We start from the raw sequence: 136,162 nt of genomic DNA on the forward strand, positions 1-136,162 counted from the left end.
TCCAGGAACCCTCATAACAGTTTACAGTGATACCAGGGCTTTTCTAGGAAATTACAAGGAAACTACAGGACTCAGAAGTGTAAATACTATAAATAGTGCGTCAAAGGTATCATTAAGATTCAGTGAGGACGGATATTCTCTGCAGGTGCTTCAGTCTCACACCTTACAGAATTATAGATGTAACATACTTAGAATCTTACATATATAGTTGAAGTTGCATAATAGGCTAATGCATAATGAGTAATAATTTGCAACAAATTGAATAACAATTGAAATTTTGTCAGTTGGTTTTGAAGGCACTTCCATGGTTACTGATGTCAAGAGTTCAACTCTTTATCTGAGTTGTATCCTGTGCATTACACAACATCTGACTCATTGCTACTCCAATGTGTGATTGGTCTTCCGTACTCCTAGAGTCCTACAGTTAAGAAGATAACACCATGTCTTACCATACCTGTGTGTGTGTGTGTGTGTGTGTGTGTGTGTGTGTGTGTGTGTGTGTGGCGATGGCCTGCACCACCTACACCTGCATGTCGGGCAGCGTGCAACACGTGGCTTGGTGTGGCGAGTGTGAAAGCAGCACGAGGGCTTCAGCCATAAAACCTTAAGCGACCTCTGTTTTTACAGTGAGTACTTGTGCTTCTGTGTGCTCACAGGAGACAATGACCTGCATGTACTGTATCATATCATATATGTAAACCCTCTGAGCAAACATGCTCAAGCTGACAGAGATACACTCTGAGCCCCTGGCCCCTTACTGTTTGATCACCCTTGGTTTGTGATAGAGACACAGGAGCTAGTGCCTGTGCAGTCACAGTACAATAGCTGCTCCGAACAAGACTGTAACTGTGGAATTTTCCACATGAATGTTGCATCATAGAAAACAAGCCTCCTAGGTTTGGTTAAATGATATGACTTCTAATGGGTTGTTGTCAGTAATGACAGCAATACGTTAAATAGCGTTAAAGAGAATGAAAGGCATGGTCTGGATTTCTTGGAAATATTCCTAATTCTTCTTCTTCTTCTTCTTCTTCTTCTTCTTTCCTTATAATATTTATAATATGTTTTGCAAAAAGTTAGATGAGATGATCAATTCTCAGCTTTGTAGGTTAAATATGAAGTTATCGCTTGAAGCAAAACTTAGCAAAGACTGGAAACAGAGTTAAACAGTAAGTAAGTAACAAAATCCAACTAACAGCTCCACTTAAGCTCACTAATTCAGACATTTGATCTAATTTGTTAAATCCTAACAAAAAGCAGGGTGGATTTAGTTACCCCTGGATAGAACCAGGCTAGCTCTATCCCAATTTCAATTTACATGCTAAGCTAAACTAAATGGTTGTTGGCAGTGGATTCATATTTAGCTTATGGACATAGAATTCCATTTATTTCATAATTAAAATGCAGGTAAACCCACTAAAATTGGTATTTTTTTTAATGCCTCTAACTTCAGTTTCTCTCTCACACTGAACAGTGTTCGAGCACTGCTTGAATAGAGATGGATGGAAAAGTATTCACAAGCTTGTGTTCTTAACTTCAACTCACGTCATTACATCGTTACATTATTTAAAGTCTCTACATTAATGAATCAGAAAGCATTATGTGCTTATAAGTGCAGTGATAAAGCATTATGAATACATTAGAATTCATAATGAGCTATAGATGTGTTCCTTCTGTTACAAATATTACCCAATCATGAGTTGAATAGTGTGTTTAAAAACATTCCATTCATTTCAGTCACTGCAACCACAGCTAATAATTTTGCAATATTTCTATATTTCCTTCTTTTTGCACAAAAGATGATAATTAACCAGTGCTGTGCACAACAGATTGATATTATCTGGTCCTCAAAGGCCTCCTGGTTGGAGGAAAACATCAGAGTGCATAGCAGCTTAGCAACGTCACTGAGTGCAGAGGAGGACAGAGATTAATACTGGACTGCACCAGATTCTCCAATAACTGTATGTACTGTACTGTACATCCTCAGCACCAATAACACATGAAAGCTGCTTAAACTATACATAGTCAATCATTTGTCACTCAGGATTTATGAACTTCCTCCCTCAAAAAAATAGATCGCTGGCACAAACAGCAAACAAATCGTGTGCTGATGGTTGTATTTAATGGAGTGGGCCAATCTGCCAGCCAGGCTACTGCCTTCAGGAACGCTCATAAAGTGATAGATTGGGAGATTACATTAGTAGAGCGTTGGCCTTGTAAGCCACTGGCACCTTTGGGTCTTGTAATCCAAATAGGCAGGAGGTTCCTTTGTACTCAAAAGACAATCGTGGAAGCAGAGAGAGGCAAAACCTGGATATTATAAAACTGAAACTGAGGATTGTATTCACTTAAGAAGAGACTGGTTCTGCCTGTTAAATATTTTATATAACTAAAATTACACTCCACCTACAATAGGAACATAAATCAGTGTTTTATTATCGAGAATTTTATCATTCATCTTCAATGAGAAGGTGGAAGAAATTTTTTTTTACTACTGACTCTGGCAGCCATTTTTCATCTCAAATGATCAATTACCTCTAAACTACAGCTGCTACTGAGTCTTGGGAGGCAAAAGGGAGAACAGCATTCTAAATGAGGAAAATTAAAGAAGAGGCGGTTTAATGCAAGAGGAAGTGAGTTACACCATGCATCAGCCCAGCTTTTGAAATGTGTGTATGTCACACATCTACTTGAGAAAGTGGTGTTCTCCTGGCCTTCTTTGGAAATGAAAAAGAGAGGCTGTTAAAGAGGATCTTAGGACAACACGCATCACAAATTCACTTCTAAGTCTGATGATTTGTTTGATAGGAGGTTCACAAAAGATAAAATAAACAAAGATAAAGTAGATTGTGCAGTTACTGTGTTCTTTTATCTGTAAAGTGACTGTAAACTAACATCTATTGTTTTTCATACATTTCCTGTGCATTGCCTAATACAAGTATGAGCAAAGTCTCTTTTGCAGTCACCTGACTTTGTAGGAAAACACCATCGAGTGAGGAGGTACCGCATGAGTTCACCAAGTTCAAGCTGAATTCTCGACATTCTAGCAGACCCTGTTATGGAACGGCTCACCTTGTAGCTTTGACCTGCAGGGAAAAGAGGACACACAGCCTTGTAAACAGAGTATGTTGTCTCAACTTACAAAACAACATCTCATGTCTCAGGGGAGCTGGGACTTTATTTTCACCGTGACTGCATGCAACTTCAAAACCAGTATGCACAACACAAAGGACGGCACTTGTATACAGCAAAAGAGTTCAAACGTAATGATGTGAAATGACATAAAAAGAGTCACGAGTCACAAAGAAGCTTAAGGTTTGTTTTGCTAGCTTTGTCTTAATCCCAGAAATGTCCAGAAGAAGAGTGAACTGAGTAAGGGTTGAACCTTGCCGGACTTGAATGGACCAGTTTTCATGCCCTTTTCATTTAAACACTTTCTGAATCCATAAAATAAGCAAAGCTTGAGATTAAACATCTCTCTGTTACCTGAAATAGTATTTGCCAAACACATTGACTTGTCGTCAAGCTTAAAGCCTTTTCTCTTTAACTGAATCACACGGTTTGGAAATACTAACTACTATGGAGGCTAATTGGCCAAAAAAAGCTTGTTAGAAAAAGTAAAGCTGGTTGATCTTATTAGTTACCACTATCATAGCTGTAATACCAGACAAATTACTGTTGTGGTATTTCCATGGGAGCCCCAGGAAGAGCACCAGTCTTTGAAGCCAGTTGTCTTAGTGGCCAAACCATGTATTACATCTCATTTCATCATTTGATACATTGGGGCCTCAAAAAGACTTTAAAAAAAAAGCATCTATAAAACAGTAGATACATCTTTTTGACCATCATAAGCCCCTTGAAAATGACTCATTTGACTATCATGATTTGATCCATTCGGTCCAATACAATAAGGAAAGTCTAGAAGAGCCACAAGATTAAATAATTTTATACTCAGCAAAGTATATCTATAGTACTATAGAAGATTTGGGTAATTTTCATAACTGGGAAGTTGATGCTTCATGCACTACTGAGCAGCTTTCATAGACATGGACAGGGCTTTATCCAGGTTTCTTTATACGTCCATGTTTCCGTGTCTTTTACATGAATCATCACTATGTGAGGATGACTTTTCTTGGGACATAAGGCTTTAGCCTCAATCTTTTAGCGTGATATCATGTCATATCATATCATTTAAAACCAGCTTTGTGGTCGAAAATTTGTCTTCTGGGGACATTAAAAACGTGAGATAGAGACAACAATTTCTACCAAAATCATGAAGCTGACATATGTTTGATTAACTAGCTAGAAGCTGGGAAGAAATTAAGAACTCGTTTGATAAATTACAAAGGATTTTAAACGGTAGGCTCAAGCTCCCACAGTCATTAGCTAGCTACATGTATGTGTGCCATGTGAGAACATTTCCAACTCAAACCGTGACAAAAATTTAGTTAACAGTAGGCCTATGCTAGGGTAACCCAGCGATTCTTTCAGTCAGTGCACCACAGTTGAGCTGAACATGGACGCACGTCAAAATTCCTGCCTGTTCTTCAGAGAAACAACCAGTTTCAGTGGGGAAGAAGGAAGAAAGAAGGAAGTGAGGAGAAGTAGCATGATGAGTGAAAAAATCTGCTTAGCAAGGAGATATGGGATAGACGTTCGCCTAAGCAAACTCAAGACTTTGACCCTGCAGAGCGCTGTCTGTGTCCCACGTGAAACCAACAGTCAACGGTGAGTTATTTTATTTGACTGATGTTGTAAAGTAACGTCACGTACATAATATACGTGAAGTTACGCACATAAGGTTGGTACATTCTGAATCAAAGTTATATAAGTAAAGTAGTTATATAAACCCAGACCACAATGTTTTCCTGAACCTAACCAAGTAGTTCTCTTGCCTAAATGGCGAAAGTCCGGTTCCCCTCCTCCTGGTTAGCAGCAACTGCCATGATGATGACAGGCAAGAGTACGATTCAACAAGTATGTAAGCCAATTAAGCTGCTGTAGCCTATGATTATAGAGTTAGTAAACTGATTGAATTGAACTGATTTGTATTTGACAGAAAATTAAATGCTTTCCCTTTATTTATTTATTTATTTATTTATTTATTTATTTTTTGGGTTATATTGACGGAAGGGTTAATCGATTAATGAATAAAATAATCAAAAGTTAAAAAATAATGAGTCATAGCCCTTTTCTAGTCATTCCATTCAAGATTTATTCAGTTCTTTCAAGGCTGAACTGCTTATCACAACAACTAAACAACACAACTCAATTACACAACAAACTCAACTTGAATAACATTCTCTGACAGTACTTTCCCCATAATTAGTACCAAATCATGTAGCTCTTTTCCGGAAAACTTAATTATTAGGAAATTACATCAACTGTCGGCCTACATTGCCCCAGCATTACACAATATAGTTCTCTGCTTTGGATTATTTGTGGTAGTAGCAGTGCTGTAAATGTGTTTTAATAGTGCTTGTTAAACAGTGCTAGAAGTTTCCCCTGAGGAGAGCTCTGCCAGCTGCTTATAACTTGAACGTTTATGAAATACTTTCAGAATGATATTACAGAGCCTCAGACAGTATCGCTTCTGCTTCCTGGCTCTCTTCATTATTCATCTGCTCTGGGCTGGATTCTGTCTGCGGCGGTGGTGGGCAGCGGGGTGGATATAAATATCTGTGCCCTGTTCTTGCCAAGTGGGTGGCACAGACAAGACTCACAGCAAGACTGTTTACATCAGCTGACCGGCTTTAGAAAAACAGCCACTGGGAGTCAGACAGATGAGCTGGGAGGTGTTAGTCAAAGTTGACGGGCAAAGGCATGTTACGTAAAAGTGCCCCGCAGGAGGTGGAGGGGGACAGGCTTAAAATACACTCTGAAGCAGACCACAAGGGAAGTCCGGAGACGAGGACAGGGAAGGGAGGAGGCTCTGCTGACACAGTTTGCTGTCGCAGGAAGAAGGACACATATATAAACACCTTCAGCTGAGTGACACCTGTCAACTCAACACTTTCTCTGATCCTTTCCACACATATTTTTTTGATTTCTGTCTGCTTTTCTCATGCTCTCCGTGCTCCCTTCGCCGTGTCCTCACAACCCTCCTGCCTCCGAGCTTTAATTGCAGTCTGATGTTGTTGAAGAAAATCCTTTGTTCATGTCTCCTTTATTTTGGCTCAGGGAGAAAATCCCTCTGCAGTGACACAGTGTGCTGCGGAAGTGTGCTGCACCAACACAGCATCATCAAAGTACATGCCAGCTTGACCTCGTTTCACCTGCTGTATACAGCGTTATGTAATGTGATGACACTGAGTGCGATCAACCGGCATTATACAAGATAAGAGAGGCTGTCGTTTAGTTTGTTCATGTCAGATATTAACAAATACAAATAGGGTCTTTTAATAAACACAACTCTCTCCTGACCCCCGCACATGTTTATCACATTAAATCATATTAGCTGTTTACCCTGCCTCTTGGTTCTGCTCCATCCCTTCTACGATTACACAAACACATTGCGTTATATACACACTGTTCTTGTGGCTTATGTTGTGTCACTTTTTAACTTGACTAAAAGGGAGGCTGTGTTTAAAACAAACATGGAATAAAATGTTAAAGGTACCGCACAGTGTTTTTAATTGGTTATGAAAACGTCTCAATGTAATATTGATGCCTCTATATGACCTACATATGCAAGAGACCATCAGTGAGAAGATTGGCTCTTTCTTATGGTTTTTATAGTTATTCTCAAGGCCTGTCTCTAAGTCAGATTACAACTTCTGGGTTGGATAAGTCATTAAATTAAAAAATAATAATAATTTGTCGGAGTGCTAAAGATAAATTTAAGGGACTCTGTAGTCTGGTGGTACGGCACTACAACAAAGTTTACTTTGTTTCACCATCGTCATATTACAATAATTAATCTTACATGTTAAGAAATATATACATTAACTTAACGCTATGCATCCAGCAAACAGCTGTGTTTAGAAAAGAAAAATAGTGTTAAAAATGTGTTTCGACTTTAATTCATTCACTTACAAAATAGACGCACTTGCTTGCCGTATCAAGATCTTTACCTCAGAGGCAGTGCTGCTCATACCGCGTTTGTCCACAGGGGCCGCCAGAATCAAAAAAGAAACAAGAGCTCTTTGTAGATGCTTTAATCGGTGAGCCCTATAGGTGCCTATAGGCAGATATTATTACTTTCAGACAAGGCTAGGCTAGCTCTTTCCCTCTATTTCCAGTCTTGTTTAGCTAAGCTAAGCTAAGCTAAGCGACTGCTCGCTATCACTTTATGTTCATCTTGCATCTATGAGAGTGTTAGCATATTTCCGAAATTAAATGTAAAGTCGGCACTTTTCTCCCACAAAAATCTGCACCTTACTTCCAAATCTATATCTGGGAACATTCGTAAAAGCAGTCCACATTTAGCTGTCTTAATAATTATTTTTCTTGGCCGGCGACTAAGAAAATTGCAGTTTAAAAAGAGAGCCCTGCTCGTGTTATGAATCACTGCTCCCCTGAGACATGTATGCGGAAACGCATTTATGTAACAGCTTGTCTATACCACAGACACACAGCCGAGCCTCTATCCAAGGCTCATGCACATGAGGGATGTATTGCGGTAGCTATAAATAGACTATGACTCAGATTGTTTGACTTGGGGGGCTGTTTCATAACAAGCAGAGCGTGTGCGTGTGTCTCTGCGCATGCGGGTATATGTTTATTGATAGCATGTTGTCACTACGGTCATTTATATATGGTCCCTCTATATGTTTCAGTCATTCTAAGCTTACTGCATCAGTCATGATCCCCAGTGTGCTCCAAACACCACCAGCGAGGTGATGTTCCCTTTATCTTGGAAACCACAAGCAGGTAACCTCTCCCACAGTTACGACACACACCCTGCTGTCTGCTCTGTAATCACACAAAAATTTCAGCATCGTTTGAGCATTAGCCCCTGACACACATTAGAGGAAAACATTTGGAAAGGCACTCAGACCAATTGTGAGGCAGAAGCCAAGAGCCTCAGACCCGCTTTCCTCTTCATGTTTCTATTCTCGGGCTCTGAAATACGTCACGCTGTTTCCAAAGCAACCACTTTTGATCATTTGGGGAGGGGGGGGGGCTCATAAAACAAATTACATATATTAGAGGGGACGTGTCTTGGGAGAATGTGGAAGTATTGATAAAAATACCAGGAAAATCTTTCCAACACACTCACAACTGTGGACAGAATACAAGCAAAAGTCTTCTCAAATCTGTCATAATCACTCACACCATGCAGGACAGGGTCGAGCTATATCCTGAAGTGGTCTAGAGGAGCAAAGAGCTGTGTGACATAATGATGACAAGTTTGTTTTGTTTTCTTCTGTTGACCCAGAATTCAGAGCAGCTGCAGCGCACTCCAGTCTGCTGCACTCCCTGTTGTTTTCCCTGTATGCTTATTACAGTCACTATTGATATGCAAATGCGTAAGAACAAAATAATGGATTGTATTTGCAAGTCATTTATGTAAAACCAGAGTTTAGCGTTTGTTTTCAAATACAACAATGTAAAACATTAAAATCAAACAGACCGAGAATTGTAGTTAGAGAAAAGAGACTGTATGATTCTATTCAAACATTTCAGTTACATGATGCTTGAGTCGCATGGCTGAGAGTGTTTGAGCCGTTTCTACCAAACAGCTTCTGAAGAGCTCACGGTCAAATATCAAAACAAAAGCCATCTTTGTGATGAAACCATTTGACCTTTAATTTACTGTTATTTTTTGTTAATAAATGTTGAAATGGCCAAAGCCCTCTCCTTTCTCTGACATGCTTTTCCCCGCTATTAATTTCCAAACAGTCCTTAAGATGTCCAATTTAGTGCAACCAAAGCAATAAAAGCAAGTTTAGGAACATTTATTTTGACCAAAGATTTAAAAGGAGATTTTAGCAAGTCACATAGTGTTTTCTACCTCACTAAGACAGAGTGTTTATTTATTCCCTGCATTCCCTGCAACTGCACAATGTTATCAGCACTATCAGTCATTTAAGATAACTCTGTGGACACTAAATAAACACATTCATCCCAGAAGCTGCTTTTTTATACGTGTATACACACAAATTTATCTCATCCAGCCACTGGATTACACCGGTGTCATAATGAACGTCGGTTCATAACAAAAACAGATATAAATCACAGCGCAAGGAGGAGTTAGGTGTTGGAGCTACATAACATATTTGATTAGATGCCAGGCGGGCAGTGAGCTCAGAAGGGGGAGGGGGGTTGATTATTCAGTTTGGGAACAACGGGTGTATGGCAGAGGAGTGCATAGCTGGTTATGTAAAGCATGCTTTGCAGTTGCGTAATCTGTTCATAATCAGAGGGTAGCACAGATATAGATGGCCCAGTTTCTGCAATGTTCATTCCAGCATGACAGTGGCACAGTGTCCTGAGTGCTCAGGTTCACCCGAGGCAGCCTTGGCATAGAGCTTGACATTGTTGAACTTCAGCCATCGTAACAGAGCTCGATAGTCATTTCCCATGAAGAGACAATTAATGCTGTTTGTTTTTCTCACTGCGTGAATATGGACAGATGTTGATGTTGCTTGTGGCGTGAGTCATTGTGTGTTTGTTCAATAATCTCACCAGTCCCTGAAGCCCTTTGCCATGACATATACTGTAGTATGCACAACATAGTACAACCCCTCTAAGCCATGTCACACAGATTATATCCAAAGTAGACATGCAACATTATAAACAATGCTGTTACGTCTCGTTATACTTCCCAGGCTCTGAGTGTATAATCCCTCAGTGTGCCACTTACAAAAATCACACAGGATACTCGTGTCAAGCAGTTCCAATCTTATGTGGAGCACTATTTTATAATACAACTTGCAGCTACAAGACTGACCTGTCACCTCACTGACACATTTACACATCAAAACACATACAACTAACTGGCCCTTAAAGGATAAATCAGCACTTTGGATCTTGGGCCATAATCACCAGATTCAGACTTTGTCCTCAGTACGATCAATATTAATTCAAGTGATGGACTAAACAGTGTGAACAGTCACTGCACGTAGATGCACCATGATGGAAACACAAAGGCTGGAAGCAAAAACAACAAATTGTTTTAAGGTTGATACTGAGACATTCAGTGAAGTTCCTCCTCAGTAACCCAATCTGTTCTTGTCCGATTCAGACATGATGTTCCACAGGTCTTATTTTTACCTCCAGTAGTGAAGATTGACACTTCACATGACTTGACTGTGGATGGGAAAGTGTCACATTGAAGTTATCAAGTGCATACAATATGATGAAAAATTAGAACTTTTTAGATATTTGTCAACAACACAGCAAAAATTGAAGCAGCAGCCTCATACCTAAACAACTGAATAGGTCGATTGCCAGTCACTCCCAAAATCACATACTTTATCACCGTTTGCCAAAGCAACATGACTGTTGCAGCGTATCAACAACGGGCATAATGGACCTTCGTGGTACACTCAGTTCAGGCAAGAAAAATACTGGTTTAGGCACTAAACGTACTTGGTTAAGTTTAGGGAAACTTTGTGGTTCGGGTTACAATAAGACTTATGTAACTTCAGTTATGAATGTACCTACTGCCTTACATAACGTCACTACATTAGTAAGTTGAAAAAACTCACTGTTTACTTTTGGTTTAACACTGGACACAAACTGTGGTCTCCTGGGTGAAAGTTCGTGCGCATTTGACCCGACTATCGGCCCCTGACCTCCTCCCTGTTTGGAGTATTTCGCTCTATATACTACTTCGCCTGACTTCCTCCTTTACTGTCGTCTATATAGGCTTTAATAAGCTGCTTTCAAAGTCCCCCGGTATGGTCATTTTCCTGATGAAGACAGCTGATTAAAGTGTAGCGCTAGTTAGTTCTATAAGTATGTTAAGGAATAGCACTTGATCCGATTGTTCCGTTACTGTTTCCGTTTCTGTAAAGAGCAGGACAGAGCTGCTAACGTTAGCCTAAACCTTGATACCGTTCAAGACTGGCCTACACTCAGTAAGGAACTATTTTCTCATGAACAGGCTTTTTTTTATAGTATAGTGGTAAGTTACGAAACAAACCTTGTGGTTTGTTACAAAAACAAACCTTGTGGTTTGTTATAAAAGTGTGTCTTGATTAAGAGTACTCACTTGTACATTTCCATGAAACTCTTGCATAATGAAATTCTCACTTGGTGAAAACAATGTCTGACATCAGTCTGTCACTTTTGTTCCTGCTCAGAGGAACATCCTCTGTACTTTGAGGACAGTTTGAAAAGCTTTGACATTGATGTTACAGGATGAATTTAAGACTGCGTGGTAGTTCCTTTGTCTTTTCTCCTTCATCTGATACATCAAACTGCCACAGTCTTCATAAAAAAAAGAAGCAGAGTTTATTATGTGAGCTGTGTTTCATAACATGACGTGGATCTTGTTGCATGAGTCTCATGCTCCTGTGACCAACTAAGGTTAGGTTTCCTGAAATTCCTTTGGCTCAACGCTCACAGTATCTCCTTTTCAAATCCACATTAAAATCATGATTGTGAACACAGCAGAACTGAGATGATAGATTTATGATGTGACATGAGGACTCATGTCTGAATAATTTCTGTCAAAGCTATAATCATGAAACTGACTTAACAAAGATGTCTCATTTATGGCCATGATATGAAGGCTGGGCCGGTCCTACGGGTAAAACTTTCCACAATAAGGAACACAGTGTACTGCAGAGTGCACTTTTCCTGACCTTGCATTTTTTTTATTCTTTAATAAGTCTTAGCCTAATCCTGACACAGGAACCAAGCTGGATGTATTTTCTAATATTTATGTAACGTTCTATATGCTCTGATGCAAAAAGACTTAATCCTACTTACCAAGTAATCTTTTCATTTGTTTTCGATTCTCACAGCATAAACATAACTGATCGGTTGTGTGTTTGTTTCATTCTCTTTTACAAAGGCAAAACAAAACCCTCATGGGCGGTTGTGTTGTCTGCAGTTTGTGTCTGACAAGCATTCTGTTGACGCCTTTTGAAATTTCAAGCATTTTTGTAACAGACCTAATTTCCTCCTCAACGCTGAAAGCTCTGAGAGTGGTTATACTGTAGTCGTTCTCATGGGAGGCTTCCTTTTTTGGTTTAAGGATCTTCACTTTTATGTAACGCAGACCGCATCTTAATCCCGGTGGTGTTCCATACAGTGGATTGAAAGGATTTTTCAGAGTCATGCAAGAATACTGTCATTCCTTTAAATCCTAAAATAGAATGGGAGGCAGTTCAGCTGCAGCGAGCAGAGAGGCAAACCATGCAAAAAGGGCTTTGAACAATTGGCTGAAGGGGCTTAACCCAAAGTGAACCGCTCCGGATGCCCAAAGCCAACGGCCCAGGCCAGCAGCCAAGGGAAGGAGGAACAATTTAAAAGATCAGAATCTTGTTCAGGGAAAGGATTTGCCCCAGAGTGATCTCTGAAGTCTCTGCGCCCATGAGACCACCCTGCTCCCTCATGATCCAACCATTCACCCTGAAAACAGCTACAGCAGCTTCGTATTTTCCTGCATTTTTATTCACAAATGACAATTATAAATTACAATTCAGGCAGATTTTGGACTTCAACAGATATAGTTAAGAATATGAGTTGGCAGGAAGTGCTTTATCAGGAAAAAAAGAAAGAAAAAAGAACCTCCCGCACACTGTCCACAAGATAACCTGATCAAGGTCTAAGTACCGAAACGTTGTTGTCATTAAACTCAATTTCAAGTGAAGTGGACAGTGTGCAGGAGATTTTGTCGGCCCTCGGTCTTCTCCTATGCACCTGCCGATCTTAAGGTGTGTAAAAGCTGTACTCTATGTAATAATTATCCTCATCACTAACTCAGTACTTTCTGAAATCATCAATTACACTGTCATTGAAGCAGATTGTGGTTTAAGAGCTGGCTACTTCTGGAAAGGCCAGAATTACAGAGTAGCTCGTGGCTACGCTGTCGTGGCCAAGTCATGAGGTTTCCCTCTGTAGGTTTAGTTTCTTTGGGTTTTTGATGTTTTTTTCATCATTTATTGGTTTTTGATGTCCACATCCTTTCCCCTGTAAGTTGAACCAAATGTTTCACATGTGGAAATTTGAATGCACAAGTGAAAAAGCCGATGAATGTAAAAGAAAAAGTAAAGCCATAGAAAGCCAATCTCTTATGGAAAATGTCCTGTTCACATGGGACATCATTTCATTTTCGCATGCTTAGATTATAGCTCACACTTGAAAATAGCCAGTTGCATTTGAAAATGTGGAATTCACGTTCAAAGAAGCAGATTTGAATATTTTTATGTGGCATGTTTCACATGTGAGAAGAAGTCATTCACATACTGTGATGAAGGCTCTCAGCCATCCAGGCCACGATAATTCTAAGTGCTATATCGTAGGCAACTGGACTTGTTTCATTTACATATAAATATACAATATGTAATTTGCATGTGAAAATGTAAATTTCAGGTGTGTGAATCTTCATTCACATGGGGAAAAAAAGCCAACCACTTGTGAAAATGTCCAATTCATGGGTGACATTGTTTTCTTGTCACGTGTTAAATACTGAGTTCGCACGTAAAATAGCCAACGGCAGATGAAAATGGAAATTTCACATGTGACATTTTTGTAAGGGACATTACAGTTTCCACTGATAAGTTTAAATTACTGTTCTGTACTGAACAACTGCACTGCACAGAATCAATCAAGAATAAATGGATTTTGTAAGTGTTTTTTAAAACCAAACCGAAATAAATAAGAAGAATGTAATTAGAAATAATACATCTGAAATAGCCCTGGTTATTCTGTAAAAGATATTTGAGACTTTGAGGGGCAAATACGTGGAAGTACCAGTACGGTGCGGTCAAGCCAAGTGACGATATGATGTTGATGAGCTCTTGCACAGCTCCTGTGACACAGACATTTTTTTGACCAGCTATATAAGGAAAATGCAGAACAATAGCTAAATGAAATTCCTGAAAAATGCAGCAGCGTAACCTAGACAGGTCTTAAAAATAGAAAACCAAGCAGGCAAGCAGACAAAGAGTAATTGAAGCCGTGTACCAAACACATTCATCATCTCATCATGCACGACTTCTTTATATTACTGTTGGCTGTTGTAATGTGTGATCATGGAATTAGACAACCGAGTTTTTCATTGTGCATAAGAAAAAGTGCCGGGAGGCGAGAAGAGGAGGAGGGGAGTGTGAAAGCGAATGGAAGGGTTTGTTGAGGACATTGCCTCAACTAAGCAGGGCCATCTGAGGTCTGTTGAGTCTGGTCTTACCTCATGCTCCCACAACCCAATGTTTATTCATTCATTTCACTTCAGTAATTCAAGACGAAGCAGGGGCAAGATAAACACTCAGAGCATGTCTCTCTGGACTGGACTGAGAAAATATGAGGAAATATGCACAGTTTCTGATAAAACACACGTAGGACAGTGTATTTCTTGAAATACTGCATTTGAGGGATTCCCAACCTTTTGTCTGACGGTCGTGTCAGATGGACTGAAGTCGCCCTTCATCAACACCACGATGTGTTCCAGATGTGTTCGTCTCAATTGATTTGAAACTGGATCATGTTAAACACTGCAGATTGTATCAAAGTGTGTATTGTTACAATATTTCTTCATACAATTTAACTGTCAACGTTCAGGTCATTTGTTAATACATTCTTAGCGAACTAGGCCTGTTTCAACCATAATTAGCCGAGGCCTACTTTTATCTATTTGAAAATGTATCCTCCACTTTTAGCTAATTCAATTATTTATCATTCAGCTATTTCACAACCATTTATTCTGTACTTTTAGCCAAGCTATTTATCCATTAGCCCACTAATAGCTATTTTCTACAATTCATCTATTACTTTTAGCTAACAGTATCAACATTTAGGCCGACCTCTTTCAACCATTTATCCATCAAATCTTTTAAAATCATTTATTCTCCATTTTTAACCATTTATCCATTAGCCTACTTTAACTCTGTCAACAAATGTAACCGTTACTTTGAGCTAACCATTTCTTCTGTGCTTTTTGCTAACTTTCAGCCATTTATCCATTACTTTCGCAAACTCTTAAAACATTTAACAATACTTTAAGCTAACTCTTTCAACATTTACTTTAAGCTAACCATTCATTCTATACTTTTATCTAACTTTCAGCCATTTATCAATTACTTTTAGCACACTATTTCAACCATTTATCCATTCCCTTTAACTATCAGGCTACAACTGTTCAATCTATTTTGCTATCTGTTGCATCTTCCCGGCTCATTTGCTTACTACACACTCTGATTTGCAGCATGTGCTGTTCAGGGGATTGAATACGTGGATTGAAAACAAACTAATCACGCTTTCTCCACCATTTCGGGGTCTGCTACATCTTTCCCATTTCCTGTAGCATCTGAGCTACATGTTTAGCCTTCCCCTGAGTAAGACCTTAGTAATGTATGAAGTATGTGGAAGGGTTTAATTTGGAGCTGAGTGAGAGTTCCTTGATGATGGTTCCTGACGGTAGGAAGTCGTGTGGGTGGAAAGAATGAGTCATCCATCATCTGTCCATTGCGTTAGGTTGCTGCTGCTGCTGGTGCAGAGCCGAATCTAGCCCCATTGCACGGCACTGAAGGAGCGGTGATGTCAGAGCTGTCGCTGTTCTATTCCCTCATCAGCTCCCACTCACAATGCTCCTGGTATTTGTGAACTCAGGGCAGGGTGGAAAACAATAATAGCACTGAGTGGAGAGTACCGTCTTCATTTAGCCCCCTGTCAGTGTATTGTTGGGCCTATTTTCTCATTTCTTGGTCAGCTGTCGACCTTTTTTAGTTTTTTTTCTGACTGGAAGCTTGCATAGTAAGGCTGCCAAAAGTTGGGGCTGAATGAAGCAATTAAAATGAGTATTTTTCTCAGAAATGTGGAAACATTATGTGTCCCTGAGAATCCACCCTCAACAGATTTGTTTCTTCCCCACGGACTGAGTTTTTTCCACTCCTGTTCTGCCTCAGTGTGTTTGTCAGAAAGAGTGTCCAGTGCTGGTGATTCAAGAGCGGTTTGAAAAAGATAACATGCTTGTGAGATTCATCTCATTGACGTGTTGTTTGTGTTGTTACCAGAGCAGAGATTGTTTCTTTTATGAAGAACACCCAGCCTTAATGGAGCTCTGTACATGACAGCCCTCATGAATGACTCAGAGTGTGAGCCAAACATCTGAAGAAATGACCACCCACGTGCTATTGCTGAAAATGACGCAGATGTTCTCTTAAGCAACTTTTATCTTCATCTCAATGCACAAAGAATTGATAATAAATGTAGCTGGTGGCTGTGGTTCTGTGAAGTAAGTGACTCATCACTGGAGAAATTACAAAGGTTACGTAACTGCTGTACAATTTTATCAGCATATGTTTCCTTCCTGCTTATGAGGTGACTTCTAGGTATTGTTGCTAATCCTTAACAGCAATTTGAACGAATCTTAATATATGTGTCTGGATGAAGTGATGTTACGTTACAGGTTTGTGTCAAAAGATCTAGGCTTTACTGTCCTGTTGAAAATATGTTTATATTTATTTTTTCTTCATTTTATTCATGAAAACTTCAAGTCTATTTATTCAGCCGTTTACATGACGCTTCAAATACTTACATACTTTGGTTGAAAAGGGACTCTAATGGTCAGGATTCAGGATCATGTCATAAGACAAGTTGTCCCTCCAACACTCTCTTGATTATTAAGGCTATACCGCCCTCTTCTGGTACATGATGCAAAATCTCCACGTCCACACTGGAGAGATCATTTGTTTGAGTTATAATGTTTACATACGAGGAAGTATTTAACAAAGCATTGAATTTCCTCTGTATGGAAAACAATCTGAAGAATCAAATGTAGCTTTTTTCATGATCACCAGCAAGCCTTTTTAATGAGATCATTAGTATTACCTAGATTTGTAACATATTCATTATTGTCTCCTCTTTGAGCCAGTTGTTTAAATAAAACCTGCAGAAACATGCAAAGTTAAAGGGGGAAAGTCTCTTTGGTTCACTCACAACTCACTGAAATCCGAGACATGGGGTTATCCAGTTGTCCAGTCCATTAGAGATTCAGCCATATCAATTCGAGGATGGATTCAAATAAAGCAAGACACCAACAGGACATGTGAGCTCGTGAAAAATTCCATCAGAGCAATTTAAAACTTAAGGCAACTCTGACATTTTGGATCTGTATTAGAGATGTTTAAGGAAGCCATCTTAGAATGTCCTAACATCTGAAACCTTGGCCTGGCCTGCTGCTTGTGGGTTGGTGAGAAGTGCAGCCAATTAACACGGGGATATGTGAGCCAGGAAGGGCAGAGCGAAAGTCCATCCTCTGTTGGCAGAGTCGCCGGGGCCAACAGATGGTACTTACACTGAGGCTAAGCAGATTGCTTCTGTCAGTGGAGAATTAGAAACCAAACTCTCTCTAGTAGCCATGATCTCCGGTCAAGCAGGGGAGTTTTACTGATGGCTTCATATACCATCGACTTCTTTAATTTAAGCATGACACAATCTAGTCTTTGTAGTAATCAAAACAGGCTTTTCAGCTGCCACTTTGATTGACAATAAGTTAGTGATTGACCTCTAGATTATATTTTTCATCTAGCCTGTGGAAAGTATACTGTAGCGCTCTTTCTACCATCACCAATAACCATTAGGCAGTTAACTTGTCTTTACTTGTCTTGAGATTATTTTTTAGGTTGACCAGCATCCTACATTCCCAATATTTCAATCTGAAAGTTCCTTTCACTACTCAATCCCTGCCCACTAGTCACCCATGCCTTTCAAACTCAACACTTGGTTTGTAACACAGACCTGACCTTTATGTGTAAAATCAGTGGAGTGCCCCTTTAATATCTCAACTGTGATTTCTGAAAGTACATGTGTGTGGTACAAAAACGATAGAAAATTGTGATATTCACTGTGGAAATCATTTGCAGGCCATAATTCTCTAAAGTGATTAATAACCCCAAGCGAAAGATTAAAATAAATAGCAGTGGGAACTCAGATTGTTGAACAGCAGTAGGTTTGGTTTACATTACCTGGCTGATAGAGACTGAAAGAGAAAAAAGAGACTGATCAAAGCCATACTTTTGCTTTATTTACGTGCTGATACAGCTAATGTTTAAAGATATCAAAAAAAGGTATATTTGACACGGATACAAAGCAGAGTTAGAAGAGCCAGAAAGCATGTACGATTGAACTACCTCCAGGATTTTGATTATAGTGATTAATCTTGCACTTGTGTAGCTTTAGCATGGCAGATTATTCTATTTAAAGTGTTGAAGACATCGGGATGGAAAATATCAGTTCTTTTCCTTTGAAGGCTGCCCGTTGACCAGGCCGGCCTCCCAGCGCTGCCACAGAGGAGCCTTCTGTCTTCCAGCTCTGTGAACTTTGGACTCCTGCTGTGAGATAAGACAGAGCAAATAGCGGGATTTAGAGTGGGAGATTAGCTGCCTATTCTTGAGTTTGAGATCAATTTCAGAACCACTTGTACTAATCCAAGCTTTTGTCAAACAAATACTATTGCTAATTATTCAAATCTAATGTCCTTTTTCAGCATTTTAGGATCCAGTCATGCAGGGAGATACCCCATGATACAGAAAGCCACATGTACAGGACCATATTTGAAACTCATTTCTACATGACTTTTCTTCCTAATATTGCTAACCTCACCTTTAGTAGGCCTTCATAACAGTGCTTTCAAAACAATTCAAAGCAATGATAATCCTGTAGTGTTTCCTTCACACTATGTTCTTGCCAGCTATTTAAGCTATTTAGTAATTACACCTGACACATCACCTGTGCCTGTTCAGGTTTCGCCTGGTCTTTTTTGGAGGGTGGCGGCCAAACCCGTTCCAGTTTCCCCCTGGACAGTCGTCTGTCATCTTGAAGCACAGGAAGAAGAAAGGAGCAGGTTAATATGAAGGGATTTGATTTCAAGCAGCAGTTAAACCATTAAAGGCACTGACCCAAAGTGTTGTGTTATGACAACCTGGGAATGAGACTCGACAATCGCCTACTGCACCTTTAAACCACTGAGGATTTCCCAAATTTAACAAGACTGAACCTTGTTTGTTTGTCTGCCCTAATGTATGCAGCAAACCATAGCAGATCGGGCTAACTAGTTTACAACCCACAGTAGTAATAGCGGGAGCACTGCTTCCAAGGCCAGCCGAATTTCATGTGACATTACTTTGTGGGTTTTCAGATCATCTGTCTTTATTTCTTCATTGTGTGGAAGCTGTGTAGGCTGATGCTAGCGGCAGAGGTTAGTCCTCATCATAAATCCTTGCTCGTGTACGTACAAGATAAGATAAATGAGCGTGGAAAAAATGCTCACGTCAGCCTCCGACTTGTAGGCTTGTTATGAGTTGGAGAATCGATGATCATCTCCCACTTAATGATAAGAACTGCAGAAAGGTCAGCAAACTGTCTGCAGAATGGACACAAATGCTCCACTGCTAAGAGTTACTTCAAAATAAAAACCAATATGAACACTAATAGGCCTACAGTAAATTCTGGTAAAGCTTTACTCTGCTTTTATCTGGTTTCAACTGCCACAAACACAACACAAGTAGCTAATTTAGACAGGCTATTTGTTGTTTGTTGTTTATTAGATTAGCACTCAGGCTAACCACCACCTGGGACATGTAGCTCTTACTTTATGATATCATGTATGTAGCCAATTTCTCAGTCAGTTTGTAACATCAAAAAGTAAGCCGGAGAAAGAGTTTTCAAATGAGAAACCTGTTTTGTCAACTGAAATCAAGGAACTATAGTTTTGAAAATTAAACTTGAAGATATCACAAGGTTATACAGTCTCAGACAGTACAGGATTGTGTCAAGGCTGGTTAGGATAACACACTACAGCTTATTTGACCTTAAGTCATTTCCTTCAGTTTTGCCAAGTCCCAGACATATTATATTAATGTCACATGTAGCTTCATCATCTTCACCTTGAGTCAACCTACACATCATTATCCAGCCGCTGTGGCTGAAAATATTAAAATGGTGCTACATGATGACACACTCCCTGGCTGGATATGCTGTTTTGTCAGGTCCCCCAAGCTGTCCTGCTGTGCATGTGGGCAATAACAGCAGACATGAATAAAACATGCACTCAAGCTACTGTACATACTTTCAACAAGACATATCAACTGTCTGAAGTAATCTGTATTTACACAACACTATGACAGAACCAGAACTGCCCATGGCTCAAGCTGCGCTGCAGATAGTAGTCTTCATGTTGTCACTCAGCCCGCTGGCATCAGCTGACTCAGATCAGGGCGCTGCCAGAGTGATGTGCCCTTAACCGTCTGTGACAGGGCTGACACTAAGTTGTCGATAAGATTCCTTAGATAACACTATGTGACGGTAATGTAGAGAGGCATTCATTAAAGTGCTCAGACTGACTGTCAGAAGGCTGGGATGTGCAATGAATAAAGATCTAAATGACTCCCATCAGACATACTAGTATCTGATGCATCTCAACAACCTGATGGAAATAATCCATAAATATTTTAATATTTTCTACTCATGGTTTCTCAACATTGTCGGTAATATTCATCCAAATGATCAAATTAGGTTTCACTGAAATGTTCTTAATTTGGGAATTAAGAATAATGAATGTACAAATTAATGCAAATTCACCTCTGTGGTGCATAGAGTCACTCACAGAATACAAATACTCTGGAGGATCAAGTTTTCTGATCATCCACTAAAGTAAAAGTAGCAATGCAACAATGAAAAACACTCCCTTACAAGTGAAAGTCAGACATTCATAAAATAGGAAAAGTGCAAAGGTATCAAAAGTAAAAGTACAGTTATCCAAAATAATGGCCCCTTTGAGTGTTATTTTACAGATTCAAGGGGTAAGAAGTGCGCAAGTGACATTTTTGAGCGAAAATGAGTGATATATATCTAATGAAACTTCTTAATGAGATCTTGCTTCTACAAAAGAGGCACATGTGAATTCTAATTGAATCCAGGGTTAATAATGAATAACCAAAACACTAAACACTATAAACTTTTTGGGGCTCAAAATGACAAACAATAATAATAATAATAATAATATAATGTTTTTAAACATTTCAAAATATTGTTCTTTAAATATATTGTCATCCATGTATTTAAATATTCAAGACTGAATTTAATAAACAAAGTCAGGACAAAGTGTGGTCACCTTTGATACTCTTGATACTCACAGACACCGTGCAGACTAACCTTGTTCATGCGCTGATTTGAATCGTGACTTTTCTCCGTCTTCACTGTTCTGCCTGTTCTCTCCGTACAGAGTGCTTCTCTGTCTGCGCAGCTCCTCTTCTCTTTCTTTGGCCTCTCGGATGTCTTTCTCTACCTCGGGCTGTCGAGCCAGGGCTGGTCGCAGCTTGTAGAAGGGGTTTTGTTTGATGATGGGAGATCCTTGTATTGCGCTCACTTGCCTCGTTTCCATCTCAGACGCATCAGCGCTTATGGAGTCCATGCTTCTGTGCAGGCGCATATGCTTGTCATGTTTGGGGTAGGGGAATAAACGTGTTTTGTCTCGAGGACCACCGGTTGGGCTCTTTGATCTTAAGTCTTCATGGATTTTAACTGCCTCAGAGGTTGATTTGTACAGCCTGAGGGAATGTGTTCTGGAAACGGGGTGACTTTTGAGTGAGAACATCTCCAGGCTACGTGTGCGCTCTAACACAGATGGGTAAACGTGACCTTTCCTCAGTAAGGTAGGGGATCTCCGGTACCTTGTTGGACCCTCTGGGTTATCCTGCTGGAAAGCCTCAAACAGCAGTTTTGTCTCCTTTAATTGGCGGACTTCCCCTTTGCTGTACCCCCCTGGGATCTTCCCCTGGTTGACCAGCACCAGTTCTCTCTGAATCTCCTGGCTTATCTCCTTCTGCATCTTCTGCTCGGAGAACTGCCAGTCGCTGCGCTGACCTGGGCTGACTGTGGTGGCAGTCGGCTCAAGAGAAATATTGGTCTTAAAGGGAATCTCAAGCACATCTGGATCATCTGCAAGGTTGAAGAGACCACCGGCTCTCTGAAGGTTCTGCTTCTCCTGTGCTGCCTCATGGATCTGCTGGTCAATGGAGGTCTCAGAGGTTGAGAGCTGGTGACAGGTGGATGGAAAAGGAATTTCGGCGGAATACGCTTCATGGGTGTCATCAGAGTCACCTGCCTCTGTTCTGGCAGTCGTGTCATGCTCAGGCTGTACAGGCATTGCTGACGAGGACACCCTGGCTTTCGTTTCAGCATCTTTGTTCTCATTCTTTTCATTGTTTTCCCTCTCCCATTCTCCCGTTAGGTTCATCTTTCCTCCCTCATCGTCAACAGTGTGAGATCTACTCTCTCCCTTCTTATCTCCAACTCTCAGATCCCCTTCTGTTTCTGTCAGATCATCTTCTTCAGCCCCAAGTACACCTCTTTCTTGGACAAGCTGATGGGAGTTTTGAGGGCTCTCCGGTGTACATTCGTCCTGTCGTAGCTGCAGTTGTTGCAGACGCTGAAGAAGTTGCTCTCCTTGTTGGATTTCAATACTTATACTCCTGCGTCCATCTCCCTGCTCTCCTTTTGTAACCGTCTCTTCAGTGCCTTCAAAGATTGGGAGCTGGGGCACTTGTGTTTCTCCACTCTCCCTCCTCGCCCAGTTGTACTTTGTGAGGTTATAGTCCAAAGATCTGGTGTCAACATACTCTTCATTCTCTGTTGGGATCTCTGGTACCTGTGGTTGACTGGTTGTTGCCTCCATCTTGGTTGGGTTGTGTTTACAGAGTTCTTGTGGCCCGCAGGACTCAAAATCTTCATCTCTCACACTGCGATTAGTCATTGTTGGGTCATTTGTCTCTTCACTGTCGATGTTTTGTGTAGTTGGTTTTGAATCTATCTCAGCAAGACCAAAAATGTGTCCGGACGTTGTTTCGTCTTCTTCGTTGTCAAAATGCATCTCATTTACCAAGTTTTCATCAATGCTTGAGGGTTCCTGTTTTGGATATTTGTCTTTCTCTGCTTCACTTTCCCTCAAGTTTTCCTGTCCTCCACTTGCACTAACCTCTGGTTCCTCACTTGATTCCTGCTCTCCTGGATGGTGTCCTCCAGATGGATCATAACATGATTCCACCAGACTACCTGTGCCCTCCATGGCTGTCTGGTTTTGATCCTTTGGTAGAGTGGAGTCCTTGTCTTTGGACAGAGATAAGGTGTCCACAGACTCCTCAGAAGTCTGCACTGTACTTGCTTTCACTTCATCCGCCTTGTTGTATGCTGCCATTAACTGCTCCTCACCATGCCAGTCTAAGCCACTTGGATTACCTTTAGCAACGCCACAGATTACCTCTGTGGCGTCAGATGCCCCATTTGCAAGGGTCACACTTGGATTAGTCGCAATTGCGTCTGTGCTGCCCTCTGCTGGCAGCAGAGGAGCCATGGAGCATGGAGGCGGCGGTGGGACGAAGACTGCATCTGCGCCCTCATCATCCATCACACCGTAGTACCTTCTGATGAGTGCAGGGGCAGGGGGCGTGAATTGGGTGTCATCTTGGGGCTTCTCACCACAGGGTACCGATGGGCTGTCTGTGTGGTCTGCCACAGGGTTTGAATCTGTCTTCATCTCCAGACCACCATCATCCTTGGACACCAGACCTTGAGGGTTGGGTCTGGGATCTCTTGTTTCCATGGTTACAAGCCTTTGAAGCAATTTAAGGGTGTTTCTTCTTTATTTCCCTTTAAGAGAAATGTGAGAAAGTGACACTAAAATCCTTTATTCATTTACTTTTACAAAACAGAATAAGCTCGTTTGGATAAAGACTATTGCCTAGTCTAGCTATGAGCAAGATATGTTAATCATGTATTTGCAGTGTGACTGCTACAGGGCATAGCCGACACCTGCGAGGGGCTCCCATGGTGAAAATGAATTGATGGGCCCCCGTTAACTCCATTGTTAATCTCATTGTCTCTGCAGTGTGTATCAGTTTTCTGTGCCGTAATACTATCTTGCCCCAGGTTGGCTGTGATAACCTGATTCCAAATTAATTTAGGAATATAAACACACAACCTGACGGCAAGTAGTGATCGAGAGCAATGTTTGGTATTTGTTCTCATTCGCATACAGGAGGAAGCACATGCGTACCAAGGGGCGTACATGTTAAATATTCGTGCCTATGGTTTCACAGTATTTCGCTGAACTACATGTGGTCGAAACTTGTATGCAAGAAACGCACCAATGTGCCGACAAAGGCATCAAGGAAGAAAACTGCAGGCAAGCAAACTTTAAGAAAAATCGTCTTTTGTAAACGTTTATGAGGCTAGAAATGTGTTTAGCATGTATATTAGGCCTTAAGGATACACTCAATGTGTTTAAGTGGGTAATTACTAACAGAAATTTTGTTATTTTATAAACAAACTTCAAAGGGCACTTAAGGCCCTTATCATGTCTGTTACATTACCACAAACCAGTTAACACACAGTAAGCCTATCGAGCTTCCAGGGCCCTCTGAGACTGCAGCCCCAGGACATTTGCTGTCTGTGCCCTGTTGGTAATCCAGCCTTGCTACAGTGCCTTCAGAAGGGTGTGAACCGTGCAGATCTTTCTCTCAGCTTTGATGTTTAATTATCAGTATCTTTTAAGAAGCTAAATCTTAAACCCTTCTGCCTGAAGTCATTGCAACAATAGTAATTAGGATGTATTTTTTTTTAAAAAGCCCTGAAATGATCAAAAGCTACATCACTTTCTACTACTTTTTTTTTTGCAGCAGGGCATACAGTGTTGTTCTGTGTTGTTTGGGTGACTTTTCTCCCCCCATGCTGTGACCTAGCACAGCCAATTATGCTGACAAAGGGAAAGAGTAATCGGCTTTGCTCTGTCTGTTTTGGCCTGCACACTATGTACAGTATTTGAAAGCCTGGTCGGCCAGAGACTCTCATCATCTCGCCGGTTCGCCTGCTGAGAATTATGATTTTCTATCATTGTGTCTGGTATAACAGACATTAACTCATCCAGCTAATGCCTGTTATCCATGAGCCACATTGACTTGAACTGTCAACTGGACATGTGTTGTGTATTTACACTGATGATGCTGAGGGCACACTGCAGCACCATTGGATGCTTTTTAGAGATAGTGTATTCTCCTTAATATTGATTTAGCTTTAGCGTTATCTTGTTCCTTGAGTTGCAGGTTTAAATCTATCAGTCTATATTCACACCTGTATTTAGGGGCTTAATGCCAGTCACACTGTATTTCAGGATTACCAACAGCAGCACCGTAGTGTATATGAAGCTCAAGCAACAGGAGATATTAATGCGCCTTAATGAGCTTAACCTGTTTATTCCATCCTCCTTTCAAGAGACATTTTCTCCGCTGTTGTTATGAAGGTTCTTAAAGATTACTTTAAATGCTATTCAAACACTTTGTCACACTACTTAACTGACACTGTGCATGCAGTTTCATGATTCTATTATTCATTATTTGGTCACAGATGTGATATTGACTATTTATGCTGTAGTTTACACGTACTTATTGTGTAATTCTTATCAATAACTACACATAAGCTTTTATCTTGCTATGACCAGATGAAGCTTTACTATTTCCTGGCACTCAATCAGGATGAGAAAAGCAAAGGCCAGCACATAATGTAGAAATTATAAAGGAAGAGACTCACCTGACTGTAACGCTGCAGTCATCTTCAGTGCGTGATAGTACCGACCTCAATGGAAATATGAATGATCCAGCTGAGCTACTTAGCACCTGTACCTTCCTGTCCTCTGTGTCACGTGAGCAAACAAAATCCTCCTCTTTGAGAAGCAGAATGCTGTTCAAATGAGCCACAGCAGCATTGTTGTGATTCAAGTGTATCTATATGTTTATATTATTGTGCAACATAGAGATGTGGAACGTCTGCATATAAGTGTTTTGTTTTGCATTTATGTAAAACTGTGAGTAAACTCTAAAGAACTCAGACACAATTAACAAAGTAATTCTAAACTGTTTTATGAACAATATTCCAGTTAAAATCCACAATTAATCCATTTTATACCAAATTACAGTGATAGAAATAATGAAACACTTCAGCAGATATTTTTGATCATCCACAGTCTTTTCTCACATGTTATATGGAAGTAGCTCTCAAACTCGGGTGCGGGGCAAGTGAAAAATATGTGGTGAAAATAAGTTGAATGAACAGGATTTATGCAGGGAAAATAAACAATGGTCAGCACAAAAGCATCAGGAAACTCTTACAGCACTAAAATTATTTTTTAATTGTTGCTTCCCCTATGATTGTTAATGATTGATAAAACTGGGAGGCGTGAGCTTTATTCGTCTTCTAAAGGGAGGCCTGATAGAAAAGGTGTGAGAACAACTGTTCTATAGTAATATAACTGTAAAATGATATCAAAATATTCTATATATGGAAATCAAATGTAATTGCATTTCCCTGTACTATTTTCTAAATGCAGTTTCAAAGCTTTTCCCACAATGCCAGGAGTATAATTCTGGTGGAGACATACCAAATCCTGTTACTTTAAACTATGTTTCGAGTCTAAAATACTCAAAAAGTTTGACATTTTGAGAAATACCTTAAATGAGGAGATCAATATCACTCACGTCATATGTACCAGTTTATTTCTTTGCGCTAAGCTACCTGAGAATGGCATCAGTTTTCTCATCTAACCCTCAGCGAAACAACAATTAGGGTATTTCCCAAAATGTCGAACTATTAGTGTAAGGATTTTGACCCTAAAACACATCTTGAAGGCTTAAGAAACTATTCTGACAATAAACCCCCCCAATTTTTTGTGTCTCAGTGGTAGTTACAGCCTTGAGTAGCAGTGGCTAAGAAAGTAAAAAAAAGTATCAAAGGCTGTTAAAACTATGACAAATTTCCTACTTTTTCTAATTAACATTTAATTACCCCAATAAATCATCCCATGGTTACTGATTACTAATATTTTTTTCCCAAAGCTATAAAATCTGCATATTCTGCTCTTTGGCAAACGATGTTAAATATATTGAACATCTTTCGCTGATGAAGCACAGAAAAAAATCTGAAGGCAGAGAGACATTTAATGATGAGAAGTGTCTGCGTGCCTGCAGGAGGGCATGTTGAAGTTCTCAGCTTTGTCCACCAGAGGGAGGAAGTGGATTTTTATAGTCCCTCAGAGCTGCTGTCAGTCCACAGCTATAAAAGACCCACGATATAAAGCATGTCTCTCTCTTTGGCAAAGTGAAGTGAAAGGTTGGATGCTCAAAGCCAAAACCAATGTAATTAGATGATACCAGATGGTGGTACATTCTCTTTTACTACTCATTAAGGCAGCAGTGCAGCATATAGTGTCTAATGGAAGGCACAAATATTAAAAATGATAGGCTTCAGGCTAATGAGGGAATCTCTTCTTACATGACAGAGCAGCACTGACAAGTCTTGCGCTTGGAAGTGCCTCCTCCTTCTGCTATACTGGGTAAAGATGAATTATGCAGCCCCTTATCACCCTCCTCTCCCTGCACTTTAACTCCTGCGGCCCCATTTCCTTCCAGGGGAACGTCCTGAAACACTTGGGGTTGGGACTCTTTCCCTGCCTGAGGCATAGCAGACATTTCAGGGCCAATGACATGTTCTTCTCCCTCCTCGGTGATAATCACTCGTTCCGCAGTGAGCATGCCCTCGAGGTCCTCTTGGCCTTGGTCGGTTGTAGAATCAGCGTATCCCAGGAACACAAGAGTAACAGGGCCGTCCTCCAGGCTTTGATCCTCCACGTGATCTACTTCTCCTGCAATGTCTCTAACCACCATGATGCTTCCGTCCTCTTTTCTCTCCTCCCTTCTTCCCATGCTTGCAGCACAGTCCTCCATCCCCAGCTCAGCTTCCAAGGCGTAGCTTCTAGAGCTGTCTGAAAGCGTATTATCCTCCGCTGACATGGCATGACGGGTAGAAAAAGACAGGACTTCTCCCTCTGGGACTCTGCTGGCTCCTACATTCTCTATCTTTGTCTCTGCCTTATGTGGCGTCACTGTGACCTCATCCAGCAGCACTTTCATCCCGACCCCATCAATGACGTTCAAGATCTGCCCGAGCTCTTCAGTTGAGGGTTGACCTCCAACCCCACCGACGGTGTGGATACTTTTCCTGCCATCGTCGAAGATGGCGGTAGCCATTGGAGCACCAGCCGGTGAGGACACGGGGGCTACTGACCTGATGACGGTGGCACCTGTCCTGGGGTCTCTCTCGACTTGCACTGCCAGTGTTCCCATGACTGTAATAAAGGAGACAGAACAGACTTTAAATCTAGATGATAAAATTAAGAGGGAATACAACTCTAAAGGTTATATTACAGATAAATATTAAAATTCTCTGCAGTTGAAGTCAAGTTCTTGTTTTTATCTAATCAAACTTTCTTAAATGTATCATAGGCATGGGTTTAATTAAGAGGTGAGAGGTAAAAAGGTTAATTCCAGGTCAGGATCAGAGCTCTGTGTATCTAATGTGAGCCTGCACCATAGACAATATATAGAGACACGATCCACAACTGCAGCAGCTCTTTGCTCTACACAGCCATCCAGCGGGCATAAAGAATTAACGAACAGAAATAATAAAGTGGGCTAAATATAACGTTGTTTCCCAGGCCGCTCACCTCAGTGCCATCGTTAAGTTGAACCCCGAGGGCAGAGCCATATTAAATAAAGGGGTCATCATTTGCAAGAGGAGAGGAGACTAGACAGATAACTGATGATATTCTGATGTTATGTAGCCGAAATGTCTTATATTTATCATATTCCACAGTAAGACATTTGGCGTCTGTTACACCACTGCTAGGTCACATAGTCACAAAGAGCTGTAGTTAGACAGAACCTTTATAAACTCATCAAACTCATCATGTGACAGTTATTAGAGCTAAACCACACTTACTCAACCAAATTTTAAGCCAAAAGTACTGAACACATGACCACAGTATCCTTAATCTGGTAATTACACCATGGTCAATACTGAGCATCCTTTGACAGTTACAACAGTCTCCTCTAGAGCCTCACCTGATCGCCCATCTTGTCTACTCTCATGAAACATCCTTTGTGCCATTTGTATGGAGAAGTGATCCTCAGTCTGTTTATTCACTGAAAAAGAAAACATACATTGTTGTTACATTTGTATACCATATTTGCTTAGAAATCAGTATCCTTGGTGTTTGTTTTGATTTGTGTAATAATTTGCTGAACATTTTAATTACCAAATAGAAGAAATTCAAGTCTAGCTACCTTACTCCATGATTCTGTATGTGTTAGTTGAACTACTGACTATGTGTTGTGATTCAAAGCACAGAGTAATGAAGTGTTGAGTGTACAGGACCAGCCGTTCCTGTGAGTTTTGACAGTCTGATTATTTGCTATTATCACAACTGAACCCATGAAACAGAGACAGCTAATGATAGCTAGGCTGTCTCCTTTGTTATAATGTGAGGCGAACACATAGAAGGTGTAGAAGGTGCCAACTGATGACACTTTCTAAGGTTGAGCTACATTTCTATCTTCCACTTTCCGATTGGAATACAAATGTAATGTACAATGAGTCCTCTCAAATGGATCAACACTTGTAGGACTACTGACCTTATGTGCAAGGGAAGTGCTCTGATGCCATTAATTTGACTTTTTTAAACTCTAAATTAAATATTAGTTAAATATTTGGGTGAAAAGATACATTAGATTCCAGATCAACAAAGCAACAAAAACAAAATAATTTTTCACCTGCTTTTCTGATTATTTGTGAAGAGTGCAAATAATGTAAGTAACTTAATAACATACATCATCATATTGAGAGGGTGGAATCAGAAGTTTTCACTGTAGAAACAGCTACATTACAGTTAGCCAGCTGAGCTAGTTGTGTGCCAACGCTGAATATAATTTTGCCAAAGATAGTCTTTCTTTAATCTGATGTGGTATCAGCCCTCATAAATGTGAACGTTTGTTGCCAACTTTGAGAAATGTACAGCAGGCTGCGTGAACCCTTCAGGATCAATACTTATTTGTATTTACTGCAGCCGGCAATAGCAACTGGAAGGTTAAGAGACGAAATCAGAATACTAAAAGATGAGCAGGCCGCAATGTCAATACAGAGCAGTGTTACCTGCTAACAACACTGGCTCCTAAACGTCTGATAAACACTGCCAGGGGAAACGCCTTCACGGAGGCCAAAACCTTAGACACTGTTTCCACAAACATGTCAAATTTTCTGTGAAAAAAACAAACATTTGCTCAATAGCTGCACTATCGTCATAATTTCCTTATGCAAAAAGTGAGGAGAATTAAAATTTCAGCCTATTGTTTTTAATTTTCTGTTAAGCTTTCAAATTAAAGAGTGAAGCAAAGCTTTAGGAGGATTTAAGATGCTAATACGACTTCAGAATGAATCCCAATTTCAACCCAACATTTTTTGAATGAAGTCTGGAGGGAAGAAATTCATTAGTACGCTCAATTTATTAAAATATTCAACTGCGTTGCAATGTTTAACTTTAGTTCTGGCCTGCGGGCCACATCCAGCCCAGAAACAACCTCTGAGTGACCCATAAATCTGATATTTAACTCAATATGTCAACTACATATATAGTGTCTATGTCTCAGGCACACATTTCAGATCGGCTGAAAAGTGTTGGGATAAATATTTTGCTCTCTTGGTGTTCTTGTCCAGCAGAGTGAATCATGCAGGCAGAATGTAAGTAATGTTGTAACAGTCAAAGTAGAGCTGTTTCTCAGCCGCGGCTCCATTCTGTCACCCTGATTTCGATGACTATTCTCCATGCAAAGACTTAGTTATGGTAAATTATCGTCTGTCAAGAGAGAAAAGATTCTCGGCAGGCACAGTCATGAGTGTGACAATGAGGGGATGGAAGCTGATGGTAAGCTGATGACGACGATTACAGCCCAGCTGACTCCTTACCTTGTGCGTCCTCGTCAGTGCCAGCCTGCGGGCGAAGAAAAGAGACAATTCTAAGTGCTCTCCATGGTCGGACACTTTAAACAGACACTGAGTCTGCAACTTTAAACACATGCCTCCACTCCCCTTTCTGGAGCCCTGCCCTACTTGTGCCCTGCCATAAATATTTCACAGACATCTTTAGAAGTGTTGAACCGAGCTGAGTCCCATCATGTTAAGAGATGCTGAGGTTATTTTGCCTAACAACAATTTCAGTCCTGCTGTTGGTTGCCAGTGTTAGACCGAGCTAAATGTGGGCTGTACAGTTAAGCCAAACATTTGGTTGTGTAGAGTGCAAAGTTCATGTGCTGCCATATGATGCATTTTCTTGGTGTAAGAAAAACATACAACATATGATAAATACAGGCTAATCTTCATGTATTAAACAATAAATCCAGGTTGACTTTAGGTTACTATGGAAAGAATCTAAGAGAAACAAATTTATAAATGTATGATTTTCCCAAAAGAGAACATTTGTTTCATTCCTCATCATATTCCGCGTAAAGCTGTGGTTTGATTTACTCATGCAGCGCTAAATCCTTACGTCGTAGCACTGTTCTCAATGTTTTATTCATGATACATAATTGGAGGCACTCACATCCCAGCTGTACAGGCTAGTAGATTATTTTGTGTTTGTTGTACTATTTATTTATTTAACGCTCAACTGCCTGGGATGTGGCAAGAGACCAAACTGAATATCATTGTCATCCTCTGACCTCTATTTCATATTCATAAAATAAATGAGATTTTAAAAAATTCAGCCTTTAAAGAGACTTTTAGCTAAAGGGGGGCTTGGTGTTGTTGTTTATTTACTCAGTGCCATTACAGCAGCTCGAAACATAAAACATTTTGGGGCTATTTATTTATGTCTCTTAATTTTCAAACTTCAAGTAAACCAGTAAAATTTTACACCAAATATGACGAAATCTCTCAGAAGTTGCTATTTTGCTGGTGTGTGAATTTATGATACTCTGTCTATCTCACCTGATAGTGTTTGTCTGCTCTGGCAGCGGTTGAACAGTTGACAGATTCTTTGTTTTCTTCTTGTGAGGCTTGTTCCTCTTTTCTGGCATCAGCTGCCTCCTCGTCCTCAGGCGTCTTCTGACTTTTGGTTTGTTCCCTGACACACAAACACACATGCACGCACGCACACACACACACACACACACACACACACACACAGGCTCAGACGTAATATGTGTCTACACAAAATGCTGCACATTAGAGCTCGTAACATAAATGATTCAGAACAGCGCACCAAGAAAAAGAAACACTGGATACACTGAGTTGTGTGTGTGTGTGTGTGTGTGTGTGTGTGTGTGTCAATGCCCTGGCCTATAATCCATCACATCATCTGTCACATGGCTGCCTTCTATTTGGTCTTGTCATGGTTAACATAGAAGTGTATCTGTGACGAAAATACTGTAGTCCCGGCTTCATGGCAAATATTTCCATCTTTAGAAATGCACATGTGATCTCTGCATATTTTCTTATTCCGTGCCAACAGAGTGCAACTTAAAGGTCGAGCAAAATGTAATATAATATTCATGATTATGTTTTCATTCGTGTATAATCATTCCACTGCAATGTTTCAACAGTTGCCCAGAAAGGACAAACAAAAAAACCTGCTTCTTATGAGGGCCTTTTGCATTTTTCAAGTTTTTAGCAGCCAACTTAAGGAAGGATGAGGCGAGGGATATTCAGTTGGTTGCAATCTGCAGTGTCACTGCCAGATGCCACTAATTCCTACACACTGGGCCTTTACCAACACAAGTGCTCCAGTGCCCCCTATCATGAATGTCTTGAACACTATTACCCACTTTCAACCAAAGCGAAACAAGTGCTGGTTCTGGGCTGGTACTAGTGCTGGTTCAAAGTTGGTTCAACCCGTGAACCTTTTAAGAACTGGTTTGCTTTTCCATGGGCATTACAGCCACTATAGAGTCACATCATTTGGTCACTGTGTACAGCATGTCTCCAGTTTCCCAGTATTGTTAGGAACAACTATGTATCTGTGGAACCTGGAACAAATATGACAACACATGACTATTAACAAGTGTTGCTCCTGGCTTTGCATGCCTCCAACTGGCATCTAAACATGACTGGTCCTTTGACCACTATTGCCTCGATTGGTGAAAATAGTTTAAATCTTTTTGTTTATTTTCTAATGGATAAGGCAGAACACGCTACACTAGCTCTGGTTTTCTAAAAATGGTGGTCATCAGCATTTTTAGTTGGTCCTTGGTCACAATAACCCCGTGCCTAGGCCCTGATGTAACCAGTTCTTTGTTCTAGACCAGCATAGTGTTGGTGCCACTCAGCAAACACTTTTCCTGGGCTGGAGCCAGTTCTTTGGCCATCAAAGCGCAAAAAACATTTTCCAGAGTAGGCACTGGCTCCGAACCAGCACCTAAACCGCCTTGGTCAAAAAGATGTATATGACATTGTAAAATTGTGATTGCATCTGAATAAAGCGGTTAAAATGAGGCTCACGTTTCTGTGTGCTGCTCTGCTTTGTCCTGTAGTGGTGGACGGGGCCTAGAGATGTCAGCCGATGCAAGGACAGGAGCTGGAGCTGTTTCACTGAGCCACTGCTCCCTCAAGTTCTGCCTCTGTGTGAGAATACAGAGAAAAAAATCAAGAAGAGTTCAAACTAGAGATCAGACAGACTTAACTTGCATGACAGCTGGAATCACGATCTTGTGATCATGTGATCTAAAAAATTAATATTGCCAGGCTTTTGTGCTTGTGGCCGAATACATAGTGGTTGAACCAATCAGCATCTTATGAAGAACAACTGGCAGCTAAGTTTTTATTACTTTATCCAGTTTGTATTTTAGGGACAGTGCATATTAAACAACAAGCAAATAAGAGCAAGCGCAGACATGACATGTAATTTACAGAACAGTTTGCAAGAACAGAACAGCAAGGACAACCAGAGGCAGAGACTGATTTGAGAAATAAGACACAGTTAACACAGATAAGTAAAGTAAGAACAGTAACACAAATTTTGGTCAGATTAGATTAGATTAGATTGTACTTTATTTATCCCTTGGGAAGGTTCCCTCAGGGAAATTGAGGAAAGCAACCGACCAGCAAGAGAAGCAACTGTTTACATTTGCTTTGCTTTAACACGTGGAGAAACCCAAAACTTGACAGACCTACTGCCTTGTACAGGTTGCTAAGCTATGATTGGACAGTTCTTGTTCTGGGGATGGGTCTTGAGCCAATTCTGTTGCACCATATTCGTAAACAGACATAACCAAAACAAACAGCACACCAAGCCATCTGCCTGTATTGACACACAGTCAGCCACCTGGCAGCAATCTGCCATTTAGGCTTCTCCACAGACCAAACTCGGCCTGGCCCTGTGGTGCTGCCATTTTGGATCTTGCTGAGGATGAGTAAGACCAGCAAGTGACAGTGAAAAGGTGTCACAGCTCTGCACCACAGCCCCGAGCCCCACACATCCTACTCCTGGAGTTAAAATACATCTGTCACTCTCTCCTGGCTGCGGTGTGAGCAGGAGTGACAACCTGAAACCTGACAAATGCTTTTTTTTCAAACACTTGAAGCCCCAAAATCTTGATAGATGGGACTCTCCACACATATCTGGGCTGCTGTTGATGGGTGGGAGCAGGAAAATACAAATCAGCAGTAGTTGCAGGAAAGATACTGAAAATACCGTCTTCTCCTTTGGGCTTCAGTAGAAGAAAGCGACACATTCTGCCTCACATTTAACCGCCACAGAGATGAACGAGACGTTGTGTCTTCAGGCAACACTCATTCAACTGCGGCGGGGATGGGCCGTCCCTGCCGCTAGCAATGCACTTACCCCGAGGCAACGGGTGGTTTGAGAAAGCAGAAATGTGTTGCACATTGTTTGTGTGGGAGGCTGTTAGAGTGTGCATAATGCAGCACTGGGCTACAAAGATAATGTAATTTGTTATGTGTTGTTTATTTTGAAAAGAGCATGTCCTGAAGGGAACAGTGAAGTGGCTCTGTGCAAAGAATCCCCGGCTCATACAGAAATAATGTCCCTTTTTTCCTTCTCCATCATCACCACTTCCACTCTTGCAGTGGACATCCGGAGTTTTAATTTAGTTTATTTCCTCCAGTGGGCCGGGTTGACATAGTAACAAAGAATGTTTGGTTCTGGAGCAGGGATTCTAATGCATCATGCGCATGTAACTGAAAACCATTTGCTTATGTGTTGCCGGGACTAAATCTGCGTCACATTGAAGTCCGAGTGACCCCACCCAGAACACTTGAGATAGGGCGTTGACTAGCGAGCTGCTAAGCTTGGCAACAGTCATAACACGTGAAATGAGGGTGGGACACACCGACGGTCAATTTATAACACGAAGCAGCTGTAAAGGAGGGAAAGAATGAAAACAAATCGATTGGGCCTGACCCTCACTTTCCAAAGCTTTTAATGAAAAACATTTCAGGATGAATCCTTATTTGGTTTGCGGCCAAGAGATATGAAAGGATTTATATGACTCTTATGTCTGAGCGATAAATATGAAGCTACAACTAGCCGTTGGTTAGCTTAGCTTTGGACAAAAACTGTAAACAGGGAAACAGATAGCCTGGCTCAAAATCGGCCCACCAGCATGTGCAAAGCTCACCGACTACTGCACATTGTGTTGTTTTTTATCTGCATAGAAACCATGTACGAACCAAGTGTTTTAATTTGTGTGTCTGTATCCTAAAGCACAGACTTTATTGTAGTATGGGGTTAGGGTAAGGCAGCAAAGAGTCATGAGCTTTTTTTGCAAAATGTGTGCTGTTTGGTAGATTTTGTAACCAAGCCCAGGCTAGCTATTTCCCCATTTTTAAGTCTTAACGCTAAGCAAAGCTGAGCCCCTGCTCGCAGTAGCTTCACATTTATTGTACAAGCAGGAGAGTGGTATCCATCTTCTCATCTAACTCTTGGCAAGAGAGATTAAGCAAAAACTTAAATCCGTGTCATTTAAATCACCTTTTTCTGGGCCGCCTTAAAGCGCTCCTCCTCTGTCTCCCTCCTCAGCTTCTTCTCTTCTTCCTGCTGTTGATGTCTCTCCTGGCCACAGAAGAAAAAGCAAAATCTTTGAGGAGGTAACGTGGGGAAAAAAAGAAAATGCAACCCTCTTGGAGTGGATCGTTCCTTCCTGTCTGGGTTGCTGAAGTGTGTCATGAAAGAGAAGTGCGATAACTTAGCAGTTAAAGCACAATCACAGAGAAAACTTACTGAGACAGTGACACCTCTGTGAAAGAAAATCTCATATCACAGCTGATAAGGCAGTCAAATCCACTGCTTTAAAGTGTCTAATATAGTCTGAAGATTGAATCTGTACTCAATCCCAATGGCCTTTTACTTGACTGCAGCAGCTTTCGCAGAAAAATTCAAACTATTGATAGTGACTGTCTATGCTGCCTTGTGAGGATCTACGTTGTTTGGAAGTCATTTCTGTAGCCTGTATTCACACATAAAAGACAATTAATTCAATCTTTCCAGTAATGTTATCACTACTTACCCCTCCAACTCACACAAAGTCTTCCTGTAAGTTATCTCTTAACAGCAAAACACTTGAATTATTCCAAAAAGCGCTGGTTAATGTGAACTGAAACAACAGCTGTATTTCTTCTACTAACAACAGAGAGAACTTGATCCAAGAACTCTGTGCTTATGGTGGGTAACACCCGCTTTTTAATATAATTCTCTGGTAACACCCCTCTGCAGTCATGGTCCCTGAAGACAAGGACTTCTTCTGTGTGAAAGCAGAGTACCGAGAACGACCAAGGGAGAGAGAGGGGATATTTTTAGGGGATGTGACCGACAGATTACAGGCAGGCAGATACAGCTGGCAGAGTGCAGGAATGCCGAGAGAAATAGTTCAGTGACGCAGCACATTGCATGCATGCTGACACTGTATCTGTACTGTTAATGTAAGCTCCAAACATGCTGAGGTCCACTCCGGGCCTTCGCTGTCTCTGCTGAAGTGGGTCACCCGCGTTTGGGCAGATTTTTACGTTCGAGCGAGGTCAAGCAGCAACCACTCAGGCCCTGCAACCTTTCATTTCACAGTTCAGTGATTATTGGCCAGAAAGTTAACTGGGGAATGTTCTTTGCGTGTTCACTTCAGGCGGCGCAGATCAAGCGAGACCGTTCCACCGAAGTGACATAAGACAATGTTGGTACGGTGAGATTATTTTGACATGAGGTGAAAGGTCCAGTTGGTTTAAGGCAGACAGAAGTGGTCAGTAAAAGGGCAAACGTAAAGACAGACAGGAAGACGTTCTCACCACTATGGCTTGCAGCCTTTGTTGGTACTTCTCTGCCTCGTCCATGCTGGGCCTTAAAACAAATACAAAAGAAATACTTGAGTTGGAAAGGACAGGGGAGCAATACAGTTGCAAACATCAAAATACAGCAAATACGGATCCTTGTACTGGTAAAAAGAGGCAGTTAAAGTGTTGTCATGCCAGGTTTCTAGCTGCGTCTATGATGGATGCAGCTAATACAATTTTAACACCAACATTTTGTGTATATGACGTTTTTTTTAAATGCAATTACACCCTCCAAAAATAGGTGATTGACTCCTTTACCATTGCAGAAGACGGGTTTGCCTCTCTGTTAGTCGTTATTCAATATCACAAATGTGCTGCAAAACAGGGAACAGTAGAACGCAGCAGATCATATGCCTCATCAGAATACTGTACATCCAGAAGACTTTAAAACCTCTTAATAAAAAATATTTTGGATTAGACACATCGTTTTTCCAGCACTGATTATGAAAGTTGCGAAGGAGTGAAACACCTCACTCCTTTCTCATCTCAGCTGCACATGCACAGTATCCACTGGGTAGCCATCAGTCAGACTTACTGAATAATCAAATAATGTTTTTTGTAAACAGCCCAAGTTCTGATTTGCCATTTGCCAGGAAGGTTGAGTCAAAATAATCTACAGCATGTTTGTTCCTGGTAACAAAGGAAAATGTCACAGTGGAGCTCTCTGGCAGAGGAATAAGATAAATCAGGCTTTGGCTACAAAAGCAATACTTGGGAGTACTTACATGGGTTGTGGTCAATTGGTTGACGGTATAAAAATATCAGATTATCCCCTGCTTCTTTTTTTTTGGGATGATAGTGTGACCACGCTGATGAAAGTCTGATTCCCGTCATTCTTTGGGTGTGGTGTACTGGACTTGCATCCTCCACATTATGAACCGCACAGATTTAAAAGGAAAAGTCTGTTCGCCGCAGCCGATTCAGTGATGAGCCCTGACACTGAAAAGAAAAGTTTGGGGCACAAACTTCACCGGTTGTGCCTCCATGTTAATGATGAGGCAAGTACTAAGGAATATTGATCAATGGAGGAACACTCACTCACTGAGATAAAAAAGAGGATGACTGACAAGTCACTGCACTGTACTACTTACAGAAGATATTGATCCTGACTCATAGATTAAATATTTAAGACCTTGCTGTGTTCAGGCTTACAGTCTCAGCTCTGACAGGCATAGTGGGAGTGAGTGGAGCCTGTAGTGTGAAGCTGTAGACCGATGTCTCTCACATTCCTCACACATTTTACCTGCACGCTGAACTTATCTTAATGCAGCCCAGACCTTTTTTCATACTTAGTTTAGCGATTTCATAGATTTACCACCATCACTGAGTTACTGTACAAGCAACCCTGACAGTTTTTCAGTTTTTGGAAACATCTTGTGACTGTAGGATGTTTATAATCAAGCAAAAGTAAAGAGAATAAAAGAAAACGACAGTAACAGGTAAAAGAAAGAAAGTGAAAGTAATTTTCCTTTTGAACCTTAGTGATGCAAGATAAAAGATTAACAGATATGGCAGATGATCATATTAAATGTTTCTAATACTTTAAACTGTAACCAACCAATTTTTTAACCATGATATTATCAATTCAATTTAAGATTTTCCAGAGATATTACGCAATGAAGCTTAATATAAAAGTAATGCTCCTTGGTTCATAATCCTGTAACAGACTTCAGACTTCCTGCACTCACATCACATCAAAGCTTCTCACTGTGAAGGACCGTCTCTTTGAAGTCAGCGGGCTTATAAACCCTTTGAGATGTATAATAATTTACCATTAATGACTGTTTGTTGGTTCATCCGAGATGAGGGAATATCGGCTTCAGGCCCCCCGTGTGCTGCCTGGTGAGTCAGCGCTCCGCCCAGCTAGGAAGCGTTAACTTCAGATTCCTATCTGAAAATGCGGTGATGGAGTTCTGCTGTCCCTGTGTGCTCTATTCTCAGCCATCGCTGTGACCTCTGTTCAGGGGGCGTATTCATCCCCAGTGGGAATTAGTACCACATTATCAGTATTATATGATGAATAACGACATTAACGTGAGATTATGTAACTTTACCTTAAAGTAACAGCTTCAAAATCAATTTGACGGTACAGTGAATTTGTAATAGGGTGAATGGTGTCTCCGTCTCAGCCTCTCCGCCCCCCCCGTCACTTGTTTCTGCACAATGTAACTTCAGTGAGACATTATTAACATTGTTATGATGTAATGAGTTTAATTTGTAGTTAGCACCTACTGTACATCACATCTGACGTCTTTCCATAGCGGCACCCTGAGGTTGATATTTCTGATTTTGAGTGAAAAAGCTAGAATTATTGGATGGATTGTCACTAATTGGATACATATATAGTAGAAATTGTGTCCATCAATTCTTTGGCTTATGACAAAATACCTGCAAAACTGACAACATTCCCATTTAGCCTCAATTGTACTTTGTTTAGTTTTAATATGCAAACACTAGCATGCTCACACACAGCAGAGCACCCTGCAGCTGGCCTGAGGATCCTTGTAATCCTCACTTTCTATCGTTTCTTGTCAGCCAAATCTAAAAGCTTACTTGCTTTGTTGTAATTACATGGTTTGGCCACTATGTCAAACTGGCATCAATGCCTGGTGCTTGTCCTGGGGGTCTGCTGTGAGCTGTTAGCATGGTGGCATTAGCATTTCATTGAGGTACCAATTTTATAAGATCACTTTAACTCATAGAGGTCAAATTAACAAAGATTTCATCAAGAAAAAGTTCACAACCTCACAATTTCTACCTCGAGTTATGATTCAGTGCCATACTGTGTCCTCAGTTCAGATTTGGGTTTGCCCAAAACATGCTCTGCTTTTTTTAGTCATGGTGCTTCACATTTGCCGCTTTTAATAAACTGTTATGGATTCAGATATGAGTCATACCAATTTTGAACTGCCCATGGGAAGAATAAACATTCTTGTTTAGAGCCCTGTTTTCACTGTCTTTTATCTCCAGCTGTTGTCTCTTGTCACGACTCTCATCTGTGTGTGTCTGACTCGAATCACTTAAGGAAAAACACAGATGTGATTGGCTGAGTCGCGTCATGCGAGTGATTTGCAACGCATGCAGTTTCCTGAACCACTAGTCCCATAAAGGCCAGAAAAGCTGCAATGGTTTACATTGAAACGCTCTGCCAAATGTATTAATTTTTAATTATTTATCAGTTATAGGTCCGCGTCCAGACAAGATAGTACCTGTGGCCAGACCTGGATAGCGGTTCGCCCATCAGTGATCTCAGGGGAATGGAGAGGGATGGCAGGTTAACAAGGGGGCGCAGTTTGGTCATTTTGCTAACAAGGGGGACAGGTATTCCCTGTACAGCTGTATCTAAACACAGAGTTAAGACTCGTAGTCATGTTTTTGTGGCTATTCAACCCCAATCCAGACCTTTGCTGGCTTAAGAGGAACATGTCTCTCAACCTTATTTGGCACCACCAGCGCTGTATTTTTCCTCAAGATGTGCCATGTGGGACAGCTAGCTTCCTTTTTTCCGCAAAACAGCTGTAAGCCAAGTAGCTTTCACCGTACGTTACCACTTTGTTCAACTGGTTAGAGAACTGGTTATCTCTGAACTAAAGGCTGAGATGTTTAGCATTCGTTTTTGGAATGTCTTCATTTGTGTGCTGAGGACCTGGAAAATGTTAAGTTACCAAATCTACATGTCGTCTTTTTGTGTATTGAAACTTTATTAAGAAATTCAGTTATGATAATGGAAATGAAAAAACTTGCTCACCCGTGCCAAGTTCTTAAGGCCCCCTAAGGTGCAACATGACCCAGTTTGGGAGCCAATGCACCAGCTCATTGCTTCGACAGTATATATCATGGCTACATTTATATTATATTATATTATATACATTTATATTAATAAATTTTGACTGCATATAGTCCATATTGGGTTATTTTTCATTCTGTGTACATCTTTTGGTATCATTCATTAATTTACAGTTGGTATGTCAGTAGGCACTTTGTGGCTATTTACATGTTCTGGTTAGTTGCCAAACTGCATTTTGCCGTAGAAGTTGCCGCGCAATGACAATAAGATTTAAATCCCACAAATCTCTGCAGCTCGGCTCCAAAGATCTGGAGGAAATCCTTCTTAGGAGAGTGCAGGCAGTTACAGCAACATGTTAATGCTCATAGATTTGTAATGAGACGCTCAACAATAACATCTTGTGTTGTGTTCAGATGTACACATGAATATAGAAGAAAATAGAAGTCAAAGTGGAGATGAACACAGTGGGAGTCGGAGGTACAGAAGTAGCAGTAGGAGGATGAGATGTAGCGGTGACAGCTGTACGGTGGTGTTACTTTATAATTTCACTGACAGAACTTTGTCACTGAAAGCCAAGTGACTTCATACACAGAACAAAGCAGCGCAGAGATCAGAGGAAACACAAAGATCAAGACGAACTCGATCTGTGACACATAACAACATTCGGCGCGTCCACAGGTGGGCGGCGTTCTGCGTCTCTGTGTGTCATATGAAGGAGGAATAATGAGGAGCCGTGACTGTTCATGAAGCTGGAGCACTGCTGGGAGTTTTCGCTCTGTTTGAACATGAGAAAGAAGCTCTTTGAGAACCACAAGGTCACTGACAACCTCGGGGGAACTGCTATCTCCTCATGACAGCAGCCTCTGCACACACACATTCACGCAACAACACAAAACAGCAGGCAACACACTGCCTCGGAGTGAGTGAATATGAAAATGATACTGTATATGCGGTGGGTGTATGAGTGCGGGAGTGTGTCGCCTGGAGGTTAATGAGATGAGATGTGTGACAGGGGTGGTTGATGTTTAGTTGGCAGTGTAGACTGTGTTTCACATAGTGTAAATCGTTATTCTCATGGCGGCCCTGTGGCGTATATGATGGATGTTAATCATATGAGACCATACGTTTCACTTCCTGTGGACACACAGAGACAATGAGACGATAGCTAAACAGCCTGATGATAAGAAGGTCACCGGCTAACAGTGTAAGGATGAAGAGGTTTGGAGCGTAAAAATGAACAAAGGCGAACAGATGTGGATTGAATTCCATGGAGGTTTATGACCCGGGAGGAATCCCCAGGGTCTAAAGAGCAGAACAGGAAGTCTGTTTGCATAATACACATGACTCACAGTTGGAGCTGCAGCCGGTCAGTAGGCTGACAGTAATTTTAGTGTACTTTTAAATGTACTACATGAACTCAGTTAACTTATGGTTATTCATATTTGCCCGTCAATTAGTCTGTTTCTGACTTATTCAGGTCGACAAAGTCATAAAATTAAAACAACTTTGTGGTGGATTGCTGAGAATGAAGCCTGAGCCAGAAAGTCGTTGCTCTGTAGTCCGGCAGTACAGAAATAAAACATTGTTGACTTTGTTTCACCATCGTCATATTAAAGATTTCTCCACATCAAATGCACACTGGCCAGATCAAGACTTTTATTAAGTTAGTGTTGCAGGCGAACTTGTGAGTGAGGCAGAGCTGCACGGAGAGAGTGAGAAGAGAAGAGAGACCCACACTGGCAAGGTGAAAAAAGGGGTTACGCTCCACAACTTCACCCTCTATCGATATAAACGCTGTTATCTAAGACAGGCCCATTCCACTACTTTTTTAGAGGGGCCATATTTGCATAAGAGTGAAGTTCAAAATTCAATTAAATTCAAAAAGTGCCAAGGGGCCGGACTTTTACAATCCTTATGTCTGACCTTGGAATTTATATTAAAACGTTCCACTTTTTATTCTTTCACTCCTCTTTTTGTATTAGTTTTCACAATTAGAAAAAAACATGATATACACAAAAGTACAGGGGGAAAAAAACAATGCACCTTTTTAAACTTAGAGGTAAGTTGTCAGTTTGATTCTCCTAAATTCCCTCTGCTTAAACAGCCAGAGTTAAAACCTTTCAGCAAAATAGGAGTATTTTGGGGCTTAGCAACAGACATAACTAATGAATGGCCTTTATTGGCCTAATAACAACATGATCAAAGGGCCAGAATGAGGTTGTTAAAGGGCTGCATCCGGCCCATAGGCTGCCAGTTGAATAGGTCCGGTCTAAAACTATGTATCTTAAATAGTCGTTGTAGCACCCAGCTCTACAGGTGGGCATCATTAGTGAGGACGATATTAATTACATTATCGGCACGTGCCTCTCGCCCTAAAGAGGGAGGCTGTGTGCATTTACACAGGAGGCACAAAAGACAGGATTCGTCAGGGATCTACGTATGTTAATAAATACTGTGTGTTCATCTACACATGCAAAAGGTCTAAAAGACAGCATCCTCATGACAGATCCTGTGCTCCACCAGCGCTATCCAAGACATTTTTATTTGAGAAGCTTAAAGTTTAAGTCTATGTTTACTCTGGAGAGTTTTCCCTTTCCTGCCAAGTTTATACAGCTCTTAGCTTTGCTGCCACATGGGCCACGATATTTGCTGCAGTGACACTACTGCGCATGGAAACATTTAAAATGATTGAAAACAACCACGCTAATCATCAAAGTAAATAATTTCAGAAAATACTCGTACATCAATTCAAAACCAATAAGGTCAAGTGAATTGTCCATGAGCATGGTGGCCCCTTAATTAGATTAAATTATTTTTTGGAGTGTGAGGCAGGTGGAGAATTCATGCGTACATGCGGATACGGATGATGTCAGAGCCAATCAGCGTATCACCACTGCCAAGTGTGTCTTGGGGTAAACTAAAGCAGTTGTTGATCACTCACAACCACGATCAAGCGAGTAGTAGAGCTTGATGTTTCTGTCCTGAGTTGTTAGACACCAAAAAAAGGGTGTAAAGCATAGTGAATATTGGACTTACATTAATCAGAAGGGTAGAAACGTAGCGTTTCTTTGAAACCGCTGGACAGGTGAATAAGCAACTGGAAACCTAAAAGGTTACTGTTCTGTTTATGAGTCATTTCAGCTGTCCCAAAATGACAAAACACAATTATTACAAGTTTAACTAGCTGGAGGACTGATGTTGTTGCATCAGTCCCTGAGCACACTATTCATTCCTTCATGGCTCAAATCACCAGATTACTGTATGTATGGAGGGCTGAAGCTACAGAACTACCAGCCTCTTTGAATTTTGAGAGTCAGGGCATTTTGCAATCCCACAACTCAAATAATGAAAGCGAGGCGGCTAAAGCTCCCGAGTTTTGAATGTTGTAAATCATTCATTCCTCATCATTCATATTCAAATAAGTCATTCCTTCTGGAAATAATAAGTTAATAGACTTCACCCGATTGTTAAAAAGCGCTAAAAAGTCAAAAAATATCCCTCTAAAGTGGATATCACATACAAACTATTGAAACGATCGCTTTCATACATTAAACAGTATCGGACAACACTGCTCTTGCGCTCCGGTGGAGCTGAAGGACATGCAACTAATTTATACTTTATAAATTAGCAATGTAGAGAATGCCGATGTCTTATTTATAAACACAATCCATTAAACCATGAACTTGCAAAACAATTCCCTCCACCATTAAAAAAGAGTCGGGAAGCTACCTGAATATAGAAATAAACATCATTAATTATCGAGACAGTGCACAAACAGGACATACACGTTGCTGAAATAACACACATTGTTACTTTTGCTTCACACTTTGCCTTTGTTGATAAGGTTTTGGTTGTTTTTTTTACAATGTTTTAACAAGGTAACATTTTATATCTTAGAACATATAATAATGCTTGAAGCTGTATGTGCAGACAAATCCACAGTGATCATGTAGTGAAGATATTTTTTTGGGCTGGAGAAACACGGAGGAGAAAACATGCTTTTTGTTCTTGACCCTCGCTCTTCTGTTCTGTTCAGTGCAGGAGAAGCTGGACATGCAGAAATCCTTCCTGCTGTCTGTCTCCTGTGGTTTTCCTCTTTCCATATATACATGTTTTTATACAGCCACAACTGGAAGCTCATTGTAAAAAATGAAAATGTTTGCTCAGGCTTCCGATGCACACAGTTAAAAGCGCACATAGAGCAGAACAACATAGCGGTGGGTAGGTAGAAAATGCATTTCATGCTCAGCGTCGTGCTCAGGCAGCTTTTGATGTTCACATTAACAATTGAAATCAAGGAAAAGGATCCTTTGCCTTCCTCTCTGGAGCTTTTGGAAGGTTCTCCCAAATTGCAAGGCAGGTGAAATGAATTGTGGATATTTTTTTGACATTTAAAATGTCTCTCTGGCCGTTTTAGTGCACCGTCATGATTTGTGTGACTTCTCCCTCGTTGTATAGGAGAAGCATTTTCTGCAAGCCAAAGAAAAAGCAGACACATGGATTTTCAAAGCCTGTATCACTTACAGGAGGGGCGATGTCTTATCTCCTCCAACCTTATCTTCTCCCAGGGGGTTTGAAATGGCCTTTTACAGCTGTCACTTCTTTTTATCCAACGACTTACTTGTTCAGGTCTGCTAAGAAGTAACAAGAGTGGGTGTGAAGTGCATCGGCGGTGCGCGGGAGATGAGGCACTGTATGATTCTGGTGTTAAAAATATAATTAGAACAGAAGTGCTTGCTCTTCTTCTCAAGAGGGGGAAAAAATCAAACGACAGACTTCTTCATAACTATCTTCAGAGTAGCAAAATCCCAAAGGGAAGGCAGTTAGGAGGTAGAGATGAATCTTTTATTCTGTTTTCAACGTAAGGCATAACAGACTTGCTCTGTTACCACTTGTGCTGTCACATGTGATAACGCAACCACAGATTTGTTTGCAAAGTTCATCTGAGCCTGGTCAGTTTAGTAGGGGAAAGGCCAAGATGCAGATGTTTGAGCCTCTTTGAGGACAGAAACTCCCCACTGTGTAAATATTGTGTTGTTCCAGATTCTCCTAAAACTGGAATCTCAAATATGGGAAGAGGAAAAATATGTTATTGGGGTAAACCATCCCTTTAAAGTGACTATAACCAATGTATTTATAATAATCAAATGTAGTGTGGAAAGAGTTCTAGTGACAAACACACAGGGCATTATCACAGAATTACAGTTTCAGTGTAGCCTCTTTTAGCTTGTTTTGGTTTTACGGCACGCAAATGTACTGTTTTGGCTCACTCTCACAGGCTTTTCAACAGGATAATGTTGCTACTGGATTTGCAAATGATTGCAATGATCAAGCATCAGTGGGACATGTCCGACCAAGTCTGATCCATGGAGACCTCACCATGAATCCGACTTGGCTCTGACCCATCAAGTCATGGACACAGGACCTTCAGGGGTGTCCTGTGGTGTCTGGCTTTGGGCGTTGGCTTCAAGTCCTGTGGGTTGTAAGGTGGGGCCTCCATTGTTAGGACTTGGTCTGCCATGTCCCATGCATGCTTGATCGCATCGACATCTGAAGAAGTTGGAGGACATGTTGGCTCCTTGAGGCTTATGTCAGGTTTCTTGGGCCATTCCTAAGCAGTTTTGAACTTATGGTTCTAGACAGCAGCCAGTCTACCTGATCAAGTGCTACAACAAAGAAAAATTTCTGTCTGGTAAAAATGAATGTCAAGTGTTTCTCTGTCTTTTGTTTTTTCAGTTTGTTTAGTCTGTTAATCTCATTTAGGTCAAGAAAAATGAGACTATGAACATTTAAACGAGGCGGTCTGGGAGAGTGACCTTTCTTTGGCATGAGTTACTCTGACATTTTCACCCACACATAAACAATGTTTGAGGGGGGAATGTATTAAATTATAGATATTGTGCTATAATGGTAGCCTCCAATTGACAATCCAACAAGCCCACCGACTTCACACAGTGATTTTCCAGGTGTGCAGACACAAGAAAGTAGGTAGGAACTTCTTTCTCAAGTGTTATGCACAACCAAGTGCACTGTTACGGTGGCTGGGCAATAAATCCAAATAACCACATATAAGCACAACTCAAAATTAGAAGGCATGAACCAAATGTAAATAAATAAAATTTAAAGACATGAACTGGCTTTGAGCTGCCATGTATGTCAGGTGTATCGTCAGTTACTGTCATGTCTAAAATAACACAATAACACAGCAAACCTACATCAAACCTAAAGAATCTGAATACTCACTCAGAAACGTGACGCAGAGGTTAGCGTCCAACACCGCCATAATACAGAGATCATTGTGTCTGACACAAAAACCAACACGACAGCTTTGTGTGGAGTGAGTCATGACTCACTGTTGACCAGTAATGGCAGAGTTTTAGCACCAGGTCCACAGTGGCTGTCCATGTGTCAGACGCAGGGGGAGACTGGGTGGCAGCCAGGACTGGCAGCCTCCTCTCAGCTGATACCAGAGTGCTTGAAGCGTGAGGGGAACTCAGATCAATGTGCTCTGTGAGACTTCCCTGTAGCAGGCACACCCACACACACACATATGTGAATGTGCTTAACACACACTTGGATTCATTCATTAATTCATACCTGTGTTCTGTGTTTTTCTACACATGCAGGTGTGAGCATACATGTCCGTACATTTATGCGTCCATTTACATCATATCGCATTGCATCACATCCTTCTCATGCAGGTAGTCGTGCGCTCTGTCTTGTTCCATGTGAATATTCCATTTCACTTCAGCCTTCGAGGTGCTCCTCCACTGTCAGATGGGTTTATCTGTGTGTGGTTGTCATCTTGCGGCACAGATTGTGAGCCATCGTGTGTGTCTGCTCCCTTCAAAGGCCTGCGTGCAGCCTGATGTCAGTGTGACTTACTTCATCATTGGCTCAAATCAGCATCAAAGCCCCAGCAGACGAGGCTGCTGCAGATGGCTGCTGTGTGCTCGGGTGCCTTGTTTGTCTGAGCGGCTCTGTCAAGTACTTGTTAATTAGAGAGAAGGGGACGCCCATGCTTCCCAGCAGGGTGAACGTTGCCCCGCGCAGCCTTCACTATTTAACCCCTCCCTTCTGCACAAACAACAGATCAGTGAAATATGATGTTGCTCACTGTTGCACATTATGTGCTGAATACTTTTCTGTCTCAGTTTGCTCCCCTGTGTACACTCAGACTTTCTCTGAGCACCCCTCAGTGCACATGCTCTCATGCTCTCTCTGTTTTGCTAGAGAGAAAAACGAGGTTTTTTATCTAGAATTTGTCTCAAATGCTACTGTAGTCAATACTAATCTGTAGGAGTGGTGAAGCCAGTGATCAGTATCATGTATATATGATGTGTACATACACTTTTCACCACACATAAACAGGTATTTATAAAAAAAAAAAAACAGATCTGTGAGAATTGAATGAAATAAAACAAATGAAGAAAAAAAAGAAAAGTAAAATCTCACACATATTTCAGACCAGGTATTCATTTTGTTTTCTGGCGTGAACCAAGTATGACCTGGATCCCTTTCACACTGGACACTGCTGCGTTCGTGACATAGAAAGGAGGCAATCTGTTCTTTTAAATTTTACCCGTGTCTAAAAAAATGTGCGTATACACACTAACTTTGGTGTAAAAATGGTAAAAGAGAAGTGGAAATTAAACATATGCTTGAGAGGGAATCTAGTAATAAAGCATGATTTATTCAGGCTACTAGCTAGCTACCAGTTTTATCAAAATACAATGTTATATTGATTCTTTGAACGACGATACAATGTTAACCTATATCACAAAGTCTGTCTTGATGTGATTTCAATTAGATTCAATTCAGCGGCCTGCGATCATTTACAGATGATATTATCTGCATTTTACACTGCATAAATTATCCTAGCATTAGCAGACTTTTCCTCTGAATTTCAGTCTGCGTGCATGCTTCAAGAAAAAAAGCAGCTAACACTGCTGTAGTGAGAGCAGTCAGTTAAGTGAGTTAAATTGCACTTATTCTCTGTCTTTGATTTCACTGACAGGTCTTAAGAGTGGTGCAGCAGTATTGACATGCAAACAGTTGGCTCAGAACACGCCTACATCTATTTATGACAGAGTTTGGAGATGGTTGAGATTCAAAGAAACAGAACTATAGATATGCACAGCTCTATAAATGTGACAGTTCTTGCAGGCATATGCGTATTCCTGTCTTTATGGTTTGCCATGTTAATGGGCCCTTAATAGGTTCAGACATAACCACAGCATCTGCACTGCCCTGACATGTGTTACTGTTGGTTTACATTTAAAGTGCAAACACAATGATGGCTGGACAATTATTTGTGTCAGTGATATGCTTGTTAATTAACTTTTTACTTTGTTTGAGGAAAAAGTGTAAAGATTGTGACAGTTTTTCAGGACAAATGGCATTCACAAACTGTTGACTTGGCAACAGCCACAGCAAATTGACACTAGTTGCTGTTTCAGCCTCTTATCAGCTCCTATAGGACAGATGTAGCATGTTTGTGTAGTGCAAGAGCTCACACACTTAACATGCCATGGCAGTGTGTTAAAGTGGCGGTGTCATAACTCACGCCGGGATCACCACGCTCACTCTCCGGCTCAGTATCACCTCGGGCAGGCCATTATTTAAATGTTGCCACAGTTGCATTTCATGCTCGTGCCTCCTCTGCTGTGACACGCCAGCCATGGCAAATTGAGCTCATTCCAAGAAGTGAACCAGTCTAAAGATAATGAGGGGGTACTTGTGTGTGTAGAGCAGACGAATTCAACACTATGTATGCAATGATCTCATAAAGCTCATATAAGCAGTGCACTTCATAGGAGGAATTATTCAAAACTGCACTGAGGGAGGTTGAAATGCCCTATATATCCATCAAAGTAGAGTACTGAAAAAGATTATGAGCCCTAAATATCGATGTGTAGCTAATGTCCTACTTTGAATGTCAAAGTTACTTTTACAGCTAATTTCTCCTGTCATACGCCCTTTTACACAAACTGTGAAGAAAAAATACTTATCTAAAATGTGGGTACATACTATTTCTGGCTCTCAGTCTCCTGAAATACCCATGGCTTTGCTTTGGTCAGAAGAAGCTGACCTCTGCAGGACTGAGTGAGTTTCATATGCTGGCCCAGTACTTAAAAGCCTCCTAATCTTTTTGCTCCTGCTGCTCCTTCTTTTTTAGGAGTCAGCTGAACACTCATAATGCACGACTACGGCTTGGCAAACTTCGCCGTCCCATTAATAATCACACAAAAGACGGTTAATTTTGTTGCAATTGATCTCTAAATTAACAATCAATACATGGTGTGAAAATGAGCGCTGAATGGAGCTCATTATTTCTATAGCTCTGCTGTGACACACAGCATTCCTTCCAGCTAGATTAAAACCACTCTGCCTTCATAATCAGTATAGGTCTATATCAAGAATCACTAGTATCAATAATAGTAATTACTATATGGATGGCAGCGAAAATAATGAACATTTATTTACCATGACATTGTGTGTGCGCATGTTCAGCAGATGAGCGCAACAGTGCAGCCTCACTTGTTAGTGTTTGACCGTCCAAACTCACACTCAGCTCTTTTCCAGGCCCAAATCTACTCAATCAAGTTAAAAGTTATTGGCAAGTTACCGCAAAAGCTGATTAAAGCAAATGTAATTAGACATCTGCTGCATGTTTGAGCAAATGTGTGGGAGAGTTATTCTGTGAAGACCTTAGTCAAGCTATTTTGGTACATGGCTGACATCCGCACTGATCTCTGACCTTAACTTTTTAAAGCTGCATGCCAAAGACAAACAAAGAACCAAGGGTGGACTTTACTCTCCGGCAAGGCAGGCATCTGCCTGGTGCCCCCAACTAAGAGGGCCCCTTATGGCTACGTCATACTGTGATGTTTAGATATATGTTTATTCACTCTGTGATAATATACTCTGCAGTAAAATATGCCAATAAAATGTTGTGCAGTCAGGGGAGGGGGGAATGCAACATCCAAATGCGGAACTGTCATGCACAAATCAAATTACAATGTAACGTTAGCAAACTAGCTAGTTAGCTTCTGAGACGTCAGCAAACTAGTAGCGATTGTTCTATGCCTGTGAAAAGAAAAGGTCCAGAAAACAATATAATAATATACTATATAGCTATATAGTTTGGACAGCCATGTAGCCCAAACACTTCGCACCTTACCCTACAACCAACGAAGAATTGGGACACCCTACTCCTGGGTGTGAATTACCAAATGGAGGGTTAAGGCTAAGTGGCAGGGCAAAGGGGTAAGAATCTACAGCCATGCTCGTAGCTCTGTGAGGTTGTATTTAAGCACAGCTGTGGAGCTAAAGGCAAACGTCAGCATGCTAGTATATTCACAATGAAAAAGACAACATGCTGCTGTTAAGCAAGGAACAAAATGTCTGACAAAATGTCCATTATTAGGAATTAAGGGAAGACGTGTACAACAGAACCGGCCGACGCACAGCAGAGTATGGCTGCATCTGCGGTGTCGATTAATCTGAGATGTCGTTAGATAGGTTTCAAAGACGCAAGTTGCTTACCTGGAACTGTCACCGTTACTATGGGCGCGCTGTCACAGTGATTTGGTCTATAACTGGAACAATCATTACCATCCCATAAGGTTCTTATGCAATGGAAACATTACTCACCTCTCTAGAAAATAGGACAAACTTTAGATACACCTTCGCAACGGGAGATATTTCTAGCCCAATTAGCTCATAGAACCCTTAATACCAATAATATCTTCCACCAGGGAAAAGGTGAGAAAAAAGGCATGAAAAAGACCTTGTGCTGGGTTTTCCCAGGGCCCACAAATCACTAAATCTGCCTTTGCAAAAGAACACGCAGTGCTTGTAGGAAGAGTTAACTGTATACAACATAATCTTCTGTTCTCAAAATCCGCGGCTTTATTGCCATACAGTATGTCAAGGTGTCTTTACTCGCTTTCAAAGTCATCTCAGCTTTAATCATCCATCTTCCATTCGCTTGCTGCTGCATAAAGCTAATCTTTGTGCTAAGACGCTATAAGCCTACAGTACCTCTCCATGGGATACTTCCCTCCTGTTGAAGGAAATCAAAGAGCTGCTGCAGCCTACACAGTATGATCACACACGTATTCACCCACATTCTCAACAGGAAACATATGATTTTACCAAATGTGCACACATTGATCCACCCACAAAGCAGCCAGAAGGACACGGCATGCTGGCTCTTAACCAGCTCAGGGCAAGAACATGCAGCATGCACTGACGTTGATAGACATGACACACATGAACAGCTATTACGCAGCATTGTCTCTCTGTCCTCCCACTCTAACTGCAGATTGAGCTCTGTCTTACTCTATCTGGCACCACTGCTTAATTCTTGTTTATTCAACACGGGACAAGGAGAGCTGGCGGCACGCACGCAGAAATCTGATCTGTATGTTTTGTACGACTGCACTGTGCTGCTGGCTACTTGTGAGCTAAATCCACATACAGCAGCAACGCCCCAGGTAGACAGATAAACAAGAGGCCCCATCAAAGCCCAACAACACTCTTCTGTTTCATATTTACTTCATGTCCATGTTCGAGGCTTTCCTTCCTCTCCTCTGCCCTTCACGTATCTCTCTCCTTCCCTGAGAGGATAGAGATGCAGTGTGCAGGGATCAGTGACGGTCATAGAGTCAGATATAATGGGTTGACATAGCATGAAAAAGGATTACCGTTTACTGAAGGTCAATATATGGCACTAATTGTAGTTTAAAGGCGATTACGGGAGCATTTACAACATGCGTTGGCACATGAAATCGCATATGCTACACATTACTGACGACCGTTTTGTAACACATACCGGACATGACTGCATTATTTCACACTTTCAAGTGATTTCACTGTGGTATGAGGATCAAATTGTAAAGGCTTGAGACTTGTTTCATGCAATGTAGATAATTCATCAAAATTCTGTTACTTATATATCCAAGTTACATCATCATCAAGTTGCACTGCAGTTTGAGCAACATTCTTTCATCTGTAAATATCTTGCAGTGGGTTGCGTCTTCAAAGTTATTTTCAGGCGTTAGCTGTCCGCCTTAAGAAAACATTTTTGACCAGGGTGAAACCAGAGTTTGAAGGCAACATTTCAACACATTGGGCAGCACTGCTCTGCTCCTCTTTTCTGCTTCGCTACCTATGGCAGGTTGGAGCTAGTCAGGAATTACCATATTTAGAGAAGAGGGTGGAGCTGGAGAGGATATTTGATTGAGTTTAAAGTAAAAACAGTAATCCTTACACCTGCAATAGTTGATTGTGTCGGCCACTTGGGGGCAGCGTCAGCACGATGTGAATGCAGCATCGACATATCATCACCTTTTAAGTTTATATGGTGAACTTTGTTGCTTATTTACACATCCAGCAGTTACGGAGCAACATAATCATTCATTCGGGGTCGTGTTTCTGGACAACTGACAAATCTAAGTTAATTATTCTCCTTTAGGACTGATTCTGGTGTCCTGAGGGAAATATCTGGCTCTTTAGCTACCAAGTGCTCTTTTAGGAACAAAGTTATGGCTAATCTGTTTCTGTGCTGCCACTTCTAGACTGAAACAGCCTTTTGAATATGGACTCTCCAATAAAAATGATGTGACTCCAATATTCCAGTGCCCAACCACACCATACTTTTCCCTGTCAGATGTCAGCTGTTACAGATACCAGTATAGTAAAGAATACTCATTCTTACATGTAAAAAACATATGCATTTTCTTTCCCCTTTTAAATGGTTAGAAACATGATCCTTTACCTATCTAGAGTCAACTGGCAATAAAAAGGGATGGAGGGAAAACTATTTTGGGCAACAGCAAAGATATTTTTGGCCTCTGCTGATGTGCTTTCTTAAAATAGCCTTCTGTGTCTGTGTTGCTCCGATCACTTCATATTTCTACTTCATTTATATTTCCACTTCGCTTCATCTCCCTGGCTCCCTGTTTAAAGATGTAAAACAAACTACCACTGTTATTAGAGCTTTAATTCCATCGTGAAGCAAAGGGCTCTTCACCACGAGAAACCCCAGGATCCATTTAAGAAACTAACCTCACTCCCCGGCCCTGAGCTCATTAAATCATACAAATAGCTGGCAACTGGTCTGTGACCCATTTTTTGAATCCAGACTTGGTTTAAACACTGATCTAGAGAGACACAAAGTGCTGCAGCTGAAGAGTTATCCAGCTAATGGTTGGATTAGGTTAATTAAATGTAGGAAGGAGGAACAAACTATCATCCAGTCACTTTCCGAATGAAATTGATCTACATGAGCATTATATTTTCCTCATGAAAACACTTAACCGTTTATGATAATGGCAACACTGCGGGTTAATAATATATTGTGTTCTAAGCAAATGTTCCTTTCTCAAATAGGAATCCCATTGCTTAGTAGTGTCATCAAGAAGATTGTAGGTAGGCATTTTTAGTTGACTACTGCATGTTCATCAGCTTCACGATACATTCAATCAGGTTTCTGTGCCAACTACAGTAAGGTATAATCTACTTATAAGTAGCAATGGTGGCATTTATATTTTAGTATGACTAGATTTGATCTTATTCTATCTAAAAGATGACAATTTTCATGAATTTTACGTCTAGGAAAGTTAACATCATTGTACATTGTTGTGATACCCCATCTTTAAAAAAAAACACAACAGTTGTCAGGGCATGAAACTAATGATTTGTTGATCTTTAAAAATCCAGATGATAGCCGTCATTGTTCAAACCAAAAAAAATTCTTAAATCAAAAACTGAATCGAATGGAGTATTCAGGGAATCGTGAAACCCTGATGATGTAGCCTCTATCTGTCCCAAGAAAGCACCACAGAGGTCAGAAATATGGGTTTTCTTTTTGATCCTGACCTTGATTTCTGGAGCCATGTCACTAACATAGCAATACTGAACTACATCATCTTCACCTCTGAGCTTGAGTGGACTCTGATTGCACATTCAGCATCTGCATGAGTGGACAATCTTTCCATAAATGTTGATTTATGATCCCCATGGTGACCATATCTGCGTTGCAGGCTCCCCCTCACAACTGGGTCACCTGATGAGAGAGTAATGGGTCTGTAGGACAGAGCCTCATAAATTATGCAGCGTAAGAAAGAGGTAAAAGACAAAGAAAGGGGTAGATGTTAGACTGTGACAGGCAGCTGGGAAAGAGAGAGAGAGACTGTGAACGGTATTGTTAGATGGTCTGTAATGAGTCCAAAAACGATGGCTTTGTTATCTGCAAATAACAAAATCAGGGCAGAGGTCATCTGTCCCAGTGGTGCCCATCGGTCATGTTGCAGGGCTGATTCACGGGTCGTAAACTGACAGCTCTATGCGTGCTGCAGGCCCCTGCAATACTTAGCTCTTTTTTCAGCTTGTCAGCCTGCATCGTCTTGATTTTTTTCAAGCCACATGATGGACATAGAAAGCCTGGGAGTTCAAGCCGGGACAGAACTGAAATAGGTAGGGGAGAGGGGAGCGTTTCCGGTTAATGCTCAATGCAAAACTGAGTTATCCGTCAGTGTCATTGTACTAGTGAGTGTCAGCTTCCTCAAGCCAGGAACTAACACATCGGAGCAAAGCAGGGTGGAGAAGAGAGGTGATAATTGAGTTCATGCATCACACACGGGATTCTCACTTCCACAAGTTCAAATTAAATTAGATCTGTTTATAAAGAGTGTTTAGCAAGACATATTTAGAGTAAGTGAACAGTAAGTGAACTAGTGCTACACTGTACACATTATTGACTGACTGAGAGTGAACAAGAACACATATTTCCCCAATGAATTAACTCAATTTGATGTTGCAGTTGTCTGACCTAATTGGCTCCAGGAAACATACAATAACAGTCAAACTGAGGCCATTGCAACCAGTTTAACACATCCTGCCCATTTACATGCAAGCAGCATGGATGTTTTGATGGTGATGGTTAGGGAAGTTAATCATCAATCATTAACCGATTTAACGCTGTTAAGAATTTAACCGATTAAAAATGTGTTAATCGATAATCAGAGGCACGCACAAATAGAATAAAATAATATTTTACAATAACAGATTAGAGATACTTGCTTTTCAAATATATCCAATTAAAACACAAAATACTGGTGTGAGAAAATGTATCTAATTAAAATACATGTCATTTGTCATTTAAAAAATACTAAAAGCCATTTTACACAAACTGATAATTTCACATTTTAGCCATTTAGTCGCCACAGTGTTGGTTGGATTTTGTTGCCAGTTGTTCAAAAACGACATACTGGAGCTCTGTGAAGTCATGATTGTGTCTTATTTAGTTCATCATTCAGGTAACTTGTTGGTGTGTACCCGACTCTGATTTTACATTACAATTACTTAAAATTTGCATCCCTAGTGATGGTGTTGGGTAGTTGATCTGTTAAGTGCACCACACTACTGAATTCAGTTTTATACAGACTTCATGGTGGCTAGAGGGGGATGCTACAGACTTTGGTATTCCCTCACTTCTCCTCTAGTGCCACCATGAACTTGACATTTGCTGTTTAGTGAAATTTCTAAACAGCTATTCCATGGATTGTCATAAAAACACAAAACTAAGATGGTGAACATGGTAAACATGGTATCTTTTACGCATCTGCATGGTAGCTCTGTTTTTTTGAGAATGTTGCCATGCTAGCACTAGCATTTAGCCCAAAGCAGGGTGAAATCATGAATGAAATCACTTTGTTCAGTTCAGGTCAAAGTTTCTTTGTCAGTTAGTTCACTTTCCCCCCTCCAAAGTTAAGCAACTGCATCACCTTTCAAAGGCATAGGGTCCATAGTACGTTCAGTATGTTGTGAGTCCAAAGTGCTACGTTCAGCTTGGAACAAATTTAACCTATAAAATCATTTCACAAAAGGTTAATAACTCAAAAGCCTGTTATTTATGACTGAGATATCAAATTATGTTTTTTTTTAATCAGCTTTAATGAGGGAGTAACACACTCTGAATCACAGCTGAGCTGACAACGGCCCCGTTAGTCACCAATGAAGCTACTGATTCAATCAGTGTCAACTGTAGTGTATAATCATTCGTTCACACATGCACTGAACACCTCACAGCCTTACAGAGGCGCTAGCGTGGCTATAGACTCTAGCCTTGTACTATCAGCTTATGGAAAGTGCCGGTATGCATGAAAAATTCACGGTACGTAAACAATAAAATACGTGCCGGTACTGCATAAGAGTCAGCTGGATATCATAGATGTCTAGAGTCAAGTAGAATAATTGCCAAGAAACTATTCTGGAGACTGGAGACTAACTACACAACGGTTCTGATTAAGGATTCCCATCCCTTTGCATAAAGGCTACCACCCATTCTGCATCTGAGCATTGGTTGTGCGAGTCCTCATAAATGAATGCTACAACTCCGTAGAATGCATTTAAGTGCGTTAACGATTGAGGCAATATATAAGGATGTAAATGACAGGAAGACTTGAGAGAAACACATTTACAATGACTTTTCAAGGAAACTTTCCAACTGAGATGACCTTGAAACTAGCAACTATTATTTGCACAAAGTGGAGAACGATATTCACTGATTAGAGAGGATGTAGAAGTTGTTCCTTCAGGAAAGAATGTGAAGCCATTAAGGAAAAACACTGACTCTAGCTCACCTAGCATCTTCTGCCACCTCCCCACCACTCCGTTACTCACTCACTGTACTGTACTTGACTTTTTGGCCTCAAAACCCCATTATGCAATTGAGTGTGCTTGGCCAGTCGTCATTATACCATATGGAGGTGTGGACAGTTCAAGTCTGACAGCTCAGATCCTGCTCCATTTACACTAAGATGTCCGTTCAGAGGATTTCACAGTGACCTACAACCCCCCACCCTTTATCCATGTCATCAACCCTTTGAACCAAAGTCCTGACACGGCAGGAGCATTTTTAAAAGATTCTGTCCAGATGGAGTGTGAAGAACTATTCCCTTCATCTCTCTCCTTCTCCCACCCATCCTCTATTCGTCCTCCGCCCCCACCGCTGCGTGTCCTACCTAATGAGGCGCTCCGCTCCAGCATGTGGGTGTCTTATAGTGAGTCTCAGCAGCCTCGGGTTTCAGATCTGGATGCTTGTAACACTGTCAGGCCCTCTGTGTGCTGCAGATTTAACTCTGTCTCTCTCTCAGATGCTTGCAGACAGATCCAACATGCAGACACATATAAACACCTACAGCCAAAAGCAGCATCACACCCCCACACTTCCCATGTCTAGCCCAAAACTCGTCAAGAAAACAAAGAGCTGATTCCTTTACATTGTCTTACCATGCATGCTGCAAATGATTAATTATTGGCTGATATCAGGTAATTTCCATGGCAATTTTGCCTCAAATACGGGCATTCCTTGCAATATCACCATGCGATAATTTATTGAATATATGCACACACACTTTATTTAAGCTGATGTTGTCAACATGAGCACAAATTAGTTGTAAATAGGCAGCATTTCTTTTGCATAATATTTTCTATCATTTTTGATCTTTTTGTCGTGAAAAAATAAAATAAATCCACACCACAGACATTTCTATTAAGCCATCAACACCCGTCACTGCTGCCAGTATGGGTAACACATTTTTAGCAATCATAAAAAAGCCACACACGTTGGGCACTTGTAAGCATGAACCGGTGGAAATCAGTCTACAGTATTATTTATAAGTTTGTTTGTAACCGCTTGTTTACAGATGAAGAATTGATTTAAAAAAGGTTTCTGTGCAGTCTGTGTCCACCGATAAACACCTCAGACAGATTATTGCCACAGACATGAGAGGAAAAAACGCAGCTGGACAACAGAGAGCAGCAGGAACAGAACAAATCTGAAGTTAGAGGGAGCAGAGGCCAAATTGGTGGCAGCAGTGATGAGGACGATGACAGTGATGCTGATAGGTGGCGGTGGTGTAGCTGGATTGCAGCCACCACCATTAATAAAAGCAACTGGACTAAATGGACTTCATGTGCCTCGGGTGACATAGAGAGGGTCCCACAGCAATTTGTCTCCTTAACAGTTGGGTCATATCAACTCTGTCTGCTGCAGCTATGGACGGAGGACTTTGTTATTGGTGGTGTGTCCACTGGTGGGGGTGGATTGTAAGTCACCCATGAATGACTTGTTGTTTACTGTGTGGTCTGAACTGCATACAAAACAGCTATTTTAGCAGCAGGAGACTGTAGTTGTATTTGCACCACCAGTCTTGCATTTGTACAAGGATTATGCATCTTTGACAGCACATTCTTGCATCCCATCTCTATCCCCCCCCAAAAAAAATTAAACTGCTGCTTCCTCCTTTCATTTCCCTCAGGCACTAATGTGTTTCAATGTGTCTAGCCTTTTTTTGTGCGTGTGCTTGTTTGTGAAAGATGACGACGTTTTCTAATGATAGGTTGTCAGAAAGTTCATAAAATAATTGGTTGTTCAGCAGGAAAGAGCTAAGAAAAAAAAGAAATAAAGCGTCTTACCTTTCACAACTTGCAGGTGGGAGAGTTCACAGCAGCTGAACAAAAATGTAATTATTCGGGTTGCAAACAGTCTGCACAAGCTCAGTGTGTACTCATAAATCCGTGCTTTTAGCAGCAGTAATGTCCTGAATGACTCGGACAGTTTTTTGGGATCCCAAACTGACCGCAAGTTCACACACTGGGAGGTGGGAGTGACTTTAGCCTGGTGTAACTGGAGAGGACCAGGTCGTGGCGCTGCAGACTCCTCTCATTAGTCATGTACAGTCCCTGGATAACAAGGCAGTGGGCCAAAAGCTTTCCAGTAGCTGACAGGCTGCTGTGGGCCGCAACCATCACCAGAACAACAGTTTATTTTACTGTGAGCTCTGTGAACTACAGAGTCCAACAGGAAGAACAACAAACTCCCTCTAACTCTCTCCGCCAATCACAGCTCAGCTCTGTCTCACACACGTCACCGTCATAGGTAGCTGACATGACTGACAGGCGTGCAACATGTTCACTGACAGCTTGGAAAACTCAAACCTGTAATAATCATTTTTACCTGGGCTGAACTCCTATCTGTGTTTTTACTGAGCAAACTTATTATCATCCTGCATTATAATATTTAATAATAATATAATAAATGCAAGTTCTGCATTTTTAATTAAAATACTCGTCGTTGCTATAACATGAAACTCTTACTGAACATCTTGAAATGGGGGCTGCTTGAGGCCCTGAAGAGGCAGCAGTCAGTAAATACTGCGCCACAACCCAGTATGTCCGTTGCAGCCGTTGTTTTAAGCTAACTTACAGGATAGGTGTACACACTGCTAATAACGTTTTATTAATCATAAAGGCATCATTTACAAGGCGTATTATGCCACAACACACTAATAGGCTATACTCCGACACATCAGGACATTCCTGTAACACTGGTGTAAACAAGCTACAAGTCTTTTGATGAACTTGTTAGCAGAGAGTTGCCTAGCTGCACATCCAGCAGGTAAGCTACATAGAAACTTATGAAACTAATGAATTTAGAGTTGTCCCTTTGCCCCCCTAATGACTGTAAGTGCACTGTTCACTCTCTCCTTAGTTTTTGTTCTTCAATATCTGGGGAAATATCTGAATTATTGGCTTTACAAGTACTTTAGTAATGCCACATTGGAAAGATACTTCCTAACAAAAAAAGTCCAGCATTCAAAATGTCACTGAGGTAAAACTACACAGATATTATTTTTTAACTACTCTATATACTACAGGTAGTTAAGCTTATAAAAATATGTCATTGTATAGGTTTACCATACAATACGTTTTGTGTGTAAAGTCTTACTATGCAAAGTAACTAGTAACTATAGCTGTCAGATAAATGTTGTGGAGCTAAACTTATTTTAAAGGAAAGTGCTCAAGAATAATAAACTTATTTATATAGCACATTTCCAAAACAAGGTTTACCAAGCACTTGATGGGGTAAAAAAACAAACAGGAGTTATGAGGTGTTAAATATAAATCAGTATGGACAAAAGCACCCTCAATAAAACAAAACAAAGAATATAAAATACTAATAAAAAATAAATCGATATGACAAGTAGTGGGAAGTTAAGCTGGAAGATCACAGGGAGGCAAGAGGATATAATGCATTATAAGTGCATTTTAAGAGGAGATTTAAATAAAGAAATAGACTTCCTAATCAGCTCTGGGAGGTTGTTTCAATTTCTGGGTGCCCTGATGGCAAACGCACTGTTACCTTTGTTTTCTAGTCTCAAATGAGGAACCACCAAGAGAGCAGCATATGAGAAACAACAAACCAGCAGATCCAGCTAGGCGTACTAGCAGTCTTGGAGTAGTGACTGCCGCTGAAGGAGATCATGTAGGAGACTCATGTAAGAAAGAGATGGGGTAAGTAAAGTCAATTTAATCTGTAAGCACCTCTCCTATATTCAATGCTCAAACCAGGTCCTTCAAATGTCTCACCCAGGGATAAGTGTCCAATCCAAAGGTAAAAAATCCTCACATGTACGTTTATATGAAAATAGTACTTTAGCACAGTACTTCAGTATATGTACTTAGCCTCTGTCCACTGCTGTACGCTAGTTGCTAACTGGGGTTGTGTGTTTAGTGCTGTCCAGGTAGTGTACACTGGGTATTTGGAGCTTTTTCTCTGCTTCCAAGATGCTGTGAAAGTGGTGAGAGTAAACCAAAACAGTAAGGTGGCTGAGATGCTATAAAGCTCTGTAGAGCAAAGCAAAACAACAGTCAGCTAATAATTTGTGGGTTCATCACTGCAAGCGGCCCCATTAAACATAAATATTTGATCTATTGTTATTGTAAAATATTGATTTTAGATGCTTTAGTAGTGGCTGGTGGGTTTCTAATAATAGGTCCCAGTCTAAGAAGGGCTGTGTCCTCAGCCTAATATACAATTGTGATTTATTTGCATGCAGGTTTGCTACCTGTCACTTACTTTGCACTGTCATCCATTGAAATGAGCCTCCCTGTCACCATCGCCAGCCTGAAGTCGCTTATATTTACATCTCATTATATAAAGATTGCTGCTCTAGCTCCTTGCTGTCTGCTTCAGGACCCCATCTGGTGTGTTCACAATGACATGCATCATTTCCCTCTGTGCCTGAGGGGTTTATAGCAAGCTTACATGACCAAGGGACCACTCCGCTGGATCCTGTGTAAATGGGTGGGGGTGATAATAGCCAACTGCAGCTCAGGAAATCAAGTCACATGAGATGGAATTTATTTTCCAATCACCATGAAAGAGGGAAACACCTGCTGTAGGCCCCCCCTGATATTTGCAGAACCTTGCCCTTGTGGTGTTGTGTTCATGGTCTGTCTGTAATGGCATTTTCCAAGACAGCAGGAAATTCCTCATGTTAGCATGAAGCAGCACAGCTCCGTGTTAAAACATGGACCTGAGACAGGAGACTGTATTATGAAACAAGTTCATGAATAGAAGCTCTTGGCTTGAATGAAATGAGAATTATGAGGAAGGTACAGTATTTAATGTATAGACAGCTAAAATAAGTCAGAGAATATTGAAGTACATTGATCCTTTGGTATTTTATTAATGATCTAACAGCTGTTAAATACTTTATTAAGACAATTCAGTTCTGTTCTGTTCTGTTTAGTTCTGTCATGTGTCAGAACAAAAGGAAATACATTTCCCCTGTGTGTAGCTCTAATATATTAAGATTGTAGTTTTTTCATTATTTCTGGCAATTAAACAGTGTTATGACAATATTTTCACCTTGTAATGACACATAACAACGATAAGAAGAGTTGACAAAGGCTCATGTTTGAAATTAGTGTCCTCTTCAATTGTACTGAAATATACATTTCATTTCACTTTCAAATTAGATGCCATATGATGACAATATATTATGTATATTATAATGTGTTTTTTAATATATTGAATCAAAATTACTATATATTGCCATGCGTTGTCAAAAACAAATATATGCTTCCTTATATTTCTTGTATTTTTAGTATTTTACATTGCATTTTTCAGTATATGTCAATACATGATTGTTCTATAAGGGTGCATCTGTCTTGTTTTTTGTTTGTTTTTTGTTAAATATTCACATATGAACTGAATATTTAGGGATTGAAAGTGCTGTATACTCAACAATAAGTAGCAATGCAGACAGGCGTGATGTAATAGAGATTATCTGGTTTGAGAATTATTAAAAATAAGAGCTTTGTTGTGTGTTTAACTGGCAGAATTAGCCCAGTATCAAGTGGGAGGTCCAGACAAAGGAGAGAAAGGATAGTGTAGGAATGTGGTGGTCCTTTGTTGTCGAGTCGAGCTGATTAATGATTTGCCCCTGTAGACCACAGCTGGAGCCCCCGGCATAATGATACAGGGGCGTGTGTGTGTGTGCCGTGGGGGGTTGTGTTTGGAGAGCTGTGCAGGAATTATGTATGGTGGTAATGTGCATAAGGTGTGTATATGTGATGGGCTTGAAAATGGGTATTAAGGTTGTGCGCTTACCTGTGTGCCCCATTTTGTCTTCTGCACCCTGGACCGTTCAAACATTTAATATTACGTGTACGTTTGGTCTGTGTACAAATCAAGCAAATTAGATGAAATGTGTTGATTAGTGAGGTGAGCAGATAATTATTTGGATGTAATATTGAATGCAGTAGTTGCAATAGTTGACTATGAGTAATGGTTAAATGGCTCAAACCTCCAGCTTCTGTTAAGTGCTTGTGGTTACTTGTTTTCATTGAATGAAAAAAAAGGAAAAAACATTGCTTTATACAAGTAGTAGTGTTAATAACATCCAGATTAAACTCAGTGAAAATGAACACATTTGCAACATGGTGGGTGATGGGGCTACTTTTACACGGTATTCTGAGTAGACTATTTTTGTTCTTGCTCTTGTCTCTGCTTCATTGGCCAAACTTCTTGCATTAAAGCACATTTGATGTTTAGCTGACACTGGATTGATCATGTGAATTATTTACATGATTTGCATGTACTTTATAGTGCCAATATGCAGTAGATGTATAGGAAGACATCCAACCGTACCAAGGGTCCTGTAGATGCTTGTATTCATGCATGCATGCAGTGCACAGTTTACAAGCATTGCTGCATTTACGGTTATGCAATGTGCATGAATGAGTAAATGTGTTAATGCATACACAGTACATATAACTCACGTCTCATTGACTAAATGTGTTTTTCTGTGCATGCTTCTGCATTCAAAGGCAAAGTTTCTGAGGTACCACAAATTCACACAGCTCAGCAAGATCTCTGTCAGATCCAACCTTTATCACTTTGCCCTTCTATATCCTCCTATAGTGCTTGTTCTCAGTTTTCGCCTTCCATCAGTGAAGGACGGAGTTCGGTGGGTGTCCACTGTAGGCTTGGGGATGGTGCAGCTTCCAGAGAGGGGGATGGACAGAGAGATGGAGCAGGGTATATGGCCAGGAGGAGAGTAGACCCATGGGACAGGCATCCAATGTGATGTAAACCATAACGGCCCCATAACAGGCAGATTTCTCATTTCCACGATACTGGGGCCATATCTCATCTACCCTCATGACAATCCCACTGAGACCTATACGAGGCGAGACAGCACACTCAGCATTGGAGGAGGGGAAGTCGGGCCTGGTGAGGTGATGATTTGGAGAGAATGACAGAATGGAAATTAATTTCATCGACAGGACCCCAAAAAATTCATAAAGATTTGATTTGATTCCCCCCCAACTCATTGATGATAAAGAATTGTGAATTAGGGATGTCCTTCAAATTTAATCCAAGTGGATTTGGCCATTTTCTTCTTTTTTGCTGATTTTCCTTTTAGAGATAGCATACCACATCAATCGTTTCACACTTTAACACAAGTCAGTGGTCACCAGTGTTCTTTGCCTCTTTCTTGATGTATTGTCATTCATAAAATATACATCAGATGCTGTGTGCACACAAAAAGGGCTAGTGGCTACTTATGTCTCTGAGGTAATACCATATTAATGAAGAGTGGGCAAGGCCGAAGCCACCAGCAGCCCGGCTAACAGAAATGCCCGAGGTTAACCTCTTCATTCATTTAGCACCTCTGGGTCTCTCTGAGCTGCAGGAGTCCACCTTTCCTCCAGTTAATGTGTGCATTGTAGAACAATGCTAAAGTTCAGACATATACCTGTACCTGTAGCAGGTATGTGATTGTTCCCGTTCTTGGTTTAGTGTGTTAGCATACTAACATCTGCTAATTAGCGCTTAAAACAAAGCACAGCTGGGGCTGATGGGATTGCCCAGGTGTATTAACATTCAGCATTTTTCACTGTTCCATCCGAGAGTACGTGGCCATCCGCGATTGATTAACTAGTGCACAATTCCTCCTCGCTCTACTCCCCCCATCTACTGACGTTCACACGTGCTCTGCAGATGAACACACACACTTCCTGTATACACACTCATTGTGATGTTTAATGTAACCCCTCTTATACTGTTGTTTTGTAAGAATGTGTGTACCTGGTTGTTGCAATGTCCCTCGGTACCAGGTTGGCTTTCTATAGTTTCGACAGTTTGCATCATTAACAACAAGCCTCCTCCACATGTAGCTCACCTGCTGTGTCAACAAAATCAGGTACACGTCATTCTGTGGGAAACACTGCATCCTGAAATAAACATCTATGTCTGTACCCAATTCAGTGTCGATCCATCCAATAGTTGTTGACATATTGACACAAAACCAAAGACATTGACCTCATGGTGGCGCTAGACGAAAAGTCAAGGGATCACCAAAGTCATTTTGACTCATTCTCTTGGAACCATGAATGTCTGTCAACCAACCAACACTGCCCTCCCTAGAAACATGCTGCTAGTTTGACTAAAAAGCCTTCATCCAGTATAATTCCACCACAACCTCCTCATCGTTTGTCATAACTGCTGTAGGCAATGGTGTCCTCTCTGCAGCTGTCTGTATTATATTTGCCTCGATCCTCTAGAGAGAAGTAAAGTGTCATAACTGGCAGAGTTTTAAGCAGCAGGATGTGCCCTCAGCAGATTCACTGCTGACGGTGATGTATTGTTTTAATAGCTAATTCTGTCATGACCAGCTTATCTTTTTTCCTGCATTACTTCACATTCTCATTCACCTTTAACACTGACATAGGCACATGTGCACAACAAGCACACACACGCACTACTGTCCAGACAGTCTGGCCGACCTCTTTTCCTCTGTTACTAGCTCTAACCTGTGATGTTACATGTTCTCCAGGAGCGCTAGATCAATAGCCATGTATCATTAACCCACATCCAGAGTGTGCTGAGCTGTAGGCAGGCAGCCAAGCAGCCTTAAACACTCTCACACACACACACACACACACACACATGCACATATGCAGCTTTCTTTTTCTGTCGTAGTGTGCAGCATCCATCCTTCTTTCCTGTAATGTATGGGTCAGGTTCACGTCCTCTACTTCCATTCAAGAAGAGAAGGAGAGGAAAAAGGGAAGGGAGGGAAAGAGGGGGAGAGATGAGGGAGGAATGGATGGATGGATGGAGGGAGGGAGATAAGGGGAGAGATGGACAGAGGAGAGCGAAGGGGAGGGATGGAGAGGGAAAACAAGCTTTGAATACAAATGAGCTGACACACATAATGCATGCCCTCCCTCTCTCTCTCTCTCTCTCTCTCTCTCTCTCTCTCTCTCTCGATCACCGTCTCCCTCACACACACTCTTGCTCCCTCACACACACATGTTCTTGCCCTCTCTCCATCTCCCTCCGTGTCTCCTCATTGGACCCTACACTGCACAGGAGGTAATTTCAGCCACTTAATTTATTAGTCATCACTGGTTGTTGGAACAAGCTAATTAAAAGGAGGGTGAGTGTGTGTGTGAGTGTGTGCATGTGTGGAAGATTTGGAGACACAGACGTTGCTGCTGCTGCTGCTGCTGCTGCCGCTGTCTCTCACGCTTCACCGTGGAGAAGGAGAGAGTAGAGGGAAGAGAAGAAGAGGAGAGACAGACAGCTGGGTGGAAGGAGATTTTCACACCACTTTACCATCATCTGATCTGGCATGGCCACCGCATAGGAATCTGGTGCCACGGCAACCGTCAGCTTTGGCGACGAGGTATCCGAGGTAAGGAGGGAGGGAGGGAGGGAGGGAGGGATGGATGAATGGATGGACGGACGGCAGGTTTTCTCTCCTCTCCTCCATGTGATTTGAACAGCCGGTCTGCCTGAGGAGCCCATGCAGAGCAGTGATGTTGGGGAAGTCACTGTTTTGCATTTTCTGCGCTTTAAGTAGATCTCTTGTTATCTGCTTCTTCCCAGGGTCTTTGAGCGTGCCTGTGGGCGTGTGTGTGTGTGTGTGTGTGTGTGTGTTGTGTTTGGGGGGAGTGTCTCTCTGTGGTATTCTGTGTTTTGCGGTGGTATTCCCCAAACAGAAGCTCTAATTATCCAGCACTGGGTAAATCCTATTACGATTCTACTCTCCTCCTTGACTTTGCTCTATTAATAGTAGGGAGGGGATGCCTTATAGGCAGAGGAGTGGGATGTTTGTTGATTGTGTGTTACTCAACTCAGGTGTCAGGAAAGGTGTATTGTTTGTGGTTGTAGCCTGCGTGTGCACAAGAAGTATGGCTTTCTGCATTGCATCTAGAATATACATGTGTGAGTCTGACACAGCGTGGGGTCTGAGGTGAAATTAATTTTTGTGACAATGGAAGGGCAAAAAATGGGAGACACACACACACACGAAACAAAAAAAAAAATCCAAAGCAACATGAGAGCTGAGGATTGCGATGCTTTGCTCAAATCGACAGTGACAGCTCTGGGCTGCAGGTAAATGGTAAAAAAATAGGAGAGTATTTCCGTCAGTGGTCCACACAAAAAAATGTTCTGCAGTCTTAACTATCCAGGTTATGACAGAGTTATCTCTGAAACAGAAACAGTAGAATGTCTGGCTGACAGTTAGTATTTTAACGCTGCACTGCTGCTGCACCTTCTCTCATGTTTCTGCTGCACGAATGTGGATTTATGCATAAAGAAGATGTGACGTTAAACTCTGCAAGAGCAGTGTATGGCAATGCAGAAATTACCATATAATCAGGCATTATCCAAATTGCTTTGTCCAATTAGCCCTTGTGTGTTGGTGTGGGTGTACGTGTGGGTGTACGTGTGTGTGTGTGTGTGTGTGTGTGTGTGCTCACATGCACAGGCGTGTGTACTGTATGTCCTGGGGCAGGGTGGTGGACTGCAGAGGCAGGAGAGAGGACATATGGCTGCCTGGGTCTCTACCCTCTGACTGGAGTCCTCAGAGCAGCAGGAAATTCAAATGTCCTGCTCTCCATGACGTGTGTGTGTGCATCAGCGTGTGCAATGCGTGCGTGTGAGTGTGTGACGGTGCTAATTCAACTTTCCCCTCTGCAGCCCGCTTTGCTTCTCTGATCTCCACCATTTTGATTTCAGTTCCCTGATGTTTTTATTGTGATTGTGAGAGTGTCTCTGTGTAATTGTGTCCTTGGCTCATGTCTTTGTCCTTCTTTGTCCCCCCCATCTGTCTATCTACCCATCTCTGTCTGTGTGGACAGGTTGGATTGGTTTTCTCTGATTGATTGATGGACTATCAGATTAGGCTCCTTTTCACTTGGCCCCACTGATCAGATCAGTATACAGCTGGAGTCCCTCCTCTTTCAACATCAAGTGCATTTTAACCAGTGTTACTTTTAAACATTACAGTGTGCTAAGAGGACAGATTGGACTGGCCTCATTTTGCTATCAGTAAGCCTACATATAGTAGTTACCTCGGTTTAGTTCAGAGTTGGTAGGTATGTAAACCCCTAACAGGACCACTTAGGTGCTGCATGGAGTCACTGTGGCTAACGTTAAGGTAGCTATTCATGATGAGTAAATACCTATGAATTGCAGACTAGCTTGTTACGCCACAATGTAAGTCTATTTTTTTATTTTTATCTGTTCAAGGATAAGGTCACCAAAAATAACAGTTCAGTCATTATCTATTCACTCCCATACCGATCGAAGGTCAAGTGAATTTTTGTAGTCCACAAAATGTTTCTGGCGCTTTACAGCCAAATAGCGTTGCATCATTATTCTAAACAACTGGAAAAGATTGGGACTTGTTAATCATAAAAGTGCTCCATACAGCTCCTCTGGCATAATGCAAGTCCCCAGAAGCTCTAAGCTTCTAAATTTATTTGAAAAGAAGTTATTACATCCTTTTTAAACTGAAATCTTCACTGTAGCTGCTAAGTGTTAGCGTGCACCTTGTCTGAAATGGGTGCTCAAGCTTGACTATGCATCATGGGTGTAAGTAAGTAAGTAATCCCAATAATGTGTGATCTCTGGGATTTCCATGACTTGGATTATGCTGAACAGGTTGTATGGAGCTATTTTATTTTATGGTTTTGTTTTCTGTTTTTTGGGGTTTTTACGAAACTTCAGCAGACTGTCCATTGGCAAGAGTGTTAGTAGAGAATGACATAATTTTCATTTTGGGGTGAACTTATTCTTTAACCCCCAAATAACAGATGTTTCTGGCCACTTGGGGGCAGCGGAGACAGGTTTTGAACACAACACTGGACGTTTTATCGTCTTTTATGTTGATATGGGGAACTTTTGAGCAAACATTTGCTCATTTACATATGATGAGATGAGACATTAACATTCATTTGGAGTCTTGTTTCCGACCACCTGGTGAATGTACATCCGCTATTCACTCGTTCTTAGCTGAGTATTCGTTCTCTCTCTCCCAACTCCTTAGGGTAATATCTGACTCTTTAGCTGAGCTAGGTTATTAGAGCTGTTTTACTGAAAAGAGTGAACCAAAACACTACAGTGTAATTACTTTTACAATTAATATCTAAATAGTTACATTCCTCGAGTAACTCTCTCAACACTGATTTTAATGCCCCTCAAACAGTACATGGACATTAAAACTTTCCATGTCCTTTATACAGAGCAGTGGCCAGATTTTCCAGTACATCAAGCTGCAAACTTGTCCCCCAAGTCAGCACTCAGAAAAGGCTCCTGAGAAAATTTCACTCACACCAAATGTGCGTGGGACAACTAAGAAATCTGCATACACCAATTGGGAGTGTAAAAAGCTTTATTATTCCCATTCTTTAGGTGAATTCATCCCTGGCTTGGTGTCCCACTTATCATTATCGTCATCATCAAAAGCTCCTCCGCCTCACTTCGGGCCACCCGGGTGGTTTTTCCCAAAAAAACAGTTTCATCTTCAGGAGATCTGCCACCACCAACTCACAGCTGAATGCGTGTACTTTCTCAGCCGGTGGCCCAAACTGTGGGAGGGAGTCTCTTTTGTGCTGCCTCCCACTGAGGGAATCAAACACAAAGTTACTCTTCCCATCAGCCTCTGGTGGCGAAGAAACAGGAAAGATTCCTCCCTCTGTCTCTCTGTTTCTCTTTCTCTCACTGTTGGTTTCCGTTACCTGGGGCTTCTGCTTGTTCACCCTGACAGCTACCTCTTTTTTTTTTTTTTTTTGGACATCTTACACACACACACACACCATGCATACACATACACACACAGTCCAACCAACCCTCTCTAAAAGCAGCCTTGGTTTGCACATTGCGTTGTTCTGCGGGCTGCTAAGAGCTTGGCTTCATGCCTTATTCATCCCTCAGGCCTATTCTTTCCACCAGTGTAGAAGGAATTAGGAGGAAGAAAGCTCTCGAGCACATGACACACCACTCACCGGCAGAATGGAGGTCAACCTGACAACTTCTCTGAAACAAAAAAAGTCCTTTTTTTCTACCTCTCCTCCTCCCTCCTCTTCCCTCCTCTTCCCTCCTCGCCCCTGTTTCTATATATTGTATGTAAGTTCAAAATCTGTCAGATGGTTCAAAATGCATGCCAAGGAGAGTTTGTGTTCTAAGTTCAGTGGTGGTACGGATGGAAATCTGAAGGCCAGATCTAACGAGCACTCCCACTCACTTTTGAGACTGTTTGCAAAGTGTGACAACAGGGATCACACTGTACAAACTGCTGGCAGTTCTTCCCTTTTGTCCTCCTTAATACAATGTTGAAGCCCTTGTCCTTTGTCTGTGTGTTTAATGTGTGCTTGTTTACTCCTGTCTTCTTGTTTTTCTTCCACTTTATAGTGGAAATACAGTGAGGCATAGTTGTCTCTTGCTGAGGAAGATACGTTGTGGCTTAAAGGAACAGTTTGACCTTTTGGGAAATACACTTACACATTTCTGATTGAGAATGAGATGTGAGGATCGATTCCACCATATTTAATGCAAGTCTGTGCATTAAATATGAAGCTACAGCCAGCACCCCACTAGCCTAGCTTAGCAAAGACTGGAGACAAGTGGAAACATCAAGCTGGCTCTGTCCACCTACCAGAACCTCTAAAGCCTCTAAGTCCATACAAAAACTTCATACTATCATACCATGCGTACTAGCCATCCAGTTTCTTATGCTGGAGTCTAAACTGATCCACAAAGCAGAAATGGAATGTGGTCAGTCGTTAAATCAGGAGTCCTTTGTAGGATATACCATACATCTTTTGAATAAACTATATATTTGTTTTTGGTTAGTGACTGAGCCGGCCAGCTTGATAAATCACTTAGCTCGGTAGTGTGGATGTATAATGATAACTGGCTACAGTGTTGGAGGCGGGGCTTAATTCATTCCTGTGAAAGTTGTCCAGTGGGGTATGTAACCAAAAAAGTTCAACATATAAAATTACCTGATGATTCTGCATAGCCTCCACATTGTAGGTATCATGGATCATGTGGTTTAGCCCTCTGCTAACGTGAATTGAAAGGAAATATTTTGATTGGGCAGCTTTTCTAGACTTTCAAAATGTAATCAACAGAATGGATCAAAATCTAGTTGTGAAACCAGACATTTTACTGGGGCTGTGGCACTTGGAAAAAGTCTTCTCAGGACCATATGCATCACCTGATGTTATAATAACATATGGTGCCTATGTAAAAGTAGCTTTAAAGCTTAGCACTCTTCCTGCACATTTGCTTGATAGGCTATTTTTGACTGTAAGGTGATGGTCATGTGACCAATGGTGGTGGCTAAACAAGCATTACCTCTTCAGAAAAAAATGACACATTTCAGTTAGAATTTTTTTTTTTTTTTTTGAAAAACATTGAGTTGTACTCTCGTCTTATTTTTGCACTCAGATAGTATTTACCCAGTTTTTCTGTTAGCTGTATGAAGTTCATCAGGGACAGTTTTGTTTTGCATCTAGCAAGGCTATTGAAAATTAGCCTGATGACACCTGCATTTGTCTCCGTCGCATGACATGTTTTAGTAGTCTGTCTCCTATTGTGGTTGGCCAGTGCTGGGATGTTCAGGGCGTGCTAGCATATTACTAAATAGCTTCCCGATTACTGTACATTGGCAACTAGCTCTGCAAATTGTCTTCACTTGGCTTCTGGTGCCACTTATTTTGCAAGGACAACTGAATAGATTTAGCCTTTAGTTCACTATTTATTTAACTTGTGAAATTTAAATTGTAATGTATTGTAATCATTTCCATATCTACATAGATTTCCGATCAAACAATGTTTCATTATTATGGTTAGTAGATGATTGCACCTGACACTGTTATCATTAAATAAAATGCCAAACACAGAGAGGTAGATTGTGAAACAGTTGGCAGAATTTATTGATAGTATTTTGTTCTTACACCTGGGGGGCAGCTTCAAAGCATGATCAAAATGAGTAAAGGCATTTTAGTGACTGCTATAGTCAGCTGCTGAATGCACAAGCCCCCAGTGCAAAGAAATGAGTTCAGATTTTGTGCATGTTTTAAATATTCATGGATGTATCATTTAAATAAACAATAAAAATGGCATCACACAAACAATGCACTGAATAAAATAAGCGGCTGTGTCGTGTCGAAAGAGAGATGAGACATCAAGGAAATCCTCAGACCTATCCAAGGCTCGTTTCTCCTGATTGGATTCCACTTAATCTCACACTCTGGACGTGACCTCAGGTTGGAAAGTGGACTAACCCGACTTACCCTCTTTCCTTCAGGTAAATAGACAGAGAGCCGGACAGAGGGACGTCCACAGGAACAGAGAGAGGGATGGCATTGGAGGAGAAGCCGGGTGTAAAGAGCAGCAGCTCCATCGTCCCCTGTTTCCTGTTTGTGGAGGTAAGAAACATGAACCCGTTATCATATTGTTCACACTTGAGGGAGTTAAATTTCTTGCAAAGACTAGGTAATTTTTCAAATGTAAGGTTGTTGAGGCCTGGACAAATGATCTTACCTTCATCCTATTGTTGTGATATAATAGTAAGTGAAGCTTCTGGAGGTACGTCTTGATCATATCTGTTTCTATTTCCTGTTTCTTTGGGCTTGGACTTGTGATTTATCTCTGTGATTGCCTCTCTCGTCACAGAGGTGAAACCTTTGTGGCTCTGATATTTGACTCTCTGTCTAACCTCCCCTTGGCCCAACGTGATGCACTTTCCTCCCTTCACAGCTCTACAATCTAAGCCTCAGTGGTAAATATTTCAGGCTGAATAGTAGAGTTTGGGACAGCTCAGCAAACACGCTCTCTGTTCCTGACACTCCCACTCAGTGTCACACATCCCGCCCTGTTCTATCACCAGGGGCAGCTGAGGCTTTGTAAAGTGACTACAGTTGTTCTGTGGTGTGTTGAGCGTTTTCCAGCGTATTTGTGAACTGCATGATTCATTGAGGTGGTTGCAGACATCACAGCACAGACAGAGTGGATTTTCAGCAGCTGCACTGTGGGCTTTGGAGCTGTGTTGTACAGATCATGCCAAAGGTCATTTTCTGTGGCAGACTAAGAATGCTCAGAGAAACACAATACATACACACACACCGCTGCATCCCCTGTGGAAGCGTGCTCTGCATTGTTTACGCGAGAGCAGTCAGGCAGATGACTCAGAGGGCAACGGAAGTCCCAGGACCTTCACCAAATTGTAACTGAGGTGGAGAAAAGCACAGACTGGTGAGCTAATCAGACTGTCTGTAATTAACTTAGACAACCCAAGCAGTCAAGAAGCTCGTTGGCTTACGCCAACCATCAGCTTTTCAGCCGGAGTGCACCCATGCATTCAGCGCATTGTTCTGCAACAGATTCAGACAGGAGAAGCTCTTTGTATTGCATCGTTGCATTGCAGGTGGGTCATGATGCAATGCAGATATGTCGGATTTACAAGCTTGGATTCGCTTTTATAATGGAAACGCATGTGCAAAGCAAACTGTGTTTTACTGTATGTGTTTTGCATTGTGTCTTTGATAGTTTTGCACTGTTTGCAATGTAAACTTGTTGCATTAATGAACACATTTTCTTGCTGTGGTTTGGAAGCTGATTTGGACCATTTCCCAAAACAGTCAGCAGTTGCATCAGCAGCTGTGACAGCAGCATATAGAGGCAAGGGTAAAGGCTACTTTTAAACTGTAACTGCTGAATACATGGGGCAAGGACATGGCATCCATTATACTCAACAGACCCTGGAAGCCACATTAAGCGGCATAGCCATCACACTGGTCATCTCTATTTTTACACAACTCATCTATTCATTTTGTTCTGTACACCAAGCTACGTGGTTAACAGAGCAAACTTGTGGGTATTTTTACATTGCACATTCCATGATCCTGTAGTTAAAACGATCTAGTTAATTAATTCAGAAGCAGTTAAAAGAGCTTATGCTTCAAAACCCTGCATAACCAACTACATTATCACTTGAGAGACACAGTGAAGCCACACATTACAAAAACGGACTCGGTAGCAGGTTAAAAAAAACCTACAGTAGAGCCTGATTTACTGAACATACAGACATAATACAGATTCAATATGACCTTCATTTTCCAGGATATCACTTCTTCAGATGTCCATTGCGAGTAAACGTCCATAAATGCTTCGAAAAGGACGCTCTAAGTGACTCCAGAACTTGCCTGAGAATCATCACAATTTTTTACGTTGTCTTCAGTATCAAAGTAATCCAGTGACAGCTGTATGTACACTCTTGGGTACATTGCAAATTAGAACGGCTAATAGCTAATTTGGCATACTCTTAAAAGTGTCAGTTTTCTAGATGTAAACAAATATACCCTAACATAGCATGATGGAAGTTTTAGTCCACAGCCAACTGAAGGAGCCTATGGCAGCATTATACTTCCTGTTTACATCCCTCCAAAACACCCAAATTATTAGATCTGTTAGTAAGACAAATAATAGTAATAGTAGTCATGTTTACTATCAATGTTTTTTGGAGGACCTGGTGTTTTGGGGGTGCAGTTGTCTTAAAATAGTCTCAGGGAGGTCCAACCGTGTCAGAAACAAAGCATACTTGGTAAATTCAGCAATATCTACACACAATTTTGTAGTTGGCTGCAGGCAAATGTATCATGAATTGAAAGGAATGTTGCTCAACTTACGTTGCCATTTACCTGAACACCTCAGTGAGTCTTCACCGTCTGCACTGTGCCTCTACGTGCCTGCACCCAAAGGACGGACCAGAATACAATAGTTACACTAACCCGCCCCGCCCATGTGAGCCTGTCTGTGTTCCTCTGGTCCCTTTGGTTATAATACACTGTAAAAGCTCTCCATTAGACCACTCCGCCATATGCCTCCCACACATCAGCGCTGGGCCCTCAGGTCTCAGTCAATTCCCTCGCTAACTCTAAATCTATGTGAGTGTGTCTGTGTCTGTGTGTGTATGATAGGGGGAGAGAGTATTTCTATCTATTTGTACTGGGATGGAGAACCCTAGTAAGAAGTCAGGGCCAGGGAAAGGAGGCCAACAGCTGTTACCTGTAATGGAGGGCAGTGAACACCACTGCTGGTCGAGATGACAGCATGGATGTTGAGGGAAGCCAGAGACAGAGCAGGTGTAACAACACTTTATTGCTCCTGCTTATATTATTGACATAAACATGCATGCTAATGCTGGGCATTTTATCAACATTATATCATTATCATGATATGAGACTATATATCATCTAAGATTTTGGATATCATTATATTGTATTATGGCATTAGTGTAGTCTTTTTCTGGTTTTATAGGCTGCATTCTAGTAAACTGATGCAATTTTCTGGACTTACCAGATTGTCACGCAAAAAGTGTAGAAGGCGGACCCAAATGCAAGACAGAAAATATTCAAAATAAACAACAGGGACAGGTTACAGAACAGACAACTCGACAAAAACTGAACTGAAAATGGGCACGGCAGGTGTGGAGAAAATCAGGCTGACAATAAAAGGAGACAGCAAAGACAGGAGCATGATGTTCTACTTGTTCTACTTGCCTTTACCGTCTTAGTCATTATCACATCACTGATTGCTTACCAAATATATCACCGTGTTTATATTTTGTGAAAGTACCAACAGTCATCTCTACAGTATTGCTGCAATATAGATATTGAAGTATTTATTCATGAAGTTACTGTGAGTAAGTAAATAATTGGAGTCTTATATGATAGAGTGGAGAAAGTGTAGTAATATGAGGTATCAACCTGGAACAATACTGTATTGAAAATTCACACAAATATAAAGTACAGCTGCAACAATTAATAGATCAATCTATTATTAAATGAATCACCAGCAATTTTCATGATAAATGTATCATTATAGTTTGAGTAATTAAAAAAAGAAGAAGTCTATATTCTCTGATTCCAGCTTGTTAAATATGAATATTTTCTCGTTTCTTCACTCCTCTATGACAGCAAACTGAATATCTTTGGGTTGTGAACAAAACAAGCTAACTGAAGACGTCATCTTGGGCTTTGGGAAACACTGATCCACATTTTTCAGCATTTTCTGACATTTTATAGACCGAATCTCAAATCAGTTAATCAAGAAAATAAACCAAACGCCATAATTAAAAAACTGGAAGTGCACCAGCTGTGCAAGTGTTGGACAGAGCTGAACTGATTGGTAATCCTTGGTATTTGGTAATAGAAGGGAGGGTAATCTAATTTACTTTGGACAAACCTAATTTTAATCACAGATCTAAAACGTCTGCACTACTACTACTACTACTACACTATTATGCATTTGGATTCAATATGGCAACTGGACTCATGTTGATGCAAGTGGGAAATCAGGCCACTGACTCACAGTATGAACTGGCTTTGGAGGAGTTGATCTCATTACTGATGCTGTTGCTAAGCAGACAGAAAGAAACATCACAGAGTTCTGTCTTGTTCTTTCTCCTTTGTAAGAGTCAAATTTACATTCAGGCATCAAAGTTTCCACAATGGTTTTATAACTCTGAAATCTGGAATCTGATATTATAAGATGCTTTTATATTCAAATGATACACCCCCTCATTAACACGGTATTATTTCCATGCTGTGTATCATGTCCCTGACCTGAAGAAACATCCTTTGAAGTAACCTTATGTTCAGTTAAGTGCCGTAATGAGGATGGCAGAATATAGGTTTTCATTAGCGAACAAATGAGAAAGTAGGGTGTATTAGTAACTAATACATAAAACTAGATTTTAGGTTCTATATCTGAAGCGATGATGTGTTATGTCTTCACAAACTGAAGAGGCGAAATTGGCCGAGTGAAACTGGCAGATTTTGGCACTCCATAAAGCTACATCTCAATATTTTTGTGCATTTGATCCATTTGTTTACTGAGCTTTACACCAACACCCTGTTTCATCCAACCATTCAAATCCTGGATAGGTTGCCAGTCTGTTGCAGGCCCGCAAACACATCCACAATCACACCCCCCATGGTGATTCATTGAATCCACATCACAAGTACCCTTCTTCTTGCAAGAAGGGTTGCCAGTGCTTCTTGCTAAGCCACAGAGCCACGCTGTTGCCTTAAACAAGATTACTGTTATTGACTGCGAGGTGCTCTAGTGGTAAGAGCTGTCAACACTATAGCAAGAAGGTTTCAGGTTTGATTGCTGGTCCTTTCTGCTATTCTGTGGTTGCAATGAGTTTATTTGGCCTAGTTTCTGGATAATGCCCATAGCCATAAACATGAGTGAGAAAGATGGTCAGTCTGTCTGTGTTAGCCCTGTGATGGTTACATGAGTGCCTCCCTTGTCCTTGTGTACGCTGGGTCAGGTTATGTTCCATGAGACTCAGAAAACATGAAAACTAAATTGAAAAGTCATAAATTATTCACATAAAAACAGTGAATGATGATGATTAACAGCCTGTAACATGCTGAATCACCACAGCTCTTGCTGCAGAGCTGCTAAGTCAGTCAGTCAGGGAGTGAACTATTAATATGTGAACACACAAGCTTTTTGCCAGAAGGCATTCTGGACTGGACAGTAATTTGTGTGACGTAAAATGGTCAGTAGCTGTTGACATTTTGAGGACTACATTTCTTGATGAGAGCTAGATGAAGATATTGATATGATTGATACACCGTTGTGTGTATGTCGAAGGTGTAAAATATGTGGTTCCAGCCAGCAGTCAGTTAGCTTTGCTTAGCTTTTAGACTTGAAACCAGAGCCTGACCAATGTTTTGGGCTGATGCAAATACAGAAAGTAAAAAATTCTGATTGACATACATCGGCCCAACACACATTTTTTGCAATGATCACTCAAACTGGGTTATCAAACACGTATGACAGAGATATAAGAAAGAGGCAGGATGTTACAGTTTAACAATAAACTATATTGTTAAACCTAAAAATATTCTATTGGATCGAGAACCCATATGTTTGACAGTCCGTTATAACTGTCTGAAAAACAAACAGCTACAAAGGCCTGTTGTTCCGAACATACTGGAATTGGAGTTATTTCCCCCTGAATATCTCAGTGTATTTGGATGTGCTGAAAAGAACGGAGTCGGGTTACCTCTGCTGTCATGGTAGCAATAATAAACACGTGGTTAAGACTTGCAGATCGGTAAGATTTAGGCATCAAAACAACTTTATTAGGTTTGGGGGGAAAAAATCATGGTTGGTGTTAAAATTAGTATGTTTGTATGTTAGATAAGTTACAAGTGCAGGTTGGTGATACCAGAGTGAGTATTTTCAGAAAACAATGTTTATGATTTCCAATCTTAAGATTTCCAGTCTTTATGCTTAGCTAAGCTAACTGCTTGCTGGCTCCAACTTCACATTGAAGGAACAGATATGAAAGGGGTATAGATCGTCTTCATCAAACTCGGCATTAAAGCTAAAATGCTAAACTATTCCTATTAATTATGATAAATGAATACAGGAGCTGATTCAGCCTGTGATGATGAGGAGAGATGGGTCTATCAGCCATGTCCCTCCACACCCTCAGCATCGAATGTGTGTGAGAAATGTGACAGTGATCCTTACCAAGCCAGAAGGACCTGCTCTTTTATTGAGCCCCACACCTCATCAGCAGTTACCATGGAAACCAATCAGCCAGACTCATTCTCCATCTCGACTCTCTTTCTTCTGACTCCTTTCATCCTCCCTGCCCTAATCACAAGTCACAACCTTTTCTATCAGTGCTACCCACTCAGCCATCTTGTTCTGTGTGTGTCTCCTATTCCCTGCATTTTGCTCTATCATTTCCCATTTTTCAATGTGAGTCCCTGCAACATCATCTTTTGTCTTGGACATTTGTGCAGATCTCTCCCGGGCCATGAGCAGCACAGATATCGACTTCACCTTTCACTAATCTCTGATCAGTCCTGTTTTAATGTGTACAAATCTTGAACGTCATCTCGCTTCCTCATTTAATTAAATTCTGCAATTCGGCTGATGATACAGGGAGATCAGTTATTTAACCTTTTCTCCTGGGGAACAAAAATAATCAGGCAGGCACATTTTATTTATATTCTGTTAATGGTTTTCTGTTTGCTGTTTGGACAGATCAAACTCACTTTACCTTCACTCTTTAAAAAATGCAATTATTCTGTACCATCTGGAGACACGGGAGCAAATCTGCAGTTTAAAAGTAATTTCTGTTTAAAGCTAATCTTCTGTGTGCTTCATTGAATGGGGTGTAATGGAGAATGCAGCTTTCTATTGTGAAGAGCCTCTGATTAGGCACTTATCCAGACCAGTGGAGGGGTGAGCATAAAACCCTATTCCACCACTGTAAATACTTTATTCAACAACCCTCCTCTCAGCTCTGTGGGCTGCTGCCACGATTGTGTGACACACTGAGCGGTTTAATGTCACCTTTTGACCTGTACTAAAAATTTTGTTACACCACTTACATTGCAGTTTTACCACTCGGCCTTTCCATACCAGCTGTGATTTAGGACATTTGAAATTTTAATCAATAGCTATTTGCAATTTGCGCCTTTACAGAGCCATCATTTAGGAACTGTACGGAAATTATTAAGAGGGAAGAGGTAAGAGAAAAGGTGGAGGGTTATGGATTCTTGCTAATTGCTGAAGGGAGGGTGTGACTTTTCATCCTGGTTTTATTTTTTATTTCACCCTTCCCTTGTATACTCTCCAATCTGCTTCTTTTCTGACAATTGAAAAGCATTGTATGTCTCTAGACTAGGGGTGCACAATATATGCTGGAACAAGTCTGATATGGTGAAATTTATATTAATGGCTATTTATTGGTATCTGTACAAGTTCTGGCCGATAAATAGAGCTGATAATATGGAACCAAATTGCTCCATTTAATTTAATGCACAGCATTTACAAACTGTAACTTTCTTACCCTCAGGTGAGCAAAAACTACAGGTTAAGAAATTTTTTTTCAAATCAGTATCAGCCATGACAAGCAGGTAATTATCGGTTATCGGTATCAGCCTAAAAATTATCCAAATTGGGCATCCCTCCTTGAGACCAATAAAGTCCATATGCTAAATAACAGACCTTATTTCTCTAAAAGAACAACATGAAAAGTCCTGAAGCTGTTGTAATATCTTAAAAAAAAAAAAAAAAAAATTACAAAAATGGAGTTCGGCACACAAGGTCAGTTCTTGTGAAATAAGTTAGATAATAAGATTTAATGAGTCTTTTAAAATCAAGGGTCCAAATCAAATATTGATAACACTGAGGAGAGCCTTCCTTTTTTTTTCATAAAAAGAAATGGAAGATATCATTCCCACCCGCCCACCCCCACCCCTTTCATGCAGTCCCTTAACTTGAATGTAAGCCTAAAAGCTTTAATATGAGGTGGGGTGGCTGCTCATATTAATTAAATTTTAGGGATTTTAGCACAATACTATGATGCTCTGTCTGAAACACTGAATCTCCCATGTGCAGATCCAATATCATGTGTTCTTAATTGGGTAAGTGTGGGTGTGATCATTTCCTCTGCCATCATCTAAATCAAACCACATTTAAGGGGCCAATATCTTAATCCTCCACTGTTTCTCCTGAGGCCTATATGTTTAAAACATTGACTGTGTGGATGGATGTCTTACATTAATCTTACGGACAGAACAATTGAATTCAGCAGATACGTCTTTAGTGCTTTCATGTAACATAAATGCAATCTGTAGTCTGCTGTTGCTTTTGTTTTCTTTGCCAAAGTGCCAAATGTGCCAAAGTGCCAAATTACCATTTTTATGCTAGTTAACATGGATTTGTGCAGCATGACTATATTCTGTTTGGGTTCCCATTACTCTGATGTTATTTAAGGAGGAGAGTATGGAGAAAAGTTGAAGCCATTTCTCCACCAGAGGGCACTGTTGTAACACAGCTGAAGCTGCCTCGCAAGATAACAAGTTCTGCAACTTGTTTTGAGCTCTGGAGTGTTTCACATAGTTTTGGACCTGATTTAGGAGTTTTGACAGAACCATCACTAAGTTTTTTCATTGCTTATTTTTCTCACATAATTCACTTTGACACTTGAGTGGGGGGGAGGTAGAATCTCTCAAGAGTGTCTGTGCTGTGCACACATACATCCACACACCAAGTCTCACAAGCCTCATTAACACCTGAGCGACATGCAGAGATCAGACAGAGAACACATCAGCGTGTCTCTGGCTGCCTCCTCCGTCTTTATAAATAGGCCAGTGTGTTTAATGGTGGGTAACACTCAGCTAGCTTCACACCTGTCACAGGAAGACTCCCCAGTCTAGCCAACATAGACCCCCCACACACATACACACACACACACATGCACAATCACTCACACATAGAACGAGCACTCAGTAAAGACATTTGAGTCAACACACAAACATCCTCACAACGATACTGGGGTACAGCAAATACACACCCACACAAATAAAGACAAACATGCCGCCCACACACAGTGTCTCTGAGGTGTGATCGAACAAATTGAATTAGATGTAACAAGCAGGTTTTTCTTTGGTTTCCAGCTGGTAAACTTCATAATCAAGACCTTCTGTTTGATGCTATGTGGCAGCTTTAAATTGATGCTGCGATGCATAAAAGAGACTATCAAACCTGCACACTGTTGCCTAAGTAAATAATATCTTTTCCTTTTCTACTCCCGTATCACTGAAACACTTTATCCTTCACCTCACCCTGTCTTGTCACCTTTAAATATTTCCTTTTGTTGAAACGTTGCTTTTACACAGAAGTTCTGTCTGGTGATATGCTCACAACTTTGACGTGTTACTTCGGGGGGTTTTACTGCAATTGAATGACATCAAGTAGATCTTAAACCTTTGTGTTTGAGAATCTTTTTGAACCAGTTAGATAAAAATAAAAGTTGTAAAATCCCTCAAAATTGAAAACTGATGATATGAAACTGTAGAATACCTCAGATGTTGCATCTGTTTCTGTTTTGATATAGTTTCTGAAGGCAGCCCTTGTATAGTTTTCCTCCCTGCAAGGTTAACCTATAGTAACTTAATTCCATTTACTTCCTTGCTGTTTCTGTTATATAAAAGTGATTGTGTGGCTACAATGTTATCCTAACATGCAGTTATTATATTAGGTAAAACTACGACAGCAAGAACCAGTTGTAAAGTACCAGGATTTACCCTCATGTGCTGAGGCTGGTGTTCTGTATTTTTTTTATCATCATAAAATCCCACGAAAAGCCCAAAACTAACAATGCATGTCTGTCTCTTCCTGTACTAAAATACTTCTCGACTCCCCAACGCTGTTTTTGGCACTCATCCCCAAGCTTATTTGTTAAAGCTGCACTAATCAATATATGTTTTAGTGCTGGCTAAAGAGCCACATATTTCCCTCAGGAGTTAGTGAAGACACAAGAACAGAGCTAAGAGGAGAGTGAATATTGGCTCCAAATATGCTGGGTGTGTAAATAGGCTTACTTTATAAAGTAATAATAAGTCAATGTTGATTTTCAGCTTGTTCTGTTGTTCTCAAGTAGCCAAGAAAAGTATAAAAAGCTGATATGCTGGTTATAAAACGGGTCACAAATATACAGTTACACTTTTAGCCTTGTTCTCAGCATGGCTCTAGTGATGGGACTGTCAGTCATTTGGTCACCATTTCAGTCAAGAGTGAAGAATTTTAATGTCCATCAGAAGGATTGACATGAAATTTTGTACAGACATTCATGGTCCACTGAGGATGAACCTGACTGACTTTGGCTGACTTTTACTTACCACCAGCACTGCTGTGCCTAGGTACAGTACAGTCTCACAGAGCTCACTTTAGATTTAGTATTTTTCAGAAACATCCGGGCACTGTAGTTTTTAGTAAATGGTACTAGTCGATAGAACATGGTGGGGACGTTTTGGAGTGCAGGATGACGTATGTGTGCTTGCTTTAGACTTGAGACTTGGACTTGTCTGCTGTAAGGCTCGACTAACGTGAGACCTGAATGCCTGAGGTCTCCACTTGAGACTTTAAGGCAAAAAACTGAGGAGACTTGACTTTGTGACCCTTAAATACGTTTGAATACTCTACTGAATGCAATCGCATCTTTTGGAGCTCTGCCAATCTGTCATGAATAATAAATGACAAAACCAGGATACACGTCTCCATTACTTAATGCACACTTTCAGTTGCAGCTGCATGCACCAGAATAAAATGGAGAAAACTCGAAATTCAGATGAGAGAAATTAGTCTCTCATTCTAAAATTAGTCTATACCCATAAACGAGTAGCTTAATAACACCCACCATATCCAGAATATGCCTAATTTCCTCCCTGCAGCCTTGAAAATAACTCATGCCCCCCGCCATGTTTTAAACAAGCAAATCGAAGGGGGCCTCACACCTACTGTGTGAGATATTTGTGATAATAATATCTATTAAAATATTTTTGTATGAATGCTTCCACAGCATAATGATAAGCAATCTTAACTGCTGGAAAGTCATCTGTGCACAAGGGTTCATATGACTTGTAAAAGCAGCCAGGACACTGTGCTTCCCAGTATGTCACCCAGTGATGATTTGCCTTTCAGGGCTCCGGATTTACTCAAAATATTTTGTCCATTATGACATAAGCCTGTGTTCCCCTTGTTCCAAACAAACGAGTCAAGACAAACTCCATCATGTGTTCATGGTAATGAAGGAACGCCCAGTGCAACAGTGTGACTCATTGATGTGTTTGTGACTGCTTTTGGTAAAACAATGGAGCTCTATGACACGGAGATATAAGACATATCACGTTCTGGCTGTACGGGCAATACTCGTGACTAGGATCAATCATCGTTTGTTTTGTTGACGGTGAGAAAAATAGAGAATATCTCAGAATATATCCTCAAAGTTACCTCTGCGCTGTCTGCTTTCATTTATGGTCGGTTTTAGCCAGCCAGAGAAATCAGATAATTTGTCCTCATCAAAAAAGTATACAGACCCCTGCTCTTTAACCGACCGCTCTGCACCCTGGCTTCTTCGCTCACATCACTCATTAATGAGGAGTGAGTAGTACACAGACTGCAAACTGTATGACTTAGCAGACAAAGGAGTTTAGAGCTTGGGGGCAGCTAGCAGGCCTGTGCTGGCTGCAGTGTAATCTCTGTAATGTGCATGCACAGAGTTTCCCCGCGGTGCTCTGTGCACCGCAGGGGCATGTATCGGGCCGCACTGAAGACATGCAGAGAGGTGGATCCCCAACTGTGTGTACAGTTGTATTATTATACTGCATCAGCTGTTTAAAGCCTATTGTAAGGCGGTGTACATGATGGCTGGCAGGTAATGAAATGGGAGCAACACAACACAGTTTTAAAAAGGGAGAGAATTTGACTGGAGGATGATTAAAGCGATGCTCCTCTCATCTCTTTTTCTCACAGTTCCCACCGGACTCTCCTTTCCCTTCAGCCCTTTTTCACACAAATCCAGTACAAAAGCTCAAAAGCTCCCACTCTCTGTTTCTCTCCCGCTCTCTCCATGTCTGTTCTCACCTCCCAGAAAACACACACAGTCAGAGAAACGCTGCTGAAAGCATGTAGGCCAAAACTCTCCAAGCAACCCTCTCCATTGCCAGCTCTCCTCTCCTCCCTTCCTTTTCATTCACTCACCCCATCTCACCCCTCTCCCATCATCCTCCCACCTCCCTCACTCCCTTAACGCCTCGTCCTCACCCTCTTCTTTCTTTTCTTTCCCCTGCTGCTGGGACTACAACAGCTCTTTGAACGCACCATTGGTTCTGCCGCTTTCTTATTCCAACTCCCATTCCTCCAACATTTTTCACTCTCAAGTACTCCGTCTAAACTTTTATAGACTATAAATTACTCCTCCCGCTCTCTCTCTGTCTCATTCTCATTCATTTGCAAACAACTGACAAACCTCTCAGGGTCATTGTTTTGAGGAAACCATTTATTCAGCACTCAAAGCCTATTTATCATGTTCTCCTCTGTCAAAGTACGAGCAAAGATTGGGTGCACAAGCCAGCACCAAACATTATTATTTTAATGTAGCTGCTTGTCATCATTTGAGCAAGATATCAATAGAGAGAGCGATGGTGCATGTTAAAAAGAGTGGTGGGGAAAGAAAGTGTCAAGAGACAGACAACAATTGCATTTAAAAAAACAGTGCCAGTGTGGTGTCAATCAAAAGATACCACTACAGATTCATAAGGGCTCAAAAACTGAAACAGTTTGAATGGTGAGTCAGAAAACAGAAATACTCCAATCAAACATAATGTTTCCTACAGCTGAATCACTAACCATTTACATGAATCAGACTTGAGTGAGCACATGGCCAACTTTTAGCGAGCCACGTCAGGCGGATCACATTCAAACAAAATCAATAATGAGAAGATAGTGTCGACAGATTGGTAGATGAATAGCTGCTGAATCATTAGCTTGTACCTACTCGTACTCTAATATGACTACGCAAGTATAGAACTACAATTTCTACGATCATTATAGAACTGTCTCAGTGCAGCTGTAGAGGATACGAAATTTGAATCTCTAATATTCATCTGGATCAATGTGCATTTGAATAAACATAGAGATGCACAATGGGATAAAAGCACAAGATGTAGCACAAGAGGCACAAGGTTTGTTTTTTAAGTGCGAAGCAGTCTCCTTTTTAAAATCCTTTGTTTAGCCTGCATTATTTAATATTTTGGCCACTTGGGGGTAGCAGTACAAGCTTACACGAACATATTACATCTCACCCATACTGGCCTCCCTTCACTGACTCCCTGTATGTTTTAGGATTGATTTTAAGATTTAATTGTTTGCCTACAAAGCACTAAACCTTACGCCCCATCAAGGTCACTCAGGTCCGCCGACCAGCTGATCTTGGTTGTCCCTAGGTCAAAGTTGAAGCACAGGGGAGATCGTGCTTTTGCATCGGTGGCCCCCAAACTCTGGAACGAGCTGCCTCTAGATGTTAGGCTGGCCCCCACACTGCCTGTCTTTAAATCTTGTATCAAAACACATTTTTATTCCTTGGCTTTTAATTCAGTATGAGAGTGGCCCCTGTCTGTCCTCGTGTCTGTTTTAACTGGTCTTTGTGTTTTTACTACGTTAGCCATTTCAGTTTTATTGTACAGCACTTTGGTCAGCTGTTGTAGTTTTTAAATGTGCTTTGTAAATACATTTTGATTGATTGATTGATTGATTGATTGATTGATTGATTGGTTGATTGATTGATATTATCAAGGGTTTTTATTATTTTGTTTTTTGAATATGGCAAGTTTTTCCTTAGTCAAATCTAAGGTTTCTCAGGTCAAATGACCATGCAGTAATCACGGGTGTTAATTGGCTTCTGTTCTGGCTGTGAAGATGGAATCATAACATCGACTTTGTAATTTCCACCCAGTTTTTGGGTGTGTTGCCATAACGTGCGTTGAAGTTCCAGATGTTGGTGCGTTAATAGATTTCCATCAGTCTTCCATCAAGCAGCACTCAAACATAGTCTGTTTGTGCGTCACTGCAGAAAACAGTGACGCTGTGGGCTGTAAAACCAAAACAATGACCTAAAATAAGCTAAAACATGATTAGAGCTGTGGGAAGCTGCAGATTCAGGTGATAATCTGCTGTGGATTTGTCATTTCAAGCAATGCCTCGCTCTTTAAATAGAACCATTTCATTCATTGATTATTTGGATTTGAGCAGTTTTAACAATCTTTCCAGGTACCATCTAAGCTAAAAATTAAAACAAACATGACCATAAAGCAGGCCAAAACATGGTGGCTGTCAGAACGTCGCTTTAACCTGAACAAGAACCAGTGTAGCATCCAGCCAGGTTCATCCCAGGTTTGTTGTTTCCGTCTCCCAGTCCCTTCATCCCAGTCTCAGCGGGGAGCCTCTCTTGTATTTAGAATGACAGATTACAGATCAGTACAGACCACTGAGCTAATCCAACTCCTGCTGCGAAGCTGTAATTAGCACTGACCGCCTGTCAGATTCCAGTTCACACAGAATTACCCACATTAGGATGGCAGAAACTGTCCTGTTTGTAGAATTGTGTCGGAGCATGTCTTTTGTTTAATGAAAGGTAGAGAAGAGATACAAAGGAATGGGAGTATGCGAGTGGGAGTGCGGTGTGTGGGTGGGGTTAGTGGTTGTGCTGGCAAAGCGGTGGTTGGTAGGAGGTTTTTGGCTTTAAACCTAGTTGAGGAAACAGACTCCAACGCACTATTAAACAATACAAGGTCACAGTCTTCTGAGATCAAACATGGTTCTGTGGAAGATGTAACAGAGGAAACCAGATACACCAGTTGTTCAATAATTTATGGTGTTTTGTTCTGTGCAGTTTGTCAGAGTGTGTAGTGTCTCTCTGCTGTAACGATGACAAACTATATTGTTGAGTGCTCTTGTCACATTTGGTTGTGTCACTGCAGATCAGTGGATCTGCTTCAAACACCTGACACCTGATACCAGAACGTCCAACCAAACCATGAAAAGGGGTTTCTTGCTCTTGCCATCCAACCCATGAGTGCATTTTTTATGCTCTGCTGCTCAATGTTTAAGGGAATAGCTCAGCATTTTCAGAAATAGGTTTTTTTTTATGAGAATTGGACGAGAAGATTGATGCCGCCCTCATGTCTGTATGCCAGCAGCCGGTTAGTGTAGCTTAGCATAAAGACTGGAAACAGCAAAGGGTTTGCCTGGCTCCTTCCAACGGTCCAAAGCTCATTAATCAACACATTGTACCTTGTTTGTATATTCTGTTGAAAAAATGAAGTCTAAAAGTAGTACGTTATGTTAAGTTGTGTCATAGCCTTTGCGGCACCAAAAAAGAGGAAATGCTAATGCAAACACACACATTTTCTTGTTGCCTGACAGCCGTCAAACACAGCCACCAACACTAACCAAGCAAAGAAAGGTGTATACATTATTATCCTATTTAACATCTCCTGCATTTCCCTTTATGCTGACAGCTAGTGGTGGGAAATCGTTCAATTTTAGATCATGATTGTGATGTTTAATGTCTGTGCCAGCTCGCCTGTTAACTTCGCTTCCTATTTTATTTTATGCATTCCAATTTGTTTGACTTCCTGTTATTGTTCAGTTGCACGCCAGTTTCATTCATCACCTTTTCACTTATCCCATCAGGCCTTCCAGTACATATATACTCCTAGTGGTTCGCTACCTGTTTGCCAGATTGTCTTAGTTCTCTTTGATGACTAGCTTTCCTGCCATCATTGTCTCCTTGTAGTTTCCTAATATACTGTATGACCTCAGCCTGTTTGGACTTTGATTATTGCCTGATCCACAGTAAGTGTTGCTTTGTTCAATGTTTAGGACTGTTCTTGTGTCACGCCGTTTGCCTGCTACTCATCTGCCGCTGACTGCCACCTCTGTGTTTTACTTTGAGCTACAAACTTTAGCATTTTGAGTCCATTTCTTTTTTTTTTTTTCCCTGGCCACCTCAATGTCCTTGTTCTTCTGTTTCCAAACTTTACATAACTTCATTGACTTGCAGATCCCAGCTACATGAATACAGAGTGAGTGACTGAGCCAAAGATGACTATGCTGATTGAACAAATTACTACAGTACACTTGGCTCTTCTTTGAGTGATGTAGAATTGCACCATTACATCATTGATCGTGATTGAGACTAAATTACGTGATATAATTTTTTTAGCCAGATCAACCACCCCCACTAACAGCACTGAGTATTAGAAGAGATGGAGAGAAGCAGATATGTGAGTACAGATAGCAGTCAAGAAAAGAGGACACAAGGAAAAAGAAAATAGAACAGAGGAGCAGGTGGTTAAGTTTTGCGGCCACCTCCCTGAGAGCTGTGCACCTGTTCCCTAACACCCCTCTTTACCTACACTACACAATTACACTCCTCACTCTGATATTTCTGTCTTCCATTGCCTCCTCTCTCCTTGTATCTTCTCTTTTGCCTCTCTCCGTCCTTCTCATGTCTCGTGTCATCTCTCCTCCTTCTCCCCTTTTTGATCCCCCTTCCTTCTTCCATTCTTTTCCAATCCCCTTACATGCTTCTGCCCTCCTCCGGGCTTCCTCCTCCTCCCCCAGGACTCCTGTCATGCGGGCCAGGTGCAGTGTAGCATGTGTTGATGGCAGGCCTCTTAATGGACAGCATGTGTCTGACGGTGGACCCCTGTGCCTCACCGTCCTTCTGCTCCAAATCCTCCGTCCGTAAAACACAAAACTGCTCTTTCAGGCAACATGGCTTTAACAGCATCCAGGGACCCGACCGGACCTCCAGAGAAAGTGATAGAGAAAGAGAACAACACAGACAGACATATTGACTCTTGTTGGCTTTGTGGCTGTTTCCCATCCTGTATAGATCCATCTTAAAGGTGCAAAATGTATCATTTTAGTGTAAGTAAATCTTATCTTATATCTTTGCTCCTTCAACTTTGAGGCTTTCCTCAAAAGACCTGTGATCAAATGAGATTATTTTTGTGAAGGCTGGAAGCTACAGCGCTGCATTCTGGTTTAATTCTTGTGGTCGTTCGATTGATTTACAGCACCACACAGGAAGAGGGCAGTGTACCTCCAGCACAAACTGAGCTGAACCTCTAAATAATTGTGGCACTCGGTTGAAAGTGGAGGTGTTGAAAGGATGATGGAAAAGTGTCCCTCCTAAATATTTATTCTCTGCACTGAAGCAAAACAGAAAGCATTGATCGATGCCAGGATGAGGAGGTTAAGATCTTTTTTGCGAGAGGAAGCAGATGGCATCCAGAGTTGTTGGAGCTTGACCCATAAAATTCAGGGTATTTCAGCCTCTGGTGCATCTGTTTGGACCATTCTGTTGTAATACTTTATCTTTTGTACATTTTTTGATGCCGTGATCATCAGATTCAGGCATTAACATTACATTATAGTCCACACTTTACTTTACACCACATGAGCGTGGGATGTGGGACCAAATTTATTGCCACTATTAGTGTGACTAGAAATTTCAGAGAAAACAGTGTTAGTATAGCAACTTTATGAATGCTAATATTAAATGTTAAATACAGTAAAATTACCTCATGCTCAATTATTGTCCTACAGTATATTGCAGGACTTTAAAATAAAAATATTAAAATAGCATTTACTCCTAACAGCAAATTCTCACACACAAAAACACAAACAAAAGCAGGTTTGGTTGTTAACAGTCTAATCCACTGACTCCGTTGACTGGTAATTTCTCAGATCAAGCATAACAAATACAGGACCCATTCAGAATGTGCCTGGTCAGAACGGGCCACTTGCTTGCCCTCCAGTACTGCTGCTTGTAGCTTCCTAAAGAACTGCTCATGCAAACAGCATTACACTCCATACTTCCTTGGGTCCCCAGCAATATACCCGCCAAGAATGTAGGATGAATGGTTCATGAGATATGCGAAGGACAGACAGACAGACAGCCACACAGGGGGTCCTTGCTTTATAATTGTCTGTCTGTGTCTCAAAAAGCTCATTTTAGCCTAACAAATCATAGCTAAAGGAAAAGTAAACCCAAAGCAGAACAACACAGGTCACTTTGACGTAATAGAAACACGCCTGTACTGCAGGATCATGTAACACCCACAGGTTTAAAAAAGACTTAAAACTTAAAACTAAGACATTTTTGTCACAAACACCCCAAAGCTCCAGAAGAGCCATATCAGTTAATAATTTCATGCCATTCATGTGTGTGCGAGGGGGCAACAGAAAGTCTATTAACTGAGCCTAAGAAAGTCATGAGCATGTACATTTTTAACTGCGCGGCCAAGAAGAAGACTTGAATGGCCTAGAAACAACTTTTTGCAGCTTTAATAGGAATCAATCTTGGAATGCAGTATCCAGCGTTTTAAATACATCCAGACAAGGACAGACAAGTCGCCTGGTTCGGGAGCCCTGCTGGGGTTTTTGTTGGCTGACCCTCACAGTAAAAAGGATCATTTGGGCTTCAGACTGCTGCACTGGTGGGATTTCATATCCACATTTTGGTAAGAGTTACAGAACAATAAGTTCCAGTTGAAATTATAAACCCAGCAAATACACCAGTCATCTCACCTAACCCTCTCAACCATTAAGCATGTCTAAAGCTCGCTTCTAATGTCTTTAACTTTATTTGATTGTCCAAATTAGCTTACTGTCATTGCTACAATGATCGGTGCTTTCACACCAAGACATTTTCTGTGTCTGTTATATACAGAACAGAGCTAAATGCGCAGATTTAAAACAGAATCTGAAGGTGCTGAGAATACTTACTAAAATCTAGACCTCCTTCATATTAATAAAGTATTAATACAGTTCATCAAGTATGGCTGACCTTGTCAAGTCATCTATTGCTTCTAAGGCTATGGATTTGTGCAAGGATGGCATGTTTTTTTTTATCCAGGTTAAGGGAGGGAGGGAGAGGCTTTATATTTTATTTTAAGATTTTCACTGAGCTCGCTGCAGTAGGTCCTTCACACGCCGTCGGCTGTTGCTGTTCCCTGGACTCGCTCCCACAGCGAACCCAAAATGCTTTCCATCTATCTGTGCCGTGTTTCCAGTCGTCTGGATGTCACCGCTGTTGTACAACCCTTGCTGCCTCTTGGCATCACAGAAGTGGAGGAGGTGTTAGAGGGATGAGCGAGGAATGATGAATGACAGAACCAGCGGAGACCCTGGGGGGATTTTTAGGAGGTGAAATTATAATGGAGAGGGAGGGGAGGCCGGGTGTTTGAGCAATGTTTTTTAAAATGCAAAAAGGAGAATGGAGCAGTTGAAAGAGAAACACACAGCAACATTTCTATTGTCTTTAATTGAGATATCAGGTGAAACAAGGTAGTCATCTAAGAAAAGGGCAGAATCTCATCCCCTAGTGCCCTTGGGAATGTGGCGGTGCTCTGAGGGTGAATACCTGCTGAATGCTGTGCCCTTTCAGAGAAAGATAATGCGCAAACTGAGGTAAATTTTTTTTGACTTGGGTTGTCTGTTGCTACTTTGGGTAACATTGACTGGGGTTGCTGGAGTGTCGGCTCATAGTGATGTTAACATAACCTTTAACCCAGCAAACCCCTGTTAGCTGATGATGATACCCTTGACTTTGGAAGTAACGCGTGGTTACTGTGGTAGTTTTGCTAGTTAACAGGACACACTAACGACTGCTGGTGATCCATTCCTTATCATTTGCACAATCTTTAAATGCAGCGTATTGCTCTTACTACAGCCCCACGCACACTGATTCAACATGTGGAAAATTCTCAAACCTGATGTTTGGACAGTCACTCTTCCTGTTGCTTAAACTGTGAATTTTTATCGTCTGAGGTGGCAGCTCAATATTTTGAAAATGAAAAAGTGCAGCTATGACTGACTGAAACCTGATCTATAGTGATTCAGATCTAGACCCACACAGCCCCCAATAACCAAGTAAATTCTAACTTGTCATAGAAGTGTAACTGTAGTGGAACAAACCATGACATTTTTTCCAATATCTGGGTGAAAATAAAGTTTTGTTCCGTAAAATACCCAAGTATTAGGAACCAGATTAATCTTTGAGCATGTTTAACTTATTCTGACAGGTGCGTCTGGTCCCTCTCCCATTCAACGGATATCCTTGCATCCTGGTTGGTCAGGCCAATCCCAACAATTTATCCAATATGGGACGGGTTTAATACGACGAGTCACAAAGGATCTCGCTCCTGTGATTGGTTACAGGTCAATCTAATTGTGTCCACATCGAGAACGTCCCTTGGAAATCAAAATAGTACTGACAGGCTCTAGACTAAAACGCATTTGCGAATGAGTCATGGCAATGCCAGGCTATCAATTCTAAGTATGTGCACTTAATTACTGACTGTTGTCTTTTCATTTATAATAGATCAGTCATGAAGACCAGATAATCCCCTCTACTTATCTCCGATGAGCGCTTCTCATACTGCCTCACAGAAATCAATGAAAAACTCATTTCCTGTCAGACTTGTTGCAAGTTTTCACAGCATGTGGAAGAAACTGAGGCTCGTTCAGAATATCCTGATACCTGAAATAATTTGAGACGGATTTATGTCGGTACCTAATGAGGCGATGTGTGGTAATGGCTTGAAAATCTGCCAGGCATTAAGTATATTTTCAAAGCAGTGATATGAAGGCTGGCTCGGAGGGAGAGGATGACATCTTAAGAAGGATAGAAGAAGAAACTCGTCAGTCTTCACACACTCCTCGCACTTGTAACACACAGCCTCATGTCTCCCTGTGACAGCCCCCAACTTGAACTGTCTTAATGTGACCTTTCATCTTGACAAGCACTTTCTTCGCTATTGATCTGCCTTTCAATCTCCACGCTAAAATAGGTCAGACTAGGACGGCTTCCCTCCTCAAAGCCTGTCCCCTTTTTCTATGAATAGCATCTCTTTCTTTTGATGAGAGGTCAAGAAAGAAATAAAGGGAAGAATACAGGAGTCTCTAGGTGATGGTGGGTAGAGGGGTGTGAAGGAGCACTAAAGGGAGGGCAGGGGGAGTATAAGGAAGCTGTCAGGGTGTGAAAGTGCTGCTGTCATCCACGTTACAGGATCAGCAAAACAACTCTCCAACAGCTGGCTACATTCAAACTTTCCATGGAAATTAATAGAAGTTGTGGAAATGTATGGAAAATACCGGGAATAAAGTGGAAAATAAAGGGGTTACTCGCTTAAGCTGTATTAACAATGTCGTGTGCAGACAGAGGAAAACACTTCTCACTTATCATATCATAAATCAGCAATTTAGTTCGACTTGAATTCAATGCAGCTAGTTCACTCTAGTTATATAATCATGTTTTGATTGAAAGCCCAGTAGCCCTTTGGCTCAGACAATGCAGTAGTGTGGGCTGCATATGTGATGGGAGAACGCAGCATGCATGGAGAGTGTTGTAATTTAACTGAATTCTTATCTAATGGGATACAGAAAAGATGCCTACAGTGTGCTGCTGAATGCAGTGTATGGTTACAATACAATTAAATGGGCATACTTACATACAAGCAAAACATGCCATGAGACCCAGTATTGCTTATTGCTTATTATGTGTATTTCCATTAGCAGAGCTCCTGCTTAGCTGCTCATAGCCGGCCAGCTCTAGAGGAGGGAGTCAGGTGCAGAGCCAGAGGGAGGAATAAACACCCAACCTGAGTCACATCGGACTCTGTTCTGATCAGGAAAACTCAGAGTTACGGTTGGGGCGAATAAACACTTCCATGAGCAACACAAATAGACACAAATGTTCCTGCGTTCAAACTCATTTGAGCAACGAGAAGCGAAGTGTATACACACCATTAAACAAACTTCACTCTCTGACTCTCTCCCAGTAGTTATAGCAGCAGGTGGCCAAATGAATCACACCGTTATCTTGAGTAAACTTGTGGATTTCCCCTGATTTGAACATTGTTGTAAACATTTGGGATAATGTAAGTACACAACTCAACTTGAGACATTTCAATGCAGAAATGTTACATGTTATATCTGTAGATTAAAGTTGCATAAATGCACACAGTCTTATGGTACACTACGTTTGAGTTTGTGCTGCTTTGTTTCCCAGCACAGTTTGGTGTTAAATGAGGTGATGAGATAAAAGCCAGACTCAAAGAAGATGACTCACCAAAAAAGCATTGCCTCTATTAGCTGGACATGTGGATATGCCGGTTTAAGTTCAATACCATGAACTCTGCCCCGCGAATTTGCAGAAGCTCCGGGCAAAATCACATCTCCACCACTCTCAGACTTTTGCCCTTTTCATGGTTCTCAGAAGGAATAAGGAATGCTTGTTAACAGCTCAACTCTAAGTATGCTGCTGATTTTAAGGCAGTGTCCCCTCAGTTTAGCAGTCTCAAGTGTGAGTCAGAGCCAGTCACAATACGCTGGGTAAATGCAGGGGAGGAGCACTATGGTATCAAACAGGAAAACATTGAAGGCTTCGTGAGTCACACATATCAAACACCCCCTCTCGCAAACCCACCAAAGAGTTCCCAACAGGTGTGTGTGCGTGACCCAGCACAAACAAAAAAAATGCACAGACAAATAAAGTAACTAGCAATAACTTCTGATGTGTTTTCTGTTCAACTTTGGTCTGAAGGTGTAACATTGACGCTACCCTTACTGGTCTTTACAGTGACGTTTTTGATGCACAAGCACTAAAAATGCAGAATATTATAAAACTGATTCCTCTGTCATTTCTTCACCATGACAACCAATGATAGAAAAACAAATCTTCCTCAAGGGAGGCACAGATGAAGGCTGATTTGATACAAATAAAGAAACGGTGAAAACAACAGAACTCCCATTGTTTATACATCTACACCAGACCTGCTGTCCGTGTGTGTGTGTGTGTTTGTGGAGGACATGCGTGTTTCTTTCTATGTGTGCATGTGGGTGTTTGGTACCTCTTGTATGTACAGTACATGTACCGTATGTTTTAGCGCATGCTGTGCGCAGGTGTTGGTGTCACAGCTGTGGGTGTAGCCATTGTCTCTTGGCTGTTCACAGTGATGTGACTTTGAGCTGAACATCCCAGAGGGCTTCAGACCGCCACTCTCACCTCTCCTCTGTGTCCTCAAGTGCAACACCTTTTCATTCTATCCAGTTCAACACATTTGCTTGCAGATACTGAATAGCTGTGTTTCAAATGGTATTCAAAATAACATTGGAAGAACTAAGGTTGAACATTTGTCCTCTGTGCAGGAAAAGTTATATTAGATTTCAACATTAAAGCTGCACTAAGCAAGTTGTTCAATTAAAGGGGAAATTTGTAACGAAGATTTTTCTTTAAAAACGTGCAAAAAATGAACAAATTGGAAATTACTTCAACATTTGAAGTTGCACAAAGAACAGTAAGTAGAGGCTCTGTTGTTAAAATGGTACTACCTTTGGGCGCATACATTGAAGAGTCCGTTATGACTCGAAAGTCATACTTTAGGACACATACAGCAGATACAGAGCAACAGCAGCACACATTTTGAGTTGTGTTTCTTGTCCACGTTTTGGACGTTTTAGGCAAGGCAAGGCAAGTTTATTTGTATAGCACAATTCAGACACAATGCAACTCAAAGTGCTTTACAGAGGCATACAAATTGCATTCAAATACATCAAAAACAAGTAGGAAGACATCAAGAAACAAAACATTAAAACAAGTTAAGAAATAGGAAAGTAAGCTGAAATAGAGTAGGTTTAAAAGAGATAAAGAGACTAAAGAATAAAAGTCACAGTGCAGTTCAAAGCCTTAAAATTGCTTCAGTGAAAGGCTGTGGCAAACAGAAAGGTCTTCAGCTTTGACTTAAAAGAGGTGAGAGTTGTAGCAGTTTGTTCCAGATATGTGGCGCATAATAACTGAACACTGCTTCTCCATGTTTATTTTTGACTCAGAGACCTGTACCTGACGACCTCAGAGGTCTGGATGGTTCATGACGTAGCAGCAGATCAGAAATGTATTTTGCCCCGAAACCATTCAGTGCATTATAAACCGAACAGTGTAGCAGGATTTTGAAATCTATGACAGACAGGAAGCCAGTGTAAAGATCTGAGAACTGGAATAATGTGATCTACTTTTCTGGTTCTTGTTAGGCTTTGAGCAGCAGCGCTCTGAATCAGCTGTGTGATGGATTCCTGTAAAGACACTGTTGCAGTAGTCGAGTCTGCTGAAGATAAATTTAAGTTTTTCCAAATCCTGCCGAGACATGAGTCCTTTTATCCTGGATCTATTCTTAAGGTGATAGCAGGCTGACTCTGTAATTGTCTTAGTGTGGCTGCTGAAATTCAGGTCTGAGTCCATGATTGCACCGAGATTAGGCCCTATATTTCTCTATTGTCTCCATCAACATGTGAGAAAAATATCTGGCTCTTTAGCTGGTAAATGCTTCACTGCATTCACATCATAGTTGCTAATTTTGTCTCTGTGACATTTGGCGCTTAGCAGGTAGTGTAGAGTGGACCACACTACACGCTCTATATTTAGCACTATCTTCTTAAGTGTTATCTTCCCTCTTTTGTGCACAAACTGATATGGGCAATCAGCATGATTTTTTTTACTTTGTCCAATAACATCAGTTGTATACGAATCATTGTTTCTCATTCCAGACATGCATGTTGAAATTTAGGCATTAAACTTGAAGCAGGGACGTCAGCTGATGTTGATAAAAACAAACTTCACTGTCACACACATCCATCTATTCTACACACAAAGTATCTATCATATACACCCACAGCTCAACTTCATGAGTGCTGGCAACATAAAGGCTGCTCCCCTTTTCTCTCCCTCCCACCCTTCCTCTCTCTCTCACTCCATTGCTCTCTCATTCTCTCGCTCGCTCCCAATGCAATTCTTTGCTTGTGCTGCTCTGGAACCCTCTTTTATTCTGTTTTTTGTTCCCGTTTTCATCTCTTGGAGCGAGAAACCTCCCCCTGCAGATTTCCTTTCCTCTTTCTCATCTTGATATCGCTCTCCTTCTCTCTCTCCGATCCAAAAGCTGAACCTCTCTCACCCTGTCTCTCTCTCAATCCGTATTTCCTATGCATCTCCCCGTGGCTGAGGGGAACAGGGACTTGACTCTCCCCTCTTCCTCTCCTCCTCCTTCTTTTCCACCTCCGCCTCCTCTGCCTCTCCGTCCTCTTCTTCACCTCTCGTCCTCTCGCTTCCTAACGGAGGGATAATGTTCTATTTCCAGCTGGTGATCATGGCTGGGACGGTGCTGCTGGCTTACTACTTCGAGTACACGGACACCTTCCCCGTGCACATCCAGGGCTTCTTCTGCTACGACAAGACCTTCTCCAAGCCCTACCCCGGCCCGGACGACACCAGCAAGATCCCCCCTGTGCTCATCTACTCGCTCGTCACAGCCATCCCCACCATCACGGTAAGACTTGGGTTGTATTTATACCTCAAAGTGGAGAGAAAGAGGGAGGCGTGATTGAGTTGCATAAGAAACGTGTGTGTTTGTGCATCTTTATGTTGAAAGGGGAGCGTGGAGTAAAAGGAAAGGGATTTAATAGAAAGTAAGAAGTTGTCAAAGTTGAGTTAGTGAGCTTGAATTTCTTTCTGAGAGTACGTGAGAGCGATGTTCGCTTTCTACTTTGTACAATTTGCGAGTTTTTGCAGTCTTTCAATGAATCATCTCCCGTGTGTGTGCTGCACACTGATAGCGAGCAGATTGGCAAGCTGCGTGGAGGTAACCCCCTCCATCCGTGACAGGCAGGTGTGTGTGTGTGTGCGTGTGTGGAGGATAAAAAAGAGGCAAGAATCAACACAGAGATGTAATGGGGAGGGGCAGACAGGTCATTAGAGGAAGAAAGAGAGAGAAGCGGTGAAAGAGAGGCAGACAGAGGCAGTCAAAGAGATAAACACGAAAGCAGCAGAAACAAACAGTTCAAAAGTTGGAGCTGAGACAAGGCGATAATGGCAGGCAGCAGATGCCGTCAGAAAAGAAAAACCAAAGATGATAGGTGAGAAAAAAAAACAATGAGCACAAAGGAAGGCAGTTTGAAGGGGGGCATGTACTGTTCTTGTGTGTGATGTGTGTGTGTGTGAGGGTAGCAGTTGAACCCCAAGTGAGACGGAAGGCAGCGAGCGTGAAATGCATAACACCTGGCACTCACTCCGAGCACCGACACAAACCTTAACAGCTTACATCCCCGACAGACCACAAAAAACAGAGAACACCATAGACAGAACCAGCCTACAGCCACAATACAAAGCAGACAAATAACCTGAGCGGATTACACGCACGGACAAAACCCACAGCCTGCACGTACTGCAGAGACAAGAATATCTGAGGATTGCAGCACACAACAGACACAGATCCTGTTTGTGTGCAGCAGTTGATGGCGAGGAGAGGAGTCGTTGGTTATGACGATGTTCGACCACATGTGCAGTGTGTGTGGAAAACAATTATAGTAGTGCTTGGCTTTGTTTCCACCCATAGCAGACCAAAATGAGGTGCATGATTACTAATCTTATAGGTTCATATCAATCATAGAGGTAATAGATTTGAGTCTGTACAGCTGTAGTATTGATTTATGTGAATTATTAGAGAGGGGAGTGAAGGTTCATATAGTTTCTTGTAAGGGAGGGTTAGCTCAAAGTGTTTGAATGGAGTGTGTGAAGGTTTTTTTTTTTTATCACTTTTTCTCACCCCAGATTGTTTTTGGTTTTTTTGTTTCGATCTTCCCTGTGAGATGTATTGTTGTAAGAGTTTTTTAGCAGCTCTTATCTTAAAATAGAGCGGGAGCAGCTGGATTTTTTCAAGATTCATTAATTTTATCTTACTAACTAGGTTATATAACAAGATACCGTTTGTATTCCCTATGTGCTACTCACAAAAACTATACAGATGGATTTGTAGATAATTAGAAAAATAAATATTTTTTTATATTGGAGTGCGCAGGGCGAGGCTCAGCTGCTCTGTATTCTGGTGGTACAGCAGCGGATACTAATGTATCTTTTGCCAGGTGGCAGCAGGGTGAACAGACTGTGGCGTGTTGTCTTTTAGTATCCTTTGGGCTCTGTGCAGACATCTCACTTCACCAGTATCATAGATGCTCGGTAGATGGGTACCAATGATGTTCTGGGCAGTTTTCATCTCCCGCTGTAGAGCCCTCCTGTCTGTTTGAGATATTTCCAGTTGGGGTGTTTACTATTGCTCCTCTGTAAAAGATGTTATGTTTGGCATCAATGTATTATCTTGAAGCCTAGGAGAGAGGGTGTTGCAGTTTTTACACAGTCAAGGAGAGGGTTAAAAAGGAATAGTTGATAATGCAGATGATCCTCACTTTTGAATACAGTGAAATATAATATTCAGCCCCATTCCCCACCCTAACTATTTGTGGGCAGGTTTAGTTTCTCACAGTTAGAAATCCTGCGCCATAAGTTAATTATTGTTTTACATTGTTGAAATATGCAGCAGTTGCACTCTTTAGAGGAAAGCTCAACTCACTAAGCAGACTTTTGAAGCAGCCCTAGCTGAGGGTAAATTACTTAGCAAGTTGATCTGCGTCAAAGCACATTACTTACACCAGCTAGTCTGCCCTAACCTGCGCTGACAGAGGCTTTGGTGTGTGTAACAAGCAGCAAGGTAAATCACAGCACTAACTCCCTGTGATAGTGCCAGTCTGGTGGAAAATGTGCTCTGCTATTTGCCTCTGGTTCCTGAGGATATCTCTTTTTGTCCAGTGCAGCAGCGATGCAGAGCTTTTGTGTGGTTGCATGGCACAAAAGCCAGCCATCGACAATAGGTAACAGTAAGTAGGCGGTTTGAATCTTTCACAGCATTTTCTTGCTAATGTGTGTACCATTACATTTTGAACAATTCAACTGTATCTTGATTTTCAACACTTTATAGCACCGAATACAAGAAAAGCCAGAGATATACAGGACTAAAAGTAACCTGTAAATACAGATTAGAGGTTGAACTTGATTATTAGAACTGACAGTATAAGAGGTTGACCCTACCCGGCTGAGTTACTGTAGGTAATAAGCCACCGGAGTATTTGGGTCAGAGCCAGAATCCTCCAAGCCCAAAAGAGGGCACTCTAGCTCTCTGTGAGCTCCCAGTAGGGTCATAGCATCTAATTAAAATCATCAATCACCTCCTGAAGTTTAGTACGAGGAGCCGAACCACCACATCTTCCCACCTCAGTCTGTTGGTTACATTTGTAGTGTGTGTGCACACACCTTTCTGTAACTTACACTTCACTGATTGTGTATAATCTTCGTAGTTAGTACAGTTGGTGGATATTTACGCTAAACATATTAGCTCTGCCCAATATCTTAATGAGTGTAGTGGTCCAGATTGTATGTCCAAAATGTCAAGAAGCAGAAAATCCAAGAAAAAAATCTTCATTTCTACTTTTCTACAATTGGACTGGAAAGCTTTGTCTCCAAAACCAAAAGGTTTATTGGGTACACCTTGAAACTAATGTAGTCTCCTGTAATAAATTGTACCTTAATGAAGGTTATGATGTTCAGTTTCTGTGAAAATGGTAGCACAGGGGTTGATTCATCATTTTCATCATTTTGGCAGCTTTAGTTTGTGTTGCTGTTAAATTATGTGGCCTCATACTGAAAGCTGTTTCTAATATTTTTATTTTTTTTTATTAACCTTTATTTATACAGGTAAGATCTCATTGAGACCCAGGGTCTCATTTTCAAGAGAGACCTGTTCCGGGTAGCAGCAGCAAAACACAAAGTTACAGACTAACTGAACATACAGGAGGCACAACACAGAACACAAAATATTAAAATAGTGTAGTGCAATAATATTTTATGTCCTTGTGTAATATATATTTTGTGTTTGTTCCTATATTTTGTTGTCCACCCAATTTATATAAATGGGTAGGGTTTACATTTCCTGAAAGTCTTGTCTACGCTGAGGTACAGGTGAGGCCTTTCTCAAACCTTTCCCTACCCATTTCCACACTGTTGCACGTCCACTTGGAGGGTCTGCCACATCGCTGGGTTTGGTACCGTCCCAAACCAATTAGCCTGCAGTGGAGGTGGGTTATGAAACTCTCCAACAGTGAGTGCACACCGATGCCATCTTACTGACTATGTTGTGTTTGTCAAGTACTGTAGGACGCTCCATTGAGATCAAATATACCCTTCTCTAGACTAGGAAATGGTAGACGTTTTTAATTTGATGGTACAGGGTTGTGTATTTACTGGGACTGTTGCAAAAACAAAGCAGCTTATAAACATCAGAAGATCATTACAAAATACAAGAAATGCTGGAGAGAGGGAAGTTCATCTCAAGGTGTGCACCAGCCCTATACATTAATAGTGGGTGCTTCATTCATTGATTGAGAGATGGAGTGGGTAGCGTCCAGTTTGAGAAAGGCCCGTGTACTCCAGGACCTGGTGATATCACTGTTGGGTTTGGCTACAAGTTAAAGTAACTTCCCCCTCACTGGGATTGCAATGACAATGACATGATCCCTCACCGGCTTCCCACCAAGTTAGCACCGCCTATTAACTGTTATTCACACTTCACCTTAGTTACTGTTACTATGCTATTGAAACAATTTTAGATTTTAATTTGACTGTAGTTTTTGAAGCAATGAGTCCTTGATTTCAGAGGAAGACAAAAGCAGCTTCTAATTTGTAGCGGGGTTAAAACAATACTTTATAATCATTATTTTGTTTAGAAAAGAAAAACCAGTGAACTGGATCCTACTTCCTTTTTATTAATAGATTAATGCTGCCTGATTTTACCCCCAAGGCAAACTGCTATATCTGCAATAGCACTGAGAATTCTCCAGACAAACACACACTTTAAGGCCATCTTGAAAGTTTGCCTAATTGCAAGCCACTTAAGTCCAGGATGAATTAACTCATCTACAGTAGCATAGATTCAATCTGACAGTGCGTAAACAAATGTGTATTCATGCTCCTCTGTATAGCCTTCTCTTGATCAGTTTTGTTTTTTGTCTCTCTCTTAGCTCTGTTGCTTGCTCTTTCACGACATCCTTTCCCTATTCCACACACCACTAGATCTTATTCACACTGACCTTATGCCTTCATGTTCTATTCATCACCATTCCTCCTTTCTCTGTGCCATTTCAGCCTCATCTGTGTTTAGTCTGGCCTTTTTTCTCTAATTGGGAATCTGCAGTATTCACCCCACTTCAGTCATCCAGCATTTCTTTCTCATTTTTAACCCGACCACTGTCTCTGGCTTTTCCAAGAGTGCCTCAAGTCTCATCAACACCTCCTCTACCTTTTCAAGCGTTTCATGCCTTTCCCATTCTGACCTCTCCACACACCTGTTGTTTGTCTCACCTCCCAATTAACACATCTTGTCTGTGAACTGACGGAGCTTCTCACCTTGTCTGCTCTACAATCGGTGGCGAGAGTGATAATCAAACAGACTCCAACCATGCAGAAAGACATCACAATGGTGTTCCTCTGTCCCACTCCCTGCTCTAAGAGGGGAAGAAGCTTTGTATTTGACTGGAGTCACACTGAGATAAAAGGCGCACACAGTGAGAAATGAATATTATTTTAATAAACAGGAAGAAATGTCAGCTTTCAATATTTGCTCTGACTCATCCAGTTGAATTCAAGCAAAAACACAAACTAGTAAAGACACTGCTGTGAGAAAGACAAGGTAAGCTCCAATAACCTGGAAGCAGCATGTAGCAATATCTCAAGTGGTATCTCTACTGATGGGTAACAGATATAAACTCTGATTATGAGCCATAAGAACTAATTATTACTTACTTATTTACTGCAATATAAATAACTTGAGTATTATGATAAAGCAAATCGTTACAACTTGTAAACCAGATATAACCATATAACCCCAACATGACCTCTAGACTAGCTGTCCGTTTTCTGTCTAAGTTGAGCTAAGCTAGCCGGCTGCTGACTGCAATTAACATTAACTGTACAGAGTCTCATCTAGCTCATCTAACTCTAAGATTACTACATTAACCATGCAGTAGATATTGAGAGCAGCCTCTAGAACCCTAGAAAAAAAAACAGCTTTTCTTTATATCCGAAGCACTGTATGCTTTGCTTATTTTATTTAATTTGTAAATGACTTTGCTTTGCCACTGTGTATGTGCTTCTGTATATAAATCAAATTATCTTGCCTCACTGATCCTCCCCTGGTCACATGGTGGCGCTTCTCTGCTTGCGACCCGGGCCTGTGTGCTGCTGCATTTTATTCATTTTTATCATATCGTACAAATTTATCCTGTTGACAAGCAGTCTTGACAGTACTGACCCTTGGGTGAACTGGGAGTGATGGAGAGTCAAAAAAGAAGACTGTCACAACTAATTACATGTCAGATCGTCTGTTTTTATTCAGTCAATAAAATTGGTTTCAGACAGTTTTGAGACAGAAGTACAAGAACATCTTATTAATAAATATAAATATATAATAATAATAAATATTTCTGAACTTTTCATCCCATTAGTGAACGAACTAACTAGCTTGCCAGCTTACAGTTAAGTCTTGGGCACACTACACTCAAAGTTGTTGGATCCTTGTACTGTTCACACAACAACTTTCTTGGATGCAGTCATTGTGGTTTGCACACTTCATGACTAGCACATGCGAAACGTGACAGAGGAATGATGTGGTCCAAGTTTTTTGTCACTGATTTGCAGCGAAAAAACAAGCAAGAAAAGAGAAGAATATTGGTGAGAGAATGGATTAGGATGCAAGGGTTGTCCGTTGTGCATAGAGAGTTGGCCGACACAGTTACAAAGACTGAAAAGCTTGTGCCCATGTGTTCAGATTGTAACTATACTGCTATGCCTGCTTCGTATAGATAGATGCACTATAAGACTCCAGAGAACCACTGCAGATGACAGCAGAGGAGATGAGGAGAGAGGGAGAAAGCAGTGTCTGCTCTCACTTTCTGTAGCTTGTTGCTTGGCTCTCTGTCCCGTCCCTGGCCCGATATTAAGGCTCAATCTAAATTTACCCCTACTCCTCATTTTCAAGTGCCTACTTTCCCTTCAGGACAGAGTTACAAGGGGTAGCGGTTGAAATCTCCCCCCATGATATGGGACAACCTTTTAAGACCCTAATCTGCCATCACTTGTCGTTGGTGGAGTTTATGTAAACAGAAGTGACCGGACATCTCCAGTAAGCCATCTTCAGCTGTGATGATTTCCCTTGCGTTACTGTGACAATCCAGGTATTATTACAACGTCATTTACCATGTATTTGATGGAGATAGGAAAGCGTGTTTGCTCGTAATTCATCCATAACTTCACGTCATCAATCAAGTAATCAAATAACACATAACACTGTTTCATTACCTGGCCACTAGCAATGCTTTATAGGCTAACATTAGCAACCGTCAACTGCCATCAAGGTAGCGATTGATTTATGCTTGTTATAAGTAAGGGACCATAATACGTTGTCCTTTAAGGCAAGTCAGTGAATGGGGAGAGAGACATAACTTCAGTTTCAATGGACACTGGGACATATGAAGTACAGTACGTGAAGCGATGATAAAGCGTCATCACTTCATGCATTGGACTTTAGCGTGTTAACCTAGAAAAGGGGTATAAGCGTTTTTTGTATTTGTCCTGTCTTTGACCTCCGAGGATATTTCGGACACCGTGCACATGTGTATCTGGATGTAACAGAGGTGTCCTGTCAGCGTCCACATAATGTCAGTGGACTGACATCAGACTGTGCTGTGCCTCACCCAGAGGAGCCATGACCTCACACTCGCCTCAAACGAAAACTCTCACATTTATGCACAATTGCTCACACATGGACCAATGCCTTTCTGTCTGTCCGTCTGTCAGCCCCTCACTCAGTCTTCTCCCTTTTAAGCTTTTGCCTTTCATCCCTCTTATCTTACCATCTACTGTTTTGACTTCACTGCATGCTTTATAAAGCTCTTGTTTGCAAACACAGACCCACACACATTTTCAAACAATCTAGGCCAGTGTGCTGCTAACCCAGGTTAATGAGACAGATGGCAGGGTGGGCTCCATGGTGGGAGAGGGAGGGCATTGGTTGCTGTGACACTGGCTGCCATGGGAGCATATGTGCCTGGGTGAAGGCTTTTTGCCTCTGCCCTTTGACTCCTGTTCTCCATTCTGCGATGGAAATGGAGAAAATGCGGGATGAGGGGGTAGATGATGAAAATAAACCAGCCCAGAAAAGATGAAATCTTGACAACCCAAAGAGAAACTGATTCTGATCTATTCATGGAAGGGAGATGTACGTGTTGTTTCCTTCGCTGCACATTAAAGTGTTTCTATCTGCTCTAACTATCTACCCTGCTGATATCCATACACAAGTATAATTTACTGCAGTGTGCACAGTTCCCACTCTGCCTAGAACACGAGCACAGATCTGATCCCACGATTATATTCACCCTACCCAAGCCAGCATAGGATTGCAACACGAGGCCATTTGGGTGTTTGCATCATTAAACAATCTCCTTGTTCCCTCTGTGCCGTTTTCTTCTCTCTATCACATTAACCAGTTCATCCCTTTCACTCTCTCTATAGTCAGAGATGCTCCATGTGCTATTTCCCTGGCAGGCCCAAAGTGGCAGTTGCACCTTTTTGATTATATACCGTGATCGGACCGGGAAAGAGAGAGAGAGAGAGAGGGAGAGCGAGCGTGTTCATGCCTTCCTGTTGCCTATCTAGTGGTTTCAGCAGGAGTCACCCATTCCTGTGAAATAAGATTGGACCAAACAGTGGTTGTCATTTCTGCTTCTTCGCTTTGATCCATTTTTCAGTCGGGCAGAGAGGAGAGACACCTCAGGGGTCCCTGTGTGGCTGGTGGACTGCCATGCTTCAGAGGTCTCCGTCGAATGCCAGTGACCAATCTGCATTCACAACAGGGGTGCATCCCAGCTCGCCACCCTCTATTCTTACATCTCTGCCTGTGGCCGCTGGACAAAATCTGGTTTTCTGCACATTTCACCCTCACTCACACAAGTTCTCTGCAGAAAATTGTCAGGAGAGTTCTGCAATAAATCAAAGTGATAACAACAGATGAATGAATGAGTTGGAAGAGGAGGATGAGTGCAGTATTTACTTGTCACTCTTCTGTCTCGGGTTTGAAGGTTCTCCTGTGATTTAAAAATGACTGCTTTACGAGAGTGTTTCGTTAGTTTGTTAGATTTAGCAGAAATTAAGTTTAATTTTATACAGCGACCTGCTGATGATTAATCATATAACTTATATTCTAAGGTGCTGATTTCATTCATCCATATTCATCTGAATACGTGGTTATATTTCTAGTAGAGCAAAAATTACTTTTAAAGTACACTTTTTTGAAGTGGAAAACGCAATGACAATATATATATATACAGTATATTGATGATATCAGAGCATGTGGCCATTTTCAAAGTGCTGACCTGAGGCAGTGAAGCTATGGAATGCAGCTTGTAACTTTGGTATGTTGTTGTTTTGGTAGTTTGAAGCATGAGACACTAAGTGAATAAGTTGATGCTCGTGTTGAATGCTGCTCTGCTTTGGGGATAGAGGCCTGTACTGTATGTCCAGTTAGACCACTTGTTGAACAGTCTGCATCCTTTTAAGGCACCTGAAGATCAGACTTTGTATTTGGCGACAACAGTTGTGTTAAAGTTTGAATATAAGATTCTGGTCCTGGTTGATTTGGTGCCAACAGCCAGTGCATTTTAATACTACAGCAAACATTCGTAAGCTACTTTGTCAGAAATCTAACAGATGAACAGTTGGTTTGTCTGTTTACAGTGCGGCCAAGCAGCCCAGTTCAGTTCAGTCACTCTGTTACACATTGGAATGGTTATTTTTTAAAGATTTTTTAATTTTTTAAAGACTGTTCTTTATTTTTTTCAATTAAAGAACAGGTTAAAACACTTACAGACATCTCATTGGTCAATCAGAACAGTCAGAGTTGCCATGTCATCTGCACGATGAGGTGAGATTTCCCAAACTCACATTTTCTTTCTCGTCAGTCTTTTGCACAGGTTGTTTTCTTGTAATAATAATAATAATAATAATAATAATCAACCACAATTGCACACAATTGGCTGAAATGTAAAGTATAGGTCAGTGTTAAATGCTTTTAATGTGAAGCTGAGGCAGTAGGAGGCAGTAACACGGCTCTCATATGTAGGAGAGTGAAGGGTAAACAGAGAGGCTGATAACAGAGGAAAAAAATATGTAACCCGTAAGGCTGCATTATATAAATGCATGTTTTCCTGTGAATCCCTCAGGTGTATGTGAGGGCACTTTAAGTCCGGCATGGAAATGGTGGACCCACTACCAAACAAATCTACGCTATAGAGAGGCTAACTCTGTGATCAAGAGCCGAGAAAATAGGTGACTGTGTGCAAAAAGATGTAAAAAGAACAAAGAGGCTGAAAGAGAGACAAAAACAGAACAATAGAGAACAAAGAGAGACATAAAACAGCTTGCAGTCTCGTGGATGCAGATGTTAAGGAATGTAACAGAGCAGATTTAGAAAAGGGGGGGCATGTAATTGAACTGGAGAAAAATGGAAGAGGAAAGACATAATGTTCTGTGTAGCCTATTTTTCTGTCCAGTGTGAAAAAATAAAGGAAAAATGAAACGATGATAAGAGAGAAAGAGAGAGTGTAGCACAATGATGAAGAGGTTTTGCTTCTGTAAAATGGAATAAATCTGTGTTCCTCAGAGTATACCAGTATGGTACTAAAAACAAGTGTTTGGGTGTCAGGACGGATTCTCAGTAGGCTAACAGTGGTTACGATGTGCAATCACACTTTGCTCAATGGAACGAACAGAATTTCTCTGTGTGTATGTGATTTTCTAATCTGCGTGCATGAATGGCTGTGCTTTTGCACAAGCCTCCATTTCTGCAGATGCTGTCAGGTTTGTGCAAAGCGCCCAACGCCGTTGATAATGCATTTGTGTTGATTATGCATGTATGTGCTCTGTGCGCGTCCATCCATGAATGAGATCATGTTCTTTTCTCAGTCGTCATTCTTCATCATGTCAGTGGATTGAGGTACATGCTGTTGTTTCTATTCTGTCTGTATCTTCAGTCCGTCTCCTGTTAGCGCCCGTTCCACGCAGTCAAAATCTTGGTGAGAAGCACATGTGAGTAAAGGTGATGGTGATCCTGATGGACTCAGACAGGTGCAGTTTCTTTCGCATCATCCATTAGTCCAAATCTCACATATACACTGCATTGCAAAGATTGAGGTCGCTGTAGATGATGACAGATAATAGGATGCCAGTGACAGCCAGGCATCTCTTTGTACTTCACACATGAATAGCCTCCCCAATCTTGTCAGAAGCATTAGGTCTTATGGCTGCAGAGCTGCGCTTCATAGAAATGGCTCTGCACTTGGTCTGTACAATAGAAGAGCTGCAGTATGCTTTCATTACATTTGCTGATGAGAGACTGAATATATCATGACAGAGGGTTTCCGGTAAATAATTTACTTCAGAGTGATTTTCTTTCTCGACATTTAAAGTTTAATATTCACCACGTGAGAGACGAGGTCATTTCAGACAGAAGCTCTGAGTAGAAACGAAGAATAACTTTTTCTTCATTGAGATATTAAATTCCCTTCGTCTATTCCTCCTCCTCCTTGTCAAATATGATCAAACTAACTGTAAATATAACAGGTTTGAAGGTTTTCGGTCAGGTTCCACATCAACAGATCTGTCTAACTAATCAAACATGAGCTCCACTCTCCTAGCAAATATGTAGGAAAAGATTTTAAACAAATATTTGAATGTTTTAGGAAATACCCTTATTTGCTTTCTTGCAGAGGGTCAGAAGAGAAGATTGGTCCCAAACTTGTGTTTGTATTAATTTTATTTAAATAATTGATGAATTAGTGAGATTTAGAGGTGCTGGCAGGCGTATTTTGTTACTTTTAGACAGAGCCAATGATAAAACGAGCTAACTGACTGCTGGTGGGAGCTTCGTATTTTCCAGACAGACATGAGAGTCATATTGATCTTACCATCTAACTCTCAGCAAGAAATTGAATAAGCGTTCTTTCCAAAATGCAAAACTACACCTCTAAATAAAGCACAGACATTAAAGCTGTGATATTATTGTTTCCCTCTCTCTGTGTGATGAAAGGATTTTCACTCCACCAGTGAGTGTGGCTGTTTTAAACAGCTACAGTATAAACTCTTTTACCTTCAGCACTGTTTGATCGTTTCAAGCAAACCCTGGCCTTAAGAACTTTATCTTCACTAAGTCAAGACATCATGGTTAAACTATGATTTGTTAGCTTGACAGAACCAAGACTACTAAAGAACTAAAGCACTTTTTAAGATATCAAAAACCACCAATAGATCAAAGTAGTAGACTTTTGGGTAGTCTTTTAGGATTAGGATTTATACGACGACGCAGTCTAAGTGCTTCTTGTGGAGTTGGTCCATTTGATATATTAGCTCAGAGTTAAGCATACATTTTATTTCCAGCTATTGTCTTATGTTTGTTTTGTTTCTCTCCCAGCGTATAATGTCACTAATACAAGCTGAACAGAGTCGGTTGCTGTCAGCAGAAGAGAATACTAATGGAAGCAGTCTGCATCTCGCTGCTCGGCTGCTGTGCCTTCACTCAGACTTATTCCAGGATGCTCGATTTGTCCTCACAGCTTTATTGACATCATTACCACATGATGATAGCGCAGCAGGCTGTTTGTCTCCTGCAATCTCACCTGTCTTTAGACTAAATCGCAGCTTCAGACAGTCTTTAATATACAGGAAACACAGTAGTAAAACTGATTTTACACAGAAATGAGATTTTACAGACTCACCAATGAATTTAAAAGATCATTATCTTTATGTGGAGAATCAACACGGATCCTTTTATTTTCTCCAGCCTCTGAATGAATATCTCCTGAATAATTGTTTATTTAGTCAAACACTTATATAAAATGTATTCATCTAAAATCTATTATTGCCTCCTCCTCTTCTCTTCTTGCTCTCTTCATCCCCCCACTCTCACTGCTCCTCCGCCATCTCCACAATCCTTTTCATCCATCTCATCCCTCGAAGTATAACATCCCCGATTATTGTCTTCTAATAGACACGTATTCATAAAAAGGGCCTCTCTAAATGCACACTCACATTTGACTAATACCCACTGACACAAATCAAAATCTGATTACTTACACACACAGAGCAGGATCCTCCAGGACAAAAATGGACTCTGTTCTCACGATGCCATTTGTGCACGCTCTCCGAGTTAATCATGTCTCGTGTACGCATTAAAGTTTCATTCCTTCACTCCTTTCTCTTGTTCTGCCCCTAAATCATGCATGTGACTACGCATGTAATACAAGTCTTTGTCCACGCTCAGCTATTTCCGAACGTGTAGCTCGTCCTGTTATTTCTAGAAATCCTCATGTGTCCTGAAAGCCACGTTGCTGGACACGTCACGGTGCTGTTCCTCTGCATTGTCAGGAGGGTAGACTGGATGAGCAGTTTAATTTCAATGAATTATTATCCGCTCGTCCCTAAACTGCAGCGACAACCTCGTCATATTTAACCGTGAGTCCTTGAAGGAGCGGTCAGGGCAGAGGCAGGAAACGCATCCCACTGCGGTGGAGAGATAATTTAGAAATGTTGGTTGAAATGATGTGCTCCATGATTCACAATGATGCCATCCATGCATGAATAATTCATTCCTGCAGTATTACCCCTAACCCCTTCAACATTCTACCACCCCATCTTTTCGTCCTGCTCTTCAACTTTCTTATCGTGTTCTCATACTCTTACTTTTTCACTCACTCTGTCACAGACTCTCAGACCTTTATCTCACAGTGCATCGGTTTGGTTTCAGAAGTGATGGGTGGCAATGTAGCTGTGAGTTTGTTTGGTTTTTGCAAAGTAGTGTGTGCAGATGAATCTCTTAGACTTATTTAGACAAAAATGGGGCTACAAGTTGTGAGCACATTATAAGCAGGTAAAGAAAACACACAGATTTACCTCATGAACTGTGGTTCAAAGCAAATTAACAAAGCTCTATTATCCAACTTTGAGAACTGACTCCATGTTTGCTTCATAATAAACTCTGTTACATTGTAGAAGTGTATCAGTGATATGAAATCAACTCATGTTTCATCATTAAATCAATAAATCAGAGTGGCTGAATGTTGCCCAATTATATTCATAACCTATAATGACTAAAGGCTTTTTTACTCAACGCATCAAAACAAGTTATTGAGAAACATTATTAGCTTATTAGCTTGTATTTCCCCAGCATGTGTTACATTTGCATTTGTGATCAATTTCTCCTTTTCTCTTCTTTTCCCTTCTTTTTTTCTAATTTAAAGACAGTGACATGATGGAAGCTTGTTATCTTCATTTTTATGTGTGTCTCAAATTAGTCATGTGATCGATATCCACCAGCTACAGCCAGCAGGTGGCAGATTTAATTTAGCATAAAGACTAAAAACAAGGGGAGACATTTAGCCTGGCTCTGGTAAAGGCTCTAAAGCCCATTCTCATGTTTGTTAAAGCTCTACAAAAACCAAAGCCTAAAAGCTTAACACAAAATTTCAAAGTATTGCTTATCAAACCCAATTATCGACCGGAAAAGTTAAGTTCAAAGTTAACAGATTTCTTAGCGACTTACAATTTGATTAAAGTTTGTTTCTTTTAAACTGCGATTAAAAAGAAGAGGAAGAAGAAATCTGTTCCAAGATTTTGGCTTAAATAACTTATTTTCAAAACAGTTTTGAGATTTGGGAATTCTGGAGAATTGTATCATGCTGAATTAGCTGTATGGAGCCATTTTATGTTTTTATTTGGTTGTTTTTATTTTACATTTGAAGACAAGTCCCCATCTACTTCAGTTGTTTAGGAGAACGCGGCAGTGCTGCTTTGCTAGGAAGAAGTTTTTTGTGGACTACGTAACTTGAGAGGATAATGACTGAATTTAAATTTTGGGGTAAACTGTTCTTTTAAGAGGCCTATCACAGATTCATAGCATAAGCTTTCACTTATAAAAACAATATTGGACAAAAAAGGCATAGTAATAGTACTACTGTGTGCTTCTAAAAAGTCTAAACACCCACTGGTTGACAGCTTTGCCCGAGGCAAGTGTTCAAGAGCACTTGTTTGTGAGTGACAGTACACTACCATCATCTCACGTTGTGAGGTTTACACATGCTCAAACCCTTCACAGTCCAACAGTCCCCATGGAAACAGCTGCCATGCTGTCTTTTAATTGGCCCATAAATGGGTTTCCACAGTGCGACGATGACCCCAACATCTCTGATTTGAAGCCACTGATTAAAGCCCTCAGCTTTGATTTCGTGCTCGTGTTAGTGTTTAGAGGGTTGCCATGGAACACCCAGTAGGGTTGTGTTTTACTAATGGAAGAAAGCACTCGGCCGGGCACGCACTTCACAGCGCTGCTGCACTGACTGGGTCCCTGCATGCTATTAACTCATTTGATTTGGCTGGACCCGCTTGGCAATGCCCAGAAGCATTAGACCTAACATGATCATTTTCATCTCTCTTTTGTCTCTCTCCTGCACAGTCTTTCTTTCTTTCTTTTTTTTCTCTGTAGTTCTTTCATTTACTGCTGCTTTCTCTCCACAGACAGCAGTGCTTCAGACATTGTCACTGTGGGGGGATAAATGGGGGATTATGTCAAATATGGAAAAAGGAAGAACGAGGCTGATGGTTTTGTGGAACACGGTCAGCGTTAAAATAGGTCCCGCTACTGTCACAGCAGAGCATGGAAACTGTCAGGGTGATTTAAGATTAAGTGTGTCTCTGTCATAGATATTTATTCATTGAGGGAGCTGAGTTTTAGTCCGTGCCAGCATCTCTGAGTGTTGGAGGCTCTTACACTGATGAGTCTCACAGTTGCAGTCCATTGAGGAATCATCAGCCTGGAGAAGCGCCGCTGTTCAGACTCGCAGGGAGTGAATTGAACACAATCACCTGACCATAACCTCCTGATGCTACCCACAAAGAGGACAATAAAGCTTTGAGCGCCCAGCAACAATGGCTTCTATTTTTGACCACAGCCAGGGAGTCCAAGCTTATTAAAACACATGATGACTAAGGTGTCTCAGTGCATTCATTTGCACTGCGAGGGGGGGTAGTAGTAATAATTATACCTGCAATGATTAGTAAAGTTTCTGGCAAGTCAACTGATGAAACATTTATTGAATTGGATAATCAAGTCATTTCTTTGAGCATCAATACCAAAACTTTGCTACTTAAAATAAGATTCCAGTTAAAAACATTTCTGTCAGGCAGTTGGGACAATCAACACACTTTGTTGCTGCACTTACTTCTGTCTTGAATGTCATTAATCAAACCATTTCTAGCAGTTTTAGAAGTTGTTGTGTTGTGGCTGACCTGTGCATTTGTAAGAGTGTGGTTGAGTGTTGTTACAGAGGTGCTGGGCGGCAAAACCCCAATACATCTGGTCATTCAATACGTTGAATTCAGTGCACCAGATGTATGTACAAAGCTACTCTCATCATTTTCAACCACCCGCTCTGTTTTCTTTGTGTGTGCACAGATTCTTGTCGGAGAGCTGTGTGCCTTCTTCACCAAGGCAGAGGGAACCCAGGAGAAGACCATTGTTACTGCAGACTGCTGCTACTTCAACCCCCTACTGAGACGCATAATACGCTTCCTAGGTGAGCACACCGTTTTGTACAACACAGCCCCTCTGCTCTTTGCCGGCCCGTTAAGGTTCATTTTTGTGTCTAGGTGTGTGGTTTTCACAGGGAGAGTGAGAGACAAATTAAAAAAGATGAAAATAACATGAAAGAAAGGTTGACTTGTGAGAATGTGACCTGCTACACTTCAGAATTTGCCAACCAGAGCAAGGACATGTAGCTGTTAATTGGATGATAAACTGCGATATAATCTTTGGGGTAAGATATGCAGGATCGTGGCACTTGTGAATATTAAGCAGTCCACAAATTTGCATCTCGAGCTGAATCAGCTGAGGTTGAGGCTTCTGTTGCAATTTCACACCTCAGCTGATAATGTGTTGGCGCTATTTTAGGGAGGAAAAACTTATTATCACCCGTTTTATCTCAAAGTTCTGCTACGCGTTTTGATATCTCTCTCTGTCAGACATCTTATGTGCTTTTCTTCATCTTCTGAGGTGTCTTTGAACTTTTCTCTCTTTTTCCATCTACCTTTTTTGTTTTTTACTCCTTTTTTTCCCTAACACACCCCCACCTCACCAAACTCTGCCGCATCCTCATCTCCCACCCAGGTGTCTATGCCTTCGGCCTGTTCACCACCACCATCTTTGCCAATGCCGGCCAGGTGGTGACGGGAAACCAGACGCCTCACTTCCTGTCTGCCTGCCGGCCAAACTACACGGCATTAGGCTGCCAGTCCACCATGCAGTACATCGCAGAGCGCCGGGCCTGCACAGGCAACCCGCTGGTTGTCATGTCTGCGCGTAAATCCTTCCCATCAAAGGACGCAGCGCTCAGTGTCTTCTCTGCGGTGTACACAGTGGTAGGTTTTAGCATGCTGGGAGTGCTTCTACAAAGATCTTTAAGTGCATGCCAACAAATTCAAATTGTAAATATTGCTGAGAGAATTTTCAGTTTTGGCAAAGAAATTCAATTTTAAATTCAGTTGGGTTGTGTCTTGTGTTGCTTCCTTTGTTCGTTGTACCCTACTGTGCGTGCCCTCCTGTATGCCTTCCTGCAGATGTACGTGACACTGGTGTTCAAGACCAAAGGCACGCGGCTGACCAAGCCTACCATCAGCCTCACCCTGCTCTGTCTGGCCATGCTAGTAGGCGTGGTCAGGGTGGCTGAGTACCGCAACCACTGGGCTGACGTCCTGGCGGGATTCTTCACTGGTGGATCCATCGCTGTATTTCTGGTAAGGAGAGACTAGACAAGAAAGAAAGACATGTTTTGAGCGTTTCCTTTACCAATCTTACACATGAAGCTTGGTTTGCTTTAAGGACTACTCAACCTATAAAACAGTTGTATTATATCTAATGAAGGGAGGTTTCAAACATCTCTGCCTTCACATAGAATAAACAAAAGCAGTCTTTTCATTTGTAGGTGATGCCTGTCACTAGCAGATTTTAACAACTGTGGTCAACTAGTGTAAGCCAGCTTTACCGCCAGTGTGTTACAGGACGGCGGCCCACTAGGCCTTCATTAATTCTCCACTGGGCCTAATCGTAGACATTTTTTTTAAAATGTATTTTCTATTTTCTTTTTCATCTAAAATGTGTTATACAAGTCGCAAACTTGTGTGCATAACGTTAGCGAGTGTGCGGCCCGAGAGAGAGTGGGAAGGAGAAAGAGAGCGTGTGTGAGGTTAAGTGTGAAGTTAGCAGTAACGTAATAGCTGTGAACATAGCGGTGCGATGTGTGTACAGACCCGAGCCAACATCCCGTGTCTTGCTTGCCACCTGCTGATTAAAGTGAAGGGGGTTAGCAATAGCAGCAACTTTGACCCAGACTTACTTAAGGTGTACTGACCTTTAAGGTAGACCAGCTATTCTTATTTGAGTGACAAGCCACTTCTCTGACATCCCATTCTCCACTTGGCTGCCAGGTCTAACATCGTTTATGGCAGAGACCCTGGTAAGCTAATGCAAAAACAGCTGACTTGTATATAAGTCAAGCTGACTCATTTTAAAAAGATAAACCTGCAAAAGGGTCTTAAATACAGGTAAGCACTTAATGGCTTTATACATGATACGGTGCCAAAATACTGACGCTACACGTCCCGAGCAAAAAGTTAGCACCCTCATCAGCTGGTGATGAACGTCGAAGTCATGGAAATACAGGAAGAACATTGTGCTAGTATTTGTAGTAGACTCAAGAAATTCAAATGTTGTACATCTAATGCAAATTTAGCCAGACCAAATAAAAAGTAGGACGTCGTCCCTTCTGTGACTCTAAAATCCGATATATTAGAATCTTGGCTCCCACAGGATGAATGTTCCAGTCCTGTGCCTAACCCCACAAATGAGTGTAGTTAGCTGATGCTAATGCTCATTATTATCTATGATTGGATAACCACAGTGGAGTGTGAGGTTTAGCACAGGGTCACTTCTCATATCTTTCCTTCTTTTTTTCTCCAGGTGACCTGTGTGATTAACAACTTCCAGCAGATGCAGCCCAGTCCTTCCCCGCCGCGACCCCATCGCCCCGAGTCCGTGCTTGGCATGCCGATGGTGACGCTGCCCTGTGTGGAGAGTCCACTCGAAAAGTTAAGTGGCCCTCAGGTAAGGGGCGGGGGTGGGTGTGAGGCACGGCTGCGCTCACAAGAGAGGGGCTGAGATACTCTCCCCCCTTGTCTCCTACCTGAATCCGTTGTCCTCCTTTTTCCCCAAAGAGAACAAATCCCCAAACATGCATGCTCCAAGCCCCACCTGCACCCCCAGTCCCAACAAAAACACCAAAGTAAATCCTTTAAATCTCTAAGCCTTGTTGTCGGCCGATAAGGACGCAGCTGAGAGGACGGAACAAATTCTAGTGTGCACGCTTGCTCTGGAGAGAGGCGATCCCTTACACTCACCACAGTGTTGCACATTTCCTTGTTTTCAGGGGTTTAGAGAATCGCTTATCTCTTTGAGGTGAGTCAGCAGTTTGGCTGACACGCTGTAATTTACCATTCTGATATAATGCAAAGCAGTTGGCTGGAGGAAACCTGTGAATTCAGCTGAGGCTAAAAGAAAATAATTATAAAACGTTGTAGGGAGCACAGAGGTCCCCTCAAGTTCACTTCAACAGTGCTGCATTTTTCTAAATATATTCTCTCAGGGGGTCCACGTCCAAGTTTTAAGGAAGATGTCTTACGTCCTCTGTGGTCTGTCACCGTCACTAACCCTCACCTGACTGCCTCTTTTCCTCTGTCTCCCACCTTGCCTCTCTCCTCTCAATCTGCTCCCTTGTCCCTCACTCTCCTCCAGCATCCTGCACTCTCCTCCTCCTCCCCGCCTTACAACACCTACGTCCAACCATTCTAACCAACTTTAAAATCTTTTTTGCCTGTCATTGTCACCCCTCCGTCATCCGTTGCCTTATTTCTGTTTCGGCTCTATGCATCTGTTTTTCTCCTCTTCTCCCGCCCCTCATCCCTTGCATTGCTCTTGATTATTCTTTTCTTCACTTTTCTCTCTCCTTCGCCTTCTCTCTGCCCCGTCCTCTCTCTTTCTCACTCCTCTCTTTCCCCTGCAGACTCCGCGGGGATCTCCGTTCACCGAGATCACATGACCATCAGCCCTATCGGTTCCCCGCCACCCCCGATGTCCTCATACCGTCTCGCTCCATTTCCAGCGAAGTCTAGACCAGTCGGAGCAGCACTCGCCGCACTGCGCCGCCCATCCGGCTGGGCGGTACGCAACGCTGCACCGCTCCTATTCCACGCAGGTCTAGACCTCCCCTAATACACACATGCACACACACTCCCACCTGTTGCCCTCTCAACCCCCGGGGAACCGATAGGCAAACTCTTCAAAGACTTTCTCTTTGCTGGACACCCAGTAAAGTAAAAAGCTGAACATTCAGTACAGAGTCAGGTACATCTTCTTTCGTTTTTGTCTTTTTTTTTCATTTTGAATATTACAATTAAAGACTTTTGTTGTTACTTTTTTTTGTATGAACTCAATCATGTGAAGCTCACTTTCATCTCCAGTGGTGTGCTCTCTGAGGAAAAACACATCAAACTGTGACCACTGAGATTTTTTTTTTACAATGGTATGAATGAGTTTGACCCGTTTGAAGGAAGCACAAGCTGAAAGCTAAACGTGAACTCGCCGTGTGACTCCCAGGACGCCGCTTTGATGTGAGGAGGTTGCCATGTTGGACCAAAGAAACCTGCTGAAGGATGCTGCTGAGATTTACCCGTGAAAAAAAACACCCTTTTAGGAAGCCATACGCACACACTCTCGCACTCTCTTTTCCTCCATTTGTCTCCTTTTCTCACCCCATTCACACACACACACACACAGCATCACACCCACTTCCTAACCTCACTCACACTGTAGTCTGAGTAGCAGTGCCCAAGTCAGCTCCGCACGAGGTTTACTCGGATCAAAGAATCTATTTCGTATCTCACAGCAGAAGTGTCAGACAAAAGCAAACAGGATGAAAGTACCGACATCTTCACTTGGCTTTCTTCTTCATGTTTTTTCTCTCAGATGGTTGCAGCCTCGCCAAAAAAAACGATGTGAAATACAAACACATTTGATAAGACAAAGCCAAGCTCCCGACTGCAGGTGGCACAACAGTGAGCCAAGTAAAGCGCATCGCGTTCAGGAGCAAATATTTGTTTTTTGTATGTTTTTTTTGAGACGAGAAGCCTTCATACAAAACACTTCCTGTGATGCCAACAGACTTCTTTATTTTTGTTTTGATTTCACTCATGAACGGTGTCGCTCACCTTGAACTGTCATTTCTGTCTCGGCGAGGCTCGAAAAGACTTGCTACGGACTGCCCGAGTCATGTATTTATTGCGATTAATTTTATTACCAGATTTATTTATGGACATGTATATACGGTGTGGTTGCCATAAGCGCTCCATGTGGCGTGACAGTTTTGCTGATTTTTGATTTGCACACTCCCTCTCAGAATCCATGTTTTTTATTCTCCCTCCTCTTCCTCACACAGCACATCTTTTTACAACCTCTGTTCAGCTCTCCTCCCTGTGGTCTCTCGCCTATAATACCGTCACTGTGCTGTGAAATGTTTCCCTCTGCTGGACAACACACATGAACACACACACACACACACACACACACACACACACACACACACACACAAGAATAAAGACCTGTTTTACAGAGCACACGTATATTTAAAACAAATTCAAAAGCACACACAAGCACAATCACACTTGTATCCCCTAACCTGGCTGTTACCGTACGTCCCTTCCCCCTTACTCCACTTTCTATCACTGAAAATCATTTGTATGATATTGTACATAACTCTTTTTGTATCGAGAGTGTGATTTTTACACAAGCATCACCAACACTCAGTGCAGAGATTGGGGGAAAATGTTGTATTTATTTTGATGATAAAGAACAGTGCGTATAAAGGTGCTGAACCACTCTGAACCAACACTGGAGTGGCTGGAAAACACCCCAGATGGCTCAACCTTTGAATCAGACTACGTGCCCATTGGACCAAGGTTCAACTGAGAGAGTTGTTGTTCACTCGTGGTTTACAACATACTGTGTGTTCATTAAGTTGAAACTCTTATTCATTTTAGTTATCATATCAGCATAAATGGTGGACCTGAAGTAGTTTTTCCCTCTTTTGTTGTAGTCTTTAGACATGTTCACAGTATTACGTTAGCTTACACAGATACATATTAAAGCCAGGAAAGCTAGCATAGGAAAAGCCAACACAAATACAATATGTTTAAAGAATCATTTTAGTAAAAGCAGCTGTCATTGATCTATTAGGCTTGTAATATTACAGCTAATTTATAAGCATTTATTTACACATCCAGCAGACACAGAGCAACATTAGCATTAGCCTTCATTTTGATTCTTGTTTCTTGCCGCCTGATGAATCAAAATCCAGTATTCACTACTGTGTTAATTCTTTGTTTCCACCACCTGCTGAAAAAGATCTGGCTTTTAACTGATGAATGCTCCGCTATGTTTAACAACTACTTAATAACTTTTTCTGTGCAGGAAACAAGGTTAATGACGGCTTTGAGACTGATAGATGCTTAAACAATCCATATAGTTTATTGCTATCAGCAACTTCTATGACATCATGCAGAAACATTTGATCCATTGTGTTAATTTTTTTCTTTAAGAATTTCAATCTAAAACCTGTCTGGTTTAGTTGGAAATTATGTAAGTCCCCAAAATCAAGACAAAAAAAAAATGTTGTTAGCACAAGAAAGTCGAAACACGTTAGCCATGACGACTTCACAAGGTGATAATATGTCCAAAAATGACTAAAAATCACTTAATGCTGCTTTAATATCCATGTTGTATTTTTGCTTGCTTTGTGTCAGCTTCACTGGCTTTTACCTTGGGCTGTGTGAGCTAACATACAACCATGAACGTGTCTTTAACAATAAAAGAGAGAAAAAAATTTTTCACATCCAATATTTACCTTAAAATGGTATCATGAATCACACCAGGAAGCTGCTTTTTTTTTTATATAACTTCAACCGATCCATGACCATGTGGTTGTATGTGCAGTACAGTCATTAAGGAATTACCCTCATCAAGATGGCGTAGAGATTGACTCAGCATTGTGTACTTTGATTAAAAAATTATATATATATCTAAAAACTGTGACATGGCCCAGTCAGCCAAAGCACATCTACCATGTACCTGCAAAGTTGCAAGTTTACTCATGACCTTTGCTGCATGACATCCCTTTGTTTCATATTTTTCCTCATTGCTTTCCAGTCTTCACTGTCCTGATGAAGCAGAAATGCCTTAAAATGACCTTAATTGAAAAAACGTAACAATAACAAAAAATACATTAAGTACTTTCAAACCAGTGACGACAAGTACAAGCTCGTCATTTGTGCAAAATCTCAGCAACTCTTTTACTCATCAGTGAGTCAGCGTCTGAATCAGAGTTCACTGTGTGAGCGCTGCTTCGGCACGATGAATAAACGTCACAAGAAAAAACACCCGTCATAAACAGCCATACTCCCTTCAGGTCTGAATATGTCCTCCTCTGGCTCAACCGTCAAACCACAGCTTTACTTTTCCTGTAAAGTCTGAAGGTACTTTAGTTAAATCAAAGAACAAACACAGTGCTGTTGAGTGACGTGTGAGTTAAAAAAGCACCAGTCTCCTTCAGATCTGCAGCTCTGAGGGAGGAACACGTTTCCTTTGATCCTGTTGCAGGAAATCCTCTGTTTTTGTAAAGATGTGTGTGATGAGAACAATAAATGGATATTGCAATAAGAAAAGCTGTCTGTGTCAGTGTGCTCTGTTTGTTTTGTCGCAGAATTCACACAGTGATGCGGTGTGATTTTGTGTGTGTGTTTGTGTGTGTGTGTGCGCACTGGTGTTCTGTGGGCAGGTGCGTTCATCTTCTGTGCATGTACACACAGGTGTGCAGTATGTGTGTGTGTGGGGGCGGGGTTATTTGTGTCCATTATAAGGAGAGATGATTGGACTGTTTTTTTTGTCCAATCACAGTGCAGGAAGGTTTATTGATACTGAATCTGGGGTGCAGCATCTTGTACACACAGTACTTGAAATAGTGATCTTATCAATGAAAAGATGCTCTTTGTTGCATCATGGGAATTGCCGCAACCAGTGTTTTTTTTAGCTTGAAATCTGTATCTCCCCTTTTTAACATACTGTAAATTCAATAATACAGACAAGGATCACTCACTAGCTTTTTCAAGAGCTTTCAGCTGCACCTCACAGTCTTCTTCCCCACATGGCTCAAGATCAAGGAGGCCACTCAAATCCAACTGTCCCTGAACAGAGCGGAGGCATCCCTCATGAGTACGTCTTCTCATGTGACTGACGATCCACTTCTAGTTCATGCGATGACGACTCTGCCTTCTTCAAGACAACTTAGAAAACAATCAGTAAGTGGATTTTTTGTTTTTTAAAAGTAGCTCCGAAAACACAAGACTCTGATTCTGGAGCTTGATCACTCCTTGATCCATTCATACTACATTTAATCATGACGTCATCAAGCTTACTTTCTCAGACTTTTCCAACTTTAACTGTAAAGTCAGCAGAATTCTCTTAATATACACAGTATGACCCTAAATATATGATAAAAACTCAAACACATCTCACTGCCCTGACCTTCCATCAGTGACACAACCTACAGGTTAAGGAGACCTGTTCTATGCTGAGAGGCTCAGTACTGCCATCATGTGGACCAATATGTTCTTACCCACCATGCACCTTAGATGGATCCGAACCTTCATAAGGATGCATCATGCAAAAATATAAAGCGAGATTGTAATATTTGACTGTATTCTTTTTTAGATACTGTCTTAAAATGTGCAGCTCTCTCATGTGGATCACAAGGAAGTTGAATTGTAACTAACGCAGGTCGGGGAACAACAAAATGGAACTACAACACGTGAAATTAAAAGATAACACCAAAATGAGCAGTTTCCTTGAGGTGACTCTAACATACGCCTGTTAGGAATATCTATATGACTCATGTCTGTCAAGAGGTTATGCATTTGCAGGTTAAATCCACAAGATGGCAATGTACATCATGTGCTGTATATGTTTTGAAAGGGCTTCACAGAGACAATCCTAACCCAGCATTCATCTTTTCAGACATCTTACACGAGGAGATTTCTCAAGCTGTGTCATGAAATGAAAGGAACAATCACAGTCGTTAATGAGCAGATCTGCACCTGTGCACGCTAATGAGACATAATGAGATCCATTTTCTTAATGCCACAGATAATGGAAAGGATTACTTATACATCAATGTCTCCACAGCCTTCCCTCTGCACGCTTGATTTCCACAGCGAGCGCCTTTTTGACTCGTTTTTTTAGGAATCCGCAGCCACAAAAACACAGAGAACACTATCCCCGAATTACACTGAAGAGCTGATCAAAGAAACCTTACAGTACGGCTGACACTAATTACAGCCAGCTCAATCCTCCAGACTTTAGAGAGATGCACCTGCAATTCCTAAAAAACCTCTACTTGACTGAATTTAAACGACCACCAAACATCCCAGTCAGAGAGGTTCAAAGGATGACGCTGTTTCCTTGGTGAAATCCCACCTGCAGCGTCTTTCTGCCTCTTTTTCTCTGCCCATACAGGCCTCATTAGTGTGGGCAACACAACTCCCTCTGTTAGTTTGCAGGGAATTTTAATTCCACCGCGTTCCTCTGCGCATTCCAATCACAGGAGCTTTCTAGTGATTTTAGGTAATTTTATTTTCAACCAGCGTGCTTATTTGGTTTGTGAAAGGTAAACGTGATCAGTGTGACCAAATGTTTTAATAGCAACACAGTGCTGAGTGTTTTACAGATTGTGGATGACGGTGCATGTAAGGGAAAGAAGCGGCAGAGAAAAGGGGACTAGAGAATAAGATGTAAGTGATATTTCTTGGAGGGTAATCATATTGTGCCTCGGAAATGAAAATATGAAAATGAAAATGTCTGATATTACTGTCTTATTGCGTGTGCATTACTACGAGTGGTGTATAAGGCAGCATCACAAAGACGAGGCACCGTTAAATGAGGATAATATGTGGACATAAAGAGTCAAGTACTTTCATTTTACTGTTTAAGAGGAAAAACAAATACCGGTATACTGTGGATATTAAGCTCAAGGAAACACTGTAACATTTTAATGGATTAAATAAGACTAAATTGTAAGGTTTTTTTTGGTGGATTGCCAAAAACGTCTTGTTCACACTAGCTGCACTCTGAGAATTTAGACCGATGACCTCAGCATCTCCAACTTTTGACCTTTCTATAACTTATTCATTTATTGGTCCATTGGCTATTCCCTTGGCTTTAGTTAGCTTTGGAAACCTTAACTGGACAAAGTAGTCCTGTAAAGCTTACAGTGAAGAGGAGACAGAGCAATACTCTGAAGGCTATGTAAGGAGTCGAAGGTACTATCTTTATTGGTTTTTCAAACTCCGAAAACACAGGAGAATTAAAACAAATGGATTCAACTGTGTTTACCTGCTCTAACATAAGCTGCGTACCTTAGCTTGTCCAGCTGACTACTATGTACGGTAGCCTACAGTAGTAGCTGAGCGTTACTTACAATGGCTATTTGTAACATGAAGTATGTGGAGTTACTCTACAAAAACCCTGTCCCAGGCATGAACTGTGGATTATTTTCTCACTGTTCCCAGAATGCTGCTAGATTCGAGGGTGACATCAGCAGCTGTGTCCAACTCTCACTTTTTGGGATTTGGCAAATTCACACAGGTAAGTTTGCCAAACACATTAGTTAGTCCCACTGGGATAGGTAATCATCCTACAAGCCTTTTCTCTTGTAATATTAAAGCTGAAAACACACTGTTTGGAAGTAAGCTGGCAAAACAGGACTGAGTTGGAAGGCAAAAACATTTTGTATTTTATGTTGTTATGTCTTTTTGCATGTATCACAAGATGTACACTTGCTTTTTAAAATGACTCAGCTAAAAAGTGGAGACAGCATTTTCTGACTCATGTAGCTATCGTTGGCTTGATTAGCTAGCTAGCTTAAACAGGTCGGCTAACATTTCAGCTGTAAAACTGACAGTGACCAGCTAATAACTATGAATTTCAGTTTTTACATCCTACTTAGGATTTCAGGTGCTAAATTTCCTGCCATTGCAGCCCTCAGTTTGTAGAGAAAAGGGATGAACGTAGCATGGAACGATGTGAACGGCATCACATTGTTAAAAAGTTTTAATTCAGTTCATTTTCGCTCTCAAATTTAGTCGCAGGCCATAATTTACATTCTCATTCCTATTCAACTTTTCTTTTTTTTTTTTCAGCAGTGTGAGCGAGCAGGTGGCAGATGAGGAGGAAAGGGAGGCAAGAGGCACCACGGAAAATCCATAACAACCAGACGACGGGGCATTCCCACTCGAATCTCAAATTCCATCCCGCCCCGTGTTGTCTTCTATCTTGCTGGGACCTGTTTCTAAAAGCAGGTGCTGTTGGTTTCAGGGGCATCAGTTTCCCCCTGACAGTTGGGAGGTGAGGCGCAGTCAGCTGAGGCGCTCCATTGAGGAAGTTGCACATGTCATCATCGTGGTTAAGTGGAGGAGAGGAGGAGAGACAAGCCGGATGAGTCATGATGGGACAGACAGAGACGTGGAAGGGAGGCGAGGGGAGGAGAGCGGGTTTGTGTGTGTGTGTGTGTTTGTGTGTGTGTGTGTGTGTGTGTGTGTGTGTGTGTGTGTGTGTGTGTGTGTGCGTGGCTGGTATTGAATTTGTATAGAGTGTAAGCTACAGCAGGTGTAGAGCTACTTCTTATGTTTCTCCTCTGCCTCTGCTTCTCCTCTCTTTCCTCTTTACATGAAAAACAACGCACACTTGTCTCACACGCGCGCGCACACACACACTCACATGCACACATACCAGATGTCAGCTCAATATTAATTTAGTTAAATTATAATTGTTCAGGCAGAACTACAGGCTGACTCAATGAAATTACACATAACCGTGAGTTATTGATTTTGTGTTATGTGCAGAGGGTGTGAAATAAATTGAAAGTATTACTACGGCATCAAAGTGTGCAGCGCCCGACAAGAACATAATGTATACACTTAAATCGTCCCTCTAACATGACTAGCAATTACAGATACCCATTGAAAAGCAGGAAGATTCAATCAGGCAAAGTTGAGACTCCCATCCAGCTGTGGAGCGGGGGGTTAATTAGTATACATGGCTTTAACCAACCATGCAGGATGTTGAAGGGGTTGAAGGATAATGTTTGTTTAGATACACGAGCCCAGTGTCCACAGATAATGTCTTCATTAACTATTGATGCGCTCACACACGCGCAAGGCAGATAGCCCCTGTATCTCCTCCAGCTTATACCCTGCACATCCCTCCACCTCTATACCTCTCTCCTCCTCTCACTCTGTCTCCTCTGCTTTATCTGAGCAACCACGAAAATCTGTAAATCCACCACCCCCCTCCACACGCACACACACACCTCTCCCACCCCCCGCGGTTTTTCACGCCTGCACTCTCCTCTCCCCCTCTTCCCTCGTCTTCATTCTCTCTTTCCATCGCTCTCTCCCTCTTTCACTTGAACATAAGCGCAAGGTACACACCGTCCGCCCGCCCATCCTCCTTCCACCAACCCCCAACCTCGACTCCCCCCCCCCTCTACACACAGCCCTTCACTCCTTGCATTATCTTTCCCGGAAATTGCATTTCCAGCACAGCCAGGGCCCCATTATGAAGAGGGAGCGACATGCTGTAACCTTTTTAAAAAGCCATTAGTGATGCACCTGCCCCTCCCCCTGCCCCCCCTCCCTCCTTCACAGCACCCACCCCTTAGACCCCCACCAACCCTCACCCTTCATACATACCCCCACCCGCTCACCCCACCCCATCCCTTTTTTTTTCACCCTGCCTGACCCCTCCCCACCCTTATGGCAGCTGTAATGTTATTAGGCCGTTTCTACAGCCATTACTCGGCCAGCTCCCCACTCCCCGGCTGAACATGGAGCAGATGCAGAGGGAGCAGCACAGGGCAATGGGAGCAGCGATAAGTGTGTAAAGGGTCAGGTGTAAAGGAGGGTTTGTGGGATGGATGGATAAAACTGACCGTGTGCTGTAGAAAAGATAGGAATGCGAGCACGAGATGAGAAGGGAGTGCAATCGATAAAGGTAAACAATGAACTGTCTATCTCTCCATCCCCCATCCCTGCTCCCTCTTTCGCCTCCTTATCTAAACACAAACAGCAACTGTAACACCAGACCTGGGTATCACACTGGCCACGCACAAATATGTAAACAGACACAGTATAAGCTACACACACAGCGGCGGCAGCAGCTCGATACACAGTCAGTAGTGAGCCTGTTGAAGGAGCACTATTGTTGTTGCACTGTCATGTAGTGTTGTAGTTGTGGACCACACCGGCTGCATTATCGCCCAATTAGAATGCAGAGACGAGCCAAGGAGGGCAGTAAAGAGGGAAGTGGAGTGCCATGGAGCGGTGGAGAGAGAGGGTTGAGACAAGCCAGGCACACAGACAGACACTAAATCCAATTGCATGGGCAGGTTCCAGGAAGCGGATAGCGAGAGATAGAGGAGGAGGAGGAGGTGGAGGAAAACGTCTTTTTTTTTTCTTTTCTCCCTTCTTCTTCTCTTTCTTCAGTATAGCACACAGCGGAGCATGCAAGCCCCTAATGCAGCAGCTGTAGCTTAACTGTACTGTACAAGCCTACACAATGCACTTCGCAATGGTTCAGCCCACTGACTGACTGTCAATGTGATGGAGGTGCTGCACTACACCGAGGCAGCGGAGGGAAACCCAGAGGACACAAATCCATAAAAACAACCCACTGTATATTTTATGATTCTGCCCACTTCATAAAATCCCACTATCACACTGGAGGATGTTCATTAAAGTAATTATTGGCACGATGACGGAGCAAAGCAGGCCCATTCTTGCGAGGTGACGGCAGTGAATGTTTATTAGAATATCTCGTAAGTCCATATATTCACACCGTTAATGTGATCCTAATGCTTGGCAACATATCGATCAAAACTGCATGAGATGTTGAAGTAGGTTTAAATGATGGCCGGAGCTGGCAGGAAGGTTTGTAATCCTCCCCCATACAAGTCCCCTGTGTGTGCTGGATGGTAACAGGGCTTGATTCACTTCACAGTAAGCCACTGAGCGCACCATCCTCCCCACACTCTATCTATCTATCTATCTATCTATCTATCTATCTATCTATCTATCTGTCTATCTATCTATCTATCTATCTATCTATAAATCTGTAAAATGTTTAACAAGTTGGCACAAGATCAATAGTGGAAGAAGTATTTTGATCATTTCCTACTATTCACTGTCTTGCAGAGAATTAAATGAGAATATTTATTCCACTCCCACATCTGCCCACAAAATATGAAACAATAGCCAGCAGCCAATCAGCTTAATTTGGCGTAAAGTTGCTTAGCTTGGCTCTTTTCAAAGGTAACAACATTCACCCACCACACTTCTAAAACTCCCTAATTGTCATAGAAAATAGGTACAAGGTTCATTTATGTGTCATTCTACAACAGGAAAGAAGCTGCTCTGTAGTCCGGTGGTACGGCAGGAGATACTTCTGTGTCGCTTGTCGGACGGCAGAAGGGTGAACAGACTGGCCGTTGCTTCAAATTCAATGCACTGATATGAGAGTGGTAATAATTTTATCATCTAACTCTGAATTAGAATATTTATACCACGCCCATGTCAGATCACTAAATATGAAACTATGGCCAGCAGCTCATTAGCTTGGTTAAGCATTAAAGCTTGAAATGGGGCAAAACAGTTAGCCTGGCTCTGTTAAAAGGTAACAAAATCAACCTACTGCACTTCTAAAATTCCCTTCTAGTCATAAGAAAGTTTAATTTACTTATCATTCTTCAAAAGGAAAGAAGCTGCTCTGTAATCTGGTGTTACAGCAGTGCATACTTTTGTATCACTTGCCAGGGTGAACAGACTGTGGCTGGGGTGGTGTTGTATTTCAGTATCCTTTGCTCAAGCTGACTGATTAACATGTTATATCTTGTTTGTTTAATTCAAACATAAAGTGCATAAATAACAACATTTTTTGGGCTATTATGTGCCGGTAGGGGGATGTTGTTACCTTTACATGGAGCCAAGGTTTGCTTTTCCCCCCTGTTGATTCTCCTGTAAACTAACCAGGTAATGGCTAGTGCTTTACATTTAATGCACTGACATGAGAGTGGTATCAATTTTATCATCTAACTCTCAGTTAGAATATTTATACCACTCTGCTCTGTGTTGTGGTGGTATGGCATTGGATACTTCTGTATTGCTTGGCAGGCAACAGCAGCAAGCTTTCCCCACTGTCAATTCTTAACTATTGTAAGCTACCTATCTATCTATCTATCTATCTATCTATCTATCTATCTATCTATCTTTGTTACTTTTCTGTCTGTCTCCACCTAACCCCATCAACCCCATCCTCTCTTCCTCCCTCTTTTTTCTCTCTCCAGACACTGACACCAAATCCCACAACAGACGCCCTGCTGATCGATACCATGACATCATCAGGCATGGACATCATCAGTGGGCTGTGGGCGAGGTGCTGACCTGAAAAACACACACACACACAATCACACACACACACACATGCGAGGGCGCGCACACTCATCCGCACACATACAGGAGGACCTGAGGGACTTAGCCAATCTGAGCTGCCTCGCATCCCAACCCGAGTAACCCCTGCCTGCCTGCCAACGCTGCTGCTGTAGTAAATCTGACTGATGACAGGCACAGGACCTCTTTCACACACACGTAAACACATGGACAAACAGCGAGATAATAGACAATGAGGACATTCCCCTTGAGTGAGCTGTTGAGAGGAGACCGGGCTGATGGGTGTAAGTACAGTCAAGACAAGTCAACCGCACTGCAGCTGTCAGATTTGCACTATTTCACCCTACTTATCAGGATAAATGAAAAACAAGCATATCATAGTCCTAATTGTGTGTGAAGCATTAAACGTCACTATAGCCCCCCTCTCCCCACGGTCTACCTCACAACAAAACATTTCATTCCAGGCTTGACTGAGTGGCTGACTGACTGAGAGAGTGATTGACTGACAGACCTGGTTATTGTCTGACAAGGCCTGGACAATACATGTACATGCAGTTTTATGTGGGTGCTACTTGTCGGAAGCTGTCACCGGCTTTACAGCCAGCTGAGAGGCTCCGGTCTGAAGCTGGACAGCCAGGATCAAACAGCAGAGGAGGAGTCAATATCCATAAAGCTGAAAACACCTCCCAGTCTGCTTGAGACAGCTGAAAACGGGAAAATCGCTCAGTGTTTATGGTTGCGGGGCTCGGCAGTGCATTTCAGCCTTCAGATGGACAGACGGACTGACAGAGAAAGACAGGACGGAGGGAGGCAGGCGGAGATGTCGAGCAGTGATTTGTTTTATGGAATAGAAACATCTGTAAAACGTTGTAAATATTTGTACATTCGTCTGTCACTATAAGCTGCCCCTGGCGTTTTGTTTGTGTGGAAGCTTGGCCTGTCATGTAGCTGAAGGATGGGGCTCCAATCTTAAAGCAATAAGGTTTGACATCCAAGACTTCTATAAAAAAAAATATTGACAAATTGGTAATGTTTTGAATTGCAGGCTGCAAATAGCAGTGTAAATGTGTGGTCCATGCAGCGTACCAATGAAATACTTTGTGGGTAGAAGGACGGACGTAGAGGGAACAACAAATCTGTGTTTCGGAGGGACCTTGAAATAAATATTACACAGTACATACTGAATCATCACAGGGTACAGACAGCAGACCAACAGGCTTATTTGTCCTTATACAATAGCTATGTCATGAATAGGAGCCATTATATATGTGGCACTTTTACTTAGTAAATAATTAAAGCAACATTATGTAGAAATCAGCATGTTGTGCGATTTGGCGCCCACCATAGTTCTTGAGTGCAACACCGCTGTCGTAAACACGAATCCCAGGTCTGTAACAATTTGTCACATTTAATGTAGGTGCTAACTTCAAACAAAACTCGTTACGTCATAACAATGTTATGCCCTGAAAACTTGCAGTAAACATGTATGTAACGCTGTGATCCTTCCCTCTCACTGAGGTGAAAAAATTACATAATGTTTCTTTAATAATTTACTATTAATTTTAGTGAAGCACACGCCTCATAGTGAGGAATCCCTTGCCACACCATTTACTGTATAATGTCCAATACAGAACATTAAACTTTGTTTGTGAGTTAGTCGGTGAAAGTGTACGCATTCACTAATAGTTCACTTGGCCACGCCACAAAAGCGTTCTAATGGACTGCATTACACCATGCTGCAACCACAATCGCTTCTTATCCATCTCTTACCCTACTTGCACCTCCGTCCTCACAGGAGGGCCAAAAATAATAATAAAGATAAACATCATATACGGATATCTTTTAAGTACCTGCGGATCGCTCCACACTCTAACTCATATATGCATGCACTGCAGCACTTGAAGAAATCTCCTTGAAGAAATCTCCACATGCAGTCACCCACATACACTGCACTTCTATGGTGCATCTGTAGTGTCTGTGGACGTCCAACAAAACAAAATCAAAAGCAGTAGGTTTTTCTTCTCGCATGTATATGCATGCATGTGGATGTGCGCAACAGAAAGGCCCTGCAGGCTATAAAACATACATCTGCAGTATGTTACAAATCAGCTCATATTATTCCTATTTCTGTTTCTTGTTTTTTATATAGCTTATATATGTTTTTTATATGGTAGCTTCAGTTATAAAAACAGCCTTCTTTGCAAGTTCAGCCAACTGTTTTTTCCCCAGCAGCAATAAAAATGTTTGCACGTATATCATAATTTTTTTTTTTTAAAAAGGGATAACATCACTAACACCGTTGCAGTATTATCCTTGTCACCTGGCTTGCCCAATGTTTCCTGTCTTCCTTTCTTTTAGCAACAGGATAGATGTGTAATGTATAAAATAATTCTTCAGCCTGCTGCCTGTAAATGTGGGGACTCTAAATCACCTATTGGAAGGTAGATATAGGTATTCGTCTTTTAGAGTACTAAATAATCACACTGTAATCTAAAGTGTTGCAGCAAACTGTCTGTTCTTCCTGGAACGTTCATTCCCCTACTGAAAGCGAAACCATCTCCGAGCTGAGGCTGGTCTTGAGTAGCTTGGACTGATATACTGTCAGATACACTGTCATATAGTACTTGTGGAAATTCTTTAACTAGCTGAGGGGGGAAATGCTTGTTTTATTCAGCAGGTAATGCATCTATTTTCAAAGCTATTCCAGTGAGCAAAATAGACAAAGTGTACCTCACCTCATTTGAAATTATATTCAAATATGTTTCTGCCAACCAGGAAATGTATTCATTACATGTCTGCACCCGGCCTATTTTTCCTACCACATTTTCACTTGTCTTACTCTGAGACGCCACTCGAATGTAATAGACAATTTAAAAACAGTTATGTGGAGATTGTTTTTTTTGGTTTTGATTGGATAAGCCCCCTTTTGAATCATGCAATCACTGGTCATGTTTGTTGATATTGTTTGGCTGTGTCAGTCCCCGACTGAGCAGACTGGACACCAACTGTCACTGTTTGCATTCAAAATATTTACCAACCACATGGCCATAAACCTCAGACATAGATCATAATGCAGTCATGCAAAATTATAGCTCAAATTCATGTTATTACAGGACCTTAACAGATTCAACTCAAATTACATCCTGGAATATTATTTTTTTTTGGTTTCTTGGGAAAGCCACTAGAATCAACACTGTGTAGCACAACTTCAGCGATGATTAGATGCAGATTTTTCTGATGTGATGTTTCTGACAAGGTGTCAGTTCACTTCTCACTCATTGCCCAAACTGACTCAATCGACCAATTGATTCAATCAGATACAGTTGATCAAACTGAGGCAGCTTCGATGAGCTCGAAACCCCAGATGTGAATGTGAATGTTGGTCTGTCTATATGTTTGTATAAGCATAAATCCTGCAGAAACTCTAAATAGGATTATGGCTGACTGGATGGCGCAAGGGCTTTTGGTGTTAATCATGTTGGATCCATCATACAACATACTATTTCCACACCTGAATTTATCACTAAAATTCAAGTGGATTTACTATCCAAAGCCCCTCTGCAGACTGCAGCTGTCCAATCATATCTTAAAGCAGGCCACTACATGCCAAAATAATATGCAATGTGTTTTTAAAGCGAGATCAAAAGTGTGAGTAGTGGATAAACTGTTTTTTCTGCTCAACTGGCTGACTAACTTACTACCTACAGCAGTAACCAAGCATTAAGCTACTTCCAAGTCTAAGGAGCATTTTATTCTGTATTATTTTATGGTCTTACATGTTAATTTAAAAAAAAAAAAAAGGCTACTTCACAACTACCATATCAACTGTGTAGTATTCAGAGTTCAGGGTAACATTAGCAGCTCTGTCCCACTCTTTGGTGGCAAGACATCATGTAGCCATTAAGTGAGATGTCAAGCAACTCGCCGAGCTAATGTTACCTTTACTAACAAACTGCAAATGATAAAAAGACCGCTGGTAGTACTGACTGTTGTTGTAATCATAAAATTTCGATGGTCACGGCTACAAATGGAGCCCGATTGCCAAAATAAATGCTGGCAATGTGTTTCCGCAAACAACAGATATCTTAGATTTCTATAGGTTCAATTTTCAATCTTATGTTGTGAAGACGCTGTGCTTACGGTCTGGTTAGGTTTAGGCACAAAAAAACACTTGGTTGAAGTCAGTAAAAGATCATGTTCTGGCTTAAAATACCTGCCCTGCTCGCTACAAACCCTGGCTGGAGGGCTGGAAATAGTCTCGAGGTCCCCGCGAAAATATCACTTACAAATGTTGAAACGCATTCTCGAGCTGCGGTCACCGGAGGGGCAGCGTTGTGGCCTAGCTTAACCCCATCACCCCTTGAAAGTCAGGTCATAAATATGTAATGTAAACCTGATACGACACATACGGTAGCACGTTTGTGTAACATGTACAAATGTGAACAAATCATGTTAACTGCCAACATTTAATTCTGGAGACTGGCTAACGAGAAGCATTCTTTGTCTGAAATCAGGCTATTGATCGAACCTATTGTTTTGTTTTGTTTAAATAAAGAATTCTGATAATAAATACGTCACCACCGTCATAATAAAGTTATAAGCCTGACAGGAGTAGCAACAGTATAGGGGGGCAGGGCGTAGCTAACTGTCATCTGTGGCTGCCGTTGCTTTGGTATGTGGAGCAGAGTGACTGTATCTCTTGATGTAGCGGGGTGCCATTTCAGGCTGTCACCCACAGCCTGCTGCCGGACCAGATGAGACCAGGCAGCAGAAAGCAGCAGGGTGTATCACACCTCTCCTCCAGCTCAAATCCGCGGACTCCCCATGTGTCCTTATATGTACAGTAGCGTGTAATGTATGTGCCTTTCACTTTAATCTGCCCTGTCACTTGAGCCCCGGGCAGACTTTGAGGAAAGGGAGATTTCTATTCTCAATTCGTCTCCTGTGCGAGGGCTCCTTTTCTATTTTCTGCCCTGTCCCTCCCTCCTGCCATACCATATTCTCGTCGTCCAGAGAGGAAGGTACAGGGGCGCGACCCTTTCCTTATTCCCCCCTCTTACTCAAACATTGCACATTCAGAGTGCGTGGTGCAACAGAGTGAAGTAGGCCCATTGAGCCGGGTTGCTCCTCCCTGCATGAATGTGTACGTTTGGAGTGAATTGAGCTTGACTTTGAGTCCCCACGACCCAGCCCCCCTACCACCACCACCAGCACCACCACCACCACCTCCTCCTCCTCCTCCTCGCCCACCCTCCCCTTCCATAGCAGGTGGCGCCACTGGCAGCGGGGCAGAGAGAGGGCTTTGATTCCTAAGCCAGTGGGCTCAGTGCATATTCAAACTAGGGCCTTTTGTTTGTGTTGCTGCGAGGCCCGAGTCAGACTTGCATGCAGAGAATACAAATCAGACCTTTGACAGGAGCAGTTAACCTGCCGCTAAATATAGCTGCCCTGGGTCTGAAAGAGATGGAGGGAGCACGGGGAGAGGGAGAGAGATGGAGGGAGCACATAGGGCGGGAGCGATGTAGAGAGCGAACAAAGAGAGAGATGAGGTAGGGCGAAGAGAGCAGTGAACATATAGAGGAGAGAAACGAGAAGCCTTTCTTTCATTCTCTCTGTCGCCTTTGGTTTTTCCGCACAAAGCCGAATACGGCGGCTATAGATGGAGCTGAAAAGTATGTACAGAAATGACTGCTGAGCAATGCATTGACGCATGCAAAGCCAGTGCGATGTGTGCGTTGAGGAGGGAGGGAGGGGGCAAAAGAGAGAATAAATAAAAAACAGAGAGAGCCGGAGAGTGGGGAGCATGGTGGGGAGAGTGGCAAATGAAAGATAGGGAGAGTCTGTTTAATAAAGCAGCAATCTTGAGGGAGCGAGGGTGAGGGAGAGAGGAGAGGGAATGAGAAATGTGCTCATACCACGGGGATCTGAGCAGACTGCAAAAGAGGGGGAGAGACAGAGGAAAGACAGAGAGTAGAAATTAGAGAACCAAAGAGGCAGGAAACAGGACGGGGCGCAGGACTTACAACTGTCCTGTCTGGGGCTCCTCGCTCAGCCTCTGATCGCTTCAGATTCCCAGCACCACCGCCTGACCACCGGGGTCATCTTGGCTCGGAAATGACCTCAGCATGTTGCCTTGACAACTCGCAGCCTTTATGAAACGTCTTTTGTCCACATTGTGCATGTGCTGAAAAATCGAACCATTGAGTGATTGACAGACGGCATGCAGCAGTATTATGTAATGCTACAGCTGTATCAGCCGCAGAGTGATAGATGGTCAGATAGGGTGTGTGTG

At 41.5% G+C, this 136,162-nt stretch overlaps 3 protein-coding genes across 11 annotated transcripts; 1 reads left to right on the top strand and 2 right to left on the bottom strand.

Moving 5' to 3' along the window:
• Positions 1-18,122: 18,122 nt before the first annotated feature.
• On the bottom strand, positions 18,123-25,809 carry misp3 (MISP family member 3). Of its 2 annotated transcripts, none has more exons than XM_084371256.1 (4): positions 25,699-25,809; positions 21,271-23,763; positions 18,847-18,932; positions 18,123-18,446 (listed from the first exon to the last, which is right to left on the bottom strand). In XM_084371256.1, exons 2-4 carry the CDS (start codon positions 23,714-23,716, stop codon positions 18,348-18,350), a joined length of 2,631 nt encoding a protein of 876 aa, XP_084227382.1. In that variant the 5' UTR covers positions 23,717-23,763; positions 25,699-25,809; the 3' UTR covers positions 18,123-18,347. The 2 variants fall into 2 exon arrangements, with proteins under 2 accessions (XP_084227382.1, XP_084227381.1); XM_084371255.1 differs by having other exon boundaries at positions 18,123-18,449.
• Positions 25,810-26,002: 193 nt separating this feature from the next.
• On the bottom strand, positions 26,003-59,949 carry LOC311268147 (uncharacterized protein). 3 transcript variants are annotated; one of them, XM_084371597.1, is made up of 9 exons: positions 59,606-59,949; positions 37,588-37,643; positions 37,285-37,336; positions 35,981-36,061; positions 33,490-33,608; positions 31,981-32,116; positions 30,961-30,985; positions 29,064-29,144; positions 26,003-28,288 (listed from the first exon to the last, which is right to left on the bottom strand). In XM_084371597.1, exons 3-9 carry the CDS (start codon positions 37,327-37,329, stop codon positions 27,432-27,434), a joined length of 1,344 nt encoding a protein of 447 aa, XP_084227723.1. In that variant the 5' UTR covers positions 37,330-37,336; positions 37,588-37,643; positions 59,606-59,949; the 3' UTR covers positions 26,003-27,431. The 3 variants fall into 3 exon arrangements, with proteins under 3 accessions (XP_084227723.1, XP_084227722.1, XP_084227724.1); XM_084371596.1 differs by lacking the exon at positions 37,588-37,643; XM_084371598.1 differs by lacking the exons at positions 37,588-37,643; positions 59,606-59,949 and adding an exon at positions 58,150-58,231.
• A 403-nt stretch (positions 59,950-60,352) lies between these two features.
• plppr2a (phospholipid phosphatase related 2a) lies at positions 60,353-120,998 on the top strand. Of its 6 annotated transcripts, XM_084371600.1 has the most exons (10): positions 60,353-60,587; positions 61,345-61,483; positions 66,858-67,182; positions 73,093-73,213; positions 98,372-98,560; positions 114,671-114,791; positions 115,382-115,632; positions 115,831-116,007; positions 117,230-117,357; positions 118,329-120,998. In XM_084371600.1, exons 4-10 carry the CDS (start codon positions 73,145-73,147, stop codon positions 118,435-118,437), a joined length of 1,044 nt encoding a protein of 347 aa, XP_084227726.1. In that variant the 5' UTR covers positions 60,353-60,587; positions 61,345-61,483; positions 66,858-67,182; positions 73,093-73,144; the 3' UTR covers positions 118,438-120,998. The 6 variants fall into 6 exon arrangements, with proteins under 6 accessions (XP_084227726.1, XP_084227730.1, XP_084227725.1 ...); XM_084371604.1 differs by lacking the exon at positions 66,858-67,182 and having other exon boundaries at positions 117,230-117,373; XM_084371599.1 differs by lacking the exon at positions 66,858-67,182.
• Positions 120,999-136,162: the final 15,164 nt, after the last annotated feature.

The sequence above is a fragment of the Pagrus pagrus genome (genome assembly GCF_965226575.1).
Source record: "Pagrus pagrus genome assembly, chromosome: 13".
Lineage (NCBI taxonomy): Eukaryota > Metazoa > Chordata > Actinopteri > Spariformes > Sparidae > Pagrus > Pagrus pagrus.

Excerpts from the sequence above, each read along its gene's own strand:
- misp3 (XM_084371255.1), bottom strand. The coding sequence starts at position 23,716 with ATGGAAACAAGAGATCCCAGACCCAACCCTCAAGGTCTGGTGTCCAAG. Across the intron at positions 18,933-21,270 it reads CAAATCAGCGCATGAACAAG|ATGACAGACGACTGTCCAGG; the intron begins GTTAGTCTGCAC and ends CTGTGCTTCAAG. Across the intron at positions 18,450-18,846 it reads CGAAACCTGAACAGGCACAG|CAGGAGTCCAAAGTTCACAG; the intron begins GTGATGTGTCAG and ends CTTATCTCACAG.
- LOC311268147 (XM_084371596.1), bottom strand. The coding sequence starts at position 37,329 with ATGGACGAGGCAGAGAAGTACCAACAAAGGCTGCAAGCCATAGTG. Across the intron at positions 32,117-33,489 it reads GCAGAGCAGCACACAGAAAC|GGAACAAACCAAAAGTCAGA; the intron begins GTGAGCCTCATT and ends TTTGTGTGTCAG. Across the intron at positions 28,289-29,063 it reads TAGACAAGATGGGCGATCAG|TCATGGGAACACTGGCAGTG; the intron begins GTGAGGCTCTAG and ends CCTTTATTACAG.
- plppr2a (XM_084371600.1), top strand. The coding sequence starts at position 73,145 with ATGGCATTGGAGGAGAAGCCGGGTGTAAAGAGCAGCAGCTCCATCGTC. Across the intron at positions 73,214-98,371 it reads CCTGTTTCCTGTTTGTGGAG|CTGGTGATCATGGCTGGGAC; the intron begins GTAAGAAACATG and ends TTCTATTTCCAG. Across the intron at positions 98,561-114,670 it reads CAGCCATCCCCACCATCACG|ATTCTTGTCGGAGAGCTGTG; the intron begins GTAAGACTTGGG and ends GTGTGTGCACAG.